This window comes from Trichoplusia ni, chromosome 9, assembly GCF_003590095.1.
Source record: "Trichoplusia ni isolate ovarian cell line Hi5 chromosome 9, tn1, whole genome shotgun sequence".
NCBI lineage: Eukaryota > Metazoa > Arthropoda > Insecta > Lepidoptera > Noctuidae > Trichoplusia > Trichoplusia ni.
The window spans coordinates 12522583-12628474 of NC_039486.1; the positions used below are offsets into that span (position 1 = coordinate 12522583).

Below are 105892 nucleotides of genomic sequence, written 5' to 3' on the forward strand. Positions count from 1 at the left end.
AGAACTTTAAAGTACAGATCAGTTTACAGAAATAGCCAAATATCAAGCAGAGCTGAATAGTGTTATTTTCTGTAAACTCTACAAAATAAGAATGTGTTATTTTACCTGAAAAAGTATCGTTAAAAAAATCCAAATATAATGAAACACGTAATGTAACAATCCTTCGGAAATGCCAAAAGAAATACTCAAAAATATTGAAGTGGATCTGCAGCGATGAATGGGCTAACTAATGAACTCTAACGGATGTATTACGTATTCAGGTTCCTGCCAAGAAACACTATTGCCAGTGTGGAAAAGAGACAACGATATACACCATGTGTGCTGTCTTGCTTCCACGCCAACAGTCAAACTTCAAGTGGTGTTCGCGGGCCCCCAGATTGGCAAATAAAGAATTCATGGAAAACAAAATTAAAAATAAAATGAGGTCTAAATGATGAAGTATTGTCGGCATCTAAAACGTCATGACCTATCACCATAACCTTATGAACTTTTTTTTTATATAAAGCTTAAGTACCTATTAAATGTGAGGTTTTGTCACGTTTCGTCATTCTATTGCAATATATGACTCATTTAATTTAAATTTGCAGTCGATATTATGAAATAAGTAAAACAAAAGGTGTTTTCTTGTCAGAAAAATACTTTCGTAATCTAAAAATTACTCTCACCCGGAGGTCCTATATTATTATTGCACGATAATGTGTAAAACATTTAAGACTGAATAGTTTTTCCCAGTCTGGATTTACCTCAATCTAAACTTAGATCTGTCACCAACCAAGCCACCAAAGGCCCAGATTCTGCTATTTTACAATGGCCGATGAATGAGTGGCAATAGCAGAATTGGGGCCCTGAAAACATTCCGTGACAATACATTACAAATATGTATTACATTACCATTTACGTTTACCTATAATAAAACAGGAAATAAAATACTTAATTATTCATCCTTATGAACGTCTAACTTTGACATAATCTGCCTATTTTTAGACCGCTACACATAAGCGGAGATTTACGCAATTTCATATTGTACAAAAACTTTGGGAATTTCACACCAAGTCATGATTTATTTAGAACATAAAATGTTTATTAAGTTAGTCATAAGCAGAACATTAAGTTTTAAGTTGAATGAATTATGATAAATTAGTCATGTCAACAGTTTTGTAGAGCCATATAATAGTAGGTAAGAGGAAATTATCGAAATTCTTGCTAGATCTGTATGTCCGTCTGGCACAGTAGTTATTCTTAGAAAGTCGTACACAGAAATTAGAGACAGTTTAAAAGTATGTCAATATGTTATGTCAATCTTGGTGACGCGCAAAAACTGTTATCACAATAAAGAGGTCGGAGTTTGAAAGTTCCAAGGTATTTATGAATCATGTTTTGGTATAATGGCATAGCTTTTAATGGCAGGAAATATATGAGTGAACCGATAGTACGTAAACGTAAATCTTTTCGTCTAATAGTAGAATCTGAGAGAGCTCGGAGATATATCAATAAAGAAAGACTTTGGACTGTGAAGGCTTTTGTTTCATAAAAACTAGCTTTGTCTCAACTGCCACTTGACGCAATCATTGCTCTACACCATCTCATTCTGTTTCCCTGCATTTCGCCTTTAATAAGACCCTAATTAAGACCCTTTTAATACCATAATAATAATTATTTTAATTCTAATCATTTTTCTACAAGCACAGCGATATGCATCGTAGACATTGTAATTTTCACGATCGGTAAATACTCAAGACACCCCTAGACACTACTCGAAAACGAATCGCACTTGACCGAAATTTATTCTAAATATAGTGACTTGCCATATGGTGAACTAAATTAGCAAGTCTTAGCCGATTATATCGATTATAACACTATTAATGTGAAAGCACCACGGGAGTACCATCCATGGCTTAATTAACAAATTTATGAGTCGCCAAAAATGTATCAACCAACAAAAAGACCGTCTCAGCTGTTTCTTAACCTTTAATTTAATTTTTGTCCTTATAGTGGCAACGCTACACATCATCGGTGAAAATTTCAGTTGTCTAGCTATCACTTGCGTCAACACAAATTTTCTTTTTAGTTTTATTTAGGGGTTCCGAATCTCGTAAATCGAAGGGAGTAGTTAGATTCATCATCATAATTGCTAGTGTATGAAAATTGTCTCTTAATATTATTACTTACTTTAGTCATATCTCTTTCCTTACACTAAATTCCAAAAAAGAAAACCCTAAAATCAGTCAAATAAAATTTAAAAGAATTCCTTGTGTTCGAACTCTGTATGCAAAGACACATTAAAATCAACCATCATGAAACTTATTCTTAAAAGCTAAGCGCCACATCCTATCTCGAATAACAAAAGCGCTGTTTACACGGGCGTCATACTATCAGCATAATTAACGCCTGCCGTCGCCCCACACATTAATTCATTATACACAATCTCTGTTAAATTGCACCTGTAATTTGCAGTGTTCAGTCAAGCGTTAACGTCGACGTGTCATTATGTCATGGCACTTAATGCTAACTCACATTTTAGCATAACAAATAATAGACGTGTAACATTCTTCTATAACGAATGCGTCCAATGGAATGTTTCCGGATGGATTTGTTTTATAGTTTTTTTATTATGTTCATTTGATTAAGGACTTCTTTTAGGATTTTTTTTAGGAAGCTAAAGTCGTAGATTAAGTTCTAGTGGCGGTAGCAGCGCTTTTTAAGCTCTAGCTCTTATATTCTTGCATTTTCTGCAGAACAAAGACATATTTAGATAGCTCAGTAAATGAAAAACAGACAAACAGTATTTTTTTTTTGTATAACTCTCTTTTTAGGACTATGAGTAACTGTGTGCTTAAGATATAAAAATCTTTTTTTATAAAATTAATATGGTTAGAGTGAGGCAAATGACAATGTAACGGTATTCAGGAATCGATTTGATATGTGACTATTTTATGCATACCGAACCCTCATTGTCAGACCCGACTCGAACTCGACCGGTTTTCTTTAATCCCTTGTGTATAAATACAAATCCTATAACGACTACGTACGGCGTCAACAGTTGCGCGTCTAAAATTTTTTAAATAATATAAGTTACTTCTTGTTATAATATTTGCATACAAATTGACATAGGTAACAATGTAAGCTGCTCGCACATGGCTGTTGAACAACAACTCGATAAGTTGTTTGTTATACAATTGTATAGCTAATTGTATAAATAAAACAAATCATGGCGCTGTGTCTTTGTTAGGTGTAAAACACATTAATTGTAGTACTTTACGCATTGTGACCTATGAGTGATATACAATGACAGTTTGTACAGATAAGATAGAGAAAAATACATATTAATAAACGTGATATGCAAAAAGGTTTTATTCTGATTCTAAGACTAATTGGCGTATTATAATTTTTTATAGTGGCTTTCGTGTGGAGTTTATGGTGTAACTTACTTCGTCACCAACGAAGGAATATAAGAAAAGGAAACTAGTCAGGCGATTTAAATGATTAACGTATTGACACTGTCATCAACTTATTATAGAAATTCTTGATTAAAACTTCTTTACCTACTGACATAAACAACAAATATTTTACTAATTACTTACTTGCTCTTATACATATTTACGCGAAAATCGAATTGAGACATTATATGCCGTTCCAAAATATGCATGTTTAACAACAAACGAAGAATAAGAAAACAAAACACTGTGTTACTTTAAATTATGTCACAACAATGCATGTTAATAACTAAGCAAACTTGTTAATCACTTAGATCTATTTATGTTACGCTAAAATTGTTGTAGATACGTAAATACCCCATGCTCGTAATGATGTGACATATTTTAAAGTTGTGTTTATTATGAACATCACTCAAGAATAACAATTTTTTCGAAGTTCTTTTAAAAACACCTGAAAACAAAATAAACACTTTAATTTATAGATGTTTTTGTCAATTTCTGGCCGGTCATAAATCTACTTTTGTTAATTGACCTAGATTTTTTCGGGCTCCCAAGGCTAATAAGAAAACATTATAAACAATAACTTTTACAAAATGACTCTAGATCCACTATTCCAAAATGTCAATCCAATACGGAACAATCCATATTAAAGTAGATGCAAGTACGTGAACTTTTCACGCTAGTCACGCAACCGTAACCTCCTGTAACAATTTTAATCCTTGTGTCGCGCAGAATTTCACAAACATTCAAGTCACATAAACAAAGACTCAGGACAAGCATGCATGTATCACACAAACGCTGGTCATTCCCAGGTCGAACCTGCGACACGTCGCGCACAGTTGCTTCGGCGTGGTCATCACAACCACTCGGTTATCCGTTCATGAATACAAACTACAATAATAGCTGGCCCAGCCCTAATTACTTGGGAAGCAAACGCATCTAGCAGTAAGTACATTTCAGTTTTATCATAAACACATTATCTTGGCGATAGTCTGGGTGGACGGGCGCCAGTAATAGTTTACTAGTGAACATACCATATATATCATTCAGTCTAGATTTAATACTCAATTTTGGACTGACAAGCTTTAATATCCACATCGCTTATTCAATTCTAGGTACGGAAATCATATACTATTTCTTATATATTTTTCTATTTATACGGATTCCTTAGTGAGGTGAATTCGAATCCCACTTGTCCAGTCATATCTATCCTACTTTTTAACCTTGAAACGGTAAATGATGAAAATTGAAAAAGCTAATATAACTTCAAGATGAACGCGAGTGTCTATTTATAGCAAGATAACTTAATGTGACAAAAACAATTTGACACATAACGCGACTCATTGATAAACCTTTTAATAACCAAAAACCTTTTGTAATATATGTCCGATACCATAGACGAAACTTAAACAGAATATAACACTGAAAATAACTGAAGCAGTAATCAATATCAGTGAGCATTCAAAATCCGCGCATTGCACGCAGTGGGTGAGCTGTTGTCTATCCATACAATTTACTATCCATCCGTCCGTCCGTGCGATCGCACTAAAATGATGCCTGATAACCGAATAAACAGAGTGAATCATCGATCCATCGGATGTCGGTGTGCTACTAACATTAAATACAAATCAAAATTTATTTTATTTTACGAATATGTGTACATAATAAAGATGTTAAGGTTTAAAATAGTTCTATAACATATTCCGCCATTAGGCATGCAAAATATTAAATATTAAAATACAAAATAATAAGTTCAAAAGTAACTATAAAATACAAATTCTAAAGACAAATACATATAACTAAAACAATAACAATGCAAAATAACAAATGTCAAAACTTATCCTCTAAATATTCTCTAATATCATAGTAGCATTTACTAATAAGAAATTCTTTGAGTCTTTTTTTTAAATTTATCAATAGTATCAATTTTCACAATGGAATTGGGGAGTTTATTATACAATTTTGGTGCCATGCAAAATAGGCTTTTATTTAAAAGAGTGGTTCTACTAGGTTGTACTTTTATTTTATGACTATGTCGATTACTACGCAGTGTTTCATATGAATTTAAATTATTTTTTACAAATACAATGACTTCAAAAATATACAAGCATGGCAATGTAAGAACTCTCAGTGACTGGAAATAAGATTTACAACTATCATATTTATCTAATTGACACATCGCGCGAATGCATTTCTTTTGTGATATAAATGCGGCATGCCTATCTGTTGAGTTTCCCCAATAAACTAAACCATATCGTAAAGTTGAGACTACGTACGCATGGTATGCTGTCAGAATAGTGGATGTGTTTACTGTTTTTGCTAACATGTGTAACGCATATGAGAATTTATTTAATTTGGTACATACAGACTCAACATGTATCTTCCAATTTAGATTGCAGTCAACATTTATACCCAAGAACTTTGCAACCGTAACTTCTTTAACTGGCTGACCACAATAATTTACACTAATGTCTGGTATAAAAGAATTACCTGTATTTCGGAAAACCATCAAATTAGTTTTACTTAGGTTTATAACAAGGTTATTTGCATTCAACCAATCAATAATATTTACTAAACCATTATTTATTTCCGATTCCAGCAGTTTAGAATCTTTATTTGAAAACATAACTGTACTGTCGTCGGCAAATAAGACCATTAGAGAGTTTATTACCTGGGGGAAGTCATTTATATAAATGAGGAATAATAATGGTCCTAATACACTCCCTTGAGGGACACCGTATTTTATGTTTTGTACATTAGACTTAAATGTTAGTTCTTGCTTTTGTCTTGGACATATTTTTGTGATTACAGTAACTTGTTTTCTTTCATTCAGGTAGGACATTATTAAGCCTAGTGCGTTGCCCCTTATACCATAGGCGTTAAGCTTTTTTTCTAGGATCTGATGGTCTACGTAATCAAAGGCTTTTGTTAAATCCATGTATAAAGCACACACAGGAGTTTTTGAGTCTAATTTCTTTGTGATATTAGCTAAAAATTTATAAATTGCCATATTAATAGATTTATGTTTACGAAAACCCATTTGTTCTTCTGCTAAAATTTTATTCCTCTCTAAGTAGCTATTGAGATTTTCATATATAACTTTTTCTAGTACTTTAGATAGTATTGGGATGAGTGCTATGGGTCGATAGCAGGCCATGTTCTCTTTGTCCTCTTTCTTAATAATGGTTTGATAATTGTGGTTTTTAATTTATTAGGGTAGATACCATGAAAAATACACAAATTAAATATATGACTTAATATTGGTGATATTATATTACTAACATGCTTTAATACTTTAGTAGTGATTTCATCATAGCCTGTACTATTAGTATTTTTGAGGGATAGAATAATGCGTTTAATGTCATTCGGTGTAGTCGGATTTAAGAAAATAGAATTGCAATTATTATAGATTGGTACATTATTTTTATTTGAAATATTTAATGTCAAAGGTTTAACTTGATTAATAAAGAAATTATTAAATTCTTCAGCAATTTCACTAGGATCGGAAATTATTTTACCATCCTTTTTTATTTGTTTAATCACATCCCGTGGTAGATTAGTTTTTATTTTTATTTATTATTTCCAAGTAGCTTTTGATTTGTTGGATGCAGTACTTATAAGATAATTATTTTGGGATTTTTGAGTAAGTTTAATAATTAAATTGAGTCTTTTGGAATAAGCTTAAATTTAGATTTATCAATTTTATTTTTTGTCCTCCTGTACTGCCATAATAACCTTCTTTTCTGTTTTGAGCATTGTTTTATGCCTTTGCTGATCCATTTAGGACGTTTTCTAAGTGATATTTTTATTCGTATGATCGGGAAGCATAAATCATAGAATAGCTTAAATAAATCATGAAACATATCAAACGCCTCGTTAGGGTCACCACTGTCATATATTTCTTTAAATTTAAGAGAGCTTAGGCAGTTTATAAACTTTTCCATATTTTCTTTACAATAATCACGCTTACTAGTGTACCAATAGTTATTTTTATACATATGTTTCACTGACAAAATAATAATTGTGCTGTGTGGTCTGATAAGGCTAGTTCGAGTGTATTGGCTTCTGCACCCTTTTATGTTGTTATGTATCATATGATCAATGCATGTACCGCTGGTCAGTCGAGTAGGAGTTTCTATAGCTAGCTTAAGATTAAATTCAAGTAAGAGATTTCTATATTCTAGAGAAGTCTTGTTATTTTTCAATAGATCAATATTAAAATCGCCGCATATTATAATTTTTTTATTTTTGAAGCAGTATTGATTCAACATATTATTAAAATTTTCGAAGAAAGTTTGTAGGTCATTAGAGGAATTGTGGGGTGGTCTATATATGCAAAATATTAAAAAATTATGCTCGATAAGTTCTACAGCACTACATTCATATATGTTTGGAACATTATATTTCGATACTTCTTCTAGAACTTTATACCTGTGGTCACGACGAACAAGTATACAAGACCCTCCGTACCTATTTTTCCTACTGCTGATAGTTGCCAGACTAAATGGCGGCATATTTACTAATCTGGTATCTTCATGGATCATATTGTGTTCCGTGATACAAAGAACATCTATATCTATACCGTCATCCAATAACGTGTCTACGCATGTGCTCAACAGATCTAGTTTATTAAGGAGACCATTAATATTTTGGTGAATGATATTTATAAAACTATTATTATGAACGAAAAAAATCTTCTTCTGATGTGATTAAAATGTTTGGTTCAGGTTGGTAAGCCATATTCAAATCTGTTTGAGTTGATTTCTCAACATGCCATGTATTTACCTTATTTATTTTTTGTTGGTGGGTTAATGCTTTAATTTTGTATTCATTGTGTAATATTTCCCTAAGTAATGACCTGCATAGGTTAAGAGAAAAGAAATAACGATTAGGGCGGAATCTTGTGTAGTCCATATTAACGTATGATACATTTTTAAATCGTTTGCAAATAAACCTTAGTTCATAGTTTAATTTTTGCTCCCGTAGATAATAATTAAATGGCACTTCTGGCATAATAATATTGGTGTGTGGTACCTGTTTAAGCCAATTTCTTAAATTAAATAAAAATTCGTGCGGGTTACGATCATTACTTCCACTTAAAATTATTACATAGTCATGCTTGCCTAAACTCAATACAATGTCGTTTTGCCACTCAAGTACATCTTTCAATTGTGCCCCTGGTTTACATAAGCATAACACATCATATTTGGGACCGACCAATGTTTGAAGGATCCTTCCAACATTACGTCCTTGTTGATCAGCTATTACTACGATTTTTTGTCTCTTTTCCTCTTCTACTGAGATACATGTATTTATGGCGTCGTTATGTAGTGTGTTTTTCTGAAGAGTGTTGGAGTTGATAACATCTTTGTTCTCAGCGTCTTTCAGAAATCTTGAAAATAGGTCTACTGATATCTCCTTAATGTTTGAGGTTATTGTTGGAGTATCACCCGATAATGTTTGTAAAGACTGTAGTTGCGGTGTGAGGTTTTGACATTCATTTGTTTGCACACATTGAGGTTTCAGTATAAACTGTGTTCCTTCACATTCAGACTCAATAACATTTATAGGACTTAAGTACTCAGAAGTTGGTGATGTACTGGAGATATGATCGATTGTTTTCAAATGTCTACTATCTATTGGAGTTCTTATTATCTTGTTTTGAATGAATTTTCTTTTGCGTCCCGATAAAGGCGTCATACTTTTCCTGTCAATAGTCTCGTTGATTTTTTTGTAAGATTCAATGATATTTAAAGATTTGTGTAGGTCTGCCTTTAAACGAAAATTTTCGGTGTTTAGGTTTTCAATCTCTTGGTGAGCTATTTGTAGATCTTTTGTCAATAATTTGATTTTTTCATTCATTTCATACAGCGTTTGACTATTATTATTCGTACAGTCAGGTAGACTCATCATAGTCGAGTCAAATATACATGATTCCTCATTAACATTCGTTATATCGTTGAGTGAACTAGTTCGGTATCGCTTACGGTGAGTTACATTTTCTAAATCCATTTTGCGTGAATCTGGTCGCTACTACTAGCGCCCTCTGTTGTATTATTCTGATTTTCTATCAAGTCGTTTTAATATTTTGTACAATGTAATTATGTGTATGTTGTACTAATTAAGTTTTATAAGTTGTCAACTATTTTTAAAATACTCAAGATAAACATCACAAAAAGTATTCCGCATCGCTGGGCTCGAACTCACGCTCGCAGGTAACGAGTGCGCTTTCAAATTGACTCTTCAACCAATGCGCCACCCGAACAGTTATTTACAGATTTGAAATTTCGCAGTAGTAGCCCAGTGTTAAGTATTTTGAATAAGCAAATCGGTTATTTGTGAGTCACCATTCAAGTATTTTTCTCACATTCCAATCACTTGTATGTAGATCACAGTTCACTTTTTGTTTTATTGTTTTTTGATATTATGTCTTTAGTTAACACTTAATTGATTGTTTTGAATGTTTTTATTATGTATCACTGATTAGTTTTAGTAGTTATAATATTACACAGTTTTTATAGGTCACTTTAGTCTTATTGTTTGTTTCAAAATTTTAGGAGTGTTTTAGGTTTATAGTCTAGGATAACACTATCACGTATTTATTCTTCCAAATCACACACATTTAATACCAATTTACTTAAAACTTCAACTTAGATATAAATTAAAATTATAAAATGTCCAAATGCAACTCTCGAAGCTAGAGAAAAAACGTGAGATAATTCTTATGTCATGACTATCTATATTTTTGGGATCTATTATTATTAATAATAATGTTTTCATTGCTCTTGTGTGTTGTAAATAATTCGAGCATTTTTCTATTATATTATATTATCGTTAATATATTACTGAATAAATGTAAAAAACACTATTCTCGTCTATTAGATTGTCTAAGCGTAGCAAACCTTGGCCGCCTTTTCCTCTTTACCAAATTCAGCTATATACAGAATTTTGCAATTTATTTTATTACACAACTAATTTCACCTTAAGGGCACATGCTTTCATTAATATATTTTTAAAAAGTGAATGGAATATTGGAAAATAATTATAATCGTGGCTTCAAACAGTGGAGACAAACGGCAGACACGCGTCATAATGCGCGCAGTGAAATTTGGCAGGAGAGCCGCTCTTATCTGTGCCTGTACTCCGAACTACTAAACCAGGTCTTTTGCCATTGTAGGAGCGAGACAGCACACTACATATCACCCAGCGGCGTCTCGCTTCCACAACGATAGCATCTCTTCTTTTAGATCTCGTAGTACTGAGTTTCAGTGTCTGTGCGATTTATACAACTAATCTGAGTTTCTGAACACACGCCGTTAGCGAGATAGGCACATACAGTACGTTAGTGCAGATATTATATTGCCATCGCCAGAGATTATGTGAAATATGGACCCTGATTCACCAATTCCGGCTTCTGATATGATCAAAGGTATTGTTGTTTGGGTTTATATATACCTATGTCTTTAATGAGGCTTAATATTCGAAAATGAATTTCCGAAATCGATTAAAATACTCCATGAAACTGAGAAACGAGCAGATGAAAGATGATTTTAAACCCCAAATTTAATTCAATGCTTTTAACTGACTTAAAACCAATTGACGAAACTTGCGTCATAGCATACATTCATTCATCTAGATGCCCGTCTCATCATTACAAACAGTAATCATTTTCTATTACTCACAGTGACATTGATATTTATAAATCAGACTTTGTACAAACACCCCAGAAATTCCATTCAGGAAAACCCCCTATTCTACAGTCTTTTGTTTCCTGGAGGTACCTTTCAAAGGAGTATTGAAAGCAATTCTTTGAAGTTCATACACTATTTATAAATAATAAGTTATAAGTAAGGTTGGGTTAATGTATAAATAATGTATCATAATTACGACCGCCTTTGATTTTAATCTACACTTGTCGGACAATAAAATGTATATATGTATTTATTCATGTCAACACTTCTGTTATTGATTGATCTATGTAATTGGATTTTTATTACCTGATAATTGTGAAGGAAAATTCTGTTTTGCAGTCAACTTTTCCGTAACCTACTTAGGTACATGGTTCAGAAGTACTCTCTCGTTGCACTAAAACTATCGCTAAATAAGAACTTTTGAAGTCAAATTTAATTGCCAGCACATTCAATCTAACCTTCACTCTTTGACTCTTGTAGAAGATATCTTCACCAACCCCGTATATAGCCCTTTTCTTTTAACTTGCTGTCTCCTAAGTAAGCTGTTTCTTAATGACTTTTCCATCTCAATATTACTACTTCTTAGAGTCGCCATACCAATTTTCGGGACTAGTTAAATTTCAATGATACAGTCGTGGACCGCAAGCATACCCATTTTACCATCTTAATGAAATTAAAAGTAATTTAAAATGGTTTGGAAACAAAGGTTCGGCAACAAGCCGCAGGTAGAGTAGAAGTAGATAAAAGTTTTCCAAGAACATTATTGTCAATTCACAACCAAATCTAAATCCGAAACTGCGAACAACAAAATGTATCATTAGACGATTATTCAATCGATTCAGATAAAATCGATTGCGACATATCTGTCACTCAAACTGGATTGTTGAATGGTTCGGCACGTTTGTGGCTGGCAAGTTTTTGTGCAGTGAAGTCATAACCCATAATATCGTCCTTGTTAAGGCGGGGACATCACTAACACTTGTATCATTTATATTGTAATATGACTGGCGATTTTTGGTATAAAAAGTCTCACTTTCAATTTAGAGTCATTGTTGCTAGCTTGGATGGAAGGTCATGGTTTGACCCTTTACTAAACATTCAATCGACTTACAAGAAGACAGAGTATGGTCCAATGAGTCATTTTTCCTATAAAAATACAGTTTGGTATTGACGGTGATTTATGAAATTATGTATTGGTTAGTTTATCAAAGAAAAGTTGCTACAGGCCGGCCAATAAATCAATAAAAAAATATTTCCTACAATCCGAAGATGGAGAATTGTAATGCGAAAAAAATAATCCTTATTGATATTAATTGTAATAATGACTTAGCCTTAAATAAAAACTAGTTTATTCCCTAACACTACAGTTAACCGATAGCAGTCAATAATAATTACCAGTTGATGCAAGATAAGGTGCGCGTGAGTGTCGGCCACTGTCGGGCACCGTCGGGCCTGCAACACTCGGCGGCTCAGCAAACATTACTTAGATTAACTCACACCTATCACGACTATTATGTTCTATATAATGACGTTTACTTTTTAGTGTCTGTACTTCGATTTTCATGAGTTCTTAGATTGCTGTGGATTGGATAAGAATAAAGTCGGAGGAGATTGCACAAACGTTCAAATCGCAACCACAAGACACTCAGACTCAGAACCAGCATTTCTGGACGCGTGCATCGAATGAACGACTCGTCACGCACAGTGAGTTTGGCATTAACCAATAAGACTCGGGCATCCGTGCAGTCGATAAAATAAAAAATAGATACTCAAATAAACTTTTTTCGCAAAAGTCTAATTACATCGAGGTCCATGACGATTTAGTCTTGTAACGAATACAGTAACCTCATCCTTTGAATACGGATTATTTTTCCTAATTTCATTTTCAGCTTTTCCATATGACTTTATACCCATGAGTATCTACAGTAAAGTAACTACCTATAGAAGTTAGGCGAAAGTTTAAATCGATAAATCACTCATCACAATTCTAGTAAAAGCAATACCGATTACACAAAACTAGAATTAACTATTCCTTTAGATACCTCTCCCCAGTTTTATCCTAGCCTTATTTATTCGTCAAAAACATGATAATCGAATCTCAGTTCTCACACAGTGTAAATAAATCATAAATCACCTTAACAATGATGTTAAAAGCTTTGAAACATCCTCAGCATCTAATACATCATTGTAGTATGCAAATAAATGGTAATATTATGGATATGATCTTATCATCTTCTTTAATATAAAAACGTTTAAGCACAATGACAATACCATGACTGAGGTATAGGTATTCGCAAAGTCACGGTTATTCTGTACTATTTGTATTGCCCTAGGTTATGAAATTTACCATGGAACTGCAGGACAAGAGAAAAATGATCTAAGAGAAAACAATACACAATCTCAGGATGATGATGAACAACATTTTCTCGTAAATACGTCACACTGTAGCGTAATAAGTTCCCAGTAACGATCATGAAACGAAAACGATTAAAGTAAACAAGCGTGTTTACACAGACTTAAATCTCAAGACATATTTATTAGCACATCATTAAAAAATCATAGCTACAATTTATTCCGAACTTGGCAAACGTCGCACGAATTTCGCAAATGTCCTTATAAATCACGATGGAATCGAATCCAGTAATACCAACCCTCAAGTAAAATAAGAACACGTTACGTTAAAAATGCGCAGCTGTGTGCCAAAACGCCCTCACCTAACTAAGATATAAGTACAATGTTAACATGCTGTAGAATACATGATAAATTAAAATTATCGACCCACTATACGTCAACTGTTACAAATCCGCCTACTACCTCCGCTGGAATCGAACCCACCACAGCCACCTACATCGCGCTGAATGTTGATATCTCAAACTTGAAAACAAACAGGAAAACACGCGAGATAAGAAACTCCATGGTAAACAGAAACTCTCTCTGACGTATTTCTTATCCGAACTCTTTGAATCCTTGACCACGCTGACCGAACATTTTAGGTAGTGACATCATAACATTGTTTTTCACCATAAATGACGGCATATTAAATTAACACGTGTACACAATCTAAAAGAGAGCACTTTAACTTTTTTGTTTAAGTTTTTACGATAAAATATTTTAGGAGGTACAAAAAATAATCGAATGTGGTTGTGTGAGGTGTGAGTCAACGTCGGGAATACTGCTTGATGGGATTGTCGCCGGCCGGCGCGCGCCGCGAGGAACGCAGACAAAATACATTATACCAACGGATTTTATTACCTAATCACGATGGCATAACGGTGAATTATGGAAGGCGGGCCATTAAACGATTCGGTTTTAAAATGTCATATTGTACATTAGCTGTAGTAAAGCATAAAGATCGCAATAAAACATTAGTATTACGATTATCATTTTCCTGTTAACAATTTCTTGATTGCTGATTGCTGATTTGTTCTATGGAATGATAGATGCTATGTACGTGTGGTTGTTCACGTACTACACGTAGTGTCTCATACTGTAGATCGCACTAATAGTAAGGTGACGTGCGTCTAACACGCTACGATATCGTCAGATCCGTTTGCGGTTGTTGAGACGCGTATGAGTTTGTTGGAAATTTGTCACAAGGTATGAATATGTAAGGTTCAATTATCGTAAGTGATTCAAAAATATTGTTAAAAGATAGTCTATTTCTTACTATGTACCTACTTTTTTACAGTAGTAGTCGTTTAAGCCTAGGTTCATAAAAGATTACGTAATAGGAAAAGAAACACTATTTCGATGTAATTAAACGAAATAGTTCATTGCGAAGAAAGTGATAACAGGGAAAAACATGATAACAGGCCTTGGTATTAGAGAGTCCGCATGAAATAAATTCATCAGAATATGGACAACAGAGGGCTTGAAGCATGTGTGTAAATGCCGATGGATGAATACCATCTCCAAACCACCTACCTAATTACTTATAGCCCACTTGACACATCATAAATCAACAAATTAATTGTTTATCTCAATTATTGATTTATGGTAATTATTACTGAATAATTATTTAGACAAGCCTGTCGGTCGAGTAATTAATAGGTCTTAATATTACGTAATGAAACCCCACATCAAGAGATGATGTGCGGTACACCTGGCCGATGTATCTTCGTACGTCTGGAAAGAGCTGCGAAATATCGCTATCTCCGTCTCACGCGCGGCGATTGCATAAGTCGACATCGCTCTAACAATCTTTTATCTTTTTTCCGAAGCGCCAAGTTATGTTGGCGGGATGATACACGGTGGATGACGAGACGAAATCAATGTACAGGTGATTGACAGTGAATACCCGAAGCCAAACAATAGAGGTAGAATACCTTCGTACCTTCAGTTAGCAGAAAAAAGATTCAACTGTAAAGATCGTGTGCCATATATTTCATTTGTTTTGACACTTACCTTTAAGAGGTGGTAACAATTAACGAGCAATGTACCTACTGTAAACTTTTTATTCAGAACTGAAATTAGTAAGTAATAACTTTAATTAGATTTTACCTTTTTGGTAACTAACAGCAAAAGAACAAATGATCGCGTTCATCACACAAACTTTTGTCCTTGCTGGAAATCGAACCAAAGTCCACCGGTAAAGCTGTCAGGGCAACTTACCACTAGACCAACAGGCCAGTTTAATGCTAACTGGTCATACCTTTTTTATCGGCGGAGTAGAATTAATCATACCCTACTGTACACTTTCCGATTGAAATATTTGGTTAAAATATTGCCAAAGTATGAAGGCAAATAAACAATCAAAGTAAAGACTGCAATATCCTTCTGACTAAGTTAGTAGGTTAATATGAATAATCATAATAAAAAAATATCAATACACCTTATCAATTGATCGATTGTAAAAACTACAGTGAACTGATCGTAAACGTTGTATACCTACCGATACCATAAGTTATACAATTGTTAATACTCTCCGATAATCGAATAGTGTTAATGTTTTGACGTTGAGATATTTAGATGTCTGTCAATCTCTGTGAAACAGGAGCTCGCTTTAATACGAAGTTTATTTACAGACCAAATAAATTCTAGACATGGCGATGAACCAAAAACGTTTCAATTACTAAAAGCTAAAAGGATTTGTCTAGCAAGCATTTAAGATAATTAATTAATCTCCTAGATCGAAAGACCACTTACTAGAATTATCCGAACAAATTATTTTCCTACAACAGTTTCTTGTAATGGGCGGGATAAACAACGAAAACTGTGAAGCTGGCGCCTCGGAGTCAACAAAACAATAAATCCTTATAATTTGACATAAAACAGTGATCGTTGGTAATTTGACCCGTTTCACTGAGTGCTACTGCTTGTTACTCCACTGTTAGTAGGTCGGCAGTCTTGTAACATGCACTAAACATTCAAAATTATCATTGTCACTTTGCATATCAAGCGCCATTGTGCTTATCCAAGTACTTTATACATAGGCCGATTACAAATGGGGTTAAAATAGACATTACGATAACAATAGCATCAGGATAAAGCGATAAATACCAGAGCAACACGTAATACGCACCTGACGTGTAAATTATTTTAATCGCGACTGTGTAACAGTTAATTTTATTCGTTATTAATTGAAGTGCGAGGTGCATAAATACGGCAAATTTATGTGTTCTGGTATAACAGATACACGGTTAGATACGCACGAACACACCCACTATCCTAGCCTAGTGTAATTGGCTGTTTACTTATCATTGCTATGAAGACATTTGCATATTACAAAAATGCGTAACCATTACGCCTTTTATTATGTTAGTTTGTTGATGAGAATTGCAAATCGATTTGTTTATTTGTTGGAAGAAATATTTTGATTGATATACGTGTTTTTTCGGTTTTTGACCTACATGAATTAATGTAGATCAAAAATGTCTAATTTATTCGATACGACTATTTATAAGAAAACTGGACTATACATAAGTCTGATGTAAAAACAAAGCCTATTTCCAAATTGGAAACTCAAAATTAAAAAAATACCCGCTGAATACAAATCGCACTCACGGTGAAAAGGCTAAAACAACAAACATGAAATTTGTTAGCAACTTTTGCTTAAGCTCTACCCTAATTTTTATGACGGACAGAGAGTAGAGCCTTGGTACATGGTGTCCCGTTTTAATCTTTAGGTATGAAACCCTTATATAGATCAATCATCTAGCCACATAAAGCTTCCAAATGTGTGTATTTTTCCGCAATTTAAAGTTTAGTAAATAACAGAGCGATGTGTCATAGTACGTGCCACGCCTTATCAATGTGATCTAGTCACGAAGATGACGGAGATACGCTATCCTTTATATCATTAATCAGCTTACGGAAGCGATCTCATCAACTCCGACAGTGTATTGAGTAGTCATGTAGACTTCCACTATTCTCCTTTCGCGGATCTGCTGGTAGACACTTTTGATGAAATAAAGAGCACGTTTGCACATCTTTTCTCTTATGTCCGATTTTTAATGTTTCGAGTGTACTTAATCTATTAATAAGTTAAGTATCAAAAAAAAAATGTTAAACAAGGATTTTTTCAAAGACGCATTCCTCTCTATGGCTCTGTGGATTATCGTTTAATATTTAACCTTGCTCTTCTAATAGGAATTATAAAGGGACGCGTAAGAATATTACACTAATTGATTGCCTTAAAACTGTATTAATATCTGATAAACAACTCTCCCCGTACCCGCCACGAGACAAAGTCTGAAAAACGTACAATATTCAACGTGATGTAAACACAGTCAGCATCTACGTCACACTAATGATAGTAGATTCTCCTTGTCAGGTTAATACAATAACAAACATCAAATCATTAATGAACTTACACCGAAAGCGATCCTAAACCCATAGGTACACAATGTGTTATGATGTCATTGCTCTTATCTCCTTAAGTTATCTATTCACGACAATGACTTGGATCAGCCTGTCAGATAATCATTGGAAGCCAATCACAATCTGTCACAGTGGTGAATGGGCGGCCTGGTGACGTCACTCTTCTGAAGTACAAGGGACCAACACGTCTTAAAGTTATAGAATGGCATTTGTGGGAAAGAGATAGTGCTATTCGGAGTAGAGCGCTGTCCTTCTCCCACAACTGCACTATTCTTACTGTAAGTGGTGGTAGACCCACAGCATACAATGCTGTACGGTTTAGCATGTCGGGGTGGTATTGCGGTTGAAAACATTAGTATTGAAACACGGAATAGATTCAAAACTAAATTATTTACTTTGTGGGATAGTGAGAACTGTAGTTCTTTTTGTTCTTTTTAACGGGATAATAGTGTCTAATGCAAAACATATAATGTCATTCTTTACTACGTTACTCTTAAGCTTAATGAGACTAGCCAAGATCCAACAAGCTGAAATCAAAATACAATTTCGAGACTTACATAAGTAGCGTTATATTTGTAACATAAGCGATTTTTTTATTTTACCAGATACTGACTATAGTATCTTAGAGAAATTTAGAACATTTTTCCACACATACATTTTGCCAATCGCTTTTAAAAATACTTTTAAACTATCAAAAACCATTGTTATAACTCAAACGGACAAATCACTTCGAAGTAAAACAAATGTCCAAGTAGACCTCATATACTTAAAGTAACTTATTAGAAACAACTTACAACGAACAAACAACTATCAGAAAACAAGAAAACTAAGCACTAGAAATAAATAACCAGCACAATCTGTCAAAGTGGACATGTAGTGCCGGCAATTCAATGCGCAAATAGACACATAAAGTGACAAAGATAATTTACTCAATTAACTAGGCTACACACTTTGCTAAACTATTATTTATTACCAACAGTTATTTACATACATCGCATTAACTAATTAATATTTAAGAGAATTAAAATTAATATTGAAGTATGCAAACTTGGAAGGAAGTGTTTAATTATACGTTGTTGCATGATTTAGTATCACAGTTGCTCATATTTTACTGCGTCAAGATTCTATGACAGGCTGAGGTACAAATGAGGATATACGTCGTGTGCGAGAATCTGATTCACACCTTGAAGAATTCCATGACCAATTAAACTACAGCGTACTCCATTTTTTAACCATGTGAAAAATAAACACTGAAATGTATGTAAATTACATTTTCTGAGTCTCAATGGCATTTTTTCCTTGAACAAATTAACAGACATGTCACTTCCATACAATTGCGTTATTCAATGAACTTTACCACTTGTAATTAGAAATGTCACTCATCAAGGAAATCAATGACAAATGTAAACAGCAATCACAACAGGTAGGTAATATTAAGACAGACACTATTCAGTTAATTAACACATCACTTGTAGGACTCTATGACAAATGACGCGACCTACTAGGCTATCAAATAAATACATAATACTGAATTAATTATGAATATTAAGAGGCTGACTAATGCCGTGTCCATTTGGTTAATGGTAAGCAACAAATTGTTGAGCAGTTAGCTGTAAACGCATGTCGCTAATATTTTAACATTGAGAGCTCGACAATCATTTGAATTTGAATACATTAGGCTCGTTTTAATTTTATGGTATTTAGATTTGAGGGCGTCGTTAGTTTTGTTTATTTGTAGGTTAATCAGAGGTGATATAAAAGTTCATATTTTTTTTGGATCAATCGCTTTTTTTTAATAAAAACACCTACCAACTTTTTGTACTCATTCATTTGTTACAATCATAATTTGCTAAGTATTAAACTGAATACACGTAAATTCCGCATTGTTGTATGGCATACGCAGAGGCTGACCTCTTTCCATACAAACGTTCACTCCAGTTTTTTTTTTAAGATTTAATATAAGGTGCGTGTCAAAAGCCAGTAACTCGTACCTGTTAACAAGTATCAATACAAAATATATTAACGCATTTAGAATGTAAACACGGTTGACGCGGATTCGTGATGGCTTGAGGCGGTGCAATAAAATATTACAGTAATTAATGTGATAGGTATTCAGCGATAAACTGGGAAATACCGTAGTACAACCCTGATAATAGTCCAGGCTGTTAGATCATCGTCAGTATTAAGTGTAGACTGTCAGGCAATTAATATATACGTCGATGATGTATAAGCGTCGTGTCGTCAGAAATGAGGTTGTATTGTAACATGACTGTCAGATTTCAGGAAGATTTTTCAGTTGTCAATTTATGTGGGAGACATTTTGTATAAAAATGTTCAGTTTCCTAACATTCAAATTTCGATTGTCGAATCGTCCCTATGACTACAAATCTATTTAGTAGAGCTGTAGAAACAAGGTTAAGTCGTCTCAAAATTCGTCATAATTATTTTGTTATTGGATCATAGATAAGTTGTTCGATTCATAAACTGAAAAGGAACTTCGAGGAATAAAGCTTAAACTATTCGCCTTGTAGCGCGCTAAACAGCAACTAGATTAAATCTTAAAACAAAAACGAAAATACCAATACTTACACGAAATACGTTATTACTGAATACGTTATTTATGATATCATACATAATGATACGTGTGGCATAGATCATTGTGCAGTACATAATCAGGGCACAATTTACTGACCGCATACATTTTATTAGACAATCATTATGTCACGCGAGACGCGAGCTGGCGGCTTGTTTGTAGCGCGCATCACACAATCACATTACGTCACCGCACTCTCGAATAATGACGTTCTCTCTATAGTAAAAAGTAGAGATGGGCTGGTGATTTATGTAGTATCGAGTTTTATTCGATTTTTATTTTATCGAGCTTAATATTTCGGTTCTGGAGACCGAAACTGAAAGCGGTTTTATTGCAATTGTCTAAGAGAGTCGTTCTGTTTTATGTCATTTCGAGTGTTTTTTTAGATGCAAGTATATTACTTTATAATATTATTTAAAAGGTTGTGCGAGGCACATAGGTAACGGCACAATAGTTTTGTTGCCTAAATATAGTAAATAATTCTAGTAGAATCAGTTTTACTAAATTATTCGTTAAGTATGTGAGATGTGAAATAAAAAAGTCCGAATATCGAGTTCTGCCTAAAAATCGGCACATCTCTCTTAAAAAGTATCATAATATAAAATCGCGAATCGTGATCCACTTGTCAACCGTTTAAAAAGTTATTTGACATAAAAAGTGAGGTGACATCATTATTATTTTAATGATATGACGTTATGGTAATTATTAGGTTCGCAACTTCCATTAATTATGAGTTTGGATTAATTACAGACTTGTTTTTTAGGATTTCTTTGATGCGCAAAAAATTGTAGAGCTTAAACGATCCTCTTTTGTTTTTTGTTTGCATCAGCTTCTGTGACATGCGTCATAAGTGTTTTACTGAAATTATTTGTACTACTTAGGTATTTTTTAGTTTTGTCATCTTATTGCGTACAAATCGTAGAGCTATTATTTTCGATACAGGTAAGTTATGAATTAATTTTCCGTACTACTAATTTACCGTAATCGAACAACTGGAACCTTATGGTTTTTTTTACGGTTTTATGTTTATATAAACTAATAAATGAATAAATACTAACATAAACATATTGAATATTAATTTTATTTATAAGTAATTCACAAAACTTTTTTAAAATTTATTTAATCATCCCACTGGCTTCGAGGGCTTTTGATATAGTCATAACGCAGCCTAAAGAGGTACCTACAACATTTTAATTTAGTCATTTTAATAGGCTTAGTATAAGGAAAGCTGTTTCGTAATAATAGCTCATATTATGCTTATCCTAAAGTTAGTGATGTCGTCATCTTGTCAACCAAGGTTGGAACCCATTAGCATATTAATTGTGGGTTAATATACTATTATTATTAGTAATTATATGAGTATTAGAATAAAATCTCTGTAAAAATACTAGAAATAGTCCGGGAGTGAATTGAGACGAACTAATGATGATTAAAAATGGGTTTGAGGTTACAAGACGGTAGCTTTTTTCGATAAGTAATTAAGTAAGTTACTTTCAGTGAAAGTTATAGTTAAAGTGAGCCGGTACTTGGTACTTTTACCGGTATACTTGTTATGTCGATTATATTATTTCCTTATTTTTCATCTTAGGGAAATAACCTCGTATTTTACGTTTGATTAATTGATCGATGACTAACAAATAAATAATCATTTACTACACAATCCGTTTTCCCCTCGAGAAGAGCGAGTTTACCATTCCTAATGTTAAATGTATTATTTATCCTTAATATTACATTACATGACCGATTGACATATTTACTGACTGCTTATTTTAGATTCGTCATGATCTTAGGGAAAATATTATTTCAATTATTGGTGACACCTTATTCGATTAAAAAAGCTATATTTTATCTACAAGATATCTTGATGTTGAATCTATTAAGGTATTCCTACGATGAGCTGATCAGTCTTTCACTCAGGTCATTTTTATGAAGGGTTACGTTGTCACTAGTATAATGAGCAATGGATTTTAAAAACTCTGTCTATTGATGCAAGATATTATCATGTACACAATCCGAAAAAACAGAATTTTGACTTACATAGTTAAAAAAAAAATACTAATAAATTAATACTAATAAAAATACTAATAAAACTAATATATACATAAATTTCCGATGCTGGCTAGGATTCCAGCAAAATACCTACCTTCTTTAAAATACATTGGATAAAACAACAGATAAAACTTGACCTAAAAGAAATATACAAGAAACAATAGAAAAATAATATGAAATACTAGATAGTGTACAATATGACAAGAATCTTCCAACAATCTCGAAACAACAAAGAACTATTACACGCACCGGGTCCACTTCAGAATTTTCCCGTTCAAAACTAATAAAAGATGTCTTCTACAACTATTTACTGGGCACGGGTCCAATTTTAGAATGATATTTTTGACAGGAAAATCCAATTAACTTTGCCGACCTGGGGTTCAAATTTAAGACCACAAAAGCATTAGCTCGGCCACTCCTGGCTTGGCGCCAATATTTGATGTATAGCTGACATGTGCGTATAAGTACGCTCAAAACATTAGCGTAAGGATGCCCATGTTATGTGTACGAGGAAGTGGGAACTCGACAGACATAGGAAATCGACTGACTCTCAGCTTCCTTCTAGCTAGCAGTAAACAAACAACATACTCATATTTAGACGTTGTTTTTTGTCAAAAACAACAAACCTAAGAACCTCTATTTTACTTACAACTAAGTACTCAAAATTGAGTTTTTATTTATTTCAAGTCGGCCGATTTTGAGGCCGCTTTCAAAACGTTACAATAATGACTCCAGGTGGACGGTTCCAAAAATCGGTTTTTCTCCATAATTTTCTTATGGCAACCATCTCCACACTAACAACTAAACTACAACAACAAAATTACGGCAATACTAATAACATAAAGAACCATATAAATTCGTCTTATTGCATCAATATAGATAACCTATTACAAAAACCCCATGTAAAGAGCTATAATGACGAAGAAATTTCTAAAATAAAATGTGATTTAACCATGCTAGAAAACTGGAAATTCAATCTTAGTCTGTACTCGTCAACCGCTGCGATGATCGGTAAGCTATTGAGACTATTGGGATCAGGAGGCCGACCACCTTCTCTTAAAGTAATATTATGTACTTAATTACAATAATTGTAAAAGAAGGATAGCGCTCTATACCGTTTATTGCCACGTCCCGCTTCGACAGCTGATACAATTTTTTTATAAGAGTTCGTGTTAGGTATATCCTCTATATTCTTCTCAGCAGCTCCAGGGTGTGATTGACAGTATTTTTTATTTCTTCAGTAATTTTGAAAAGTTATTACATTCTTTAAAATAATTCTTGTCATGCCTAATCATATTTAGAGTACCTACTGCTTCTAACCACAAATTGAAAATCATTTTCACCCAAAAATTGAGTTGTTAACAATTTAGCGGTTAATAGTTAGATCTCGTTTTTCACCCAATAAAAAATGAAATCTAATGTTTTGTGGAGACAACTGCCGTTGGCCAAATACTATATCACTAATACACATACTAAAAGCGACAAAATAGGTAAAATAATAGATAAATACGTCAATATTAGTTTAAGCCTAATTCAGCTAGGAAAAGTTCAAGCACTTTTCAATAGAATTGTGTTTTACCATTATTGATGGACTCCTTATGATTCATTGGGATTACCACACGTTTACCGCAAGATTATCAGAAACTTCCTCGCAAAAAACACTAATAGACTAAGTGCAGTCAATAATTGTTTTTGTATGAGCAATTTAAGGAACCAGTTAAAGTTAATTGGGCTTACTGTAAAGAATTTCCTTTTTTAATTCTCTTATAAACTTCAAAAGCAAAATTTTAAGTTTAATGGCATTAGGATCCTTCAGGATTCCGTACAGATTAGGTGAAGCTGAAAACTAATTCCCAAATACATAATTTGAAGAAATGTCAACTGTCTTGCTCTCAACTCATGAGATACAGTCCGGTAATCGATCGGCAGAGAAGCAGATAGCGGAGCCTTAGTATTAGAGTTTTGTTTTATCCTTTGGTTACGGACCTCTAAAAATCGTATGACACTAATGTTTTAAAAGTTCTATATACCAGATGAATCATGATACCACGTAATAATTTCATACTCACTAAAACACAAACGTAAACGTTCCAACAGCCACTATTAGCAATAAAAAGCTCAACAGAACCCATACAATGTAGTACAATAAGGCTAACAGACAATAAACGGTAGTAAAACGGTCTGATTTAAACACTAGAAGAGAAACACGATTAAAGGTTAATTAATCTGTTAAACAATCCATAAAACCCATTTCGCTGCGAACATTTGCGAACACATACTGACAGAAATGTGTAACAACAATAAAGAAAACATAAATAACATGTTTGTATTAATTATCAAGGCGAAATCGTTTAGCAACATGCTGTGATTTTATGACTAGAACGAGAGATAAAACTTGTTCCGCTAATTATTATGTTTATTGAAATGAGACAATAATAGTTGAAAGTTGATTGGATTGGCGCCGGGAATGAGAAATACGAATATAGACGCAGAAATAGAACGATCGTTAACTTCGAGCAATCCTAGACATTAATCATAACACAATAAGGATGCTAGTTATACGAGAAATTATTTTGACAATTTGAGCCAATCGCTTGTAAACACAGCCGCAGACGTAAACAATATCAATCGCGCTATATCTGAAGTTTCCTATCTATTTTACGTAACAAGATCAAACAAGGTTTAAAGAGATATATTAAAGGTTTATTTTGTTATCATATCCTTCCCAAAGTAAGTGAACGTGGAGTTTAAAACGATTTGTGTATTCTCAGAAATTTTAGGGCACTTAACCTTTTGGCGGCTATCATATATTTTATTGCGCCGATCATAATCTGTGCAACCTGTGACGGCTCTCAATATTTGAAAATAGAACAGACTGATAATGGCGGCCGTGATTTTGACAGTTAAATTAGGATTGTTGATTTTGGTGGCGCTCTGCGTCCTCATGACGTATCATGAGTTACATCATCAGCATTTTGTTTGGTATATTCTTGATTTATTGAGTTATTCGCTTTTTTATATTTTTGGAATTTGTCAATTAGATGCAAGCAATTTATGCTAGAATTTTGTACCCGAACGATAGCTAACATTTTTTTTTTCGAGTCCCTAAACTACAGCCAGTAATTTGCAAGATGCATAATTTTATTTGGACTCCAATCTTTAAATGGAGTGAGGATTTTTTGTGTGTGTGTATATTTGGTTACAACTCACATCAAACAAATTGATACAACATATTGACTGAAATCTGTTAATTCGTATGTTGTCGGTTACACTTGTCCAAAAACGTTTAAAAAACACAATATTTGTATCTTTCGTGACGTTGACCGCTAACGTTGTTGGCGGATATTCCCATAACGTATCACACTATTAATTAAAACTACTGCAACGATTAAAAAAATCGCTGTTAAATTATACCAAATAGCACAGGAAAAAAATAGGTAACTAATCAAATAAGGCATTCAATTCCAAATATGAAAATCGTATGACAGATTTAAACTCCAGAAAAAAATAAGTTTTTTTTTAATTTCAACACACTCACCTTCTAAGTCATTACAAATCTGCACAACACGTAACACGGCACATGTTAGTTATTACACAAAAAGTCCAATACAACATGAATACTCTTTGGTCCTAAGTTCGGGAGTATGTAAACAAAGTGTAGGAGCAACGCGTTCGCTCCGCGGGGCAGACCGGCTCTTTTGACGAGCGACTCGCATTTCCTGAACGAGAAAGTTTCAGACGAACGAACATTACCCAAGTTGGATAACGATAAGTTGAGATTTCGTAGGATAAGCGCGCGCTTTTGTTTTTTTTTTTAATTAAAGAAGTGGGCTTTGATGTTGTCAGTATAGTTGTAGTATTTAGTATACATTATAAAGAGTTTGAGTAGAGCTAGTTGGATTGTTTCAGGCAATAGAAAGAGTCGAAAATAAGTACTGGCAGTCATTAGTTCAATACTTCTTGTTTTCTACAGTCTTTACACAATTCATCACCTAAATAAATAACATTAAATTACAGCATATTTTTTTTAGTTTTTACGTTACTGGACTTACCTACTTGAATAGATTTTTTAGATAGCTTTATCAAAATGTTGGAATGTGATATGAATGCAATATTGCAGAATCCTTATTTCTACCTATTCAAACCAAGTAAACATATGCAACTTCCCACGTGGATAATAGCAGATAGTATCTACATTTGCGACGCACATAAGCTTGAATATCAATGATACAAATATTGGATTTGCTATGAACCTACCTATTTTGATGTAACTGGCATTCTACTTACAGTAATAAAGACTCCTTTATAAATTATTTGTGGTAAACATCAATTTGCTATTTGCATGTATAAGTATTTTAGAATTTGTATATTATAACATGTCGTAACTTTCGCGTATATGTATATGTTACGTCACAATAAACTAAACTTATCTAAATATCATGTAAAAATATGTTCATTTTAGTAAAATATTTTACATAAACGTCTGAATTCAAAGAGCTTTAACTAGCCAAGTTAGTTTGATCAAACCATATACAACGGCGAAATATGTATGAAGGGAAAACATTTGTCAAATTAACATAAAATAATAAGTGGGTAACATTAGGACTTTTGATCTGGGGGCCTACCACGAACTCTTAAATTAACGCTGCTGTAGATGTGGAAGCAAGATGGCACACACAGGCGTATATCGGTGTCTCTTTCCCACAGGTGCAACTGTCTACATTTGTGTATTGATAGTAGGCCTCCCTGTCCCTCACTTTGTTTGTGCAATCATTTATCTATTTTAAAGCGTAAGTACGGAGCAATCCGCTACTGACGGTACTTAACTGAAGTTTATCGCGCTAACTACGATATTTCACAGTCTATTAACTGTGTGGTCAGTGTTGCCAGATTGCTTTAGTTTTAAGCTCATTGCTGCTAGTTAAACATGGGGTTGTTAATTACCAGGTTTTTTTTGGTAATTGTTTTGTTTGCTACCCAAATGCGACAATTGCATTAGAAAAGCCTCTTTACCTTATAAATAACTCATCATCTGCCCTTATCCCAACTTTTTTATTCTGGGCCGGCGCAACATGCCTTCTTCTTCGTCATCTCACAAGGAGACACTCTTGGCAGCCATATCTATAAGTCTATCTACTTATAAATCCACTAACTTTCAGTATAAAAGGGCTTCTCAGAAAAACATGAACGACAATCGATTTAAAACATTCATTTTAAAAACATCTGCATCATGGAAACCTTTTCTATTATCTATAAAACGATTTGATCAGCAGCCCGAAGAGATTGTTTACCACCGATTTTATCAGGGTATTTTCCAGTATTTTTATTTCGACGATGGATTGTATACGCTGGCAACCCGACGCTTGTCTTTTGGCGCCGTCTGCGCGCGCGCCGTCTCCCCGTGCGCCGGCGCCTAGCGCCAAATTATGTAATACTACGTACAATTAATTCTACCAACGTTGGCGCCATTACATCGCCTTATCAGCATTATAATTAGCCCTAAACTAAACTTTATACAGATTTTTTACTTCAAGTAGTATTTAGGCGATGTTAGTTTAAGTTAGGAATTAAAATGAGGTCTACATGTCTAAGATGTGACCTAGAAAGCACTGCGCTTGATATACTCGTAGAACGAGGACATGTTATTTATTTATCTTTAAACAAATAGGTAGGTAACTTATTAACTAAGCCCCACAAAACCGTTGCAATGGTTTGACTGTGGGGTCGATGAGTCTCTAGACATAGTTACTATCTTACTTAAATGTACTTATTACTAAATATATATAATAAAAACATAAATGCGTCACACACGTTAGGCTTAGGTGTATCCTTATTCTGGTATACAATACTATTATTCTCAGATTTCGAAGGGAATAAGTAAATCCTTGTTATAATAAATGTTTCAGTAGCAATATTATTTAATGTAGAGCTCAGATAACAAACTGAATAAACCCATTAAAAGTATCTATAATGTTTCAGAATTAACACTATTCCATCATTTAAATTACGACTGCAAAAATTGACAAAAGATAGAGAGCTAAAAAGAATATTACATTCGTTCCTTTTTTTATTGATAGACGCAGTAGGCGTTTATTGCTGACGAAATCCCGATATATTTTCGATTATCACGGAACAGGTTATTCCAGCCCATAGTTATTATACTTATATTAAGTAACAAATCACATTCGTGACGTCATTTGGCAGTACATCCATACACCTGCGGTACATATCGAGTGGCAATCAACACTTCGATTCCGTATCGCGATTGTTAGTCGAGTTGAACGTTCGCACGGTGCTTTCTCTATTTTTACCCTGACCGCAAAATATCATCTCCAACCGACTAGCGTCTCGCCATAGCGACCATGTTTAAACCACAAGGGACCAAAGGGCCCAATGCTTTTAATTTAATGCAAGAATCTTGCGAATAACAGTTCTTCACACGTCTTCAAAATATAATATTCCATTCCAGTTCTAAGAGCAAGATAGAGCACTACACGTTGTAGAGTGGCATCTCTTTTTCACAACAATAATATTACTTTAAGTTGACAGCGGTAGCCCCTGGGCCCCAATTCTGCTATTTACAATGGCCGATGAATGAATGAAAATTGGCTTAAAATGTCATTTTTTGTATTTTTTTTTTTCTACAAAATAATTGGAAATTCAGTACGGGACGGCACACTGAAGGTCAATGCAATGAATTTCCAATTATTGTGTTGACAAAATGCTTAATAAAATCGTAATAATTTCAAATGTAATCCAACTGCCATTCATTCATCGGCCGTTTTAAATAGCAGAATCGGGGCCCTGGCCTTCTAAATTTAAAACTCCAAAGTCACAGGTAATGTAAAACTTTCTTCTTTGTTTAATGGCTTTTTAAATACTGTCATAAACCTCTTGTTTGTTATTTGGTTTTACGGTACAACCAACCATCCTGTTTTCGTTTTACAAATTTTAATACAAACTTCACATTTGTGGGTGTTAGCCAAACAAATGTTATGCACTTTAAGTATGTACTTATAATCTTGACTGGTTATTTACTTAGTTGTGTTTGGATTCTGATTTTTAGATTTATTTAGCAATTATGGGTGTGCATCGAAAATTATCACTCAGGCAATCAGTGACGGGCGTAACCCGATTTGGTAAAGGAGACTTCATACGGATTACTCAAATATTGAATGCAAATACAAGAGGAGGTCTTGAGAAAATCTGCAATTCGAATTAATTTATGAAGACTCTCAAGTTATTATGTTAGGGTCTCACAGAAAAACCCTGAAATTGCACAGATAGGAAAGACGATTTAGGTAAAGGTAGTTATTTACGTGTGATACTTAAAGGTCCGTGAATTTAAGCTTCAATAATTGGTTTAATTTATCAAAAGTCAAGAGTTATATATTCATAGTCATTAATACCTCGTCCATAGATTCATCAGTACACTCAGTACCAACTCTGCTAAGTTCAGCATAAAGTGAATAAAAACAAAAGAGAGCTGCACTCAATGGCATTGTAGTGCATAACAGCATCAATGTAACGCGTCTGTCTGAGGGAACCGTATTAAATGGGTTGTGGTATGACGCACGGCCGTCATTGCGCGAGGCAATACGTACATTTCAGTGCCTATAAACTCCCTATAGGTACGCAAGTACGTAGGTATACGGAATACGGACTATAGGCACATCACTCAAGCGCCCCACATCTCGCCGGGTAAACACTTTAACAACGCGATGCAAACGATCACAAAACTTATACCAAACACAACAAAGAATGGCATAAACGAATTATGACGAATATCTACATCGTCTTAACCGAATGTTTATGTTAGCGCTGATAAATGTGCCAGATAACCTTTGCTACGAATCAGAAACGTGAATTTATTGTATAATACCTGAATAATGTAGCTGTCATATCAATTTTAGCGCCGCTTCGGTGTTTAAAATAACGTAACAGCACTTTATGATGGCGTTTATATGACGCAAGAATCTTTGAACAATAAACAATATCTAAGTGGAATTTGGTTCACTTCGAAGCCCCTTTATCTGATCGTATATAAAAGCGGCTACAATCCCCGACGTAGGTAGGTCAATCAAAAAACAGGATCAAAAATAAAAATCAGCCGATGACAATTTTGCGTACCAGCCCAAATTTTGTAGGACTGAATAGATTTCGTTAAAAAAGTGTAAAAATTTGGTTTCCACAAGACCGCTTTCCGTTTAAAAATGTATGAGTGTATTAATTATGGGATAAAAGTCCCACAAATAAAAATACATCAAACCCAAAACAGCTTCAGTGTCGCATCTCAAACGAAAAATCCAATTGCTTAGGTTGGCGCCGATTCGTCAGCAAAAATTGAGACGTAGGTAATACAAGCCGACAGTTGGCAAGACGAAGCGGTCTGCAATCATTATGTAAAACTGTGTACACAATCTGTGCATCTGTACATATGGGGTCTACCACCGCGTTTTAAAGTAGTATTAATGTATTGTGCAAGAGTGACAGCGCACTACATGACGTAGTGCGGCATCTCTTTTCCACTAATGCAGTCATATCATTTTAATATATTGAGGTAGATCCTCTGTACATCTGTACGGCTACAATGAGCTCATCTATCTCTGTCGACGACCGGGCCACTCAAAAAACTGAATATGACACCCACTGAGATTACAATGCACCGTGACATTGAGCTTCAGAAACACAATGATTGTTATTTAATTGGTTGCTATGGTAACGATCTTATGGCGCGCGAATATATTATGCTATGTTTTAAAGTACTTTGGTTTTTTTAAGAGACTACTAAACAGGGAAGGATCTTAAAATGTGTTATGAAGAAGTAAGTAGTGTAATATTGTAATTAGAAGCTGCTATTTTCTCAAGTTTAGTTGATAGCACTTGCTTGAACTTCACTTTTATTGCTAAGTCAGCAGCAGTAATTCTGCTGCTGACTGCAGACTGCATCTTTGCCACTAGACCAAACGGCCAAAGTAGAGCCGTTATTACGCAATTTTTAACCCAAACCTAAGTATTCCTTTTCAATTACCTTCAAAAACGATAATGAAGTAATTTTTTATGTTTAACTAATTTTGATGATTCGTCTCCATCTGTCTTTAAAAGCTGACATTTGGTCCAAGAAAATCATTGCATTTGATTCGGTATGTTTTTGTGGTTGAAATAATATTATCCCACGTAAACATTTTTGTACAACCCATAAAAAATAATAGTAACACTGTTACAAATGGCGCCACGGAATCCTGATGTAAACTTTTTTATAGTTTTCACACACTTCAACAACAGTTCCATCTTCGAAACTTTACCGATCAACGACAATAAAAACAACGCACGTCCCACAATTGTCTATGTCTAACCTTGTATTCTTTCTTCAGGGAGATAAAGAGAAAAATTCCCGCCACGGCCCAAAATACAAAACGATTCATGGATTCGTGTAAGCGTTATCTCCCAATAAAATTATATCACCTTGTTGGAGGGAAAGGAATAAAAAAACATGTTTTCCTGCACTTTACTCATCCCATTTCACTAATCTTCTTATCCTCTTTCTACTGTTATTCAGGTTCAATGTTTGTGTTACTTAAATGTTGTATTTGGACCAGTTTTCTACTTCTTTTATGGTATTGTAAACATCCATTCTACTATTCCACTAACGGCCAGTTTCAATAACGTTTAGTAGATCCTATTTCCAATTAGAGACAGGACTTTTAAATAATTTGTAGGTTCGCTAAAGTCAAATTGGTTTCTACATGGTATAATTATTGAAAGATATCTTTTTACCACTCATAATATATGGATTTGAAATATAGGTACTAATCATAGGCTAAGTTAGCGTTCCGAAAAGTCCAAAATATTAAAACTTATCAAGTGCGAGTCGAACTCATTTATTTGGTGGCGGAATCTTCATGGGCACTCGCCTCCTTGGGGAAAGCAGGGGTTGTGTCAGATAATGTAACTCTTACTGACTGAAACTGAGCCATATTTGTGCCTGAACCGCCGTGCAATGTTTCCATTGCAATGTATAACAATTTATCATGCACAACCGAAGGACGTTCAGCCATCGAAATCTTAGTAACAGCATTCCGTTTTTATCCTTTCGGAACCGTACCCTAAAAACAACAATTGCTGACAACCTTGCAAATTGAAATATGATCAAATGAACAATACAAATCTGACTCAGAGTTCAACCCTAAAATACTGATGTGTAAAATTTTTAAATACAAAACCCTTTTCGTCATTTGTTATAAATATTCAGTGGTATGTCACATTAGCATGCGGTCCTGTCTGTACGTCGTGTGACGTAATGATTACGTGGGAGAAGCAGGTTTCGTGACTGATGGGCCCGCGGTATTGACATGGAACATATTGAGGATTCACGTTTGATCTCGTTGTTAGGGTTCTTTGCGAGAATAGACGATTTTGTAACGGTCCGAATATGGAAACAAGAACCAACTATGCGAAAATAGGGGATTTTATAATAGTACGATTATGGAAACCGGAACTGTTTGCCGTCTGCATGGATATGATTAAAATGGTTTTTAATTTTCAAAAAATATATGAAATCCATTTCACTTTGATTCTCTTACCTTTCCTCATGTATTTGCGTATTTGGCAGGTCAAGTAGATTTAGACCCAATCGGAGTCTTTAATTGTTCTCGTACCAGATCATGACTTATCATCACAAATCTATATCTATACTAATATATAAAGCTGAAGAGTTTGTTTGTTTGTTTGAACGCGCTAATCTCAGGAACTGCTGGTCCAAATTGAAAAAATCTCTTTGTGTTGAAAAGACCATTCAACGAGGAAGGCTTTAGGCTAAACCATCACGCTGCGACTAATAGGAGCGAAGATACAATGGAAAATGGGAAAAAAAACAGGGCAGGTATATGTTAATCATAACTTATCTCTTCTACCCACGGGGACGAAGTCGCGAGTAACAGCTAGTATTAGTATAAAATTATTAAACCTCTGAAATATATTTTATTGTTTTGTTCTTCGTGTCAAAAAAAACGCAAGTCCATGCGCGAAACTATCTCGCGAATTTCATATTCTTAATATCTAAGCCAGGCAAATGAATTGTGATATTCGGCCGGAAACATTAAGGAATTCAGCTCTTCGCATCACACTCATTCTTTATTGATCAGAAGCAGATTGATTTTAATACAGGTGTTATTGGATAAGAGATTATTTAGAAGATTAACGAAAGTCTTTGAAGCCAAATGGTATCTAAAAATAAAAAAGACAGTGTAAACCTGATTAAATTATAAAATAGGTTACCATCCCACCTATTCCACCTAACTTATACGTACTCAGTATTTGGCATTACTTCTTTACACACGTGTAAATTTTATTTATCCTATCGTTTTTTTTTTGTAAATACCTCATGTGCCCAAACCGAATATGAATGATTAAAAAAACAGTTTTACTAAACAATGCAACCTGGAAGAGATGTTTTACATTGTATTAACATGTCTGACACCGAGTTTGATTTATTAATACGTTTATGGTCTTCAGAAATAAAGATAACACAGTAATATTTGGATAACCAATAGTTACTTACCGAAATGGTAGATATTTAAAATATTTTATCGGCGTCGGACTAAATGGATAAATGAAAGTACCTACTCTTCGTCGTAGATCAAGGAGCGTAGGCAATGTTCCAAAAATTTTATAGACACCCAAGTTGGTAAGTACCGGCATAGTAACAAAAGTATCGGCTGCCATGTACACCGTAATGATGAATGTAAACCTAGGGTTTTATGCAAATTTTAATCAGACTGAAAAACTTTTATGTCGGTTATTGTTTTGCATATACAAACGTAACTATGTGGAGTATATACCACAACACACATTTCTAATACCGTCAAACAAGCCAACTTTGCCAATCAAGGTATCTTTGCCCCAAAATCAATTTCTAAGCAAATCCTCTTACATAAGAAACAATTTTAGTTTTATGGTAACATTTATAATCAACTTTCCAGCCAAATAGTAAATATTGCCATGGACCGGTACATGTAATTAGAAAAAGTCAATTAGTCACGTACATTCAACTAAAACTCGTAGCTATTCTCCCAAGCTATATTTTGCTAGCGTAAAATTTCAACGGGTTCAGTTGCATACCTTATTCCACACGAACTGCCTATCTAACGTCCCCAATCCATACCACTGGATAAAATAAAAGCCCAGAAAAATTAACTTGATTTCTAGGTATGTCCATCTAATACAATTATTTACTTATTTATTTTTAAGTTTTACATTCATATTTAGGTTGCAAATGTTTTAGTCATAACTGTAAATGAAATGTCCAAAAATAAAAATACTTACCCCAAAATTGCACGTCTGGCCACAATACTATCACAATAAATTTGAACCAACATCCGGATCAATCTCTACGTGATAATTTTACCAAACCGTTAAAATGACATAATTTATCAAAGTAAGTAATTGTTAAGGTAAATAATATAAAATCGTTAATTTACGCATACTATTTACGCATGACGCCAGTATCTTAAAAAAAGTGCTTAAATATTAACAACAGTGCCAAATAAGGTTCCGTTTTACGTTAGTAGAATACTAAATGAATGTAATCAATCCCGTTCATGAACACGTAACATAGGTGATAGATATTAACGTAGATTCTTAAATGATGTCATTTTCCACGCGTTACACGTATGTGTAATGGTTGGTTAATCACTGATGTCGGGCAATAAATGCTTTAGATAAACATGTTATTTATTTTAAAACGCCAGCTTATGCAGTGTCTAAACATCTATCTAGCATAGTAAAATATTTTATAGACTTTATGTTTATTCCATGCCCTAATGAAGAAACCTAGATTTCAGCATCTTCTCTCTCTTATGTTACTTTAAAAGTTCTAAATCATTATATAGAACCTATTAATCGAATAGTAACTTAAGAAACACAACCATTAATTTAAACTAGAAAACCTTGAAACATAAGTCAACGAACACAACACACATTTAGGAAAAAATTAAGCGTGTTCAGTATTCGATACGCGTCGGTGTAATAGGAGGTAAGGCGCGTCTCGCCGTCGCCGCGCAGGTGAAATACGGCGGGCGCCGATAGCGTCGCGCGACGCCGGCCGTTTGTAAACATCCGTACTCCAATCGTTCGCGTGCCCACACTATCTAAATTTGAAGACAACTGGATATTGTTGAAGAATTTTCTAATGCCACCTGCAGTTTGCTGGGTTTAGATACGTGTGGGATTGTCGGTATGAGTTTCAAGTCAATTCTTTTAAGTACGAGTTAAAAAAAACACGATAAAAATCCAAATCATAATAGCGAACAAATTTAATGCATTCCCGCACTGCATAAGCACATGCCTTCTTTTCAAACTTTTACATTATTTAAGATAATTTAACTTTGTCGGTTTTTGATAATATCATTTTTGATAATTTGTTAGAAATAGGTTATAATAACCATTTCTAACAAGTTATAAAACTAGCAATGAGTTGAATGAGTGGAGATGAGCTATAGAAATTAATTAAAAAGAAAAGAAAATCAAAGAAAACTCCTATGAAGATGAACATAATCTCGGAAAGTTAACGGACTCTCAAATCCAGTGCCAGACAGAAATAGTGAGAAAACTCTTCCGCTACACAATATCTATCAATTATCGTTGAACCCCAGCGACTGAAATTGATAGAATTCCATTGTGTCTTATGCCAAGCAGGACCGTAACTTTAAAAAGTTTTGGCACCAACTGTTACTTTAATTACCCCATCAAAGATCACACAGCATGATATCAGTAGACAATCTGTCAAGGCGAAATTTTAAAGGAATCGTAAAGAGGAAACTGCCTAAACATAGATAAGGTAAATTTAGTATTTTTTTATAGAATAAGAGCAATAATATCGCTTCCAATTTATAAGTCAATTTTAACGATTCTTGGATGAACCATTTAATACCTTTGCCAAAAATCGTATAACACATGACGTTTCAAAAGTAAGGCAGCTTGCACGCGGTTAGAAAAGTCGCTAGGCCTATTCCAGATTTTGTATAATTTCTTCACATTGTTTGGACCTTACCCACTACAAAAATTTTGTATTACGAATTATTTCACTTGCAGTTTTAGAAGGCACGCATCTTCTCTTCTTTGTAACGTATTTCATTACTGCTCTTCTCTATTAATCATATTGATGTTATATATCCCAGAGCCTTCAATATATGAGGTATCTAGCACTGAAAAACTGAAATAATCTCAGCTTTATAAATCAGTTCAAATATGGGCCCGGCAACTTTTCGTAGCGTGTACGCGTATCTAAGGTGTATAGACGGCCTAAGGTTAACTCACACGATGGCGCCAAAGATCGCATTAAACTCGCACGTTTGGGATAAGCGTTTTAAGTTTATGCTCTATTTCAATTAGCATAGTTCGTCACGCGTGAGTTCTTCTCGCAGAACAATGTTGTCACAATGCAGAGTACTTACTTTCGGGTTCGGATATAAACGTGAGACGTAAAACAGATATAACGAGAATGCTTTTAGGAGATTGAGGACGTATTTTACGTTGTGATAAAGTATTAGTCAGAAGATGCTTGTGTAACAATGTCGTAAAGGCAATGTTGTAATGTAGGTAAGTGGGTACTACACTCATTTTTGATAAAATTAATTTTACCTATTACAGATATAATTTATATAATTTGACTGGCTTGTTGGTCTAGTGGTCAGTGGCCCTGACTGCTATACCGGAGGTCGTGGGTTCGATTCTTACCACGAGCATGATTAAGATCTTCTTGACTTCTTGATTGGGTGTATATTAACTAAGTATATAATGTATTCAGAATTATATAAGTATGTTTATCAGTTTACTAGTACTCATAATACACGCTTTGCTTAGTTTGAGACTAGATGGCGCTGTATGAGAGTTGTAAAAAAGAAATAGGCGGCACCTGTTACGATTTTGGGGAGTTTTAAAAATTTGTTATTGAAAGTTTGTAATTTTCAGTTATTTAACATGATTAAAGAAAACGCAAACGCTTAAGGGGGCCAAGTTTACTGTTTCCTTTAATATTGGAACTTTTTTACATTATCTTTCGTTCGACTCGCGATCCCGCCGCGTCTGCTCATGATTAAGGACTCCGGTTGGGTCCGAAACTAGGCGGGCTATCTCGATAAATACGCGTAAGTAAACCGTTACATCATTTAATCATTATCTTTATTTTATTAAGTGTGTTTTTTAAGTAGGTACATGTATAATGTAGGTTACACTGTACTTATAAAATAGTCCACATTGGATCATGAATGACTGCATCCTTTTAAATTCAGCGTTAAAAAATGAGACCGTTCCTTTATATGAATCTTGAGGCTTTTCACATGGTTTTATTGAAATTGAACATATGCAGACCAATCAAAACTACCGCTTAAAAAAATCTATTTCCGAAAATAAAAACTATTACTTTTTTGCACAAAGTGAATACAACCACAATGGGCAAGACGACAGTAAGACGGAATCATTAAAATATTGTGTTTAACTGATAAAATATTGTGTATGTGTTGTGGAAAAAATCTCCATTATAAAATTTAAGACGAGATTACTATTTTATTTTAGAAAATAAAATTGCAAAATACTGCCATCCGCCATGCTTTTTAAAACGCCAATCGATGTGTGTTACGTCAGCCCTCAGTAAATACTGTCACTGTCACTGTCAAGTTCTATTCATTTTGATCTCTAATGTTTACAAGTTTGCTGAGGGTTGACGTCACAGCGATGTCAACGCCGGTGACAGCGTTTTGGCGCGAATAAATGAACGTTTCATTAAATTTTTTTTTTTTCAGTAATTAGTTTTTAAATTACAGAGATATTATATTTTTTAGTAATAGTAGATGCTTAAGAATATTTTAAAACACATTTTCATAAATTGTCGTCTTGCCCATTGTTATTCTACATGATTAAGCCACTGTATTTGTTACACAACACTGGCGTCAACTGGTGGGAATGTAAACCTTGTTACTACCTGCAAATAATTATTGGTATTATCCTACACTCAAAGATTGACGTAAATAACGAAAGGGATCTTACTCATGACACTTGGTAAGTGATGAAACAATCTAAAACGAGATAATCTGATTAATAACAGATTTTGGTCCTTGGTGCACTTAGAATTATCTCACATCTTCATCTGTTTCCCAGATTTTGCTTGAAATAGCCAAATTACATTTCCACAGGAATATTCCATGTGAATCAGATTGTAGCATTTTACGTAATAAACTTGAATCAGCATTCTATAATGCTCTATAATGATGCATGATATTAAGATAGAATATCCATTCCAAATGTACATATCTATCACATAGTGTATTTAAATTACTGTGGGTTGTGATTATCCGCAAAAATAACTCTAAGTATGACTGTACACCAAGGGTCACCCGTCCACAACTGCAGTACGCTTACGTAATGCTTACATTAAGATTGCGAATCATCTTAATTAAAAGGCGTGAATAAAAATCGATTGTCAAATCAAACAATGAATCAAAAAGTAATAATTTATATATAATAGAGTAAAGCTTACAACATGACAGCTCCAAATATTGGAAATGTATCACTAGACTTGCTTAATTTATACCTAAATCTATGTAGCAGCCCGCCGGCGACCACGACGCCGCGACTGCCCGACACTAAGTTTGACACTGGCACTGAAGTTCTCACTGTATTGGGTCTCGACACTTGTGTCCGGCACCCTTTGATTTTTATTCGAATGCACTTATCACTTTGGAATTTACAGGGTTCGAAGACGGCCTCCCTATGATGGCCGTTCCGTAGTTTGGGAGTTGTCGGTATTAGGCGGAGTTTCGGCCTCCTCATGACAGGCCTGTTTGGTGTATAGAAGTCGTCGTCCGAAGTATTTTCAGGGACAGTATCTACGTTTGTGATTTTATCTGGAAAGTTAGTATGGAATAAATATTTTTCATGTGGAAAGGTTGCTGAAGTAAAATTTGAATTTATGTGTGACTTGGTGTTTTTGTTAGTCCTCGGCTACCGATTTAAAACAATAAAACTTTCGTGTTGAACTTTCATTGTTCGAAATTAATATTATTTTTTGAATTCAGTTAAAAACAATTTCTATGCAGCTTTTCGTTAATAAGTCATGTATAATAAATGCTATACCTGCGATAGGGAATATTATCCGTCTAGGCATTAACGAATCGCCAAGCATTTCATACAGCGTGTAGTCGGTGGTCACGTAGTCTTCTAGGAAGGTCGTGGGTTCAGATCTGAGTAGGCACGTGGAGACATCCTGATAACAATATTTATATGTAAAGGACTTAAAAGTAAGTTTTTTGAAAGCGTAGATTATTTTAAAATTTAAGTGATCATGTTTATATTTAAGTGACAGGAGGCAATTTCAAATAAATGTTTTAAAGCTTCCATAGAACAGAATTAGATATCCACCTCACAAATAGGTGACTGTGTAAAGATGTATTTTCCAAAAGAGAAAATTTGTGTTTTGGTTTTGTGTTTGTTTGATAACGTAAAGGCTCTTGACACTCTGAATTAACGCTCAGGCTGTTTACCCAACACTGCCAGAAAGAGGTTATGTGCAACTATAATTTTTCAGTTCTAATGTACATACCAGATTTATTATTAAAACTCCAAATAATGTCTAAAACATTACCAGTATAGTCTCCCTAAGGTCGGTGTGCAGATGCGTCCTGCGCGGGCCGTGTATGGTGTTGTCGAGGTGGTCGAGATGTTCCGCGAGACACTCCACGAGCGCGGCGCGGCCCAGCGCCGTCACACACTTGATCATGGGCGCCGTCAGCCGCTCCTTAGTGCCCTGCGCCAGGTAGTCGAATAAGATGCCTTTGCCTGGAATTAAGTGAAAATAATGTTGGTTTTTAATGTAAGATAGTTTTGTATGACTTATGTGGGGTGAATGTATGATACGATTTTAGACTCAATAGTTTTTATTTAGAACTCACGTAGAGGTATTGCTAGTGCGACTCTAGCAACTTTTGAATTTAAAATTTTCACAATAACAAAAACAAGTAACCATAAACACGGTACAAATAGAGCGCATTCTGTAGCAGATTCTACTAAACGCTATTGAACTTACCTATAGTAATAAAAGATGGCCACGTTCGGGTTATTTTTGTGAGAATCGTAACCATTTTATCTGAGAGCGATCCATTGCCGAGTATGTTTGAGACCATCACCGGGAATAATCTTTGAAACTGAAACAAAGAGAATGGAAACGATTTAAAGCTTGCCACACACCCGTTTGATCTGGAATCAGTAGGTATCAATAGCAAGATCAAATAAGTGGCGAACAAGGAATTCAGTGACAAGAATTTTGGTAATTGAGACAGACTCTGTCACATATTAGGCTTCTTTGAACTTTTTGAAAGTCCCTTACAATTGCCAGCGCAATAGCAGGCTATCTTTCAGTTGAAATATAAAACATAATCAATAATGATGGTCAAGTGACAGACAATCAAATAGGCCTATAAATTACCTGTTGTTGTATATTAGTATCCAAACTGCAGGGATTCGAACAGAGAGCATCGACCATATCTAGAACATTTGACTGTAGCGGCTTCTTGGCGGGAACATTGAGCGCGTTGAGGTTATCCTCGTTTAGCACCAGCACGGCCAAGTTGAACAGGTTCGGGAATATAGGTCCGATGCGCGTGTTTGTCATTAGATCCTCAACCGCTATTTCTTTTGGCTTTCTTCGAAGGCTTAGCACCGCTGTGAATGATGGAGAACGGTTGAATTTTTAAAATATATTTTTCAAATTAAGGTTAATTGGGTATGAAAATACCAAACCCCGTGGATAGGTTTATATGTAAATTGTCATCATAAGAAATGTAACATCTGTTTATTCGCGCGCTAACGCTGATCGACCGATCTAAAAATGCTGCTTTATAATTTTTACGAAGTAATTAAATGAACTATATTGTTATTAACTTTGTACCTGTACTACCCGGGAATACATATACACTCGACAAATGTTGTCCTTAGCGATAAGACCGCCCATTGTGGCACAATTTATCTTTGTTTAATCCTGTACTCATGATTATGGTGTGCAATAAAAAACATTGTATTCTAGATTATTCCCAAACTTCAAATAAAGTTAAAACTGTATTATCACATTGTCTATCTTTTTATCAATAAGAATAATAAAACGCTGATTCACTCACCTCTTGCAACTTTCGTATAATAATTATGAAGGTGTACACTTATATTACTAATGTTATTGAGATTTTTGTCGTCCGTGATCCATTCGACGGCCATCGTGGGTACGGACCCGTATACGTAGGTCTGCGGGGTCAGCGCGAACTCTGATACGTTTAATAAATTGTCCTGAAAAAAGCAAGATTGATTGATGGATCCATTTTAAAATGGAAACTTCTTTATGAACACTGCTGTAGTTTTAGAAGGATAATGAGTATGGTACAAGCAGGGTCTACAATGTTGAATATAAATAGGAGTAATAAGAATGTGAAGGTGTTTACAAAAAGTGCAGCAGTGAATAAGTGCAAGCTACATTGTGGTAACTAAATTTTAAAATTAAAATTCACAGTTAACTAAACTGTGTTGATCTTTGGCAGTATTGGATAAAATTGTTTAAGGTTTTGTCTTCATGGTACCAAAAGACCAACTTTAAAAACTCGTAATTAAGGTTTACAGTAAAACTAGATACTGTTACTCATATTATTAGTTGATTCACTCACAAGGGGAACACAGAGTTTCTCTTCACCAAATGGGGTATACTGTGTCACACATGCACCAACAACCGGGCTGGTGTCCGCAAGCATCAGCACTGTATTTACATCCCAACTATCCACACATGTCTTCTTCATCATCTCACTGTGTAGTGCAAGAGTCTGGAAATATGAAAGGTAAAATTTAAATTTAATTTTGCCTTTAAGCCTTGCAAATAAGTTAGGCTTAGTACAAGTTATGAATACCCAAGGTGTATTTTGAGACCCAACACAAAGTTCTATCACAATAATTTGATTTTCAGTTCAGAAAAATTAAAAAACAAACAATGACTGTATATCTTTTCCTTTTGATGGCTATTGCTAGCTTGAAAACAAGACTTGTTTAAAAGCTAGCCATATTTATTGACTTCTTGATGACCTACTAAGGCACCCATCTGCAACACACTAGGTTAATAGCTTGTGGAGCTCCATATAGCTCTGCAGAGGAGTATGCAGATATGTTAGTACTTACACTAATTGTTTGCCTAAGTTTATAGCTGACATCTTCAGCAAGATTAGTGATGGCCTCTGCATTAACCTCATAGCCCGCCTGCTCGGTCATACATGTCACTGATTCAGGGCTGATGCCTGCAAACTTGCCTTGTGATGAACACCCTTCCTAGAGAAAAAAAGAAGATTATTATAGACAATATTCTAACTTTAATTTTTTTCTTATATTTTTACAATCTCTGTAAGTTATGGTTATTAAATACTATTATTTTACTAGGTAATTTAGGCTTAACTGAACTGATTAATACCAGCACTCAATCTATAGTTTATTTTTTAAAGAAAGATAAGGTTGATTCAAAGAAAATATTTTGCTTAAAATTTAAAAGGAAAATAGGATAAGTGAAATTACATGAAGGATGTATCAACAAAAGTATTTATATCCAATTTTTAATACATACTCAATTCAATGTATATTAAGTGTCTCCTTGTTCTAGTCTATATTTAAATTGACCTTCATTAAATCCATAATATACAGAGCGAATTTTTAATCTTGGCCAGCACAAAAACTTTACAATTTCAATATAAATACACTCATTTAAAATAAAACTTAGGATTATGATTTAAAATTTAATTTAAGCACTTTACTGGTCAACATAATTAAATAATATATGGAAATATTCGTTCAGAGATTAAGTAAAATTGTATAAATTGACTCGTAATTTATATTTTATGTACATTGATGAAATAAATAAAGTACCACTTGTAGGTGCACTACAAATCTATAGCTATAAAGTTATTATTGTGATAACCTCAACCACAGTAATGTTTTTACCTTTTCGTTGAGCGGCGGTGTGTCGCACTGGCTGGAGCCTCCAGATTCCGAGGCTACCGACTTATTTCTATCACGTTCTCTGCTGCTATTCGTCTTTTTCGTATGAGTTTTGTTACTCGAAAGTGAGTTAGACATTTTCATTTATAACGAACAACCGGGTATATTCACAACATGATATTTGGCTATTAATTAACTTATGATTTTGGCTTAATACTTATTGTTACACTATTTTTATAAAACATACAGTCAAGTAAACAAATCGTCAAACAAATTGATAAAGAACGGTAACAAGAATGGCTAAGCGCGTATAATATTATTTCCCCGTAATTGACAGTTTGAGTTAACTAATGCCATAGAGTATAGATTTCTGGTTGCCATATCTGACATTTGAAATTAAAAATAGTGATGTGCCCTTGTGTATCCTTGGTGTTTTGAGATTTCAATTACTTTTGTTTGTGATTTCTCTTACAATAAAAGGCGGTTATGATATCCACTGTCCCTGCAATTTTATAGTTGATTGTAACCAAGTCCAGAATATTATCATACCTCAACTCATCAGGGCCAAAAACTAAAATAATAGCTTTTTATTATTCTTTAAGCATCAAAATCCCTTATTCGGCCATGAAATCAGAAAATTCTAAATTCAGGAGACAATTTGTTTTCGAATGGTAAAAAAAAACATTTACAATATCAGGCAAAATAAGTTCCCAATTGTCGTCTACCATTATATAAAATACAATGAATAGAATAATCGGTAAATGGCAATAAGTTAACAGTTGATTCAAATAATTTAGGCGTCATTCAGTATAAGCTGATATTATCTAGACATTGATAAAATATGTTATATAACAAAAACATTGTTGAATCACACTACTATCGTATTTGCAAAACAAAAGATAAAACAATGATACAACAAAATAATAAGGATACAAGTGATGTTCGATTTTCGGCTATTTATCTAGATTATTTTTACTGCTCGTATCCTGATTATTCACGCATCGTGATTATCATCGATGTCTTCTACCACTTTCCTTACCTTTCTTTCTAGAGTCTAGAGGTAGAGTACAGAAAAAAACCTTTGTGATACCAACTTACCTATTGCACCAGTTTGAAAATACTGATAACATCGATATATTCTTACGGCAAACGCTTCAGGATTTCACTTAAAGCCAAGTGAAAAGTTAAAGCGCAAAAAATATATAAATGACATTTTCATAGATGTTGAGGACCATAAGATATAATAAATAAAGACACGGTTTCATTTCGTATTTCGTTTATATTCTCATAAGTAAAAAGAGCATGTGGACATAATTGGGTAGGTAACGTCTATTAATATTAGACAACGTAATGATCCAAAATAAATTAGCAATGTATTTGCTGAAGGCACACAATTCCAGGTTTTGCGAGTTAACAACCACAACAACCGTATTATCATTAATATTATTAAGTTCTCTCATCTATGTACATACAAAACGATTTATATCTCTCGACAAACTATCATGTTCATCATATAATACAATATTTATTCTCGTAGTCCTCCTGTACAAGGGATTATTGCAACTTTTAGATATTGACTATATTTAAATAAATGAACATCGCGATAAATTATTATTATTACCAATCATTACGTACTTACTTAAATCTATCTTTTACAAATATTGGCATAAAATAAAATAAAATATCAATGTTCATATGAGGCACGTTACGATTATCTTTCATTATGTCAACAATGCATAACAATTAAGTTCATTTTACTTAAAAATTATGAATAAAATAAATCTGACATAAAAAATATTATACTTTAATGTACCATCTCTTACATTACAAAAATATTTCAAAACATGGCAAGTCAACATGTAACACTAGAGCGAGCGCCGCAGACCGCACGCTCACACAATTATATTACGCGGGCACAGAGTAGTAATCAACTGGAGTCGCTATGGGCATGACGCATTATTCGAATTTAATTCCAGAAGCATGCGTATTTTTCAGATATCTTGTGGTCAGAAATTGGTGCGGTTGTAAGACACAAATCTTATTGCACGAACGATAAGAACAAATACCAACGTAAAATAAATATTTGTTCTGTGCTGGTCATAAGCCAGCGAGCTGAGGGCTCAAGCATTCCATTCGTTATCTACTCCGTGCATATAGAGTAGAAAGGATAAGTGTCATAATACGTGACGTACACTTGCCAAGTTTGACGAGTAATCTGTTTTGTGAGGGCGAGTAGAGTATAACGTTAGAAATTAAGACACCCAAACCCGATGAAATAAAGAAGTTTTCGTGAGGTCAGTCGGAGTCGCTACCGGATTCGGACAGGCAGAGATCATCGTTGAGCACGTCACTAGGTAACGCTGGGTTCGGAGCCACGTTACCTGCAACATAACAACATCATTTAGATGAGAACTTATAATGCTGACGATGTTGTGGTGGTCTTGAGGTTCTATGACTTAATTTTTATTCATGAGGTGATATTAAATAGGCGTGTACCCCAGCGGCAGAACGTATTTTATATAGCATTCTATATGGTATTACGCTATCAGGAAGAAATACCTACAGTCGCTTTTGCTTTTTTAAAGTTATCGTACGACACTGTCGATACTCACCATTAGGTATAGGATGGTGCGCGCTGGAATCGTTGTCGTCGCTATCGCTCCCGCTATCAGAGTCGCTACCGCTTTCACTTGACGAACTTGATGAGCTGTCGTCTTGTTGCGGTGGCGGCTGGAAATGAGCCAGTTTTTTAGTTTTGCCATATTAGTTTTGTAATAGGAATTTTAAAAATGTTCCCGCAATGAGATTTCGCGACATCGACTCGAGCTAAGAGTGTTTTAGTGAATTGCTCTGCTTCAATTGGGACTCCCACTCATCTATGCCCGTCATGCATCGTTTGCTCGGGCTGCATTGTAAGGTGTAGTGGATTCGCGAGGCTGCCTACTGTAGTCCGCGATGCACGTTGTGTCAGTGCGGTGTCCTGCACTTGGACATTTTGAGTACATTTGTTTGTATTTGGCATAGCTGCTGCGTGTACCCGAGTAGTTATATACATACCTGGTGGTGTGGCGCGGGCGGCGGGTAGGCGCGCTCCGGCGGGGGCGCGGGCGCGGGCGCGGGGCGCGTGTACATACCTGGTGGTGGGGCGCGGGCGGCGGGTAGGCGCGCTCCGGCGGGGGCGCGGGCGCGGGCGCGGGGCGCGGGTACATACCTGGTGGTGGGGCGCGGGCGGCGGGTAGGCGCGCTCCGGCGGGGGCGCGGGCGCGGGCGCGGGGCGCGGGTACATACCTGGTGGTGGGGCGCGGGCGGCGGGTAGGCGCGCTCCGGCGGGGGCGCGGGCGCGGGCGCGGGGCGCGGGTACATACCTGGTGGTGGGGCGCGGGCGGCGGGTAGGCGCGCTCCGGCGGGGGCGCGGGCGCGGGCGCGGGGCGCGGGTACATACCTGGTGGTGGGGCGCGGGCGGCGGGTAGGCGCGCTCCGGCGGGGGCGCGGGCGCGGGCGCGGGGCGCGGGTACATACCTGGTGGTGGGGCGCGGGCGGCGGGTAGGCGCGCTCCGGCGGGGGCGCGGGCGCGGGCGCGGGGCGCGGGTACATACCTGGTGGTGGGGCGCGGGCGGCGGGTAGGCGCGCTCCGGCGGGGGCGCGGGCGCGGGCGCGGGGCGCGGGTACATACCTGGTGGTGGGGCGCGGGCGGCGGGTAGGCGCGCTCCGGCGGGGGCGCGGGCGCGGGCGCGGGGCGCGGGTACATACCTGGTGGTGGGGCGCGGGCGGCGGGTAGGCGCGCTCCGGCGGGGGCGCGGGCGCGGGCGCGGGGCGCGGGTACATACCTGGTGGTGGGGCGCGGGCGGCGGGTAGGCGCGCTCCGGCGGGGGCGCGGGCGCGGGCGCGGGGCGCTCGTAGGCGCGCGCGTACCCGTTGTGAGGGGGCGCGGCGGCGGGCGGGGGCGCGCTGGCGGGGAGCGCGGCCAGCGAGCCCAGCGAGGGCGCGGCGGCGGGGGGCGGGCCGCCCAGCGCGTCGTCCAGCCCGATCATAGGCAGCGACGCGAGCGTGCTGTTGCCTCCGCCCGACCAACTAAACAAAAACAAAAATTATTTTGAATTCATACTAATATTTTACTGTATGAACCTTTGCGACAAGCAGAGAATACTCACGGCGCAGCCTGTGGGGGTGACGTCTTCTGCCGCGGCGGTGATCTCACCAGCGTCGGCTTTGTCATACTGCTTGAGCCATTAAATCGTACCGGGTTGTTCGGCTGAGCGGCTCCAGGTGCTGAGGGCGTAAACAAAATTAGTATCACAAGAAAAAAGCCCCCCTCCCCCAAATATTTTTTCACATTTCCAATGACAAACAGTAGAGTACCTGTGGCAGGATTGCTACGTCTGTTGGTGGCGACACGCGTGCGTGACGTGGACCGCTGCGTCGTGTTCGTGAAGTCTGTGGTCACGGGCGTCAGCGGCCGCGGCTTCTGTGTCGTTTCTTGTCTATATAATAAAGGTAAAGAGAAAGGTTTAAATCAACACGAAATTAAATTAAAAAAGAAGAAGAACTAGACGCTTTTAATAAGGATGGGCCTTAATTAGCGAACAATAGATCTATGGATCAAGGAATTGAGCGATCTCAGACCAGAATGATCGAAATCTAGAAAATTTTAAGCGGTCCATTGATGCAATAATACCAATGAACACCAAAGTTTTGCTCTGGAACATTTGAAAATAAAAAACACCATTCTTTGTAATATATTTGCTAAGGCTAACTTCGTTAGTTTTTATCTTGGCTCTGGCATAGGCATCCTAAAACCGTCGTACCTTCAACTTATCACTTAAACTTTTAGTTTTAGTATTGTGAAAGCCCAGGGATTTTGCTACCATATTTTATCTTGTTTGTTTGTTTGTATTTTTTCTAAAATAACAAGGGATTTACATTGATTGGGAGATTCATAGATAACTTCCTATCAATTTCAACATTATGATGGAAAGATATAAACTCTTATCTGAAATATAAATACGTCATTCATTAATCATAATTATCAGTATTTTCGTAATTTACGAGTAAACGGTGAGATAATAGAATTAAATTTGTTTTTTTAATTACAGTAACGCAATATGAATTTTCATTTTTTTTCATAACGTTATTTATTTTTTAATTACGGGCCACTTTACTTTTAATATTCAGTTATTATTGCCAAAAAATATTCCAATTGATCAAAACTATGATCAAATATTCGTCTAAAGGCAAAGGCACGCAACAGCATGCATTTTACAGATTCCTAAAATCATCGTGCAATCTGTGACGTTTTTTTTAAACAAGTTCAAATGACTCATGAAATTCCATTGTTGACTGTACCCACTTTCTAACCTAAGCTTCCATAAATGTACCAGATATAAGCCTTTCTATAACGGAACACGAAGACGTACAATTTTTATAAAGTAATTGGTTAATTTACATGTAAATATAAAATATTTCAGTTATTTGTTTTTCCGTTTGTTTGTTTGGCGAATTGGTCTAATAATGCTAAACGCATATTCCAATAATATGGCAGACACGTATATTGTCGGAATGTTTGTTTTTGCTTAACTCATCGATGCTTATTTTCAAAGTTTAGTTTATGCTAGGATATGAAATTTTTGGTTCGCAAGTCATCATTGCCCAAAAATTAATATTATTTGCTCTCAACCAAGTGTCTTAAAATTCTACATGCTTTTGATGACCAATTAAGCAATATTTAGTGACTTATTAAGTTTATGTAGTTATTTAATGTAACTATTATGAATTAAATATTCACCAGTCATACACTTATTTAATTAGTAAAGGTGCAATGTTTCCCTTTTAATGCAATTAATAAATTTAACATATTTATCTGCAATTAAATACGATGAAAAAGTTGAATCCTCAATAAAGCCTCTGGCCTGCGAACCTGCGACTCGGGGCCATAGGCGTTATTCGCTTTACCGACCGCTCGCTCTACCGATATAGCTGACCAAGAACGCAATGTGACTTACTACGTAATTACGTCTTATGACGAAAGTGGATGTCGAAGGTTCGAGTCCTGTCAGTGTATTATTTGTATTTATTTGCAAATATTATCCTATTTGCAGCGCTTTCTGCGTACTAAAGTAATAAAGATTTTTTCTTTACAGATTTTTGCAGTTAGCCAGATCGCGGACGCGACTTTTTCATGGGACTATAAATAATTGTCTCACCTTGTCTTTTTAACTTGAATATTACTAGAGAGCTTCTCCAGTGTAATCTCGCCGGTAACTCTGTCTATGATAAGCACACACTCCTTTGTGTAAGGCCTCTGGTTGCCTTTGAATACAGTCTGTGGGACACCAGCACCATCTGTTGACAAAAATAAATAAATGATTAATTACTTTATGTTCTTTTGAGCCGTTAGTGCGTCGCGATACATGTGGAAGACTTTAGATTATGTTTTTAGTAGATTATAAGTATGCAAATGCCATTAAATAAAGAGCATTATATCCATGTATGTTGTGTTTGATTTTTTTTACTTCTTTCGCTCTGAGGGACGTAATCCTTGCGCAGCGGGGGTTTTCACAGACATTCAAGTTGTATGGACAGTGCCACCCAGACTCAGGACAAAACCTTGTCTAGAAGTTAAGGTCCATCTTAGTCTATCTCTTCGACATTCGAACGCACGACAATTGGCTCATAAGTCCATAGGAAGGAATCTGACATGTATAGGTACAGAACACAGGGTTTTACATCATGTAGTAATGTTACAATTGTTTCCTGATATGAAACCCTGTGTTCTGCTTAAAATAAATAAATGACAATAAAATCATGATTTGAAGTCAATTGAAGTAGGTAGATTTTAATGCTGACGAGACAAAGACTTGGTTTAAATATTACTTGGTTTCATAAAACTTAAATGCAATTAGAAAAGTAACATTACAATGTACTTTTTTAATTTCATTCAAGAGTCTTAGACATTGAAAAAGTGACCTTAAGTGGTCTCCGTGTATTTCACAACTGTTTTCCTCCTCCTATTGTAATTAGGACTAATAAATGGTAATACTTCGTATGGAAAATCCTAAATACCGTTGGGGAATCCCACATTACGACGTAAGTAGGTTTCTAAAAGAAATTTGTTTATAGTAACGAACTGTAAAAAAGCCTACATGACCAATTTAGGAAAGGATTTTTGTCTTTATAAAGCATAATATGACCCTTGATATTAAATTTTGATTGCACGGATAGCAGAGTGGTTGAGGTCACCATGCCAAGCCGTGTCGTGTCGCATACGTGATATGACGTGATACGCGACACGTTGCGGGTTTGACCCCGCGTAGAACAAGAGTTTGTGTGATCCACAAATATTTGTCCTGAGTTTGGGTGAATTTGTGTGACTTGATAGTTTGTGAAACCTCCGCGACACAAAGATGTAACTAGATTCCTTAATACCCGATTCGATTTTGTTTGATGCTATCAATTGCGTTCGATCCTACAACGAGTAGACAATATAGCACATTAGTAAGAATCATGAAATTCGTACAACATTGTTAAACAAGTTATTCCGATTCAAAATACACAAAATCCTTGTATAAAATTAGCATTAGAGAGAGTAAATTAAACGGCAACAAGAAAGTGGCACACGTTTAGTCAAAATCTACGCGTTACTGAGTACGAAAGACTAACAGAGCAGATAGATGGTAGTTCACAATTTATTTTATCCAGCTCTGGTAAACTACTAGACGAGGCTACTAGAAATGCTAATTTGTTTATCTTGTACGTGTATGGCACTGTTTTGGAAGTTTCCAGAACAAACTAGAATGGAAATCCGATGCATTTGATACTTGATTGCTTACTGAAATGATGCTATACTCCGATAACTTTGATTTAAGGGGAAAAAATGTAAGTGATATTAAGTTGTTTGTTTACTTCGATAGCAGCTGTGTCCAACACATTTAAACCGAAAATGTACATAATGATTTAATCATACGCCGACTACAAAATATATGCTTTGTGCAGTGTGCTGTGGGTTTTAGCATATACGAAATTACCAGTAATTTTGTTCAACAATTATGTTTCTCAAGGATCAACTAAAGCAAATAAAATATCAAGATAATTAATGTTGTACTTCATTTTAAGTATGGTTAAAGATTTCGTTTTGGACGACTGTTAGCTATGAAGAGTATAGAGTGAGGTGAGGAGTTGTAACTATTTTCACACATTTCGCAAACTTGGATTTATAAATTACGCAATAAATATCAAAACTGTCAACCTATGTTGCCTTAAATGATATGTTGTGGAGGCTCTAACATCGATTTACCATATTTGTGTTATTGAGAAATTAACCCACACTGGGTACAAAACTATTTAATGTTTTAACTATGCTAATTTTTATGTTACATATATCTAATTACTTTATTTGGATGAAACTTTATCGATGTTATTTTCGCTAAAGCTGTTAAGTACCCATAAAACATGTATGTACGAAACAAGAAACCAGAAATTTTGAAAACCAAAAAAAAATATTACTTACATTATTATTGTGTTAGATTGATTATAACTAACTTTATATTAAATTTTACATATTTTATTAAGTTTGCCTAGAAGGTCCCTTTTTTAATTTCACTTAGTATTGGACCCTTTTCAAATTTAGTCAAGAATTACATACCTCAATTATATTCATGTAATCATACATGCGAAGGAAAACCAACGTCTCAACAGTAAGTTTTTAACCTTAGCACATGCTTAAGAATAAATTTGTATACCAACCTAGATGTGGTACAGTGACAGTCACTTGATTATTTGTTCCAACATCCACCGTTGCCATTTTGTTAACGTCAACTGACGCCGGTTTGAAGTCATCTGCAAAATGTATACAACGATAAATTAATAATAAGTTGCATAAGTTATAGGTCAATGCACCATAATGTGAGGCAATGTGAGGTTGGAGGAATTCTGGCTAGAAGCCAAGACCAGGAAGCTTCACCTACTACTGCCCCAATTTGGTACAATTTCAAAAGTTATTTGAGTGTGTACTATGTCATAAATTCTACATTAGTAGTGCAATTTTAGCTGTAGTTAAGTTAAAGCATTAAAGTGTAATAACATGACTTTAGTGACAAGTATAATTATTGTGTAATTTAGAACTTTGAGTTTACTGCAGTGTGCAGTTGTTGGATATAATTACTGTCCAATAATTTTACTAAAACTAAGAAATGAAAAATGCAATAAGTTTTCTTTACAAAGCCCACTGGGTCCCACAGCTGGGCAAAGGCCTACTTACAAGACATAGTTCTAGCAAACCCTTTATATTTCTTTATTCAGAGCTACATGAAAATAGATATACTAAAGAGGGTAGGGTAGTAGATCAGTCAGTTATAATTAGAAATACAACTTACTGATCCTACCAATTTTATATTATTTAATAATTAAATTTCTTTTTTTAGAACATTTGATAATATTACAAATAAAATGCTAGACAAGTGACAACTATTTACATTACAACATAGCAACATACACTTTCAGTAATTGTTATCAACTTTGGTTACACCAACATCCTGTATAATAAGCAATTCTGAAAGAAACTACCAAACTATTAATATAAGCCATACTTACATTTGATTGTGTGATACTGAGATGCCTTATTGTTAGTGAAACTAGCCCCCAACTTTAACTCTCTCACATCATAGTTCAGGCTGTGATTATCGGCCATTATGACCCACTGATTATGCCATATATAATTATTTCCTAGAAAATAACAAACATACAGTTATATAAAATGCTGAAAATTATGTAGATGTAATATTTTATACATAATCTTGAATGTGAGTGAGTCACATCTTATACTTTGTTAACTTATATTAAGGCCTATCCATGCAATAGAGTTCATTCTTGTTTTTTAATTTAATAGCATATGAGATAAGCATAATGAGTTCTCATATGATTCAAGTAATCTCAAGATTTAAATCACTTTGTAAACCTTGAAAATATTTAACAAATAAACCTTTCTCTTTATAAGCTTAATTTTTTTATTAAATGACTGCAGTAACAAAGTAAAACTATTTTCTGAATTTAAACAAGGAACATTTTTTTTTATTCCTGGGTGTGGCAGACTATAATGACCAGTTTGTATAATATTTAATTGATTCAGGTTATGTAAAATCACAGGTATTACTAATTTACTTGTAATTGGTAGTGAATGCAGTGATTAAAATATATTTCCTACTTAGCATGGCAGTATAGTATAGGCCTTCCTTAGTTTTAATTGCTCCATTAAAAAGTGTTTTCTAATTAGGTGTTCTTGAAGCTTTAAATATTTCATTAAGTTATAATACTAGTTACTTATTAAAGGAAAAATTACAGAGAATTTACAAATATACACAAAGGTAATATTTTCTGAATTTTGAGTTTTTCAGTAGTTTTTTTGCAGCCATGAACATAAAGGTACTAGCTACACATAAGCTTAGAAAAATGAATTAAAATGTAAAATCGAAAATTACAGTTTCCAGTAAGAATATTTAAATTTTCATGTATTTTATTAAATGAATATGCATTTTGTGAGCCTGTTTGGGTTATAATACGTATTCACTACATATTTTCGATTCTACAACAAAACGTAAATTGTAAATACCTGTAGTACAAGTAAATACACCGACACAGGTACCTATTATGCATACGTATCTCTACATTCACTAACACAGCTGACAAACTAGGTCTAAATTTTTTTTCGCCACAACACAGTTTATTTCTCATAGTAGAGTAGATAAGAAATTGATCTTACATATAGTAACGTACTGCACATGTAGCAAAAATATAAAGTTAATTGCAACATAAACTCATAAAAGAAAGTTCAAATAGATAAAATATGGCAAACAATTTTAAAGACAGAATGATACCCTTACCTTCGATTTGTTCTCCACTGATGTTTTATGAAATCCAACTATCTATGTTTCATAAATAAATGTCATCGTCAGTACGATTTTTAGGAGCACTAATTAGATAATAATTTAATGGAGAAGGGCTCGCTAAAGTAATAAAATAGTCCAATAAGTTAGACATGGACTATTCCTTCGACCTAGTTCCCATGACGTTTAAATTAGAGATGGCGTGTTATCACTATCACTAATACTAATCGCATAGTGTAAAAATAACTTACTATTTACAAATCACACTAAACCTGTACCAATCTGAATATATTATATTGAAAAAAATATGTTTCCTTTATTTAATTATGTTAAGTGATACTTTATAGTCGGGATAAAATATTTTACCATCTCAAATCTTACACAATCGGAAGTAAAGAAAATATATTAATATATAAAAAGGACATATTTTGTAACTAATAGAAGTTCCTAGAGAATAATAGTTATTGTAATACGGAATGGTATAATGAATGGTTTTATAATAATTTACAACTGAGTTATCTAGGCACGTCCTGAAATGCACGTTGGGCGTTTTGAAAAGTATCTAGCCAATTCTGTGGTTACCAAAGACATTGGTGGTTACATTTTTCCTGCTCACCAGCTGTCACTGTCACTCGTTCAACGAATGAACAAGTCACAAACAAAAGTTTATTTTTGAAAAAGTGTGAGTGACACACAAGTTTGATCAATTTACCAATTTTAGATGCGATATTATTTTGTTTATTTCGTTGCCATAGCTGAAGTTTCCTAGAAACCAAACAAAATGACTAAAAAGTCAATAAGTTTGGATGTGGACCCGACAATCATGGAAAAAAATATGAGAATTATAAAGGTAAGTCTTTTTGTTACACATATTACCACCATATTTTTTATTTATAAACAATAAAAGGTTAAAATTATACGTGTATGGTGTACGACTAAAATATTGATTTTATTTATAGGAAACTCCTGTAGAAGAAGAGTTTAATAAACTCATGGCTTCTGTTGATACTATACCATCAAAACTAGTCAAACCAACGCCGGGTACGTATCAATATTGAATAAAAGTGCGCTGAGAAAAGTTCCTGAAGCAAGCTGAAATTAATTTTGCTTTTTTTTCAGGTTTTTGTGTTAAATCCTACACAAAGAATGAGAACAAGAAAGTATTTGTGAATATTTGCCAAACTGATGCGATACCGTGTCCTAGAGATATTACCAATGAAGAGCTCATGCAGATCTTAAGCTCAGAGGACCCCTCTAGCTACAGAGTGCCCATGAGCATTGGAGAGGGGAGAACTGAGCCAGACAAGTCTGGAGCCCCTGCCACAGTGTATGATGTTGCTGTAAACCCTGAATTTTTCAAGAAAATAGAGAAAGATGATCTTTTCCAAACATTCTTCCTTACTGTGGTCTTCGAAGGGCTGCAGGACAAGTATCAATTTGAGATGGACATGCAGAAGTACACTATACTGAAGAATAGGAAGTCAATTGGTACTCTACAGTCTCATAGAATACAGATTAGAGATATAAAGACTTTTGACAATAAGGTTAAGCCACCACTTATTGAGGAGCTTGGTGATGATGGCTTGGTTAAGAAGCCCTCAAAGCCAGCTGCCAAGAAAGAACTTGTGTACAGACTGAGAAGGGAACCACCTACTGGAGAGATTGAGTACCTGCTGGCTGAGTTTAAGATACCTTGTTCTGTGAGTGTATTTTTTAATTAGTTTCTATGTTTATCACTAACTTGGTCCAGGTTGGCTCCAGGTTTTTGTTCTGCTGATTTATTATAGTACCTTATTGGTATCACAATTATTATTGCGATATTATTAGTGTCCCAACCCAAGAGTATCTCTCATGTTTTTCCACCTGCCTTTGTTTATGTGGGACCTGATGGAAATTATGTACTTTTACTTCAGGCATCTATATATTAATACGTGATGCCAAAACTTTGTACCCCTTTTTACAAAAATTGCGCGGACGCAGGAGCATAAAATTTGGCACACTTATAGTTTATGTGCAGGAGAAGTGCAGAACGCTAATATTTTTCAATAATAATGCTTCTAAAGTACATTAAATCAATAAATAAAACATTACCCACACTACCATGCAGTTCACACACACATGTTTCTTTTGTTTTTAAATTTGTCCGTAGACATAGAAACATTACACACACTACCATGCATTTCACACACACATGTTTCTTTTATATTTCATTTTGTCCATAGACATAGAGTACTGACATTGACATATCAAAAATATATATATTTGCCTATACATACTCTGTGGTCAAATGGTTTCTTTTGATTTTCATTTTATGCATAGGCGTAGAGTACTCAAAAAAAAGTTTTATTTGCCTCATTTAATATAAAAAAATATTTTAATAATAATGCATAAAAAATACATTAAATATTTAATAAAACATTATACTAACCAGCATGCATTTGACACACATAATGGAGTCTGTGGTCAAATAGTTCTTTTGTCTATTATTGACATGTTTAAACTTTAGTTTGAAAGTTTTTCAAACTTTATAAGTTTACGAATACTACGTGAAATACTGAGCGCTTATACAAATTTATATGAGTTGTGTATGTGAGTTGTGTCGTCTTTTAAGGACTTCTGTCTTCTGTAGCAGCAATCTGCAATACCTAACAACATTCAGGTACAATTTTTTTTGCTATAGTTTACGATTTCAGTAATTGCATATACTTTAGGATAAATAAGTGATTTTGTGTACGAATTATCAGAATTAACAAACCACCATACAGGCAAAAACTTTTTCTCTTCTTGCTTTCAGTAATTTGATGAAAGAACTTTAATTATGCCTCGACATAGAACATTAACGAACCGGAGTGAGAGACAAATAAGAAGGAATATTTCTCTAAGAGGAAGGAATAATTCCCCATCAGTAGTATTAGATAGTAATATGATTTTAGAGATGCATTTAAATGTGCTCTCAATGTCATTCCAAATGTGTTTTTAAGTTATGATTTTGGATTAATGAATTTAGAGTGCAGGTTTTGCAATGCGAAACATTTTGAATCTCAAGTGACTTTAGGCGACCGAACTGCATTCACTTCATGTTGTCACAAGGGTAAAGCAATATTACCACCCTTAAGTCAAAATGAATATTTTAAATCATTATATGATGGACTTACTTCAAATGGACCTTCAATAAAAAGTAAACAAAAAATTATTTTTAAAATATTAGGAAATATAATTCAAGTTTTGCTATGGTTAGCTCCGAAGCAAAAGTTGCTGAAGCAGTTACAAGTGGAGTGTATCATTTCAAAATACATGATGTTTTTTATCATAGATCAGGCCCAATGACTGCCACATATGGTCGCTCACCATGTTTTGCACAATTATATTTTTATGATGTTGACACTGCCATTAATTATAGATTACAAGAACGTTTATTATTTGTTATTAACCAAACATGTAACAACAACATAAAGTGTGAAATTTCACTGGAATTGGAACGCAGTAATCCTTTTGTGCGGTCATTCATTGCAATGAAAGATCGAAAGAGAGTCAATCGTCAGAGAGTCGAAAATCAAAACAAAGAAATTTGTATGCTCATTAAAGTAAATCATGATTTAGATCTACGCCGATTTAATGATGCAGTTCAAACTGATGTAGCAGTAATATTTAGTACAGTTGATGGTGAGCCACCTTTTGAACGAAATATGATTTGTTTTTCAAAAGTTAATGGTATAATTAAGAATATCTCAGTTTTGGACTCATCATTAGACCCTTTAGCATACCCACTGCTTTTTCCCAACGGTGATAATGGGTGGCATGTCAATATTGCTCATAATACACCAACTGCATATAATTCAAGAGCACCCAGAAATAAATTAACCATGCTTCAGTATACAGCCTATCGACTTGCAATTAGAGATGATTTCAGCATGTTACACCATTCACAAAAACTATTTCTGCAGTGGGTTGTTGATATGTACATATGTACATTTAGCAAATGATGAAAGAGTTTTTACAAAAAACATTTTTAGAGAAGTTTTAAATCATTTACAAAAATTATTGCAATATGCGATAAAAATGCTCTAAATGGATAGTATTTTTAACGCATGATTTTTTGTTTTGCATCCTCTTATAGCATGTTTTGTTTTAGTAAACATATTTTCTTTTAATTTCATATAATTTGTTCAAAAAAGAAATTGGCAAATAACAGTCTTGGTCAAATCTGTGGTTATAGTAGTTTAGTTTTCGACAGTAGAACCTTAATAATGTTTGAATATTATAGTTTAATAATTTATATTAAGTCACTTACAATTTAAATTTATTATATGGTCGAATTTCGACCACTGGGCGACCACTAGTACTATCAAAAGAGCAAAGCAATAGGAAAGAAAAAATGTATACAATTTCCTCCTAATAATGATTAATCTTTATTATGCATACATGAAATAATTATCACAATTGTATGAAGCAGGTAATTTAAAACACCTTTTAACTCCCAATGTTCAATGATTTCTTGCAGGTTGATCTGAAAGACCTCAATTTAGAGGTTGGAGAAGACCGATTGGTGTTGGATTCCAAGGGTCTGTTTGAGCCGGTTGATTTCTTCCTGCCATGCAGTGTTGATCAAGAGATCTTGGATGCTCAATTGAATAGGAACAATGATGTAAGTTCATTTTGTTTTGTTATTGATATTCAAATGTCTTGATAAAGGAGACATTTTTATAACAAAGAATGAAATTATGATAGTAAAGTAAATAATGAAGTCTATGGACATGTTGTTTTTATGTTAATGGGTTTTCGTTTTCCTTTCAGATGCTGATTGTGAAGATGCCCGTTATTCATTAAATTATATTTTAATTCATGTTAACTTTGCAATGGATGGATAAAATAAATAATATTAAGACTGTCTATGGTATGATTTATTGTCATTATGTTAAAGTTATTAATTTCATTACAAAAGTTAACCATTTTTATTTTGACTAGTTCTATTATTTATAGACAACTATTGGAAGTAGGTTTGTGTTTTTATTACTGTAGTCTAAAATACAGATTAATTGAAATGAGCTTGTTGCTGAAGGCACGTCTTTATTTATACTTATTTACCTAATCTATTAAGGCCTAATAATATCACAATTGCGTATTTCTTAGATCATGGCATTGCTGCAGTTTATATCAAACATTAAACTATGTGAGATTGAAAAGAGATACAGGTTTTGTTATAAAACACTATACATTTAAGAATGTACATACAAAATTGATGGGTCAGCTCATTTTCTAATTTTACAACCGTTATCACTACACTACTACTATAAATGCATTTACAAATAAATAAAGTTGTAGAACATAATTACAATATTGCAGTAATATAAACATACATTATTGTGATTTTGTATGTAAATCTTTGTAGTACATACTAATGTGTTTAGATTTTTGTAATTTCTCTAGAACCATATAAAAGCCTCTGTACCATATCTACCAATTCAATATAAAAAAAAGTACAGTAGCTACCATAAACTAAGGCACTTAAGTTATTATTGAGATTTCTTGTTACAGTTATTTATTATTTACTAGGTATACCAATATAAACTTTAATAGTTTGTAAGTAGGAAACATTTTAGTACTCATTGCTTAGTAATTTCAACTAAATTGATTGTTATACAAATATTTGTGCTAGTCATTTAATGACAGACAACCCTTTGTAATAGGAATATCTTCTTTTGTGTTTATAGTTCATTTGCGACTAAAATTCCTATTCATCATGTAACACAGCTGTTGTCTATACGACATGTTTAAAAAGACGTGGGTCAACAAAATTTATAAAATACCATAACAATTAGTCCATTTTGAAAGAAAATTTGATCCTTCTACATAAGTTGGATTGACAACGTGATGCACAGTGAAGTAATTTACGACGTTTCTTTTCGACACCTTGACGACATAGCACCACATGTAACATTCTAATTTGACAAATCATTAGATGGGTTTGTTAGCAGCCCAATTTCTTTTTTCTTCATGTCATAATTTGTATTGACTAAAGCTGCGTATGAATCGGCTTTCTTTTTAAAAACGTTGTACAAGGCATGTTTAAAACTCATCATGTTTGATATCAAAACTATTTCTAACACTAGGATCTAGTCCAGCTAAGAGATTCTCATCGTATCTCTTCAAAAGAGGTTTTATCTCTTGTAGTAAGCTCTCGTAGTCTCTCACTTGTATAGTTATGACACTGCTAAATCTTTGGTGCTGGTTCCTGTTTAGGTAGAGCTTGAGGGACGGGTAACTCATGATTTGTTCGTGTTGGCAAAGGTTGCGCTCGTTCACGCAGTTTACTTTGCCGAGTTGGACAGCGTTGTTTAATAACTGCAAAAAAAAATAATATGTTATTTATAGCACTTACAACAAAATAACACTGAATTACAGTCTGATCTAGACTCGCTTATGTGCATTGAGAGTAATGCCTTTTATTCCATCAATATAAATTTTATAAACAATAATTTAATACTTACAAGACCCGCTACCGCGAAATCTGAATACTTTTCGTAACAACTGTAACACCTCGGAGAGTGGAAGTACACGAGCCAAGGCTTTTTTCCTCTGAAAGAAAGAGATACAACGGTCGTTATTTTAGTCGATGGGTGACTTTGTCAGCGGACACGTCACTGTGTTCTCGAAAGCATGCATGCTAGTATAGGGTCTAAAGCGAATATGGTGAATGTCTTCCTTCGCAAGTCCTTCAAAAGTTCGGTCCAAAAATTACTGAAGGCTAAAGTGTATAAACCTACGGGCATGCGTTTTCGTTCAAAAATGCTAATTATAGGCATATTTCTATTATTGTTCTGCCACAGTTACCCTCAAAGGAGGCTTTGACTACTTCACTGGACTTAAGTTAGCATAGTTGGAATTCACGACTTGAATTATTCGCGTTGAGTGGCAGTCCACGGTCATACATGCGAGATTCACTCTGCCGCATTACGCCCCGACTACCTATACCCCACCCTACGACTTGTTCTAATGGCTTTTTCCATAATTCTATATGATACTCAGGTGCTTACCTAGTAGGATTTAACTCTTCAGACACGACATTCTTAGAGAACGTATGCCAGTTGAGTTTCTGTACTGAGTCATCGATGTATCCGAGTGCCCACTCCAGTATGTACGGCGCCTGCGACAGGTGTTGTAAACTAACACTGGAAACATAAAATAATGATTTTAATAAATCAATAGTGTGAAGACGTAATGAGTTTTCTCACGATAACGGCAGGACCTGTGGGTGCAAAATCTACTATAAATTAAATATCGCAATTTTGACACATACACATACTGCAACGGCTGATTCAATTTGCCCAGGATAGAGTATCGTCGAACGATTAGGCGGACCGTTACCCGACGCACAATGGGCCGACTTGGAGCCTATGTGCGGAAAAGGGAGCCCACCACCAGTAGGGGGCGGTTACGCAGCAGTAGGGACATCAGACTATTACTTTATTATTTTTAATTAAGAACATAACAATTAGATCAAGGTTACCTGTAGTGATGTCCGGAGGCTATGGGGTACAGCCTGGCCGTGGCCGCGCGGATGTTGTTACAGAACCCGCCCGCACTGCGCGCGCAGTTCAGGATGCCCACGCGCACGAACTGCAGCGGCCGCAGCTGGAGGTACATACGATGTTCGTAAAAAAGGTCATCAGTCTTATCTATTTTTTTATTCATGAAGTAAATAAAAAACAATTGACCTAGAGACCAATAAATCAAAAAGTTTACTATTGGGTACACATTTTTAAGCTCAAACTAATACTATAAATTTGAAGTACACGAAAAGTTCCTTAATGTACACATATGTAATGTGCAAACACAATCTAACAAAATATTAGTACACACACACAAGTCTATGTTTGGGTTACTCTAAAAAAGGCAATACCATCTCTTAAAGCAGATAAGGTCAAGTTACATGCAAAAAAAGGTGCTAATCTTTTACCTTCTTGGCGACAATATGGAACTCGTACTCCAGATCGTAGCACAGGTCCCCGCAGCGCTCAGGCAGGAAGGCGACCAGCCACGCCAGCTCGCGGGACGACGGGTCCAGGATCTCCAGCACTTGCTTCTCGTCTAACTCCAAATCTATACACAAGTACCACACCGTTTAGGCAAAACAAAAATTTGTGCAATTTCTCTCAGGGAAGAACTAAAATCTAATAGAGCCATCCCTTGTACAGTCAATCCGATTTAAATGGTGACAGTTTTTTTTTTAGTCGAAATTATAGTGTTTAGTATTGTATGACTATACTAGATTTCAAGTTAATTATGTTATCAGTTATTTAATAAGGGGATCAGTAATTTTTGGAATGGAATTAATCGACTTCTGTTACTGAACGTATCGGCGATCACGATAATGCTGGGTACACTATTTATTTGTTACGTTACAAAGCCTCTTCAATTCCTGAAAAAGGATAATTATAACTAATACAAATATATAAACCTAAAACTATTTGTCTAGACTTCGCTTTAGGAAAGTACTACCAATAAATAAACATGTATTAATTCAGAAAAGAAAATGATACATACCATCGCTATTTAAGACTAAATCCAAGAACTCGAGCAATTGTTTATCATAATCCCGGCCGTTGTACACATGTTGCTTGTCACCATTTTGTACCATCACAACTGGCTGGTTGCGAGTCACTTGCCGACAGTACTTGTCTGTGTTCTCTGTGCAGACCATTATGCCGAACTAGAAAAGCAAGTTATAAAGATGTTGAAATGAAATGATGTCGAATATGGATTCTACTTATAGAGGGTGTGTTATAAGTGTTATAGGAAACTTTAAGCAGGTTGAACACACTCAGACAATCGACGCCAAACGAGCCAAATTAGGCAATCAATAGCAAAATTTGATAATATTTTTTTCTAGATATAATGTAATATTCGTTAAACTTATTAATCATAATTCAGAGCACTTATCACCCGGAGTATAAATATCAAGGTTTTTAATAACAGATTTTCAGGAAAACATATAAAGGTTTATCTTTGTAATGTTATCATATTTGCTACTTAATACATACTTACATTAATATTTTCACTGTCACCATAATGCAAGCTGGCTTGTGTGAAAGGTTCTTCGATATGTTCCCATGAGGCTTGATGCGGTACCACTAGAAGGACCCACACACCATCGTCTTCTAGAAATTAAAAGATTATACATGATTATGTTGTTCTTCTAATATTTCGAAAATAGTCTAATTTACATTGACGCACCACACAATAAAAAAAAATGCTTGCATCTTGGATTTCAACATCTTTTTTCACATTTTATGTATAGATTTACTAGAAACTGAACCACCGGAGTCTGAGCTGGTTTCTATAAGAATAATAAATTGGAACCACGCAACTAGCGTTATTATGGTGTATGCGGTTAGTTCTAGCATGTAAAGTTTCAAAAATACTTGACTAAGTTCTACTTGTAATAAAATCTAGCATGCATGCTGCATGTCTAGCAAGCATGTCTGCTGACCTCCATCGAGTATCCTGTTGAGGTCCGTAGCGGACAGCGTGTGCAGGCGCAGTGCCTGCGCGGCGCTGCGCAGGAAGCCGCGCGCGCTGCGGGCCGCGCCGCGCCCGGCGCCGCGCTGGTAGCCGCCGCCGCGCTTCAGCAGCGCCCAGGCGGGGGCAGAGCCCACCTGCAGGGACGAACATAACTCTGACCAGCGGTCGCAATCCACTTCACCTGGAAATAATAGTAATATTCCACAACCTTCACACAACGACATCTAGTTGATACAAAGCTTGAGAACTAGACAACTGATAAGCATACTTACATATTTCTAAATACATACATAGTATAGATAAATTATACCCAGACACAGAACAAATGAGCGTGCTCATCACACAAACATTTGTACTGGATGGATGGTAATCTAACCTACGACCTCCAGTATAAACGTCAAGGCTAGACGAGTCATTCAGTGTTATGTTACATCAAGGAGATTATTTAAGGCTGTTATTCATGAATTTTTAGGTCCCAATTAGAACAACCATATCTGACCATACCAAACAAATACCAATTTTTAACAGCACTTACCAAAATTCATATCCGGAAATTCATTTCTCATTTGATAAAGCTGCAACCGATCTACTCCTTGTGACGAGAAGAACAAAACCCATGTACGTTGAGAGCCAGTACGTAAACCATTTCTAATATCCTACAAGCGAACACAACAAATACGTTTAAAATTTAACTCTGTTTTGCATGTAATAAGGTTCAAATTACGTTGAAATCGTGCGAGTGTAATGATCTTTCTAAAAGAAGGTCACTCACCTTTAATTTATCGGGGTCAATGTCTTCTATTTTCGGCAGAGCCTCTACAATTTCATTTAATATCTCCTTCTCATCTGTGCTCTCAATCTCTTTGTTAATTTTATTGTATTTAAACACTACGGTTGTGTACTCGTCGCTGACTAGTTTGCTTCGGAGATCGTCGTCCTCGACTATCGCTACTGTCACTATGCCATTCTGGAAGAAATAACAAGGCATAAACACTTATACTAACATTATGTACTGATTATAACGACTGGTTGTAATTTTCTTACTTTAATGTCTTGAACAAGTACCTCTTTAATAGACTGAGGTTACAATGGATGCCCAAATACAGGAGGAAATTTTACAGTATATTTGGGGTTCTGGTTTTCTGAGAATATTCTATTTCACTGGTTATTTTGACGGTTGTTTTGACTGTTTTGATCATAATTCATAACAGATATGAGCTTATCTCCAGTTTAAATTATTATTATTATATTACTCATAAATAATCAAATTATGAACGTCTTTAAACTATAATAAACCCCTGAGAATGAATACTTACTAAACGAAAAGCTATCCTGGTCAGAGCATTTTTGCCGATCCTGTTGGGGCCTAGTATGTACGCCATGGGTTTGTCAGTACTTCTGAGTTGGGATATAGTAGGTACAGGGACCTGTGTCCGAATGAACATCATTACGAACTCGTCTAGAGCGTCCAGTGTTCGCTCCCCGCTGTGGTACACGTAGCTGCCGCTATTCCCCTATGAATTACAAAAAAAAACATTAACCATCTAAAGTATATAATTTTTGTTATCATGGAATTAAGTTCTGATATGGAGAAAAGAGTGTTGTGGTTCCTTTGTGGTTTTAGGCATGGATTGGCATGCACAAGGTGCAGGCTCGATCCCAAAGCAGGCAAAGTGCCGATGCGACATTCAAAGCTCATAATTATGTATTCTAAGACACGAGTGACAAAACGGTGAATCAAAGAATGGATTCCAAGTATTGGGAACTGAAATCGCCAAGCCCCAGTGAGCTTGCGAGGTGATTAGTGCTCAAACCTTTCGTTCACGGAAAGCGGCCAGTCTTAGGAGGCTGGTATTATTAAGAGTTTCAAATTAGTAAGTCATATACTTAGAAACATGTGTAACATAATGGTTAGCTGTTGCGTGGATTGAACTTGCAGAGTCAGATTCAGATCAGTACGCCAATTACCAATGTAATTGGCTAGCTTAAACACACCACTTAAGTTTTCGTGTATTTTCAATGAGCATACTGTAATGCTTTAAGTCAATTTTAATGTGTTAAATTAAGTTATTAGGTAGTCAAGCTCTGTTTAAATTAAGTAGTCAAGCTCTGTTGAGCCCATTAAGGTTAATGCCTGCAGGATCAGAGGTATGATCCAAATGGCATACAATAACAAAGCCTCGGTACAGAAATGGCAAAGGAAGGAACATAGGTGGGTTTTGTGAGTAAAAGTCTGATACTGCCTTCCACTCAACCAAAAGCGGGCTCATTTGAGAAAAACGGTAGTTGATTATTTCAATTACTTAATTATTATTTTTTATACCAAACACGTTAGTAAAATTATAAATAAAAACAATTTCCAATAACCGCAGAACTAACGTAGCATAAAACTTGATAAGAAAGCAGTAAACATGATTACCAGTCCATGGCGATAATTAAACATAGCTAATTTCTTTTAGCTATTATTTCTTTGAATGAGTTTCATCGATAAATGAATCACGACCTCGCATTTCTGACTGGACATCAAAGACTCTAATAAATGCGGAAATATAGATCTTATCTCCACAACTTTAAAGCTTAAAATAGTATTACTAATGTACAGTCGAATGTATGGCTATTAGTATTATGTAATAAAACCAAGCGCATCTACCTGTAGACCTTGGAATTGAATAGTTGGTTTAGATTATTCCTTATGAGTAAGCTTTTACCAAATCAATATTATTAATACATAAAGCCCATTGAAAGCATCTGCTTTTGTGTACGAATATAAGAGCAAAACTTAATTTGTACCTTTACCGCTCAATTTTATCCATGCAGTCAACTCACAGTGAAATTAAAAAGACTTCTTGATATGTTATATATGTCTAATCTTGGAATGGTCAATTTACAAGCACCGGTTAAGCCATAGGGTATAACTAGAATATACTTACATTTGGATAAAACAGGAGTGTAGGATAGCTGCCTATTCTCATATTGTTGAAACAAAATGAGTTGTGATACTTGCAGTTGACTGCACCTATTTTTACCTGAAAACAATTATGGATACATTATTAAATTAAAACGACAACATTGGGTAATTTAAGATATTGCTAGATTTTCAACCTCCCTACATAAAGTTACATGTATCAAATATTATTTTACTTTGTGATGTATAGCAATCAATTTAAATTAAAGGTGTGATGTTAAGTTAACTGATATTAATTTTACATCCTATCAAAGAAATATACTTACAATTCCTTTGTACATTTCAGCCAACTTCTTCCAATGTTCAGCCACATTTTGACATGGCGGGCAGAATGGTGAATAGAAATTAATAAAATAGAATCCTTCCTTCATGTAATTCTCTGCAACATTAAGAACATACAGTTATTTTTTTGCCTGTCCGTCATGTCATAGTCATGCTTGGATCCCAAGCAAGTCAAAGTTATCAACTTTTCACAGACAAATTTGTAACTTTTGGAAAAGACAGCACATCTGATGTCTTCCATTCAATGTTCTGTATCTTAAGTGATTATCAAATTTTTTCAAATAAAAAGATACTTTTTTTTCAATGTTAACTTTATTTTGAATGTGGCTTGTTCTAGTTTGCCTGATTAAAGAATTGAGATATGAAGTAGACCTATTTAAAGATTAATTTTCATTTCATTGTAATAACAGTAAGGTGTGTCCAATAGCATTAGATAAGGGTATTACTTTGGTAAATTAGTCAAGACTGGTTAACTATCCAGGGCACAGATAGCCAAATGGTTGAGGTTACTATGTTAAACCCACTGTGCATGCCGTGTGGCGGGTTCAATACCCATGTAGGACAACCATTTGTGCGATCCAAGAATACTTGTTCTGAGTCATGTTGTCATTATGAAACTCCCCACAACACAAGGATAAAATAGTTTGGGAGTCATTTAAAAAACATACATTCATAAATAACTTGCATTTGTCAAGCTACAAAATGTAAAATTTTGAAACAGTTTTAATTATTGTGAAGGTTCAAAAGAGATGCCACTCTATACCTTGTGTTGTGCTGTCACACTACCACCACCTTAATGTTACTTTTAGGGGGTATACCTTCTGGCTGTTTATTATTTGTAAATATGAAAAGAAGTATTGCTATTCAGCTGTGTATTACAATACTCACTAAAAGTGGCTCCAGATAAAGTGTCCACATATGGATCATTATGATACAGTCCATTGTAGAATAGATTGTCATATTCAGACTGAGACCGGTAGTCATATTTCCTAGAGTATGAGAAAGACCCATACACATCATAATTCTTCCTCTTGTCAGGGTCTTTTAGAGTCTCATAAGCTTCTGTTATTTTTAAAAACTTTTCTTGTTCAGCTTCACCCTATAAAAAAAGTTGTGGCTGTATGATGAGATGGCTTAGCTTTTTAAAAGCATAAAATGTTTATAAAAGAAAATATAACACTCAGTGCTGTAGGATTGAAATCAATTTAGTTAATTACTTTGCAAGATGCTTGTTAAACATATCATGTGTTGAAACTTCTTATAATGTACGAACCATATAGACAAAGTTTAATAGTAATTGGTACCACAGTTTATGTTTCTTTGCAGTACTTACTCAGCTAGAAAAAAAAACTACTTACAGGATTCTTATCTGGATGGAACTTGACAGCTAACTTTTTATAGGCCTGTCTTATTTCTTGCGCCGAAGCTTTTTTCGACACTCCTAATATCTCGTAATAAGTTACGTCTGTTAGGTTAACCGCACTGATAATTAAACAAGCAATAACTATGAACCGCAACCTAAAACAAATGAAACATTATAGTTTAGACAGTATTCCGTTTTATTACAATGAGAATTGTTTCGTAAAGGCATAGTTTCACTCACATTTTTAATTTCAAAAAGTTTCAATGACAACCGGTACTTTTAGTGTTAGAAATTAATAATAAAACACATCTCACAGAAGTATTAACTAACTCACGCATATAATAATTAGGCTACGATAGATAACACTGTCTAAACGAGAGGAAAATGATAAAAATTTAATTGTTTACTTTTTGTGTAGGTGTCAGATAAGAATGTTGAACTTCCTCGATTGAACTTATGAGGGGCGAGGAGGAGAGGGGATCTTTACTAGTGCCGTGACCACTAGTCGTAAATCGAGTGATACTCGCCAGTCAGTTAATCGATTTTCGATGCAATCGTAATAACGAGATTTACTTATCTACTATCTTATAATTACTGAAGACCGTAAACTTTCAAAACTCTTGATATCAATGATATTATGACTTACAAGTAAATCTAGGATAAAGAGTAAAACGATCTCTTACTCCCGAACTTCAGAGAGATGTTTTTTCTAGGTTTGTGAGCTTTAAGGTGTGTAAGTAATTTCTTTAAGGGCTGATTAAATTATCATAGGCTGTCGTCGCTGAAAATTTCGTCACTGTATTTTCGATTTGGAAGGCACACGCAAAATTAGATATGTCGGTAATCACTTACAATGTGTGAGCGTTGGCGTTTAAATGCGACGTGTCCACAACCGATTACATAGAAAATTAGAAAGTTAATAGGTAATCTGTTGCTCATCTCATAGAACAAAATTCTTTGAGTAGCAAAACCACAATATATGTAGGTTAGGTATACATAGGTATACATTCTTACACCTAACCTGGTTGCGAAAATTGCAATTGTTATTTCCTCAAAAATTCAGCATCGGTTTTAAACACGTACCATTTGTGACGTTGAGAGAATATAATGATATTAAATCCGGTTATTTAGTTCAAGTGGTAGAAGTATGTTATCTATGATTTTAACGCCTACCCGTAAAGTAATAAACGTAGGTGCCGTTACGAGACTTGCTCCTACTAATAGGTAGTGTGGTGGAGATACTAAAGGACATAGCTAATTGTTGAGAAAAGTATAGGTTAAGCAATCATTTTGCCTTAATATACTTAGGATCCCAGATAATCACCAATTACGACTGCTAGCTGACGACAAGGGCCCCAATTTTGTTATTTACAATGGCAGATGAATGAATGGCAATTGAAATACATTTGTAATTATTCCTATTCTCTTTAGCATTTTGCTAATACAATATTTGGAATTTAATTTGTATTGACCTTGAGTTAACCGTCCCGAACGGAATTTCCAATTATTGTGTGGAAAAGTGCCTAAGAGCATACGAAAATTGTCATTTTAAGCCAAATCATGACCTCTCAACATTGATCCTACCGTAACAACAGTTAGCAGAAATTGATACTTAGAACATACCTTAGTAGTTAAAAAAATACCTTAGTTGATAGGTACTGCGCTAGGACATGGATAGGAAGAAAAAGGAAGTCACTTGAAATAAAAGAACTGAAATAATGACAAAAATGTTTTTTATTAATATATATCTTCTAACACGTGCTATAAAACATTGTGTGTTAAATTGTGCTCAAAACAGTTTACACAAACTCACTTGGCAAATTTATTTATATTTAAGTACTTACACCTAAAGAAAGCTTATCACAGGATGATATAGTTGCTAATTACTTTGCAGTGGTAACTAGAGTTACATTAATACATCTAACCAGATCATTTTGATCATACCATACTTAATTTATTTGAGGCATAATGGGGCTTACAAACTCTAAGGAACCTACAACATTTTTCAAAAGACATTAAGGCAGGGTAATAAAAAGATATTAAAAAATATATTATATTTGTCGATGGTTCTTTTTGTTTAATACTGACCAGTCCCCAAGATATAAATAAATCTGCCTAATATCAGGTGGAAAACATTGTAGGGTAGTTCTACTTATGCTTGGCAAACCAGCTACCATGACATTCCTTATACTAACTGTACTTCTATTTTATTCTTGCTAATGCTCTAAGTAGATAATATCCATTACCCAACCATGAATTGGTTACAATTCTTTACATAATAATATATTGTGAGCGCAATACATGGCAATACATATTTTTTAGAAATTACGAGATTTGCGTCTAATAAATGCATTTTATTTTATTCTATCAAAGCACGAGGCACCACTCAAGCTATGCTAAGCAATGTGAACATACTTAGCTCACGGGTTTACGAGCTAAGCCCTTTGGCCAAGCGTTAGCGTTGACAGCAAACGGTGGAGTGCAAGACATTTTAAATTATAATCGGAACGAGCGCTTTGTACTTGGCTAAAAGGGCTGGCCTATTAGTTTAGCTCGAAATTTATTGTACCTTTGTTGTGGTAATTTATATGCTAATTATATGAATACCTAAAAACCATTAGCGCCGTACATTTATTGTCGGTAACTTCACAATACAAACAAATTAATTGTATGTTGCTCAATTATTTTTTTCACATTTGCTTCTCTCGTAAAGTTGTGTATAGTTGAATTGTAAAATAATAGTCCCACGGTTATGGTATTTAGTAATACAAAAAATGCTTCATTTATATTTAATTCCGATAGTATTTATGGATTTTTAGGGATTAAAAAGGACGGCCATTTTTTCCTATTTTTAGATCACCATTTTTTCTTCTTCTTGTCTATGGTTCACCTTCATTTTAATTTAACCAACCTTTTTACATTTCTTTCTACAATCTCTATGGTTTTACCCTTAGGTACAAAATCAGTTAAAACATAAATCTAATTCGACAAATCGCTTATTCGTAACATGTTGTCGACACGCTACACCTTCTGAATAAACATTATAATGAGATTTATTGACTTCTTGGCAAGTGCGGGCGCAGCAGAATCACGTAGCAAAATTTGTGATCATTTAAAATACATTCCATAACTATATAAATTAGTTACAGTAATTCACACTTGTAAACCCTTTCCGAATAATTTATTGATTATATTCTCATTATGAAATGAGTTCTATTTAAATTGCTATACCTATACCTGTAGCTGTGGGTATTAGCCGGCTGATTTGACAGATCTCTTCATGGTGAAGTAAGCTAGTATTCTAACGATGATGATCTCGATACCAAGTATCATGATGTCAGTCCAGTAGTTGTCAGCTTTCAGACTGAATTCGTTTATCACAGCTGTCGGATGTCTGAAAAAGAAGAGTTTTCGTTATTTCCAGATTTTTTAGGCAGTTTAGAATTAAAATCAAGATAAGTTCTTATCCAGTACGTGATCTTTAGCTTTTATGCCACTGCAAAAAAAGCTATGGAGATCCAAATTTATGCCTTCTTAATTTTTGCACATTTTTTTTACTATACAAAAATTGAAAATCTAAACTTTTATCAAATGAAAATTTTTAGGTTTTACCAAAAATTTAGGTTCCTACTGTTCAGCTATCTAAACAACCATTCATCCCTTTTACTCATTATTCAAGCAGTCGCCCTTTGTTTAACACTTCATTATCCATCACATTATGTCGCCAAAAGTGCAGTACGATACATCTCACATTATCATACCAAAGCCATTAAACACACTCTTGAGAAAGTTACACAGAGCCAAAAATAATTATATTTACCTTAAATGACAATAGTTCATACTCTCAGGGCATAATAACGGCTGCCTGCCATTCGAGTACAGACTGAGTACGAGGGCTTCGAAGGCGTACTTCAGGAAGGAGCCGTACGACACGACGCGCATGAAGGGGCTCATGTGCGCCAGCAGCACCAGGTAGCCCGCGTACACTATCATGGCGCACGTCCACACTGCGCCCAGGAATGTGCCGTTCTGGGAAACAATGGTATGACATTAAGACCTTTTTTGGTAGAGGAGTATAATCCTAAAATAGAAGTGGGAGGGATGTGTGAGGATGTTTTAATAAAAATACTATTTAAAAAAACACTCCAAATCGTGATGGATATGGGTATGAGTATGTCCTAGGAAAATGGCATAAGAAAGAAAGGCAGAACAGTAGGAGTAGGTTTAGCTTAGCTAATTATGTACCGAGCCTGGCACGTCCCTTTACCGATGATTTTCAGTCATTTCTACTTCGTTTATTATAAAGCGGGAGTTAATTGGAAGCACCAGTAATGTTGTTGGGGCTTGAAAATTTCTATAGAGGTATCTTTTTAATTTTCAATTTTGTCATGTTTAAAAAATCAACATTAAGCGCCAATTAATTTTCAAACTTAACTAGTGTTCATTATAAACAATGTCCAACAAGAATCATATTACTAAAACTAATAATATCACCCGATTCTGTTTTCTACGAGCATCACGTGCCTATCGGACATGTGCCTGGGAATAAACATCAGTCACATGTTACACAACAGATAACAGTGATTCACAAGTTCATTAGGTGTAACCTCTATTGAGTAACACATCATTAGAACTGTTTAGACCTTAATTAAGTCATACTGTGTTATGCAGCCATTATAGTGCAGATGGCAGATCAATTGATAATTGTGTTGTTTATCACGCGACATTGCGTGTAGAATTGAGTTGATGAAGATTTAGTTCATCTTGGCAATAGTCCTAAGTCTTAATGCCACTGGGAACAGTATTAATTTTAATTAGAAATTGTCTAAGATTATTCCAGACCCTTACTCAAAACACGCCCACTCAAAAGACCCTCGTGTAGAAAGTACTTTTTCCGCTATTCAGAAATTCTACCATTATTATTTTATTTTGCGAATCGATAAGATCATTATCTTCATTATCGTTTTTCCTCCTTTAAGTTTTGCTCGTTTTTCTGTTTCTGAGCTCCGTTATTTCCTCTCTTTTAATAGCTTCTGCCTTTCCCTCTACTAGACAGTAGACGGAGATCTTCGTCCGTTCTTTCCATCGATTTTGGGATTTTATCCCTCCCGTCCAATTCCCACCATTTCTATAGTCACGAAGAATGAAAGTTAAGGTTACTTACGACAGGATTAAAGCAGGTCCCGATGACGTTGCCGGTGGCCTCTGCCAGCAGGGCCACGTTGGCGAGCGCGATGACGAACATCAGGAACCGGTGAGGCTCTAGCGGCTGGCCCGACAGGAAGTAAGATGGTACGGAGTATACGAAGCTGTAGATTACCTGTGGGTATTTGTATAGTTGAAAATTACTCCTTAGACTTACTACTTTGATGTTACATGTAGTAGGAAATTTTGCTACTTAGGCAGAAAATCATCATTTATTCAGGTTTAAACGAATAGGGTTTGTCTAAACAGTGGTTTCTATGTAGGGAATAAATTTTTAGCTGGAACTTCTATTTGGCTGATGATGAGGTGGTTTTGGTCAGGTAAAGAGCCCACACCACTTCACGATTTCATAAATTCTCATAACGCCGGCCAAATATTCGTAACGACAAAAAAAATGCTATAGATAGTCATTAATCTATACTAATATATAAAGCTGAAGAGTTTGTTTGTTTGTTTGTTTGAACGCGCTAATCTCAGAAACTACTGGTTCGATATGAAAAATTCTTTTTGTGTTGAATAGACCATTTATCACGGAAGGCTATATAACTATATAACATCACGCTGCGACTAATAGGAGTGAAGATACAATGGAAAATGTGAAAAAAAAACAGGACGGGTATAAATCATAACTTATATCTTCTTCTGCCCACGGGAACGAAGTCGCGGGCAACAGCTAGTATCTAATATACAGCCACGTGTCATGTCAATTATCGGCCCTTTATGTTTAATTATGGCTAACTGATTGACTTACCTGTAAAGGCATGCCAGTGACGAGTAGCGCCGCGTAATACGTCTTCAGATTGTACCAGTTGTTAAAGTTCTCTTTCTTCAATACTGACATCTCGGTGGGGACTGCAAACAAACATAAATATTAAGTATGGTAAGAGTCTTGGCGACAGGCCAAGAATGAGACGACGGGATGCAACCGACTCTTTTGCGCAAAACTCGGAATTAATGATAACGGATGAATGGGGTTATGGAGGCCTTTGCCAATAAGTGGGACACTTATAAATAGCAATAATGATAGTAGTAAGTAAAGATATTAGGTATTATTCTATGGTAAATTTAGGATCTCTTATTTAGACGTTCCCATATTTGTGTAGGTGTTAACGCATCGAGTTTTCTTATTGACGTTAAGGTTCACAAATTCAAGGATTAAGTTAGGAAAGCAATTAAAAACGGTGGATGTAAGAACTAATCAATAATAGTTTTAAGCAACTTCTACGACGCTTGCAGAAGAAAAAACATTTCCGTGTAATTAGATAGTAATAAGAAACAACTTACTAAAGTATCTACTTTTTAAAAGGTGTTTTGTTTTGTTTCGCTTGATAAGTTTAGGAGTTTTTGTATGTGTGCGTATTGTGCATTTAATTTAAATTTCATACTACAACGTACTACCTTGACATTATAGAAAAACGTGAAATTAACAAGCATATAGTCTGTCAATCTAAGATAGTGTTGCACACCTTGACATTTCTACCTTCAACGTTATTATACTTATAACATTAATGAAACAATAAAATAAATATTAATCTTTTCTGTAAAATGAAGATTATCATTTTTTTTTGTCTAGAACTGTTTCTTTTTTATTCATTGTATACTCAATACCGATTTTCATTAGAATTGATCCCGACAGGAATAACAAACATCCTTAAAGAAAACTATTGCTGATATAATTTTTTATGTCTAGTACCTACATAAAGGAAAAGCTATCGTAAACAGAAATCGAAACAGCAATATGCTACAATACAGCCGTTACTATAGATTAGGTAAATGTAGCAATAAAATGTAAAGGCTATTATTTCGCTCGATTGATTTTAAATATCAACAATGGTAAAACAAAAAGTTAACTTACTTGTTTACCCGCCAATAGACACAATAACAATGCGAACATTCAAACAAGTATTTTTTTATTAGTCCATTGTAGAGAGCAGATGGCCATCTAATCGATTGAAACACAAAACCAAATTTAACTAAACTCAAAGTTCAATAAAAAAAAAATCGATTGAAACTATGTGACTTGTGGCAATCTAGGTGCAATCTAGAATTCTACAGAAAACATCTCAGTCTAACAGGATGAAACCTAGTCTTAAGCCCATCTCAAGCTTATCATGTGTACCATTAACGTTTTCTGCAGATATCTTACTAATCGTTCATTAATTTATTATAGTGATAGTTAAATTAATATTTAAGAATTAGCGCTCCTTTAGTAAAGACTACGTCGATAATATAATGGTCAAATGTGCGAATGCTGAGAGCAATGTCTCGGTTAAGTGACTTTTGTTAGTGACTATGCAAAAATGGTGGTACAAGACTTACTTTTAAGTACGGCAGGCATGAGCGACGTGTAGCAGAGGTAGACGACGCTGACCAGTAGGAAGCTGAGGTTACTGAGGGTCTTGGAGCCGTCGTTACCAGCTCGCTCGTACAGCAGACCGAGCAGCACGCCGATTACCATGTGCATGAATAATTTGAGGTGGGATACTGTCTGTGAAAACAAGAATCACTAATGATGTGACTGTTCAGAAAAAATATCTAGAAAAGATTTTTTTAAGCCTCCCGCACTAATGAATTTAATACTTGTGTCGCCGGAGGGTTTTAAAAAGACTCAAGACAAGCATTCGTGGATGATACAAACGCTTGTCCAACACACAACGTGGAAGGTAGTCTGTAGCAGTAACTAAAGGTCTTAATTATAATTAATAGCTTTTATAATAAATTATGGCCTTTATCATATTATACGTACACAATCTGAATCTCCGAGGATTACATTAACACATCCATTAACTTAGGGATTCAACCAGCCGATTAAAACTATCGCAAGCAATTATGTCTCGGGAAAATTGTTCGTACTTCTCAAAGCGAATTGTAATTTCCATCCATTTGAGCGTTATATAATGGCGTTAACGATTGAGGAAATACCACTTGGCTAAGGAGTAAAACTATAGTTAAATTTTCCAACCTGTTTTTACGCAACTTGTAGCCTTCAAGTTTTCTCTGAGGAAAATGGTAAAGATCCCTTATTAGTGCAAAGAGGTTGCAAATTACTGATCTAAATAAGGCAGTGGTACAAACTTGTTTTTCCACGTGACCTACCGCCACGTTCCGCCTAGTTTCCTGCGTGCCTGATGCACGTGAACGCGAAAATTACTGACTACGTAAATTAATTAGCCGTGGAATTTGTACTGGTATCTACTGGTACCCCATTGTGTTAATGGGCAGATAATAAAGTGGCAGTCATTATATGTAGCGTCAAATAGGTTCGTTTAATTTGATGGCAATTTGCGGAATCGGTTCACGATGATGTTGATGATAGCTTAGTATTTAAGATGATTGCGTGTCTACTAAATGGTTACTTCTGAAAAGGTTCAAGATGAGAAGAGTTTAAACTATAATTTATTTTTATAGAAGCTTTTACAGATTTCTTTTGTTATTTTGAAGAAAGTTTTCATCGTACAAACCGATCAGATTCTGACCGAATGTATTCTGTAGTGTAAAAGTCAGGAACTTAAATTGATATTCAATCATAAAACATTTCTTATAAACTTGTGGAGAATTATCGTACGTAATTAGTCATTTTGTGAATCGTATTATGATCTTTTGCTACAATTATTTTAATAAGGTCTTTTCACTTTTAAATCACAATAATGAAAATCAAGTAGGTACCTAAGTACAGCTTGTTTATGGACAGTGATCAGTAAATTTGTTGTTGCTTTAATTTAAACTTGAAAGGTTGTCATTGTAATTAACGTGAATTTGGACCAGTATTGCGCCCAACCTTGGGTTTTTGTTAAGATTTTAATCGTACAAAATATTCCGTACTTTAACCTGGATATTATTATTCATTCTTTCAAGTTAAACTTTAAAGTCTTATTTTTATTTATTTTAAAAAGTTCCAACTGTTGAGGAAACATTTTTGAAAACAGGTTATCGTGATACTTTTTTGAAATATACGAGTTGATAAATTTTCCCTTGTGTTTTTAATTTCTCTACTAATATTCATCCATATGTTATAAATTAAGTATGAAAGTGAAACCTTTTTAGTTTTCTCCAAATGATCTTCATATATCAAACAGTTATTACAAGACAAATTATGCATGAACCTGCACATGGAAAAGACTCGATTAATCTCAATTAAGACTCACCCAATCTCTGTACTGCTGTAGTATGCATCGTTTGAACAGTTTCCCGAACTTGTATAGTTCGTCTGGCGGGTTGACGATGACGGAGGTCTTCCCGAAGGCGATGGCTTCGCTCCTCCTCTCGATGACGGGCAGAGGTGCAGTCTTCTCCGTCCATTCGTGTCTTGAACTCTTCTCTGCTAACAGCTCGTTGAACTTCCCGTACTCACCAGTTGCTATTTCTAGAACTGTGGAAGCAAGACTCTGTTATTGTTTCGTAAAGTGGTCTTAAAAAGGCTTCGATTTTCCTTTGGTTTAATCATTCCGATAAAGGAAAAGTTTATTCCATAAATAGTACAGCAGCTTCCGCGTTTTTATTATGACAATTCGACGTGCAAAAAAATAACAAATATTAACATGACATTTACTTTCACGTCACTTTTATTTCAAATGCCATTGTTCAAAGGATGCATAATGAAGACATTTCCATAAGCTTTCATAATTCACCAGAAATACTCAACCTTCGGTCATTTACCTCAGCCGTTGAACTTTTATGAAAATTATCATGATACTTCAATGAAACATAACAAACAACATATTTAAAGTGGATTAAGTTATCCTAACTGTTGACAATCGTAACATATATTTTACTACTTACGATCAAATGCAGTACACGTGGCTTGCTGCCTACGTGTCGTGAATACGATCTCGAATGATTTTGACGTAACGATAATAACGTAATTACGTGTCTACATTTAGCGTTTTAATGCTTTATTATTTATTTATGTTCTTGATTTCGCCAGTGGGTGTGTGGAGAGGGGGGGCGGGGGGGTGTCATATCAAATTTTATAAATTCTCGAGTTTCGAGTCGAAACTTTCGACAAGCTGTACAAATTCACAATCACAATGGCACAGACTCACGGCAAGCATTCGGGGATCTACACAAATGCTTGACCAAATTGAGAAATGCAAAGAATAAGACTGCAAAGAACAGTCAAAACAAGATTATTACGTGTACCTACCAGGAAATGACCATATATTCATAATTAAATTAAATGTCAATTAATGCATAAACTGTATGCAAACGCATCTTGCCGTATATAATAGATACTGGTCTCAACAAATTACAATAATATCTACATTTACTATTTTAATTCAACCATTTACATTCTACTATTACCTAAGCTTGTGTTTAGCGGATGTCATTAGGTTAGTCATAGTATACAATTAGTCTTTTAGTACAAAAGTAGTATTTGTGTATTTTCAAAACTATTGGGCGCAGGATGTTATTTTGAAAGTACATTTTTTTTTAATTCGAGAAATGGAATAGTTTACGCACGTATTTATACGATTTTAAAATAAACAAAATTATTTAAGAAAGGTAAACTCGCCTTTGTTTTCTAAGCTTTTAAAGAGATAAAATCTAATTCCATAACTTATCTGCTACGTTATAGGTGTGATGAAATAAGAAATGACGTAAAAGAATTTTTTGGTAGTTAGCACATAATCGCATTCGTTGAATAGTATAGCGTGCTTACATTTGAATTATTAGCACTTTAAGCACTTCACACGTCGACGCCTCGAGAATGATTGATGAACCATCTGATTCAATTCATCCAGTGATTTAATGACCTTTTAAATAATTATGCAAATCTTAACTGACGTTATCTTAAGGTATCTTTATTCTATACACGATTCAATTTACATAGGACATTCTTTAGGATATTAAAAAAAAGTACAGTTTTTCGATGATTATAACAATGACATCAATGAAACAAAGGTGTTTCTAATTGATTTTTAAGCAGATTAAGCTATTTGTTACTGGTTTCATTTTTTGCATATTTCTGAACACACCAAAAAGTATAAAACTCACTATTTTGAGATATTTAAACACCATTTCTGACTGCATTCAGGGCTATAGGACTTATTATCCCGAACAAAAATATAAACGAAACAATTACTACTAATAGTTACAATTACCTTTGCTCAGATTTTTCGTAAACAACTCCTACACTACAAAATTTAATCCGTATGTCGATGGAGGATTCAGAAGCATTCAAGTCGCATGCACTAGGCACCCAGATTCAAAACAAGCATTGGTCTTCTAAGTTATAAGTGCCGCTAATTCTGAATATCATAAGACCTAATGTATACTTAGTAAGCAATAAAGATTTGACTTTGACTTAGACGTCGACCTAAACGGAGATCAAACACGCGATATGTACGTCTCGCGCAGTGGGTTTGGCGTGATGACCCATAACACCCGACTATTCGGACCTTTTCGAATCAGACCTAGGAAAACCTCCTACTAGGACCTTGTACTTTGTTATGAATAGCTTTAAACTTACTGTAATCAGCGGGATTGTTGTACATCGGGCACTGCAGTCCTACGGATGCGAGGTAGGGCACCGTGTCCTCACTGGGGCCGTGGAATATGCACATACCCTCTGCCAGCATGTAGACCTGTATCAAACATGTTTAAGTGTTATATATTAATAAGTATACAATTTTATAATATCACTAGCTGACCCAGCAAACGTTGTTTTTCCGAATATTTTTTTTTCTAGTTGTATGTATTTTTAATGCCACATTATAAAAACAAAAAATGTCGTCCATAAAATAAAATATATTTTTTTAGTGTGAGCAACCCTTATCACTTAGGGGTATGAAAAATAGATGGTAATCGATTCTCAGACCAACTGAATACGCATATAAAATTTGGTAAAAATCGGTTAAGCCGTTTCGGAGGAGTACGGTAACTAACATCGTGACACGGGAATTTTATATATTAGAAGAAGAAAGGCTCATGTTTAATAAAACTTAAAAAATGGTAATTGGGATGAATTATTGCGCGTTTACCGAATTCAAAACGATTCAGTTTTTTTTCTAGCCACTGCAGGGCAAAGGCCTCCTCTAGATTTTTCCATTCTGTCCGCTTCTGCCATCCATTGATTCAGTTTTAGAGTACAAAATTAAAAAAGATGTAGTTTGGTTTCAAGATTCAAGTGTTTGTGGTATAATCTTCGTTTCATCCTATATCATAACAGCGTTACAGAAATAAAAATAATCTTATTCCCAGTTGATTTACTCTACATTGTGTTGAATGCAGTCTGAATATTAATTTATTAACTCGAATGATTTAATAAAGTTTATAATGATTATTGAGCTCGCGATGTTAAACATTAATTCAATAACACGAGGTCCCTACATCTAGATCGATAATAGTCATTATCGCGTCGAATAAATACATTCCAATGCTAAAAATTACCTTACTTGCCTTGTCTGATATATTTGCAACCTTTTACGTAAATCGTTACATAATACACCTAAGAAATAAGACAAAACTGTATATTTTATGGAATAAAGTGGATTGCCTTAGTACGGTACTTAATTGTTTGCAGAAATCGCGAGTTTTCATGGTAAGGAATTTATTTCTTTCTTGGACCTATTCAAATACAGTAATTAAGTAAATGGATATGAATGGGTTTTGAGAACTTTGAAAAAACATTTCATCATGAATTATATTGTACTAGAAAGAGAGAAGTAGATATGTTCGCTGAAATTTATTAAAAACCATTTAAACTAAAATAAAAACTGTAATAATTCCATTCTAAAGAGCTCTTTTTTTCTCAATCTACTCGTACTTCGTCATAGGAATAATTTTATTTACGTCGTGATTATTAATTAAATCGGAAAACATTTATGTTACTGACTAAACATTTATGTGACTTTTTTCCTATATAATCCTTGTGATTTTTCCATGTCTTACACATCAGTCATCGCTTAACTATTCGATATAAATTTTATTTTAGTTTTATCATTAATTTATTCGTTGTACGCAAGCTATATGCTAATTACTTATATTGCGGTATGACATTCTGATTAATTATAAAACAATATTCGATGTAATTTTTTGCGCAGTAAGGTTTTTATTTTCGTGTTAAATATAGATATTAGATGTAGCTTATTTCAATGTCATTTTAACTAATTGGAGACTGGACTTGTGTTTGTTCGTATTAATAAATAAATGAAGATAATAATATGTAAATGACATTTCGTTTGGATTTCATAAGCGTTGTTTAGAAGGCAAGCTTTTCACATTCACATTCGCTAGGCTAGGCAAGGGCTACAAAAATGTTTCTTGAAGAGATAGGTAGTGCAGTAGGCCCTCAAAAATCCTGGAAAACCCATCTTACCTGATCAAACATCGAGTAGATGGAGGCTGGAGGCTGGTGTATCGTGCAAACAATGGTGCGGCCATTCTTAGCTAAGCTTTTCAATAATCCCATGCACTGAGCTGACGTTCTGCTGTCCAAACCACTGTGAACAAAATGTTTTAGTTTAATAATTGAACTAACATTTATTCTAACAATCATTCGATTCAACCTAACGCGATCATCTGTTAAACGTTTAGCCTACCAAAGTCATGCCGTAATTAAATTAACGCTGCACATGTTATAAGTGTTTCCTTCATGAGTACCTAATGTTTAACAGATTTGGATTGTATGTAAGCTTAAAGCTTGTGGTACAGGGTGTTTGCCGTGTTTAAAGACATGAACGCGAGCAGAGGCGTGGAAAACCCCGGTTCAGAATGGGACCTATTAATGTCTTAATGTATAGTTCAGTGGGAAGTTTTGGGTGATTATCACTTTACGCTTTATAAAACATTATCGTTTTTCTAAAAATACAGGTAAACAGGTTAATCACTTTGATTGTTATCTTAACTATGCCGAGTAAAGGGTAAGCAATCCAACCCGGCAAAAAATGGTTGAATCTGTTTCATGAGAAAAATGGATTAATTAAACCCAAGTTTAGAACAATAGTCTATCTATCAATTGGACAATCTTCAGTGCATATAATAAGGCAAGAAATGAAATAAATTGCATCCTGGTTTAGACTATTACGATGATTTATGTAATCAACGCAATCATTATGATTCAATTTCTCTTAATTACACCTCATTAGTTAATAGACGCGTAATAAAGTAAGACGGATAACCTCTTCAGACATGTTGGATCATAAATAGTGGTAATAAATTATGTTGAAGTATGATGAACTTTGATTTCGAATATTAATTTACACCTTCTCGATATTTTTGATATAGTCTTTCGTTGATTTTTTTTTTCTGAGATCTATAATCAATTATAAATGCGGAAAGGTTTTTTTTTATCCAGGGAATATGGCTAAGCATATGTTCAAAAAATTGACGGAGACATATGATTATGTATTAAATATTATAACATTATTTTTAATTCAGTAATCTGTCTTGCTGTCATGTTATTTTTTGCTAAATTTACATTAAAGTTTTTTAGTTAATAGGTACCTCATATTAATATTGCTTCAACATAAGCTCACGCTTGTAACATTGGAATAGACACGAACACATAATTTAAATGTCAGATATAATTGTTGTGTATGTATACTTACATATAAGCATGTCAAAAAATAAAAATAAATATTGCTTATTTTCATCGTTTTACGAAAATGTTACTATAAGTAACACATTAACATGCTCTCTCTCGTAATTCGAGGTTTTCTATATAAGAAGGTTTTCTTAGCAGAACCTCAATTCACATAGAAGGAGTTAAAGAACAGCGTCTTTCTGGTAACACTAGCAATCTAAACTCGATTCCTATTGCTCAGCCACTCCTCTTTCATAAAATGGGGATTGACTCATAAACTTCAGTCAATCCAGGGTCACTCACAAGGCCCTCGTGATTCCTTCTGTATTTAATAACTTACGTGGTAGGTTCATCCAGGAACAGAACAGGTGGGTTGTCTATCAGCTCTACGGCTATTGAGAGTCGCTTTTTCTGTCCTCCAGAGAGATGTGAACACCTCGTGTTTTCTGATCCCGCCAAACCCAATGTGCAAAGAATGTCGTTTATCTAGAACAAATTAATTTAATATAGTAATTTACGGATAATCGGTATAGACATGGGGTCTCTACTAGTGCTGACAAAATTTTATGTGTATTAGTATAATAGGGTTGACATTAGTAGCTGTCAGAACATTTTTGCATGGGAAAATTAACCCTTATTCTATGATGTGCAAATAACGGTCAACTATGAGGTGATAGATCACTTTCCAAGCAAACCAACCTGTGTTGTGTGACAATAGTAGGTATTAGTCTAACGGGATTGATCACAGTGATAAATGTAATTTTTGACATCAATACGTCCGTTATAAATTAATATTGCCTTGGGTATTAGGAGCATCTTTCCTTTAACTGTCAATTTGTCAGTATAAATATAAAGCCCGATAAATGTTTATGCAATAAATATGAGACTAATATTAAAATATTTCGACTGTTAACCTGTGCACTGCTCCTTTCGTAATTAAGGTGTTCTTATTTTTTTTGCAGTATCCGAGTTAATCGACCGGGCATCGACCTTTGAGGGCTTAAAACCGGAAACTGGCGAAATACCCACTGGGCATAATTGGTTAAAGGACTAAAAACGGTGTTTCGTATAGCGTACATGTACTGTTTATGCGATTACCATTGACACGTCAAGTAGAACATTAGACGCTTACATATATCGCTTGTTAACTTTCAACTGCTGGACAAATACCTTTACCTATAATAATGATGCTATGGTGTACATAGCCCAAGCATTCCCAAAAGTCTGTTTCCTATCGCCCGGGATACGAGTACTGTAACAACTATTTGATCACGTTATGTCGGACAAAATCTACTTACAACGCTCATCTTTAGCTTTTCTGTAAGTGTATCCCCTAACTTCATATCAGCTGCGAACTTCATGAGTTCAGCGACCGTGAACAGCGGGTTGAGTCTATCATCCTGGAGGATGTAGCAAGACTTCTTTCTATACGCCTCTAACGATCGCATCGAGCTCTTCGGACTTAGCTCACAAATCGTGTCGCCCGCACGAATTCTGCCTGTGACGCCTCGCGTTCTGAAATAGAAGTATAATGGTATAATAAACATGGAAATGTAACAAGTGATCTATAAAATAGGAAGTGTCTGAACGAAGTTTAATAAGGAAGTGTCAAAACAATTAAAGCATAATAATGTTGAAATGTATTTCCGTGACTTGGTGAGGTTGACTTTTGATTGTACCAAAATCAAAAGTCAACCTCATGCATATTATCAATTAAGCAAGCATAATCTGATTTATGAATAAAGAAGAATATACAAGCTAGTAAATAATAAGTTTTTACTTACGAGAAGCCAGTGAGCGCGTTCATGAGTGATGATTTCCCTGCACCAGAGGGTCCCATTATAGCTGTCAGCTGACCGGATTTAAAAAGTCCAGACACACCCTTCAGGATTGTCTTCGTCTCTAAAACAAAAAAGATTAATGAAAACCTAGTCAATTCAATTTACGAGAATTACGTCACCTTCTGTACTAAATTGATTAAAAAAACACATCATAGAAGTATTATCTTTATTTTGATGATAAATCATAATGGGTCACTAAAACAAATCGAACCGTTTACGAAAATACAGCTAGACGATCCAAAAACAGGCCCTAGTGCTAGTTTTGAAGCTAATAATATACTTAGATAATGTTATGTAGCTTATGATTCATAATAACTGTTTTAGATATAAGCTCAACTTGACCTAAAAACTTGGCAATGAACGATGGTGGACTTAATTGGCAGTTGCTGTTAGGAACTACTTAGTAGATATTACCGTTGATGTTGCGATGTTTACACCTCAACGAACTGTGTGTAATGTGAGTAGTATGTAGCGTATGCTATGTTATACTTTTTACCCAAGGAGGGATGTTTTTAGAGTTCACTTCTTTCAAAGGGTAAATCAGAATCGTACTAAGAGACCGCTGACGGACCTTCCGTCATCTGTCTGTACCTCATGAACAGCGATAGTTGAACAAGTGAAATTATCACAGATAATGTATCTGCTGCCACTATTTAAGTATATATCCTTTATAATACTAGAAATAAAGCTCGAAGTAAAACAATGCTTGGCAGGTCAAAATATTGATGGAAACGCAACCGATTTGTTTATATTTAGCCTATTAGTACGGAACCCGAAGTGTTGTGAATCAGGCTCGCTTGCCTTTATGACTTAATTAATTGATAGATCAGATCTTACTTATTTATCCTTCTATATTTTTCCTTATATTTTATAGTTAAAAAAAATGTTATACCTACTATATCTGTAATGACTACCAAGTACCTGACACTTCGAATAATAGGAAATAATTAAATTCCAGTTTAATTATATAATACCTACTCGTAACATTAGTTTTGTCTTGATAGTCTATTAAATGCTTGGGAAGTAAATGGCAGATGTGAGGTCAACTAGTTCCGTTTTATCTAAGGTACAACAACAAAAGCATTAGCAAAAGAAAAAAATCATACGATCAACTATGTCAGCGTGTCTGTCTGTATATATGTCCTGTTAAATAATCTTTTAGTTATAATGTCATTTTTTTTACTCGGAAAATTCCTCATAGATTTTCTTCGCCCTTTGACTTGCAGAAGTATCTATGATGTCTAATTAGCTAAAACCATCTGAGTCACCCTTCCCTGGTTTCAGTAACTTTGGAAGCGTGTGCAAATCACTGCGATACGCGACATAATCATTTAGACCGACGGGGTTTCCCCAGGCTTTCAGTTTTTTTATCAAGCTTTACAGGCTAATTTAGCCTGTTCAGTGTGAGTGCAGCTGTCGAAGTCAGCACCTATTTGAGTGCTTCACTGGATTATTTCGCGACACTCTAGGAGTTTTAAACCAGAGGGCCAAATCCCTTAGATTCGCTGAATTGAGTAAAATATTAAAAAGATTTTAGCTTATTTAGTTAAATTTTTTATTGTAAATTTATAACATTGAGTCATTTCATAATTGCATTTGTAACCACAATTTTGTCATACACATGCTAATTAATAGAAAATGAACTCAAATGTCTAGAAACATCGAACTTTGGTCTATGATATCATGAAAAGGATGACAATAGATATACCTACAGGTACTGAATGTCTATCTTCTGATTAGACATTTATTATTCGATAATTACATATAAATACTTAATTATAGTCGTTAATAATTGTCGAATGGCAATAAAATGACAATTAGTTATACTGAGGAAGGACAAACAGCTTTTTATTACCCTTTGTGTAAATAAAGGACAAAAATAAGTAATATTAGCTGACTCGTTTTAACTCTGTGGAATGAAGAAGATTTGTTTAAAGCCACAGGGAAAAAAACCTTTGAACATGTGGCGGACAGACACATGACAGAACAGTCTTAATTTCGAACAGTAGTTAGATGGAGAATTTCAATAGTATAACTTTTAATTGAAGAAAACTTAAGTAGATGGTTCGATAGCTTAGGCGCGAGTCATTGTTGTAGGTATTAAGTTTTTCACTTTTAGTATCACTATTTGTTACTTTAGAATTTAATATTTCGTGTCATAAATTGAATAACATATAAACTAATAGTTCGCTTACCATGTAGGCAATAATTGCAACATGTAAAATCAAAATCAAAATCAAAATTCATTTATTCAAATTAGGCTACTAAGTAGCACTTTCTGAAGGTCAGGTTACATTGGACAGCACCCAGTTTCGCCCACCCATCAACCGAATAAAACCAAGTTTTAATCACATTCCACAGAAGTATTTTTATAATAAAATCTGACCGTAATATGATCATTGCAAAATATTTAAGGAAAGCAAGTTGAACCACTTTAAGTCCTTGTATAAAAAAAAAACCCTTTCAAAAAATAATGAACGCAACTAATTAGTTGTATCAAGGATTTGGGATAATTTTCGATTTTAAACGCCTGACGGCTTTATAGTTTCAGTTGGAACTCTTTTGATTGCTAATCTCTTCAATGAATCTCGGGTTGCAGAATCAAACTAAGAAGATGTATACCGGGGCTTGCATAGTGGCTTGAACGTTGAGGTTAAGCAACGCTGTATAAAGGATGGCAGGGATGGTCGGCCATAAAGGATCTGAATCCTTTATGGCCGACCATCCCTCCGTGCATCGCACAACAAGTTAATGTCGGTCCCTGTTGTCTTTGTGAGGAAGTAAGCAGACCATGTTCATTTGTTAAATACTAATTTTAAGTCAATTTTGTCGGTTTACTTCAAGTCTGTCAATTTAGGTCTGTTTTATTCGAATCATCTCTGGAACCCGACACTATTCTTGCATTGGCATGGGTTGGAACTACATACATATATACTCGATGCACAGCAGCTCACGATGGTAATAGGACTGGGTTGCTACTGGTTTGATTCGTTGGTACGATTCGAGGACCGAATCGAAGATCGAAATGAATTTGAATCAAAATCAAAATCAGAACCAAACCAGTTCTTGCTTTTGGCAATACATCAAATTGACCGACGGAACTCTGTATAACATCTAGGTAGTACCTTCCCAGAAAATATTGATATTATAATCTGCAGCTTAACGATTATAAGGCAAAGAACACTAATTTATCAATGACTTCTGAATAAAGAGTTGAATAATAGACCGTGATATTTATTAATTACCTAACTTATAATTAATGTGACCAAGCCACAAGCGATAAATTTTCTTAAATCTTGTTATTCATACCATCATTAATCAAGATTTTTTGTGAATTGGATATTCCTTGAAACTCCGAAGTATATGTCATGCTATTCAAAAGTTCAATGTCCGATTGGTTTTTACCAGGTCTATGCAGCTAGTCAGGTCAGGATTGTTGAAACTTATCTGTGGAGGACAACTCCTTCACTGATTATTGACTGTAGAATGTATTTTAGCTCCAACTTTTCAATTTGGCTATCTTTAATTATAAGTGCGAACAAAAACTAGTAATAAGATTGTAATCATAAGGCAATCTTAAGTCATTGTGGGTGAGTGGTAAAGGAAAATGGCATGAGGAAAAATAATTGCCTACGCGCACTGAAAACCTAGGCAATGAATTGATATAAACTTTCGTCTTACATTTCTTGTTCCAGTGTTATACACAACTGCAGATATTTTTAAACAACAATCACATACACAATTTGTTGCTAGTTCAGCCAGAGTCGTGCAGAACACTCGCAAACGATCCTGTGACTCTGGCTCAGGCAGTTGAAGGGGCACGGGGTGTATAAGTCGGTGTGAGTTTGAAAGAGATTGTGATAGCCGAGTGGTAAAGGAAAAGAGTAACTCCCCGCGACACAAGGATTAAATTACAGCAGGAGATGTTATTAATAAATATATATGATCATACTCTCTGCGTGGGTCAAGTCATTAGCATTTCAACCCGGAAAACACAAAAAAGGTTCGCAAAAACCGACTAATAAGTTTTGGTAGTTGTGCTAAGTTACGTGTAAGTTTTTGCTATTTGAAAACAAAACAATTACTGAAAATAATAATAGTTAGTTTTTGTCCTGTAGCCTTCAGACCCAGTACCGTGACGAGTATTTAAGATAAGTGATATATGTATAGAATCATAGCATTATAATTATTTCTATAGAACACCGGCCGCATTTGTATTTTGTTCTGTAATTGTATAATTAGCGGAAACGCGTGGTTTACTTGTTCACGTTGTTTTGTTATCAATGTAACAATGTTGGAGTTCAAGTTCGTTTAATATCGTAAGTTGTTAGGTAAGGGCAGATCCATTTATTAATATGCGGCAGTGTTGCTAATTCACAGTACCAAATAATGAAATTAAATAAATACGCAAAAAAGGTAATTGGAACTTTTCTGCCACTATTAAAAAAAAAAACACGAAGGTAATCGCATATCTAATATTATCCATTGAATATTACCGTTTTTGTGCAAGGGATCAGCCAACTAGATACATAAAAAAAAACTGGTCATGACTCCCGGGTATGGTATAGGTTAAATATAACAAATCGGTTGGGAAGCATATACATCCCTATAATTTAGTTTTTACCCAACAATATATTTATAACTTTAAAAAACATTGGTTAACTTCAATCATTTTTAGGATTTGCTGTTATAGCGGGCATAGGAGTACATCATAATATGAAACATAAAAAAAATGATTGCATGACACACAATATTGATATTTTTGAAATGTATTTTTTCCTTGATCACTACCGGTTGTGAATCAGAACTTGAATCTTTCGTGATAAATAAACTTGATACCGCAGAAGTCGAGTGGTTACAATAATGATAAGTAGTTTCAGCGGTACTTAATAAAACCGTTTCGAAATAATGCTATTTTATTCTAAATTGTTCTTGTTGACATTAAAACCTTGGGTCATTTGGATTGTATGAAATATTTTTTTTATTCTGGTTTCAGAAAAAAAACAATACGTAACATTTTTTTTGGGATTCTATACGAAAAAAGTTAAACTAGGACAATATTTCTAAACTGCTATGCTTGATATCTATCTATTTATCACCTGGCTGCAACTCATAAACCGCTGTATTTAGACGGATGACTTTTTATAAAGTAAAATATGTAAGATTCCATGATCTTTTTTGAAGTTTTAATACGCAGAATTGCACAGAACCATCGTGAATTAGTTCGACTGGAACTTGGCCGGTTGTTTTAATGATGATTCTTTTTTAATTAGCATTACTTTGTCTGCAATTAAGGGATCCCTTGTTACACTAATAACTTTGTTATCTGCTAGTAAATTTTCACGTGTCAACAATGTTTCCGCTAACATGTTCCTTAAATTATAGGAACATTTTAGTATTTATATAGAAAATAATGAAACATTTCCAAACTTACATAAATATATAAGTTTGTAATGTTCACTAGCTCTTGCATGCGAATTCGCCTGCATGGCTATAAAGATATAAGTTGGTAAGCCTCTTTTACAAGTTTTTTATCGTATTTCACTACTGCTCTGCTCCTATTAATCATAACGTGATGGTATGTCGTATAGCCTTTCTTAATGAATTCAACATTGAAAAGCTTTTCCAAATCCGACCATTACTTTAATTAACTTTATGAAATCAGTATAGGGTTCTTTTAGGTTCTTTATCTTATCATTAGGTCTCTTTCCATATAAAGTCCCGTATAAAAGGGAATTAAGCAATGAAAACGCTTGCACATTGCAGGTTTGCGATACATATTGTTTTGAAATAACTGAGTTACACAGTACACTGTAACCGTTACATATTATTAAAAAATATCGTTGGTAAAGTATCAAATGTTTCAGCACCTTTTTATCTTTGCCTTACACTTGAAATACTTTCATTTTACTGCTATTTAATCAATGATACAATTATATTCTAAACTTGGCAACGATATAAACACATGCAGCGTTGATATAATCCAAGGAGTTCAAACATCGACTCGTGCATCGTTTAAACGTGTCTGAGATATTTAGTAAATAAATAATAAATCAAGTATCCGTTACAACACGATGTAGAGGTGATCTAATCAATTTGTTTTTATTGACATTTTATGAATGCTATTTACCATAAAAACATACACTTTGAGAACTAGGAAATACCCCTTACAAGAATAATCTGCGTTCTAAACTGTCGTCCTATCTGTAGTCGAAATGTATTTATAATTGTAGAAACAACAATAATAGGGCAATGTTTTTTTTTTTAAATAAACGACTGCCGTCAACTTCATTGTATTGGAAAATAAATGTTTATTGTGTTAGAGTAAACATCATCGAAATCATTCGATTCTAATAGATGTTTTTCTCATTACAACCCTATTTTCAGTCTCCAATTTCTTATTTTATTTTCATCAAACAATCTGCCTTTGATCGTAATACTTATAAGCAACATAAATTGCCTTAGTTGGTTAGAAAGGTTGGCTATCTAGTTCCCCAAAAGAATTTTCTATTTGCCTAAGACGATTGACTGATGGACGAAATTGGAGCCAATGTTTGGAAAAACGAATTTCAGCCTTATTAATTGAGAAACGTGCTGTTAATTGTCTAGCTTTACGACGCTCTCTAACAATGTCACTAGCTAGTAACTAACGTAAACACTAAGTTACCAAGTCACAGGTTAAAAACATGTTTCTACATAATTATCATGTTAGCAAGTTAATAAAAGTATAATATACAGTTGTTTCGCCGTTGTGACTATATTACGGAAACAAATCGAATACGTTTGCAACGCACTGATGCAACTATTTTGTAACTTGATACTTCGACGTGTAATAATTTAATCAGCGTGTTGGTCTAAAATATTAGTGCGCATAGTAATAACGACATGTATGTGTGGAATGTGTCACCTACGAAATCTAAACACCTACTATTGAGTTTATGCAATTAGAAAGATTTTTGGGGACCGGTTTCGTCTTTCTGTAATTCTGTATATTCAGTTTCTATATTTCTAGCATGACACATTTTAACAAAAAATATTTACTTAATAATCGAATGCTGCTTTGAGAAACTAGAATAATCATGAAGAAATAAGAAATCATTGGGTAAATATGTTTTATTTTTTTATACGACTCCCGCAATTATCAATGTTATCCTTGTAACGCGGAGGGCTTCACAAATATTTACTTAAGTCACTTTCGTAAAACACCCAGATTCAGAACAATCATTCGTGGAACCTGCGACACAGGGCGCACTGTGGGTTTGGTGTGATCACCTCAACCACTTGGTTATTCGTGCTGAAAAATCCCTCTAAAATCTATAATGTGCCTAATTTTAAGACTAGAATTAAATGTTTTAAAGCATAAAGTCTTGTGTTTACACCTGTAACTTTTTAATCCTCTCACTTATCAAGATTGTGCATAGGTTAATTAATTGATGATCTGTCGGTTATTAAAATGCATATTTACACACGTAGGTACGTCAATGGCACTAAAGGTTATGTTCTCGTAGTTCAACAGGATAGTTTCCTTATTAACTGTGTATATAAGAAAACCAGTTCCTCGCTTGACTATATGCTTTCAGAGATTTTTATATGCAGCAATAATAATACGTGGTGGCCTTCCGGTTCTATGAATGGCTTTATATGCACGAGATGCAGGTTCGATTCCAACGCAGGCAAAGAACCAATGTGTTCACTACTGACTTACGGGGAAGGAAAGCTTCATGAGGAAACCTGGATTCTCCTAATATTGGAATCTGAAGAGCCGAATGTTGAAATGAAATGATCAGTCTACCATCTCTATATGAAAAGAGGCCCGTACCTAGCTACCTAGGACCTAGAGGTTAGATTTATAGGCTTTTGCTTGGAACAGGGAAGACCTACGGTGCTACGGGCCATAGCCATAACTAATAAATTCAATTTAAACTTCCATGTATAATATCAAAACAATAATTATGAAATGTTGTTTTTGTTCAGGTTTTTATATCGCTGACAAGGGACTGAGCAAAATACGGCAAAAAAACGAATAAAACAAAACTCAATTATAAAAAAAGTTACATGTTTGTTTTTTAATATAATCTAAAATTATAATATAGGTATACATTACATCTTATTATGTATTACGGCGGCCATACAGTGAAACATTATTGGTAGTACATTCTACATAATTAAACTATCTGTATGTATACGTACTAACGGATTTATTTATGTTACTGTGAAAGCAAGATTTTCTAGTAAACCCTATTTCTAAACCAAAGGTTATTGATTAAAGTTCGAACTCTTGTGAAATAGAACAGTTTTGTAGCTTTCAACTTCATGAGAAGCAGTATAGATTTTTTTTTCAAAAAGCCGACTGCCGCTTTGTATAGTTAAATCCTTGTATCGCGGGGATTCTTACAAACAATCAAATCACAAGCAACCAGGCTCAAAACAAGCATGGTTAGATCACGAAAATGCTAGGCCTAGGAGATTTCGCGTGGTGACCGTACCACTCAGCTGTCCATCCAGGCTAAATATGAAATACACTATATTTAATTTAATAACATTTTAATCATAGCCTAAAAACTTACCAGAGAAACCTAGATTTACCCATATTCGTGTTTCTAAAGTAACCAATTTACGTACTATAATTAGTCAAGGACATATTTTCTTCCTCACTATTATATAGGTCTATAGTGCATTTAACTACGCATATTGTTATTGTAGATTTCTACAACGTCATTTTAAACAGATTACAGCTAACTGGACTGAGTTCACGTGCGATCATACACGTGATTGTGGTTAACTCAGTATCATGACAACGTAATATGAATGACAATAGTAGCAAAATAAAGTAGTTCAGGGGGTCTAATAATCTCTTGAAGTAAGACTTGAACGTGTGGAAACGAGATGACGCTTTATGAAAAGTGCGCCGTCTTACTTCATCAGCTTCATCATCCACAGCCTCCCCTTTCTACGGTCCTGTGCTAGCCTCATCCAGACTCGACCCGAGACCTTTATTATGTCATCGACCCATCTTGCTCCCATACGACCGACGCTTCTTTTGCCTTGTCTTGGCCACCAGTCTGTCACCGCCTTAGTCCACCTGCCGTCACTTCGTCTGCCCAAGTGGCCTGCCCAGCTCCACTTCAGCCTCGTTATTGTGTCACCGACGTCTCGAACCTTGGTTCGTTTACTTACACAGCTGCAACTGCTGTCTTAGGCAGTCTTAAGTGGAGGCAGGCTCCTTATAGTTTACAGTGCTGTTTCTACTCTGGTATTATTTAACTAATCTCTATACACGCTTTAAAGACGTAAATTACAACTCTGATGAATAATTGGTAGCCACGATATCAATTCTGTACTTAGAAGATAACCGGTAGTAAACAACCTTTTAACTAATATTTTTACGGGCAATCATTTTGAAACAATTTTTTTTACGTAAAACGTATAGTCTTGTTTTTCCTATTTAATTATAATAATTACCATTTAATTATTATGTAAACGAATACTTTTTTACAGAATTTAGCTCACGCTGCTATTTTTTTTACATACACAAGACTTTTGAGTTCCGTATTCGAAAAACATAAATCGGAATTGTGTTGTGTGTCTGTCCGTATGTTACACCACTTTGTTAGTAAGTATTAAGACCATACCAGTAACCGTTATAGTAAGATAATGTGGAATGTATCGGATACGTGGTTGATTTGTAATTCTCAGTAAAATCAAGTTTAAATTTCCATATTAATTGATAGAAGGGACGAGTTGACGAATTAAATTATTAATTATTTTTAATTTCTCCTCTCGACCTATATAGTGCTAGATAACGAATCATCCGGATATGTGAAATAGATTTTTTTTTTCTATCAATGTACATTTTATGCGTATGTGTTGGATTCGCTCTTGCCCAATGTGTTTCGAGTAGAGTAACTAGTTTCTCGTAATTGTTTGTATCATTTTTTATTACCAATGAATTTAATTAGAAATACAATCTGTTTCACATAGGAACACTACACTTTGTACCTATTTTAGGGTACCTCTAATGGAAGAAAAGGAACACCTCTTTTATATACCTGTTATGACTCCTTGCCTGTGACAAACTTCGTTTTCCACTTATAAGGCAAAGGTATAAAGTTAAAATTAATCCTAAAACTGATTCAGGATCTGCGGTTCCTTGCAGCTGAGGAAAAAATCCCTTCACGCCTAGGCTATCAAAAGATATGGCCATATATTTGCAAAGGGAATAATAATCACGTGATTAATGGTCGAATTATGAAGAAGAAGTTATATCTTACAGGAATTAGTCAGAAAACTATTAATTTATAGTTGTATTAAAAAAAGTGGTGGTAGGGTCGGTTTGCAAGTCCGACTTGTCCGGTTATAAATCAAGATTAAATTTATATCGATATGACGCAGGATTGTAAAAACTTGGCCTGCATGCAAAAAATGCTAGGACAAAAACTCTTCTCATAAATTAGACGAAATATAAAAACGATTTAATTATAATTATAGAAACACAGCGCGCGATGTGAAAATAAATTTGTTTTTTTTTTTCAATACAAACAATATACACCGTGATTTCTTAGTCGTCTTACAAAAGCAGCCCAGTTCAGGTATCCAATGACTAGAACACGTTCATGATAAAAAAATAGGTATTTATGAAATTTGAATAAATTTAAAATGCAATTTTTATTCAATATTATGATGCAATTCGTAGTTTTTTAGAAACACAGCTCTGTTGCGAGCGCTTTCCGAGCCTTGTAACAATGGTGAGGGGCGCGGGCGGCGGCGTTTTTATCATTTTTAAGAGTATATTATTAGCCTAGGGGTATTTTGTGTCGGATACATGAACTGTTTTGTAAGACGACTAAAAAATCACCATGTATAACCGTTGGACAATATCATGTTTGGTAGCTGAGTTTAGTTTCAAAAGGCTAACAGATTAGAATAAGCCTGTATAACCATATAACATATTATATTCTCAAACATAAATGTTAATGGCATTGTTTAGTTGCGACGTTCAAACAATGTTTGTAAACAACTTTACTTAGATACGTTTATGGAATTGTGCTAAGATAGATTCTGCCTTGCAGTAGTAATAGTTTTGTTAACCTCAATGTCAAAAGATGTTATGATTTTGACGTTTCTGTTGGCCTGTGGCGTCATAGCTCCCAAACGGATTGAACGATTTCAATTTACTTTTTTTTATTTAAAGTTCGATTAGTGTTGCGAGTGTTCTTAGACGTTTTCGATAAAAATCGCATGAACCGTTTCAATTGTGGGGGTTGAAATTGAGTTAAAAAATTAAGAGAGTTCTAAGCTTGAGAAATTTGATAGTGGGTTAGTCGGGAGTTTTTTTATAACAATCAATTATGTGATAGAAGTTGACTCGTGCCTGCTTCGTCAGGCATTCGTTTTGATATATAGCCCACTTTACTCACAAATAACGTGACTTTTATTGTTAAAATAAATTTCAAAATCGTTTGAATATATACTGAGATAGCCCCCAGCAACGTCAAATTTAACCTCTATTAATATAATATAATGTAGACAGATGAAGGTCTACATGTACATACACCCACTCGATTAGAAATAATTACTAAGGAATACTGGTTCCAATTTAAACAAAAAACTTGATAGATCGATACGAGGTAATATAAAATAAAATCCAGCACAAAAAATCTGATATGAACTGGACTTTAGAATTGTCTAGGACATAAAGGAAAATTTTCGCATAAATAATTCGTATGCAAAAAGAGGACACCCCGTAAACTCTCAACTTCTTAAAAAGTAACCAAATAAACCTTACATATTATTTGATAAATGCATACTCGTAAAATATCGTTTATTTTTGACAAATGCCATAACGGTATATTGAAATAACTCATCACGAAATTACACGTGAAAATATGACTAATACTGAGTAAAGAAAACTAATCATTTGATATTTGTTTGATGACGACCTTGATCTCTGACTGAAGTTTAAGTATACAAACCATGTAGGCCTGTAGGTCAGTAAAAGATTTATAAAAACAGCTTTAAGAAAACACAATTTTCTTAACACTAAAGGAAAAAACCATTGCGTTTTCTATTCACGTATACATATAATTGTCGACGATTATGTCCAATTAACTATAGGTTGTTTCTGAAGCAGCTCATGACTAATCAATACTTGCAATAACAGGATGATACGCAAATCTAAAGTGTCTCAGGTTTGAATAAGTTTACTGCTTCTAACTGTTTGCTTTTCTTAGTCAGTGCATTGAGAGCTACTTGAACACAAAATTGCATGAATCATAAAACTAACAGGGAAACCGACTTTGACAATAATGTTGATCATGCATTCATGTTGCCGAATGCTACAAGTCAAAATTGTATAAAAATCGTTGGTATTTTTATCTGATTTCCAAAAGGTACAGGTAAAAATAATTAAGCAAAAAAAAACCATTACTTATGAAAAGAAAACAATTTAAACCTTTAATAAACATACTTTTGACGACGTCCGTGGTCGAGTGGCGTACGCACCGGTTTCAAGGTGTCGCTAGCTCTGAGGTCCCGGGTTCGATCCCCGGTCGGGTCAATGTAAAAAATCTTATTTCTACATTGTCTCGGGTCTGGGTGTTTGTGGTACCTTCGTTGTATCTGAATTCCATAACAGTTCTAGCAACTTACTTTGGGTTCAGAACAATGTATGTGATGTTGTCCGCATTTATTATATGTTAAAAAAAAAACTTATATTTTGTAAACAAACCTTTGCTTTTCGATAAACTCGTAAAGTACCTAAGTAAGGAAGCTGTGCGAACTGTTGATGCAAAAAGTGAGTGTCAGTGACCTTTTACGGACATATTGTATCCGTTCACGGTTATGATACAAGTACTGCGATGTTCTCATTTATCTAGTGCATTAACATACAAATCAAGGTTAAGGCTTTCTAACACCGCTTTAAATGCTTGCTGTATTCATTCACTCAGTTAGTTTTATTCATTTATATTTTGTTCTCGATCTAGATTTTTTTAAAACCAAAGCGATATCTAAGTCAACAATTCAGTAAAATAATTACTGGCGAAAACAGTCATATAGCCTATCGCTCCATTACAAAAAAGTTTGGTTGCAAAATTCCATCATAATATCATAAAAGTAAATTATAATACTATTGTCTAATCATTATCATTTTGCGTTAAGAGCGTCCCGTGACCGCAAAGTATATTATAAATAGCATTGTCATTATATTGATAATGTTTTATTACATAATGTTCACTTAATAGTATGGTCAAGGCTTTTATCACGGCCAAGGTGTCTAGGTCTCGGTTTGGTCATATTTCTTCTAGATGACCTGAAATAATGTACCGTTATCTAGCGGTTTATTTTGGTACTTTCACAAACTATGTTGCTATAAAAAGATCCGTTTTATATTGTGGTATAAAACCTTTTAGTGATCAATTATACCTGAGCGCTCGGTAATATGCAGGTACAGGTTAACTGTTGAAAATTTATATGACCAAAAATGATGTGAAAAAAAGTCATAGCAATGACTATTTAGAGAGTTAGAGCTGTCTGATGATGATAATTATGTGTGATATGTATGAATTGATTTTCCCAAAAAAAAACTCGTCAAGTATTTATTTATTAGGTCCGATTTTTCCTAGTAAGTGAATATTTTATTATATTACTATCGTTGCACAGGAGCGGAATATGACCGGGATTTGTCTGAACAGGTTGTATAACATATTAGGACCAGTTCATTAGTAAGACACACTTTACTTAGACCACTAACATCATTATTCAGTAATTATAAATACATACGTATAAGGTTGTTTGCTGCACAAGTCATTCGGTACTAAGGGACCGACTGGTGCAAAACCGGTCAAACTTGATTTTTCTTGGATATTTTGTTTTGGATTGTATCAATGTTTTCGTCTGGACACTTCAAGTTGTTATGTTCCAGGAATATAGGCACTTATGTTGGTACTTCATGGTATTTGTAGAGTATTGTAAGCTGTATTTCAATCGATTTTTTTTTGCTAAAGCAACATGGAAAAGAAGTATGTGCTCAAAGGGCGGCCATTGACTCGTACTACTTACTATCTAAGCAGAAATTCTGCTATTTACAAAGGCCAATTGAAAAAATTCTGTACGGGGTGGAACACTCACTATCAACGCAATGAATTTCCAATTATTTTGTTAGCAGATGCTTGGGAGGATAAGAATACTGTAAAATTTTATCCAATTTGCATACATTAATCGGCAATTGTCAATAGCGGAATTGGGGCCGGGGTCTTAGGGCTAGGTCTTGTCGAGTATTTTTCATTTCAGGATATCGCCGGTAAGTGCCTGAAAATCTCATCTTCGTCAAAACAAGGAAATTTTGCCAATATAATGTTTTATTAATGAAAGTCTTTGTTACTAAGTGTCAGAGGTGCAACATAGTTGTTCATTAGCAACAGAAAACATCATTATGTTGTACTATGATTCATACAATCAAGGTCTTTGACTCCAAAAAGGATTCAGTCTTCGTCAGCACTCAAAGCTCGTGCCAAAATGCATTACTATGTACATGTGTGTATGCAAGCAACACCTATCCGTTGATTACGTGACGGTCAAGGTGCATGGCGCAATCTTTACTGATAGTACTTCCTGTTTAGCAATTAGCTAGACTAGTCTTTAAGACAATGGTCATTGCTAATTAATAGTAAAAAAGTTTAATAGCAGCGCAACCTGTCCTGTTTGCGACACAATTTATTAGTGGATGGAGACAATTATTAATGTTTTTTTTTTCAGTATTAATGAGGTCACAAAGTATAGTCATAGTGTCCGTTCATATATCGTGGTTAATGAAAAGTATTTGCGAAAGAAAATAATTTATTCTAGATAACAGTCTTACGATGCAGTGTTATCCAATAAAATGAATGAAGATACGCAGTCACCCTTTGAACGGCAGAGACTGATTTGTGTATCTAAACCGCCAAGGGCGGTACACAAACGTAGACAAAAAAAATTCTATACATAAATTCTCATTTTAACTTTATGATTCCACTCTAAATAGGTCTTATTACAAAAAGTACAGTGTAAACACATTACTACTTAGACTATTAAAAAGCAAAGTCAGCATTGTTTTATTTCGTAAGCATTATTACTCGTATTACTACACAATAGTTTGACACTTACAATTCTAGTAAAGTCAATAACAAAATGAATGAATTTATATAATTTATAGAATGCATTGAAATTAGTTATGAAAAATAACTTAAAGACGGACAAACAATTAAGAAGTAAACCGGTGTGTATATATGAGAAAAACATGCGGAAAACTTTGAATTCGTTAAATTCCTTTTTATTTTTAGATATGAATTATTCCAGTCTGTTCTGTTGCAATGTCAGTTTGAAAACTAAATAATTTACGATGTAATAATTGAGTGCTTGTGTGAATTGCATTGTAATCGTCACGTCTCGCTGACAATCTACAGTTTTTGAACAAATAAAAGATTATTGACTTATGTATGTATAATAGGTACCTTTTGTTCGCATGGGAAACATCAAAATATGATGATAATGATTGTCGTCTGTCGTCGCTGATTAGCCGTAGACCTTCGTTTTCAGGGGGAGGACTTTGACAGTTCATCCGGACTGTAAGATACATATACATACACGTAGATGGTTTCTTGATGAGATTGAGTGTGAGTAAAGTCGTTGCAATGTCCCTTGATTATTTTTGACTATTTGTTTAGGTACTTAAAAAAAGGATACAAAATACTCAGTGTGTTTTGTGTAGAAAACTCATTTTAAAATCGCTGCGTGAGTTAGAAAAGGAATTAGTCATGCTTTCCCGATAAATACGAGTTCACCGTTAAATAAATAAACGATAAAGATTGCAAAATCGAATATACCACTGAAATATATCAATCGTTTATTTATATTAGATATGTGATTACATTATATAAAAATACCCGCCAACATTGTTTACCTTTTTTAAGTAAAAAAAAAAGTATGTAAAGGCTGTGTCAGCTGTGGGAGGTTTATAGTTTACTAGATGCGGCCCGCGACTTTGTCTGCATTGTAAATCATGTAATTTTATTTAATTCATTTTGGTAAATGATTTGTTGTAAAGTTTATAACTATATTTATTGTAGCTTGACCTTGTGTGATAAAATTGCCAATGCGTCGTTGACATAATTAAGTGTATGTATATTGTTATTTTATGACTTTGGTAGTCATTTAACTATCAATAAAATGAGCTTTAACTTGTTGATTGAATGTATTAAAAATGGCATTATCTACAACTACACGTAACACAATAAGCTTGTAACCCTGTCTATCGATTATTGAAAATAGACTGAAATATCCCAGAGCTAATCAAAGGTTTTTAAATATGTCAAGATTAATAATAAGAATAAAAATTCTCGCGTCCATTTAAAATTATTAATCTAAATTAATATTTAACTATTTTATGATTAATAAAAACCGAGATACCTTTTAGTGTGGGACCCTGATAATATTAATTGTTGAAACAATTTTATTCTGAGTCAATGTCAGGGCACGCTTGCATGCAGCACGCCACCCTTATCATGTTTATGTAATAAGTAATTATAGGTGATTAAAACATATAATTGAAAAATAAAAATATATCATTCATTCTCAATAAAACCTTTATAAAGGTATATATAAAAGAATTTGCCATCACTGTCTGTCCCTATAAGTGTGCTTATATCTTAAAAACTACGCAACAGACGCTGATACGGTTTTTTTTAAGTGATTGTATAGAAAGGTTTTTATGTTCAGTTTTAAAAACTAAAATTGAATTTCTTAATATGCTATGGATAGGAAGGAACTTCTTCAAGCTTGGCGCTCATTATTCCATAAAAATATATTTTGATCGAATTTTAATTTTGTTTCAAAATCTGTAAGTAAGTATGTAAGTAATATCTAACAATTAGTAGATAACCCAACTTGGTATTGAGATAGCAATCGCAAACGCATGGCACAACCTGAGAGCGTACCGCTGCCTCTGCACGAAAGACTTGCATTTGTGGAAGAGAGATACCGTTCTACGCCGGGTAGTGCGCCATCTTGCTTCTACAACTACAACAGTCTTATTTTAAAAGGCTTGACGTCCACCGTGAATGTTTTCTCTAGCTTCCTGTGCAGTGCGCAAGAAACCTATTTCTATTAGTACGTATTTGACGCAATGAACTGTGCAATAGTGTAACTTGAGTAAAAGCCTTTCTGAGAATCAATATGTGACATGTAATAATGTAAATAAGTGTGATAATAAGTAATAATAAATATTAAGTATGGCAGGATTACAAGTACAAAATATCAACGCAATAACACAAAGTTTCGATATCTAAGTTATTTTTTATTTTTCAAGTTCGATAACGGGCTTCGTATCATGTGACCATCCTAATATTCTTAGTTCAAGCATTGCCTAGTCAGGTGCCTAGTGGTTCATGGCCTAGTCTTTATCGAGAAAGTAGGTATCTGTCAAGTTTATGTTTATAAATAATAACGGCACGGATAGCCGAGTGGTGAAGGTCACCACGCCAAACCCACAGTGCGCGACGTTTCGGTAGTTCGAATCCCCGCGTAAGACAAGCATTTGTGTGATTCACGAACGCTATACAGACTGAGTGTTTATTTGCATGTATGTTGGATGTTTGTGCAACCCAAAAGAAATAAATGCCGTTTTGCGTAGTCGTCCCAAAAAAATATTCTGTAGAAGAAATCAATCAGTCATTTTAGAGGCTCGGACCGGCTCGGTGCTATGATAGCCATGGGAAGCATCATGTATGTAGATCAAATCTATACTAATATATAAAGCTGAAGAGTTTGTTTGTTTGAACGCGCTAATCTCAGGAACTACTAGTCCAAATTGAAAAAATATTTTTGTGTTGAATAGACCATTCATCGAGGAAGGCTTTAGGCTATAAAGGCTGCGACTAATAGGAGCGAAGATACAATGGAAAATGTGAAAAAAAAACAGGGCAGGTATAAATCATAACTTATATCTTCTACCCACGGGGACGAAGTCGCGGGCAACAGCTAGTCGAGTATAAACTAGATTACCAATACTTCACATCTTTTTAGTCTACACACACTAATGAAGTCGCTTAGAAACAACTGTACTCGAACATCGATATCGGAATCGCCTGACAGTATTTACGTCAAACATACCCCGTAATTTTGTTAACAGTTGTCATTTCTCACGTAAAAGTAGGTGTACATGTTTATGAACTTTCTCTACCAAGGGCAAGACATGACGATATTATGTTGGAGGAAACGTATCGGATCCATCCAACTGGCATTTCAAAACATGTGGTAGAGATCATTTAATCTCCGGAAGAAGTGAATTACGGCTCTACTATAGTCTAATACATGAAGGCGGATTCATAAATGGTGATGTCACAATATTAATCCGAGTATAAAAGAAATGATCCTCCTTGACCCCCATATTAAGCCAGACCGCTTTCTAAATGCATCTCGACGCAGACTCAAATTATTTTGAAAACGAATAGATATCCATTCTAATTTGAGAAAGTTTTGCACTTATGAGTTATGTGTGTTGGTTAGGTAATGTTTTTTGTTTAAAATTATTCCGAATGTATTCACTTCTAATAGGAAAATAGGTGAAATTGAATAAAGACAACTAATGCAGCAAAGTTTTTAGCTTATTGTGCCAAATTGTGATGTTGACTAAAACTGACATTTACGTTTGCTTCCATCTCAGACACCTAAATAGTATAGCGGACTGTCGAAGTAAAAATGTCAATAACAAAAAACATGAAAAAGGCATTGAAAAATAAAGTGAACCTATAATAATGAATAATCTGGCCGAGTCTAACTGAATAACACAATTAACACAATTTTTAAAATAAAACCAGAATTTAATGGATGTTTCGATTTCATTTCAAATAAAATAAATTATTTTAACAGTTATAGCCTTAAGACTCAAGATCGTTTACAGAGGCATGGTTCCATTTTCTTTATTCAAAAATTAAAAATGAAAATAGCCTGCGTTTACCCGACTTATAATCGGCGAAGATTAATTTGCTTGGGTTCACGAATAAATCATCAGTGGGTAAAAAAAGTATTTTTTGTGTCAATATCTGTTCCAAATTCAAATCTAAATTAATTGACACAAAAAAATAAATAATTTATTTATGTTTATGCATAGGTGTAGTTTACACTTTCTTCATGTTTTAAATGAAAGGCATTTGTTTTAAATTAGAATGTAATTATTGTTGTATGTCTACCAGTAAAAGGAATATTGTTATTTATACGCTTAAATGCATAATTGCGACCTATGTAAATTGTTATCAGCGTTTATTGATAGTTGAAGAGGTATAATAATAATAATATATTTAGCCATGATAACAATGATATAGACGAAGAGAACAACAGAACTATCCTTAATAGCTGCTAAACGATTAAATCGATCGAATTGTGATGCTACGAACTTGATGATAAGACGAAGTACTAATCTGTTTCATAGTGCTTAATGGTCATAGTCATTAAAAACCACTCCAAATGCAACAAGAATCGGTATAAGAATTTCTCCTTTTTATAAAACTAGTTCGAATACTATGGAATGCTTCGTTCTACTTACTTCGTGAGGTCAATCCTTCAGACACCGTCAGCTTAATATTATTGAACTCAACATCAACAGGACAAGGAGGAGGCATGTTGACCTGCAGGGTCCTACACTCCTGGTGCTCCTTCCCGCTCACTTTCTGGCCTAAGCCCTGCAGCATTGCTATAGCTTTTGCCATATTTATATTTAATTCACGCACACACTTTTAAGGTTACACTTAATAATTTTATTATTTTATTAAACTAAATCACCACATAACCAGAAGAAGTTAAGTTAAAATTAAAATATTTGAATCTAATTTCGATAAATAAAAATATTTTATTTTTACATTAGAATTTATTTGAATTTGAAATGTTTGTAATTGGAACACGAATATCTGCGGATATTGCGTGTGTATTCGCGCGTCCGCGCAGTGCGAAACAACGCGAGGTCGTCAGCAGACTGCCACACGCCACACTCCGACACAGTCAAGCAGCCAGGCAAAGGCAACAGACCTGACCGATGAGCGATGTACTGGTTCACAGCGAGCATTAGTTAGCTAGATTTTCTTCATTACTTGATGACTCTTGGGTCACTTAAATTCGACGAATTTTATCGACAGGTATCAATTTATTATGCATGTAATTTCCTTATGCATGTGACATCGATACGAATAAAAAAATAAGTCCACTCTACCCTGAATCTTACTCGTTTCTCCCAAGGTGATAAATGCCTTTTTAGTTTTTAGAAGAGGTAACAAAGAGTTCAACCGGAATACAAAAAAGAGGTACCGAGAAAAAACTACAACATGAAAATTACTGTCAATCATAAACCAGCATTGTGCGTCATTGTTCATGATTGACAGATTTTTTACAATGGTCTATTTTCTAAGTCCTCTGATAAACAAAATATTCTTATTTTTTACTTCACTTACATATTGTAGTTGCCTATCTACTTATCCACCGTAACTTTATACGTCACGCCGAGAGAACAGTATGGACAACGTACTGTGACATCAAGGCTATGGAGCGATCAATATAATTACCCACATCCACTTTAATAGAAATGCTACTCAGTAAAACTTTAATAACTTTTCTTCCATTTGTTAATTAAACATGTATGATGTCCTACCATAATAACATAGCTAGGTCACTTCGTCGTCTTGTAGCCAACAAACCGTAT

General features: G+C 34.7%; 4 protein-coding genes across 4 annotated transcripts; 1 reads left to right on the forward strand and 3 right to left on the reverse strand.

The window, feature by feature from the left end:
• Nucleotides 1–39080: 39080 nt before the first annotated feature.
• LOC113497507 lies at nucleotides 39081–44106 on the reverse strand. Its single transcript, XM_026877082.1, has 9 exons — nucleotides 43599–44106; nucleotides 42789–42935; nucleotides 42287–42439; nucleotides 41753–41915; nucleotides 41065–41300; nucleotides 40666–40783; nucleotides 40225–40418; nucleotides 39717–39846; nucleotides 39081–39487 (listed from the first exon to the last, which is right to left on the reverse strand). The coding sequence occupies exons 1-9, from the start codon at nucleotides 43737–43739 to the stop codon at nucleotides 39117–39119; spliced, it is 1653 nt and encodes a 550-aa protein (XP_026732883.1). The 5' UTR covers nucleotides 43740–44106; the 3' UTR covers nucleotides 39081–39116.
• A 748-nt stretch (nucleotides 44107–44854) lies between these two features.
• LOC113497461 (ell-associated factor Eaf) lies at nucleotides 44855–54668 on the reverse strand. Its single transcript, XM_026877018.1, has 9 exons — nucleotides 54467–54668; nucleotides 53181–53312; nucleotides 52335–52427; nucleotides 49796–49934; nucleotides 47955–48076; nucleotides 47747–47864; nucleotides 47423–47666; nucleotides 46208–46325; nucleotides 44855–45976 (listed from the first exon to the last, which is right to left on the reverse strand). The coding sequence occupies exons 2-9, from the start codon at nucleotides 53275–53277 to the stop codon at nucleotides 45891–45893; spliced, it is 1017 nt and encodes a 338-aa protein (XP_026732819.1). The 5' UTR covers nucleotides 53278–53312; nucleotides 54467–54668; the 3' UTR covers nucleotides 44855–45890.
• A 412-nt stretch (nucleotides 54669–55080) lies between these two features.
• Nucleotides 55081–59359, forward strand: LOC113497228 (PIH1 domain-containing protein 1-like). The gene is made up of 5 exons (XM_026876674.1): nucleotides 55081–55319; nucleotides 55429–55510; nucleotides 55589–56169; nucleotides 58971–59114; nucleotides 59264–59359. Exons 1-5 carry the CDS (start codon nucleotides 55251–55253, stop codon nucleotides 59294–59296), a joined length of 909 nt encoding a protein of 302 aa, XP_026732475.1. The 5' UTR covers nucleotides 55081–55250; the 3' UTR covers nucleotides 59297–59359.
• LOC113497229 (dnaJ homolog subfamily C member 10-like) lies at nucleotides 59353–105563 on the reverse strand. The gene is made up of 26 exons (XM_026876675.1): nucleotides 104747–105563; nucleotides 85114–85231; nucleotides 84628–84844; nucleotides 83670–83815; nucleotides 82124–82247; nucleotides 80276–80390; nucleotides 77952–78175; nucleotides 76126–76294; nucleotides 74558–74658; nucleotides 73766–73921; nucleotides 72422–72630; nucleotides 68597–68756; nucleotides 68127–68337; nucleotides 67223–67335; nucleotides 66922–67017; nucleotides 65308–65505; nucleotides 64764–64958; nucleotides 64527–64647; nucleotides 63960–64172; nucleotides 63515–63627; nucleotides 63014–63179; nucleotides 62427–62569; nucleotides 61977–62101; nucleotides 61504–61638; nucleotides 60958–61045; nucleotides 59353–60811 (listed from the first exon to the last, which is right to left on the reverse strand). Exons 1-26 carry the CDS (start codon nucleotides 104907–104909, stop codon nucleotides 60536–60538), a joined length of 4095 nt encoding a protein of 1364 aa, XP_026732476.1. The 5' UTR covers nucleotides 104910–105563; the 3' UTR covers nucleotides 59353–60535.
• Between the last annotated feature and the right edge of the window lie 329 nt (nucleotides 105564–105892).

Bases quoted from the DNA above. Each gene is read 5' to 3' on its own strand.
- LOC113497507 (XM_026877082.1), bottom strand. From the start codon at position 43,739: ATGAAAATGTCTAACTCACTTTCGAGTAACAAAACTCATACGAAAAAG. The intron at 41,916-42,286 runs GTGAGTGAATCA...TGCTTTTTTCAG, and splicing joins AGAAACTCTGTGTTCCCCTT to GACAATTTATTAAACGTATC. The intron at 39,488-39,716 runs GTATAGCATTTA...CTAACTTTCCAG, and splicing joins GATAATATTCCCTATCGCAG to ATAAAATCACAAACGTAGAT.
- LOC113497229 (XM_026876675.1), bottom strand. From the start codon at position 104,909: ATGGCAAAAGCTATAGCAATGCTGCAGGGCTTAGGCCAGAAAGTGAGC. The intron at 68,757-72,421 runs GTAAATATAATT...CATTTGTTTTAG, and splicing joins ATGAACTATTGTCATTTAAG to GTTGCGGTTCATAGTTATTG. The intron at 61,046-61,503 runs GTAAGCACCTGA...TCTTTCTTTCAG, and splicing joins GAAGAGTTAAATCCTACTAG to AGGAAAAAAGCCTTGGCTCG.
- LOC113497228 (XM_026876674.1), top strand. From the start codon at position 55,251: ATGACTAAAAAGTCAATAAGTTTGGATGTGGACCCGACAATCATGGAA. The intron at 55,320-55,428 runs GTAAGTCTTTTT...TTTTATTTATAG, and splicing joins AAAATATGAGAATTATAAAG to GAAACTCCTGTAGAAGAAGA. The intron at 59,115-59,263 runs GTAAGTTCATTT...TTTTCCTTTCAG, and splicing joins AATTGAATAGGAACAATGAT to ATGCTGATTGTGAAGATGCC.
- LOC113497461 (XM_026877018.1), bottom strand. From the start codon at position 53,277: ATGGCCGATAATCACAGCCTGAACTATGATGTGAGAGAGTTAAAGTTG. The intron at 52,428-53,180 runs GTAAGTATGGCT...TACATTTTGCAG, and splicing joins TCAGTATCACACAATCAAAT to ATGACTTCAAACCGGCGTCA. The intron at 46,326-47,422 runs GTATGTACCCGC...GCTCATTTCCAG, and splicing joins CGCCCGCGCCCCACCACCAG to CCGCCACCGCAACAAGACGA.